The following is a 114,436-nucleotide window of genomic DNA, read 5'->3' as shown; positions in this document are numbered from 1 at the left end:
TGCAGTTGTGTGCAAATACGGAACTGGTTTGACTATCGTAACCATATCTGTATTGTAAGTATATGAGTTACAATTTTCCTACTTCCCCACTTACAGTTGGGAGTTGAAAATATCCGTGAACTTAAACGATTTTAACAGGTATTTGAGAAGCTTGGTCCAAGTTTATATGATTTTCTACGCAAAAACAATTATCGCTCATTTCCAATCGATCTAGTCCGCAAGTTTGCCAGACAATTACTGGAATGTGTAGCATGTGGGTAGACAATACTTCCACATCTTATATTTTTCACCATTCATGGGCATTCAATTTTTTGCTTTTTCTCCATATGGTGTTGTTGGCTATTAGCTGTAGTAAAGTCCTATATCTTAGGATCATTATGATAGATTTTGCAATAGAACGACACCTTTATTGGTATCAGTGCCCTGCATCTGGCTTATCCTTGGCGACCCTTACTTGAATTCACGATCTCTAAACAGTGGTTTAACTTTTCTGTTTCTTCTGTATTCACTTCCTTTTAATTGCTTGTTTGCAGTCATGCATGATATGCGCCTCATTCACACTGATTTAAAGCCTGAGAACATTCTTCTTGTTTCTCCAGAGTACATCAGAGTACCTGATTACAAAGTACTTATTTTAGTTACTGTCTTGAATGATATAGTTTAATATTTGTTTTAATTGTGTTGAACCTTGTTGTTGACCTCTCATCTTAGTAATACGATGGCTGGATTCTCCTCACTGTGACTACACTAATAATCAACTCTTTACTTAGGTTTCAATCCGATCTTCAAAAAAGGGTTCCTTCTTTAAGAGAGTGCCAAAATCAAGTGCCATCAAGGTGATTGATTTTGGAAGTACAACTTATGATCATGAAGACAATAACTATGTGGTCTCGACTAGACATTATCGGGCGCCTGAAGTTATTTTGGGTGTGTTTCGTTCTGCAAACAAAGAAATCATTTTTGTTGTTCTTGTTTATATGTTACTTCATGGTATTTATGATTGAGTTTAGGACTTGGATGGAGCTATCCCTGTGATATTTGGAGCGTCGGTTGTATACTTGTTGAACTTTGCTCGGTCTGTTTAACAGTGATGAGTTCAATGTCTTTATTTTTAGCCATCTGTTCCTAATATGCTTTTGCATAAACTGAAGCTCCAGACACCTTGATGCAGGGTCAGACATTATTTCAGACCCATGATGACTTGGAACACTTGGCCATGATGGAAAGTGCGCTAGGACCCTTACCCTCAAACATGCTGAGACTTGCAGAGTAAGTGCCTTCAATTATTGATTTTATTTTCTTCTAGAAGTACTATTGAATGATCTTTAATGAATCAAGTAGCTGTAATTAAACTTTTTTCTTTATTTTTTTAGCCGACAGAAGTTTATTCGAAGGGGTCGTTTGAATTGGCCTGAGGGTGCAACCTCAAGGGAGAGTATGAAAGCTGTGCTGAAACTTCCTCGGCTGCAGGTATACCTAGTCAATATTAGCCAAATAAATTACATGATAACCTCTATCAGATTTTTTTTTTTTTGCCACAAATTGGATTTAGGGACATCAGAAGAATGGAGAGGAGTATTTGTAATTGTTAAACTATGTTGTATAAAGTAGTTGATTTGTCTACATGTAATTATTTCCATATGTTCAATTTGGTGGAGAGTTGGGTGGAACCACAGAGGAGATTTTTGCAAGATTTAGATTTCCCATTGCTCAGTGGATTGATATCATTGGATCCCAAGCTTCTGGGTTCTTTCTTAGTAGCCTGTTGCTTTTAATCTTATCGTCCGTGCTTGCACAACAGTTTCTTTCCCACAGTTAGAAGCCAAATATCTTTGCAATTAGCAGTCAAGTATGTCATCTAAATCTGTCTTTATGGTGCTTTTCTCTGCAGAATTTGGTGATGCAGCATACGGATAATTCAGCTGGAGATTTCATTAATCTTTTACAAGGGCTTTTGAGATATCACCCTGCAGATAGATTCTCTGCTAACGAAGCTCTCTTGCATCCTTTCTTCACAAGAATTGACAAGCAGAGGTCCTGGCCATGCCGCTGATTCTGTATTTGGCAACAAGCAGATAGAGTTGGCACTAACATTTCCGGGAGGAACAAGAACCAAATTGGCCACAATGCCCAAAGTGTTTCCAGTTACTCGGAAGCTTCTGCTAACCTGCAGTTGCATGCACACTGCACAATCTCGTCTATGAAGTATTGTATAGCTGTTCTGTTTTGTGTTCTTTGTTGTGATTAATGACTAGTTTTCTTCCCAAAAGATAGGCTCCAAAGCTACGAAATTTGTTGTATTAATGTTTATGGCTTTGCTTGTGCATGATCTTAATTCATACTGCTCTCCTCTAAAGTGTTCCGCATATAAACCTCATCACATTTTGTTCAGTTGATGCCGATCTCATTTTAATTCTCATCCAAGGGATTTAAAATTCCTCTTGGATGCATAAACACAGCTCCTCATTTTAATTCTCATTTTTATTTGATTTACATTTTAATAAAGTAAAATGCTATATTGTCACAACTCAAGCAGCGAATTAGATCTGACGAGTTGGTGTAGCAACTTCGGTCTCATCTTACACCGAGCTCTGTATGGTTTGATATCACTTGATGCATTACGAATCGTAACGCAGATCTTCCGTATCCGGTGATGTGACTGATATCTATTTATTGTATTACGAACCTAATCGTTTGTCTTGAGATAATCTCGAGCTTAAAAATATTTTTTATATTTAAAAAAATAAATTCGATAATAGATCAAATTTTTTATTTAACTATGAATAATAATAATAAAATCATAAATTACAATCATTTGAGATTGACTATAATAAAATCATTAATCTTTTATCAACTATAAATTATTTTATAAATAAATTATATAAATATATGAATAAGTTCATGTTCTAACTTATATATAAGTCAATTAACTTGGAATCACTCGCGCCGAATAACAATATCTCATATGCATAAGATATAAGAAATAAAATATAAATCAATTCGATCACTATAGTTAGCCACCGAGGCAGGAATCAAACTCTAATAATCCCCCCACGATTCCATGGGAATAATTAAAGCCCAAAAGCAAGCATCAGACCCAATCGATCTCCTCTCTTTCTTCACCACACAATCACTGGCCATGATTCCGTGATCCCCAAAAAAATGTTGACCCCGCCACTTCCGTCAAACCGCCACCGCCTTTTCCATTAAACAAGTAAACGAAAGGGTGCCCTTTGGTCCACACACACACGAGGAGGAGAGCGAGTGGTGGCGGAGAATAGGACAGAGTGAGCATAGTCTCTTCCTCAGGTCACAATTGAGGCCTTCGTCTTTCTTGGAAACTTCCACATCCATGAATCTGTGGCCGCCACCACCAACCTCCTCCCTTCTCTCTCTCTATCTCTCTCTCTCTCTCTCTCTCTCTCTCTCTCACGATATTAGAATGACAAAATATTATACACATACACGCACTCTTCATGAATTTTACATCTATATCCCTAAAATTAAGAATATCGAATGACATGTATTTTTACTTAATTTGAGAATGTAAAGAGCTCTTCTGTATGCTTTGATAGAAAATAGTATGTCAGTTTCGTTATTTTTGAGATTGTAGAAGGACATACGTGTAAAAGTGGCCAAAAGGAAACGGTGGATACCATGATGCGATTCCATTATCCCCGTCTTCTCCTCGAACCTTTCAATCTCGTTAACTTCTATTCCGGATCGCTATTTATAGCAGTGCAAGAAGCGATCCGTAGGGAAGGAAGAAAGACGACAAGAGGCCCGAGCGAAAGCAGTGCATAGCGGAGAGAAGAGAGAGAGCGAGAGAGAGATGGTGGTCATGGAAGCGGCCGCTATAGCCACCAGGTTTCTCAACCCAAGCCCTAACCCTAATTCTATCAGTAACCCGGTTCTCCGAACCGTTCCATGCCGACGCCGGCAGCCGCGGCTCCTCGCAGTGCGCTGCGTCCAGACACCCAGCCCCAGCCACAACCCCAACCCTGCCCGTGGCCCCCCGTTCTCCTGCTCCGCCGTCGCCTCTGACCAGGCCGCCCCCGCCGGCATCCCCCGCCATCGCCTCGCCCGCCTGGTGGACGAGTTCCGATCCCTCCCGGAGGCACTGGACCGAGTGAAGCGCCTCCTCGTGTGCGCCGCTTCGCTACCGGCCTTCCCCGAGGCCGGCAGGGTCCCGGCCAACCGCGTCATGGGCTGTACCGCCCAGGTCTGGCTCTCGGTGGCGGTGGACGAGCTCGGCCGCATGCGATTCGCGGCCGACTCCGATTCGGAGATCACCAAAGGTTTCTGCGCTTGCCTTGTCTCCGTGCTCGATGGGGCGCTACCGGAGGAGGTACTGGAGTTGAGGCCGGAGGATTTTGGCGACCTGAACGTGGTCGGATTGCCGGTAAAGGCACACTCGAGGATCAACACGTGGCACAACGTGCTTATCAGCATGCAGAAGAGGACCAAGGCCTTGATTGCCAAGAGAGAAGGGCGGCCGTCTTTGGATCCATTCCCGTCGTTGGTCATCGGGGCTGATGGGATTGAGGCCAAGGGGAGCTACGCGGAAGCTCAGGTGAGCTCTTCTTCCAACAAATCTGTCTGAATCAATCAAAGGATAAATTAATATCATCATGATCGAGTACATGTTCTTCTCTGCATCGCAACCAAGTCATATATGTTTCATGGTCATCATTGATGACGGAATGATGTTCAGTTAATTATTTTTTTGTGTTGAAGTATATCTATTAATAGCATTTATAGAGGAGTTTCTTGTTGGCACTTTTACGGCTCGTTGTTGTCGTTATAAATTGTTTAAAAGATCACATAATATACGTGTCCTGCTGTTTTCAGCTTAGTGTCAGTTTGCTGGATTGTTGTAAATGGGGTGTGACTTGTGCCTTATGTCAGTAAATAAGATAGTTAGGGAAGGTTATTGAAACATGCATGGGATAATATATTAGAAGTCATCAATTTTATCTTGATCCGCATTATTTTCGTACCTACTAGGTACCACTTTATTCTAATAAGCAACTAAGTCTCCTGGATGGTTGAATAGAGGCATATTGTGGTAAAAAAACATAGGACATTTTTCATGCAATTCAAATTGATAGTTGAGTAGCAATTGAAATGTTTTGAGATGGTTCTGTTATTTGTTTGCAATGAATTACCAGTTTATTCTTCAGGTGTTATTCCCTTGAATTTGGTTGTGTAAAGAGAGACATTAAGAAATGTACATTTTCTTTGGCATTTTACTGAGTCTTGTTTGAGGGTGCAGCTGATTCTTCTTATTCTCTCATTAGTTGCACATTCTTGAGTTTTGCCTGTAGTTCTTTGGTTGCCACTATTTTGACTCCTGTGCTCCTATAACATTATCGATGTGCTTATTTTGCTGCAGGCTTGACGATTGATGTCTTGAGCTCTATTTGGTATGAAGAAAAAAATCTATAAATACGATAAGATACAGTTGGATATTCCAATCACCTTTGTTGAAAATGGATGGGGTGGTGGGTATGAGTGTCATCAAGAGCGTCAGCTCATAAATTTTAGTTTCCTCATAGATCTAAACAAAAATAATCCTGTGTGGATTTGTAAAGATATGAAATGAATTATTGGCTGATTTTGATGTTGCCGACGATAATTAGAGGATTGTTTGAGCTAGGACCAAGGCAATGGTTTGATAATATTAGGCTATTGATAGCATGTGGACCCTTTTTCACATTTAGTTTTGTTGTAGATAACAACGCTGTGTATTGTATAATCAGGGGGCATTGTATCCATTTTACAGTTTCCAGCCAAAGATACTTTGGTCTTCCTTTGTTCTTATTCTTTTGTTTCAAATGACTCATCACTGGTTAATTCATGAGTTACCTTTGGACATTTCAGAACTATATGATGATTCTTCTATAAACTATATTTCATCAGTGCTAATGTTAAAACTTTTTGAATTCACAACTTTTTTTTTTTTATAACAACCGTAGTTATCTATCTCTGTTTCCTCATCTCTGTTATGATAATATTTTGGTTTTCTGTTACTGAAACTACTCAAAATTCTAACCTTTGCAACATAATTAAACTTATGAAATCATAAATTTACATTGATACTTCCCCCTGTTTTGATAAATTTGCTTTAATTTCCAAATCATATTCAATAATAGATTTGTCGTCCTCATTAACTGCACTTTCATTTCTATGTGCATTTGATTGAATTGTACTTTCATAGCTTGGTTTTAATTTTAGTGTACTTATCTTCTAAGGTTTGACTTGATAGAGAGGTTCATTTATAGTCTCTACTATCATTAATCATTTAAAATTTAGCTGTGGTTAGGTGAGACACCTATCACTTGGGATAGAGCGAGCCGTATGATTTTGACTTGCTTTATTGAAAAAAGAAAAAGAAAATTACTGTTTGATCTGGTGTTTAGATTTTGTAACTTGGTCACTTGTTTGAATTTTCAACTTTGTTGGTCAGCATTGGCCTCCAATTATGAGTCAGCAATTGACTTTAACAACTGCTGTTGCTTGTTCTGTTTTCCATTATGTTATGATTCTTTACACAGTCTATGGTGGACCAGTTTTATTCAAGTTTTATCCTCCTGTGACTATGATCAACTGACATGAAGATGCTTACATATGATTGATTACTAGTGCTTATATGTAAATTATACACCTTTTTCTCCGAGTAAGTTATATCATCTGTTTTCCTGCTTATATAGTCAAGTGTTGAATCATTGAGCTTGGATGTGACATAATTGTTTTTGACACTTTAGTTTCTTATCTCGATTGGACATGTTTCATAATTGCAATTCTTAGTAAACCAAGCATAGAATAATTCTTTGATTTGAGCATAATGTTCTTTAGCTTCTAGCCTTCTATTAATACTTATATAAGGAAAAAATATATTCACAATTTAAGCTATTTATATTTGGTTGTCTGAAATATCATGGTCGAAGAAGAATCCATGCTTAGTTTATATTGTAGATTGTGCTAATGACTGTTTGGGTGAAATCCTTTTAGTAGATTGGCTTGCATGTGTCTTTATCTATCTTTCTTGCTGGATGCTAACATCTAACTTTCAATTATGTGAACTTTCTATTTGAAGTAAATTACTTGTTTTTGCCTATGGAGGAATCCTATTGTTGAATACTTGGTGTAGAATGGCACAATTTTGTGTGACCACAAATAATATATGCTAACTGTGTTGGTCTATGCCAGTGGCATGTATGGTGCTGGTGATTTCATATAATCCTTTTATCAGTTGGGAGTCAAGGGAGCCCTGGTCCTTAACAGTGGCCACATCTCTTCCCTTCAAGGCACCCCTTTTGGGGTGGATCTTAAAGGACAAAACCACGTGGGCTGGAGCTCAAAGTGAACAATGTCTCGTGGGCCCCAAGCCTGGGCCATTGACAGGATTGTGCATTATGAGACCACGAACCATATAGGTCAAAGAGGCTTGTGGCTTCTGAACTAGGGACCCCTCAATCCTCAATGATGCCCACATATCCTCATGTTGGTTAGGGGTAGGGAGACTTGGGCTTTGAGTTAACAACTCTTCCCTTACCTCGAGCCACCTCTTCGGGTGGGGGGCTACAAAAGGACAAAGCTGTGCTGGTTGTAACTCAATGTGGACGATGCCTTGGCAGGTTCTAACCTAGATTGGTGACATATTTGTGTATCATTGTGCCAATCAGGTATTGACATGGCACTTAAGCTATGCCAAGGGTGTGCAGGTGGACCCTTTGGTAGATAGAGGATTTGTGCGCACATATTATGTCAGACTCTGCCAACATTTTGTCGACGTGTCCAAGTAGCGAAAATGAAAATTTTGTTATAAAAGGAGTTGTATACTTCACCTGGGTTTCCTGAAGTAAGATGTCTTTGTATTACTCAATTGTTTGACATGCATAAAAAATTTGGCAAGTTCTCATCATCCCTTTATAGTGTAATTGCAGGCAATGTTTTTATCTCCTGATGAACTGAAGATACAGGAGCTGGTGAATGTGCTAAGGGAAAAAAAAATTGGTGTCGTTGCACACTTTTATATGGATCCAGAGGTTCAAGGCGTTTTAACTGCTGCGCAGAAGTTGTGGCCTCACATCCACATATCTGATTCCTTGGTAATGGCAGATAGGGCTGTTAAAATGGCAGAAGCTGGTTGTGAGTACATTACAGTACTTGGTGTGGACTTCATGTCTGAAAATGTTCGTGCAATACTGGATCAGGCTGGTTATAATAAGGTAATGTAGTTTTCTTTTAATTTTTTTAAATGTACATTTTATGCACACATTGTTCAGTGTTCTGTGTTATATATCATGATACTTGCAAAAGTAGAATTTAATATGAGTGTTTGTAGGTTTTCATTGGTACTAGGTAGCACAATGAGCTGGATGATCTAAGGTTTTGCTTTCAAGAAACCATCATAATAACCAGATTGTTCAATTTGAACAGTAGTGGTTGATTGGATCTTAACAAATACATGTAACTCTTAGATTGAAGGTAGATTGTCTATATGTACAGTTTGGACTTATGGCTACAGACCCATTGGAAAACTTTTGCTACCTATTATGTCATTGCAAACTCATACCAAGTATAAAAATCATAGAAGACTTGGGCTTAGATTCTGTGGTCAAAGAGGTTAAGGTGTTACCAAACCTGTTACGGACTGTCACATCCTACTGATTCTCAGAATCTAATAATGGTTAAACTCTGAAGACAGCTTGGCAGAGCTGTTATGTTGCTTCTCGTTGGAGTGTTGTGTGGCCATTATACAGAAGATGTTGCATGCTGGTAATTATTATTCTATCTAATTGCCTCTGTGTACTGTAAGTGTACCAGTTCTTGCATGGACTGGTTCAAGTCTATCATCCTGTTAAAGGTTCATCCATATGCCTTTGGTGCCTCAGGACAGCAATCCATTTACATTTAGTGGAAACTTCTAACATTTTATTTTCAGAAAGATTTCCTTTTTTCCACCATCTTATACACTTCTATGAATATCATACAACAGTGCAGTTTAATGCCTTCTGATTGTTAATACATTGAAGTTAACATGATGATCACATAGTAACTCTCACCAGCATGTGAACTCTGCCTTTGTTCTTGGAAAAGAGAGTTCAACTCTTTTTGTTTTAGTTATGTTCATCATGGATTTTATTACTGGTAAGCTTGTTCTAGTTTGTCTTTTTCAGAAGCAAGCATGAAATGTCTCGTTAGAACATTTACTTGTTATCTTTTACAATGGATTTTTCGGAAGATTTTTAACAACCGTAGGTTTCTTACAGGTTGGTGTGTACAGAATGTCCAATGAATTAATTGGTTGCTCTTTGGCGGATGCAGCAGCAAGTCCATCATACATGAAGTTCTTGGAGGCAGCCTCTAATTCACCTCCTTCATTGCATGTGATTTATATAAATACTTCCTTGGAGACCAAAGCTTATGGACATGAACTAGTACCCACCATCACTTGTACTTCATCTAATGTTGTGCAGACTATATTGCAGGTTGTTAATAATTAAATTTGTATTACTAGTCTTGTATGCTTAATCTTTCCTTAAATACTAATAAAATATTCTTCAGGCATTTGCTCAAGTACCAGAATTAAATGTGTGGTACGGTCCTGATTCCTACATGGGTGCAAATATCGCGGAGTTGTTTCGCCAAATGGCTGACATGACTGATGATGAGATATCAAGAATACATCCAGAGCATAATAGGAACTCCATAATATCATTACTGAGTAGGCTCCGTTACTATCAGGTTTGTCAAGAAATCCAGTCTTTGCTTTCTTCAATCAACACTTCTTTTCATGTTTGGCTATCAGCTTCTATTAGATAGAAATGTGTTTATATAGCTCTTCTAGTTATTCTTTGGTTAAATCACAAAAAGAAAGATGGTACACAGATGCATATATGAGTGGCTTTCGAAGCAACTATGCTATTTAGAAATTTTTAAAAATAATTTTAGAGTGCTTCAAATGATTGATAATATCAGAATGTTATTTACATTAGTAATTGTTTATGGGATAGAAGATTTTGGTATGGTCATGCTAGATTTCTTAATGATTTAATGTCCCAATGTTTTTCTTGATGGGTTGAAGTATTATACCATTAGGATCTTGGTTTGTTTGCGCTTACATAGTGCAAGAGCAATTGAGTGACACCATCGAGTTTAGGTATCTAAAAGCTTCAAGACTAAAAATATAGTAGATAATCTATGGATATTCAAATGATAATTGTGTTTCTATAGTAACTATTACTGACTATTGTACTCCTGATTAATGTTCTTCGATGAAAATTGTTGCAACTTTGCTTATGAAATTTAACATGCAGGATGGTAACTGCATTGTGCACGACATGTTTGGTCATGAAGTCGTGGAGCGGATCAAAGAGTTGTACTGTGATGCATTCCTGACAGCTCATTTTGAAGTCCCAGGGGAAATGTTCTCTTTGGCAATGGAAGCAAAGCGGAGAGGAATGGGAGTAGTGGGTTCCACCCAGAACATTTTAGATTTCATTAAAAATCGGGTGCAAGAAGCCTTGGACAGGGATGTCGATGATCACCTACAGTTTGTGTTAGGAACCGAATCAGGGATGGTGACTTCCATAGTCGCTGTGGTTCGTGGGTTACTGGGTTCAAGGGAGTCGAGAGCCAAAATCAAAGTTGACATTGTTTTTCCCGTCTCATCGGATTCAGTGTCGAGGACATCATCGATAAATAGGTCTCAGGGTCTAAATCCTGATGTGGCAAGTGATCTTGCTAAACTTGCTGTTGTTCCTGGTGTGACAGCGGGTGAAGGGTGCTCTATTAATGGAGGTTGTGCTTCTTGTCCGTATATGAAGGTTAGCAGTAGTACCTCCGTTTAATTGCATCTATAATGATTTTATAGTAGTATTTAGATTGTTGTGAATTTTTAGATGCATTGTGAAAACATTAGAAGTCGCTGACCCAAAAGACTATGCTGGTCTAGTGTATGAAAGATTACAGACTGGGGTTTGACTTTCTCTAAAATCTGCATCTGTTGCATGCAGATGAACTCACTAACATCGCTGTTGAGAGTATGCCAGCAACTTCCTGACACAGATGGTGCTATTCGTGACTATGAAGCCAACAGATTTAATACGACAACACCTCATGGAAAGTCAGTTGCAGATATTGGATGCGAACCAATTCTGCACATGAGGCACTTCCAGGTTATTTATGGCATTTTCCCAAATCTTCATAAACATCACTCTGATCTCTCTCTCTCTCTCTCTCTCTCTCTCTCTCTCTCTCTCTCTCTCTGAAAGCTTCTATTTGCATCTCGGTAAACATCCCAATCCTTCTATTAGCAAATGCTGAAGATATTTGATCTTTCTTTCCAGGCAACAGGAAAGTTACATGAGAAGCTCATCCATCAGATACTTGGTACTTCTAATGAAACAACAGTATCAACATGACTGATGTCTCAAGATTTAATGATCTAAGGCTTGAGTTCGGGTAGGATGCGTACTATGCTCCACCCAAGTTTTGGTAACGATGCATAATACGTCAATGCTTATACCGTGGATCATACAGGCATGTCCAATATATTTTCTCTCAGCTTTGCCAATTTCATAATGGTTATCGATCTTTCTCAAGAATATTTACTTTTTAAGTGCTAGATTTTGTGGGATCAAAGAATGTATGGTTATCTATTAGAGAGGAAATTGGCATGTATCAATCAATTTTCCTCGAAACTATATGACACATTATTTACACGGTGATCATCTTTTTGATACAACTTATCTCTATCAATTCAAATATCTCCTGCTTGTTTGTTTGATTCCGCTTGCTATATGGTTATTTTGAATGCCAAGGCATTATTAGCCCACTGTTTGGGTGAAAAGGAATTAAATCTTCAATGCTATTAGTGATAGAGATAAGTTGAAATCTAAACTAGCATTTAGTGAGAAGCAGATAAAGATTATACTAGTGAAACACTGAAGTGCATTCAACAACTACTTTGTAATTGACAGCATCATTAAGCTAAAAACAGCACCATTGACATGAGATGACATTCTATAGACATGCCAATAGGTCACACTTACCACATCGAAATGTTAAGCATTCAATTCAGCGAGTTCTCTCCTTGCAGTTTCTGTCAAGGTGTACAGAAACCTTCTAGGATCACAAGCGTGGGGGTTAGAAAGAGCTGCATGAGCCAAGAAAGGCAACTTTCTCAAAGCCCTACCACTTGATCCCTGGTGACATCAGATACGACGATAGACATCAGAATTATGTTAATTTAATATAAATCTCAGTTTCTACCATAAAAAAGACCAGCTTGTTACCTCGCATGCTTTTGCAGCTTCAAGCAGAATCCTCGACAAATGAAGCGGCCCTTCAAGCTCTGTAGTCTCAGATGGATGCAGTGTCTCTTTCAAAGTAGAATAGTTGAGAAGCGGGAAATGAACTTGATCCTGGAGAACCCAAGCAATGAACATGATTCAAGACTAGATCCAAACGAACAAGAGTATCTTGGGGTTGTCTGTTGAGGGCGTAACAACTTTGAATATACAAGGGCTTACTTAGTAGAGCTACATGACAATCAAAGCAGTTTAAACACAGCCATGCAACGGCATTAATGTGATAACAGCAAGCTAAGGTCATTCTAATTCACCATCGTATCATCCTCATCCAAAACCTTTAGTGCACAGCTAAAGTTAAGAACGTCCATTAAAGATTTCTTTGTGCCAGCGGGTGCCAAATTGACATCAGACGCTCTAATGGTTGCAACCACAGATCAATCCTACAAAAATTCCTAGCCAACAGGTGTCTTTTTGTGACACTATGATGCAGTAAACCTTGGTTGTCACCAGTGTGGTTGGAATTATGGTGAGGACCAAATTCAAGATATCAACATTAGATGTCAACCAAGACACCATGGAAACATTGAATGAAGACATAATACACAATCGAAATATCCAACCAGTAAAAGGACATATCAGTAATCAAGCGTTGCCTGGCTTCCTATCTAAAAACACTATATTCCGATATATTCAAAGTTTAAATTTGGACATGGATCGATTTGCTTTGCTCGACCAATCAAAAACATATCCCAGAACCATTTTTTGAGATCAATATGTAGTAAATGAGAATAAAAGTTTGAGAGAAGCACCTGAGGATATGTAACAATTCCAGCTCGCAGAAGTTCTTGTAGGCATGACCTCAATATTTCATATCGTGCTTCAAGAGTAGGGGGGCCCACATATGCCTTGATGTCTGCTCGGTCAACAAAAGCAATATCTGCAACCTAAACAATGGTGAGCTTATATATTTGACAATAGAATAAACCACATGAGGACATAGTGGAAAATACAGTGCGTGTTAAAACTGTCGATCAAGCAAAACATCCCTATTTATATTTTTTTCATATTTATTGTACTTGTCCCTTAGAGAAAAGATTAAAGAGAAGATCATCAAAATCACAACATCAAGCTCTAGACCTTTTGCTAACAGCATCATAAAGTTCAAAGGCATGAACAACTTACCAATGGCTGTCGTTATATTTGATGTCGTGAGAATTATCACATTAGACCAAGATTTCAATCTGTCCATCTGAGTAAGCAAAGCATTCACAACCTAGTAAAAAACAAGTAGCACGATTAATCAGCATGAAATTCTATCATATTACTAACTCCGACTAATATCAGTGTCAAGGGAGAGATAAGTAAGGCCAGAAGTAGCACCCTTATGGAATCTGATGGTTCGGAACCAGACAAAGCCGCTTGTCTGGCAGCAGCAAGGCTTTCAACTTCATCTACAAAACAACAAATTTGAAACTCATGGTTTCATATTTGATCAATACAAGAACAATATGGGGTATCCATTGAACAAATTGATATAAAAGAAATCCATTAATTAAAACCATATCAAGCATATAAACTTGTATTATAAGAATCCATATAGTAAATCTCTAATAGATGGAAACCAAGCTTGTTGCTAAGCACTAAAGTTGTTGACAAGTGTCACAAGCAAGATTTCAACTTTCAGTTAAACCAGTATCTACTGATTGGTGCTTATTTTTATTTTTTTTCCACAAGTACTTACTGGTCTGGCCAAGGACCTCTAATGGACCATATGGATTAGTACCAATCAGTATTCATTTTCCTTTAACTACTTTTCAGTGACATTATATGGGACAAGTCTGTACACAATCTGATCTGTTAGTACCATACTGTCCAACAAGAGATTGAAACCAATATTGGGTCGAGATTTTTAATCTTGGTCACAGATGAGTTGAAATACAAGGAAAACAATTAATTAAGGAACCAGTGATTTAAAAAACGCTAGGCGCCAAAAGACGCCAAGGTCCAAAAACGCCCGAAGCGCTAGGCGCTCGCCGGAGCGAAACGAGACGCAAAAATATAAAAATATATAATACAATTAATAAATATAATTATTTAAAATTTTAAATAAAAATATGCCATTAAATTAAGAAAATCTAAGATACAAAATCATAATGTCACATTAACAAAAAGTTTCAAATAAATAAAAATTAACACTATTAAAATTAAAATAATATATTATTAATCTATTAACAGTATTGAAAATTAATCATTTCAAATAAACTTAATAATATTTACAGTATACAGTATACATATACTGTTAAAAGGAAGTGTAAAGGGGTGCTGAGCCTGCTGACTGAGAAAAGAGGAAACGGCAGCGATAGCGGCGAGCGACGACAACGGCGAGCAACGGGAGGCGCGAGCGGCGACAGCGACAGCATTTGCGAGCAGCGACAATGGCGAGCAGTAGGATCGGGATCGACAGCGGCGAGGGCTAAGGTTCGATTGTCACTTATATCAGTTTTAGTTGGTTCGATTGAACCAACTAACCATCATAGACCGAACCAGGACCGAACCAGACCTAAAATCCTAGTTCGGTCGCCTTGGTTAACCCGGGCGCTCGCCCGAAGCGCCCAGCGCCTGGGCTCAGGCGAGCACCCAGGCGGCGACTGTTTGAAGCACGCTGCCTGGGAGATTAGCGAGGCGCTCAGGCCTCGCCTCGCCCGAGGGCCTTTTAAAATCGCTGGAAGGAACTAGGTTGCTACTGGGTAAAAGGTTGGGGCATGTCTATCTAATTTATCCAACTACAAACAGTAGTTGTGAGGGTCAGCACATCAATCTCGTTCAACTACATGCTACTTGACATATACCTACCTTCAATTCTTTTTTTTATTTTTGACACATATATTCCCATGCCTTCTTATTCCGACACTATATAAGATATGATGGTTATTAACATCAAATCAGTGAAACAGAAATAGACATAAAATGTATAAATTAAATTTATGGCATTTCGTCATTAAAAAAACTACTTTAGACTATTTCCTGGAACTGTACAATAGATTTTGATCAGTTCAAAAAATTTGTATATTAGAGAACTTGAGTTCCAAGAATCCAAAGTGTTCTCATCATACACCACAATGTATCAGTTGCATGCAAACTTATGAAGTACAATGACAAGGTGATCATCTTAAACACACTCAAGGAAGAAAATAAACAAAATTAGATCAGATGAAAGCGAACCAATCAAGACGAATACAAGATTATTTTCTTCTTCCACCATTTCCTGGATTTTCTGGAAAAGCTTCGCAACCTGTAGAGGTCTCATGATGAGCAAATAAAAATTCAAATAAGTAGACATCCTACACCAGTCACTGTTTCCATGAGGATAAAAATATTTGTTCATTATATTTATCCTCCATACGACCAAATATTAATAAAACTGTAACATATAACCCTGTGGGGACAAGAAAATTGTATAGGAAATGAATAACAGGCACCTCGAGCTGGAAACACTAATAGTTTTAGCTAATGGCATTTATTTGTTATATTAACAAATCCATGAGCAAGATCGTCATGTTTGAAGACTACAGAAAGAGACAAAACAATGAACTTGATCCCTCTATGAAAATTGATATATTTAACATTTTCTCTAGCTACAAAGATGGACTGCAAATCTCTATCTTTTCATGATCAGCTAAAGTTAATTCAATCCAACACTGTGGTCCCAAAAATGATGAATGGATGAACCTTACTCTCCAACTAATTCAAGATCAACAGTCAAAAATTTGAGTATAAGACAGTAATTCTACAAAAAGCTAAGAAGCTAAAAGGAGTAAATAATAATATTGAAACAGAATAAAAACATATATTTGAAGAGACAGAAACAGTTGAACAAGAAGGTAATACAACAAAAGTAAAACAAAATCATATCTTTAAGAAAATATAAAGCACTTTCCATTTCATTATTTCTCAACCACTGGCAATAACCATATTTCTGCTTATTACCAAAATATACAAAATCAATCAATTTACTCCATTACTTCCCTTACCTTTGATATTCTAAGAATTCTTTTATTAATGGAAATGAAATATAAACTTGTACAAATTTCAACCACCAAATAGAATGCTTGAAAAATTATCTACATGTCAATCTTTCTTTCTCAATGTTTATAATTATTTTCAGAAAAATATATTACCAGGAAATGCAAGCTACAGATGTAAGAGTCTGCTGAACATAAACTACTAGAAGAGGCACCAGTTTATATGAAATGATAAAGCATACCAATTTTCCACTTTCTGAAAACCATTTGCTGAATAATGAATGAGCATTGACTTCTACTAGCTGGCACCATGAGTACCTATTATAGACAAATAATAATATCATCACCTAGAAATAATGACGTAGTATTATGGAAAGATAAGCATTAATGAAATTTCATCCTTAACAAACCTTGACTTCAAACGTATAGAAAGCTTTTGAGCCAATGCTTTGCACAAAGATGTCTTTCCAGTTCCGGGAGGTCCATGTAAAAGGATAATCCTATAAATACAATATTGAACCTGAGAAATAAAGTTCACCTTGCACAAAATGGGTGCATTTTGAATAATTCATGCTAAATGATCATTTCGCCACCAAAATCTTTTTGAAATCACTAAAACTCCACAACATTCAATGACATATATCATAAAAAAGTGGCAGCTAGAAATAAATTGCATACTACATATGCCCCACAAAACAAAGGTATGTTACCAGGAAAGCTTGCTATGAGATGAACCAAAGACGTTACATATTTAATATGTAACTATGTATATCTGATAGTAGTAAATCTGCAAAGTTGATGAGTTGCCCCAATTTAAACTGCTCAACCCATCTTGCTTTGTAAAATAAAATGCATGGCCATTGTAGGTCTTAAAAATGCCAAAAATAACAGAGAGCAGTCCAATTCTGCATCTTGTACACTACTACTGCAATAGCATATTTTTCAAATAGTCAAACAATGAACAAAAGTTGCACCAGTTACTCATTGCAAATCAAAATCAACTGCTTTCAGGACAACATCCAACATGTAAAAGTATATTCAAATGGATAAAGAACAACAGTCATGCACAAGCCCAATGACAGTATGCATAGACCTAAGGATTCTGAGGATTGGCACATAGGCAACAAATGCCTGAATAGAGAAGACTACTTCAATATCTTCTAGTAAATGAGATGAGTGAAGATTTCAGAAATGATCTAGAAAATAAAGAACAAAATATTTTTCAGATTTCAAAACATTGATTGTATATATATGGAAAGATTCCATTGGTCATCTTGATTTGTTAAATCGAAGTAACGCATGTGGCTCGTGCGCTGAAAGAACAACAGTTTCTGGATTTAATGACGAACACAAGTTTAGTTTTTTTTTAACAGACATTTAAATTATTTAAGGTAGTTCCACTAAGTAGAGAATAGGAGAACAGAATGAATATATAGTGTAAGCCAATGATTTAAAAAGCGTTAGGCGCCAAGGTCTAAAAACGCCCAAGGCGCTAGGCGTTCGCCCGAGTGAAGCGAGGCACTAAAATATAATAATATATAATATAATTAATAAATATAATTATTTAAATAAAATATATGTTATTAAATTAAAAAAAATCGGGTACAAAATCACAATAAATAAATAAATAAATCATAATAGTATTTTTTTGTTTTTAAATAAAAAAATATACTATTAAATAATAAAAATTAATAGTATTAAAATCAAAAAAATATGTTATTAATCTAACAAATAAAAATACTATTATTAGTATACAGTTAGCAGTATACTGTTAATAGTATAGTGATAAGAGTGTGAGAAGACCAAGGCTGCTGAGGCAACGATAACGATAGCAAGCGACAGCCGTAGCTGGAGCGGGAGCGGCGAAAGCGAGAGTGGCAACAACAACGGCGAGCGACGACAATAACGACGAGCAGCGATTGTGGCAGCAACGAGTAGCGACAGTAGCGGTGAGCAACGACAATGGCAGCGGCAGCAGAGAGCAGCGACAGCAAAGAAGAAATCTCGACGACAAAATTGCGAGTGTTAAGGTTGGAGAAGTCAGGGAAATCGCGAGAGGGAGCCTGATATCGGTGATTTAGTTAGTTCGATTGAACCAACTAAAGCACCGAAGACCAACCAGACCTAAAAATCTGGTTCGGTCGCCTGGTTTAACCCAAGCGCTCACCCGAAGCGCCCGGTGCTTGGGCTCGGGCGAGTGCCCAAGCGGCGCCTCTTTAAAGCGAGGCGCCTGGACATAAAGCGAGGCACTCGAGCCTCACCTAACCTCGCCCAAGCGCCTATTGAAATCACTGGTGTAAGCTGACTTAAGTAGGAAGACAATATAATTAGAAAATACAAAAAAAAAAACTAAAGAGTTCAGATAATAGCATAGGAAGTTTGAAGGTTTGCATATTAAAGCTAATTGTTTGATTGATTCAGCAATGATCAACAACTGATTGCATTTGTATTGTGTAGCTTATAAGAGAGGTTTCCAACAATTATACATGACTATTAGACTACAATAATGCTCCAAAACATAATTTGGGAACAAAGAATATAGCATGATTTATACAGGTACAACCTCATGACATTAATTACAAAGGCTTAAATAGATTGAAACATGAGAATTTATCAAAAATCATAATGAACATGAAACACATCACAAAGACAAATATCTTAAGTTTCTAAATGTTTCTCACCTGTTCCATGACACGAGGCAAGGATCTACACCTCTCTCGGTAAACAAAAGAGCACTAGCGGCATACCGCAGCAACCGCTGTTTGAGACCAGTTTCATATATTAAGCTGCAGGAATAGATATTAAATTAATAAAAAAATACATATAACAAACTAAGTGACCATGAAAAAGCTGAAAGATATACTGAACCTTTCCCACAATCCATCAAATTCTCTTGCTGGTAGAACCCACTCGTTGAAGCTAGAAAGCATATCATCTCCACTGGGTTCCTCACCTGGGCCCTCTTCATTAAGCTGTAGAAAAGGTATATCTATCATTTATAATAGCTGAATTGTAACAAATAGCATATTAAATTTTCAAAATTAGAAATATGAAATAATGTCAAATCTGATAATGTGAACCTCTAATGATCTTATCCACAGTGTAACAAATTGACCGACAAAATGTCAGTAGTATATTTTGAACAAGGCATGCAATTTCGAATAATACCACCCGGTACAAGCAGTACGTACCGGTCCGTCAGTTTACCGGTACACGGACCGCCCCTTATCGGAAGAAACGAAATATATATATATATATATATATATATATATATATATATATATATATATATTGCATTGGAGAAGAAAAAGGCGACGTAGCCTTTTATAAATATATAAATATATATATAAATATAAACGAGGTGACGTCGTCTTTTATAATATATATATATATATATATATATATAAACGCGCCTGGGAGAAGAGAGAGTATATATATATACCAAATGATATACCGCTCGATATACAATTTCATATCGTACAGAGCAAACGTCAAAACTTCGATACGGTACGAAATTGCATACCTTGAATCTGAAAAGTAAAAAAATAAGTGAAATTTGATAAAAGATTATTATTTTCTTAACTTTGGACAAAATAATCAAGATTGAAGCCAAAGACCGGTTTTGATTAATAATGAGACAGAACACCTACCTTGATTGAAATATACTGGAAAATGGTAAAAGGAGCTGGAGGGAAATTGCATGAAGAAGAGGAGAGAAGAAAAGAAGGAAAGGAGGACCAAGAAGAAGAGAAGAATACAACAAAAGAGATGATATTTGTATAAGTTTTCTACATTTTATACTTTGAATTTTCTAATTAATTAATATTTTGGAATTTGAATTTGTTCAATATACAAGAGTTGATATTTGATTCTGATCAAATTGATTATTCTAGCAGAATTATAATTATTTTTAATGTTCTTCATCAGCATCCCAAACAAAACATTATGTATTTATTGATCATAATTCCTAAGGAAATGTTATCTATTTATATATCATAACTAATTGAACAATTGATTAGTTCAATGGCACATAGGTTGATAGATGGTTTTGTTAACTAGAGACTGCTAATGATGGATTCTCAACGGAAAACATTGTATGATGAAATTTACCAATTTTACCAGCTTCACAATTCTTAAGTTTCCTTGTATAACCTAAATCTTAAAGAGTATGTAAAGAGAAATGAAGCACCAAACTATAATGAATTTATTTTCAGTTGATGAACACATGCCAAAAGCTAAGAGGAAAGATAAATGACCATCGCTTTCCAACTTGCAAATGACATAACCATTAAAATTAGAGCCATTCAAAATAAAGAGACTACATTTTTATTCAAAAGTAACAAATGACCAACATTGGAAGCACTAATCACATACAGAGTACAACATAAACACGCATACCTGATATACATGCACAACCGGTCTGACTTGCCAAAATAGTAAGACTTTATGGTTCTCCACCCACTCATCTGCAAAAGAATGGATACATTAGAACCCAACAAAGAAATAACAACTAAGATAGAAACCTAAGAGAAAAGTCACTTCATTAAGCTATTCAACCTGTGTCACAAACTAAGATTCTTTTTACATTTTCAACAAAAAAAGAATCATCAGCAGGCACTGGAATGGGACCATCAACATAGGTCATGCTCCTTTTCTCAAGCATCCTAGTAAAGATTAAATTATGATTAGGAAGTTACAGCACCAATAACTAGGTAAAATATGTAAAACATATTGAAACATCAAACACTTAAGAAAAGAAGACTAAAACCAAATATGTTCATATCCAAGAGATGAAAAAAATACAGTATGTGCAGAGCTATCTTGATAAATAAAGGCATGAGAAGAATAACAATCATCATCAAAGTACCACATAGAAAATAAACAAAATAAAAATCAAAACTTGTATTATTTCAAGTATTCATTACCATAAATGTTCTGACCTTACAGTCAACATTATCCAACTCTTGCTGGGGACAGTTGAGTTGGAACCTCGTGAGAAAAAACCAAAACCAGGAAGGTAAAAGGTGAAGTTATTGCCCTAATTTTCTTTATCCGGTACTAGAAGTAAATAAAAAGCATCAGCTGATGCCAAGTTTTCAACAATAAGCTTCACTGGGCCAAAACTTAAGTGACAGCTGCCCCATCATTGACCGTGTTCCCACATGCAACTCAAGTGGACATTGACCATATTGTCACCATACAGAATAAGCATGAGACATGAGCATTGTTGAACATATACACGCAAATATAAAAACTTTCACTACGGCCCGCCCACTATAATCAGAGAATCGGACACCACAATCTAATGGGGAAGTACCCCATATATGCTCTAGATAAGTCCTCATCACTTGGTTACTAAATGGTTGTCAAGAATCTTGTCATTAAACAGAGACCAGCAACTACACTACGAGGAGATACCATTAATGGTCTGAGAGCTCCATATCACACAATCAAACAACTTCTAGTAACTTTATTACTCTATGTTACCCACTCTCTCCAAAACTTCCTTTTTTCCTCTAGCTGATGTCCTTCTGCATACGTTGATATGACCTCGATGTTATTGAATTTATTTAACATGGTCTGACATGCAAAGAATTACTCTTCCAAGTCAAAGTCTTGTGTACCATATGAGCATGCTAGTCAGCAACTTTGCACAAGAAGAGACTAATATATCATTGGCACGACTCTATACCATTGAGCATATCTCTATCCCAGGCAGCTGATCTGTCATCTCCCACTAAAAATTTTCTAGACCACTTTCAAAAGGGATCTCCATGGTTCTTATCTCATTTTACAACTACTTCCAAAACCTATCTCCTAACACAGTAGAACCAAATAACTGGCATACCATCATGCTTCAGTGAAGCCACCACACAAGAATTTTGCTTCATATGTGCATTAAGATTTCTGTAGTCCTCCTTGGATAAAATGCATGACACGCACAACTACAACGGTCCCAAACTAATTGACGCTGCAAGTGTTACCATATTCTTCCTCATCACTGTTAAAAACATGTGGAGTTTTTCGTTAACGTTGATCAGTATCTCAAGGGAAACCAAATTCAACGAAAACAGTGCACCGCTACGCTTCTACCTTCAAACATCTCAACAGAAGCAAAGACTCCCTGAGTCATTTTAGAAACAACAAAGAAAATCCAAAATCATCCACGTTCTATCACTTTGGGACTTATCTGAATAGCAGGAGAGGGAGAGAAAGATAAGAACCTTTCAACGGCGGCGCGTGCGTCCTCAGCTCGAGCAGTGCTCGAGGGTTTCAAGCAGACCTCAACTGCGGACCAAAAACAAATCAATCGCTCCAGGAAAGACTCGATAATTTGGAAAAAAGGGATGAGGAGGAGAGGAAGAAGAATCGGCTTTACCGGAAACGAGGACCTTATCATCTGCGGCGGAGATCGGCGGCGGCAAAGGCGCGGGGCGGCCAGAGTCGCCCTCCGGCTTGGAGAGGCCGCCTACCTCGGAGCCATTCTCGAGCGAAACCTCCATCGGAGAGCTCATCAGCTTTTCTCTCCCCTCCTAAGAATGAGGAGATGGAAGCGAACCAGATCGGACGACTGCGGGAACCCTAATTTGAAAGTTCGAATATAATTCTCGTTCCCTCGCTTCGTAACGACGGCTTCCGCCACGTAGATGGGCCGGTTCTGTACATAACTGGGCTCGAAAACTAATACTAAGCCCGGTCCGGCCCATCAAATAAATACAGGGCGATATGCTATATTTTATTATAAAAACAATTTTTATTTTTCTCTGATTTGAAATAAATATGTATAGAAATTCTGAAAAACATAAACTCATGGCTTAATAAATCATAAAAGAAGACCATTGAAACCTTGAAAACCCATCAGACCATAGAAGTATATATGAAATAATTTGTTTTTTCAGAAATTAAAATTTTCAAAGATATATATGCATACAGATTTCGAAACAGTATATACAAAGAAACTATTTTTCCTTCCTTATTCTGATTTGTTAGAAACTAAAAAAAATCTAAAGAAATGTGTTTACCAAATCAGAAAAGGAAAATTCTCTTGTCATCAAAATTTCCAGAACCATTGAACTGTAGGAGTATTCCATGTTCTGATTTATTATTTTTCCAAAAATAAAAATATAAAGAAATAATTGGTGCTTCAAATACTGACAAATTAAAATAGATTATTTAAATTGCATGGTAGGTCATGATTATTTAATTAACATAACCCCAACATGGGCCTTTATATTCTATTTTTCCAAAAAATATTTATTTTTCTTCCTTTTTCTGATTAGTTAAGAGTTGAAAATATCGAAGAAATATGTATAAAATTCTAAAAAATATAAAACTCTACTCCAAAAACATTAATAAAATTTAATACCATAAAAGTGTTTTCAAAATAATATTTACAATTTTTTTCATTAAATATTAATAATTGATATTACTTCATACTGAGCTCAAAAAGATCTCTCCTCTACTGTTTAACACACAACAAAAAAAAATGCTCATGCAATATAACAAACAGCCTTCCTACTTATTTAGTTTTCACATAGGAATTAGGGAAATTCTCATACCATTCTTATTTGCAAAATGCTGCTGAACATGATTGCTCAAACTGTGTTGGTTCCATCACCGTCTTAGATGAATGATAACAATGTGTTTGTCAATTCAACTGGTAAGAGTAACAAAGATATGCCAGATCATTCAGCCACATAGGCCATGTTTACTCGACATGAATCATAAATCTGTGGAATACGACGGCTCGGTTTGTATTTTGCACTTCCAGCATTCATCATATTGAAAATGTTCATATCTAAACTCAGCTAGTGTAGCATTTCTACGAAGGAACGTGGAAGTCAAACCTATCCTTGTTCTTCATTAGAATTAGAAAGGCACAATATAGATATTAAAGCATCTTCTTACCAGTGATCATGACAAGAACAGATGCCACCCTCAAAATGATGGAAGCGATTTGCATCTCGTACGATGATTACTCGGCTCTCGATTTTGGAGATGAATTTTATTGCATTATGACAATCTCCACAAACACGAAGGTTTTTGGTCACACGAATCACAGTTCCGGGATTCATATTGATCAAGCCAAAGACGATGGCGAGCCGCTCGCTGTGATAAGAAAGTGCAATTTCCTTGCTCTCGTCGTCCACATCATGGAGTGCAAAATCTACCAAAGGAACATAACCCAATTGTTTCATCCGCACACTCAGTTGGTCAAGATAAGCATATATCTCCCGGGAATGAGGATGAGACTTATCATCCACTCCAAATTTATGAACTTGGTTGTTGAACTCAATCAAGCTAATGCCTTGATCCTTGTTCACTCTTCTCCCTACCATTAGCTTCCTCACTCTCTCCACATCCGTCCACCTTGATTTAGCAGCATAGACATTGGAGAGGAGAACAAAATATCCAGCATGGTTGTGGTCTCTGTTCATGATCTTGTCTGCAATTTTTTCTCCTAAATCTAGATCCCCATGAATTCGACAAGCTCCAAGAAGAGAAACCCAAATACTAGTATCTGGTTCCATGGGCATTTGCTTTATAAACTCTTCAGCTTCCTGCAGCTTCCCTGCACGTCCAAGGATGTCTACCATGCACGCATAGTGATTCATCTTTGGCTCAATTCCATACTTCAGATTCATAGAATCGAAGAAACTTCTGCCCTCCTCCGAAAGCCCCGAGTGGCTGCAAGCAGAAAGGAGACTGGTAAAGGTGGTAGCATTTGGCATCACCCCATCATCCACCATATTGTCGAATGTAGAGATGGCTTCTCTGGCTAGGCCATGGTATCCGAAGCCTGCTACCATCGTACTCCAGCACACGACATCCTTGCTATCAATACGATCGAACATTAGCCTCGCCAACTCCAAGTTCCCACACTTGACATACATGTCGACGACTGCAGTAGCGACCAAAACGTCATGCTCGAACCTGGTTTTAATCGCGAGGCAGTGGAAGCATTCTCCTCCCCTAAGAGCCCCAAGACGGCCGCAAGCAAGGAGTGCGCTCAACAAGCTGACCCGGTTGGGCTTCACGCTCGAGAGTTGCATGAGCCGGAAGAACTCCAGCGTCTCCATGGTCAGGCCATTGTGAGCGTACCCAGAGATCATCGAAGTCCAACAAACCAAATCTCTGTTAGCCATTTTATCGAACGTCTGCCGCGCGCAGAAGACGTCGCCGCACTTGGAGTACATGTCGACCAGCGCGGCGGCCACGAAGAGGTCGCTAGCGCACCCGAAACAGAGGGAGTGCTGGTGGAGCAATTTCCCTACCCGCAGGTCGGAGAGGGCGGCGCAGGACCTGAGCGCGAATGGGAAGGTGAACTTGTCGGGACGAAGGCCGGAGGAGAGGAGGGTGGAGTAGAGGCTGAGAGCGACGTGGAAGCGGCCTCCGGCGGCGCAGGCGCGGATAGCCATGTTGAAGAGGAAGGGGGAGGGGCTGGGGACGGAGCGGAAGAGTGGGAGGGCGGAGTCGAGGAGGCCGAGGGAGAGGTAGGCGAGGGTGGCGGCCGAGAGGAGGGTGGGGATGCGGCGGTGGAGGCCGAGGGTGAGGATGCGGGCGTGCGCTTGCTTGAGGTGGCTCGGGCGGGCGCATGACTTGAGCAGGGAGGAAAAGGTCGTTATCGTCTCGGGGCACATAACGGCAGGGGAAGTGGTGGTTGGCGAGGCCGAAGCGTCCGTCGATGGAAGGAATTCGTTGGGTGCCTTCGCATTGCTGAGAATTCTCATACACGACGTGAAAAGCAGCACTGGATATATGAATATATGCACACATAAAGCTTAGCTATTGGCTTTCTTCCTCCGGGATCGGCTCCTTCAACGCCTCCCAAACCTTCGACCACCACGCCATCGAACAGCCTCTCTGCTCCAATCCCCCATCCACCACCACGGTGACGACGACGACGGCGAGCAGGTGGAGCGGCTGCGTCGTCTTCAGCCATCGGCCCTCCTCGCGTCCATGGCCTCCGCCGTCTCCGAAGTTTCCCGGACCCGCTCCGTTCTCCGCCCTCCTCCCCCGACCACTGTACCTCGACGCCAGCGTCTCCCGACGGCTTGAGGAGAACGTCGGTGCTCGCGTCCCGAGTAGATTGACTAGCGTCGGTGGTGGTCAGGGCAGAGCCGACGGGCCGTGATCCAGCTGGACGGTTGGTCTACCAGAGGCCCATCATAAATGGCCAATGATAGATTGCCAATATAGTTAGCTAATTCAGTAATGACCAAGTAATAACTAGGCTAATTATATATTACCAATATAGTTAGCTATATAGGCTTAGCATCTTAGTCTCTATATTATAAAACAGTTATATTGAGATTTTTAATTTTATACAAGTGAAATATTTAATCTCGTTTATCCTCACGTTGTCGATTTTATTGATTGAAAATACTGTATATGTTGTCATGTATTAAAAAACGATGTGTTTCGCTATCCTTCTCTAACTTCGTCCTCCCTTTCGGCTTCACTATCCTCCTAGATGATCTACCATAAGGAGAAAGTTTTGATTAAATCTTGAAAGTTTGTTCATTATAATGAACTCGTTGATGGTGGTTGTCATCTTATCGATGTTACTTAGAAGGTAGCCAAAGAATAAGCATTCACCATTTCAATCCTAAATTTTTAAGATTTTTTTAATTTATAAATTTAATTTTATAATTGAGGACATACATTTAGAAAAATTAATTTTTAAATGGTAAAACTAGCGACAAACCGAAGGAATGGGTCAAATGGCTTTCCTGGGCAGAGTGGTGGTGTAATACCTCTTACCATTCTTCTATTAAAATAACTCCTTTTGAAGTAGTTTATGGTCAACCCCCACCTACAATTACAAAATATGTACCCGGTTCTTCTAAAGTTGATCAAGTGGATAAGGAATTGATGGATATAAATAAGATTATTTAGCTTTTAAAGGATAACCTCATAGTCGCACAAGCAAGAATGAAACAACAGGCTGATAAACACTAAAGTGAACGAGAATTTACTGTTGGTGATTGGGTTTTCCTTCGTCTTCAACCTTACAAGCAAACTTCCATAACGGTCCGATCTTCCATGAAGCTATCTCCTCAGTTTTTTGGGCCTTATAAGTCTTTCATATTGCATACCTTAAATAGAAATTGGGTGAAGATGCAATAGTGTAGTGTCATTTGCCGGACACTTCTACTACTAGGGAAGTTCAAGCTCAACCACAAGCCATACTTGATCAACGAGTTGTAATGTATCACAGACATCCTGTAACTGAAGTGCTAGTGCAATGGGCTAACTTACCAAAGGAAGATGCCACTTGGGAGTCCTACAACATGCTAAGGAGAAGTTTCCAGAATTTGATGCTGCTCAACCTTGAGGACAAGGCTGAATTGAAGGAGGCGGGATTGTTAGAATCCTTTTATTTTTCCTTTTATTTTATGTGCTTTAATTTTATTTTCTACATATTTATTTTCTGTATATTTATTAAGTCTATTTAGTTTAGCTGAAGTCGGAACTCTATAAATAGGAATGTAACCGCTTCTTTTCAATTATCTATGAAAAATATTATTCTGTATTTTCACAAACCCTAGGAGGTCGATCCCCTCGAAGCAATCATCCCCTTTCTCTTCTTCTTTTTACAATAAGATTTTAGGGTCTTATCATTTGGTATCAGAGCGATGATAAGACTTTAGGGTCTTATCACAGATATACCACTAGGATTACGAAATCGCTGTCTGACAATAAGGCATCATCAACCATCTAGCATTCCGTAAGCGGATCAATCAGTGAACTCATTCTCCAATGAGCACTTGTATTGTATCCCTAGTGTCCCAACACAAGCAGCTATAAGACCAGTTGCATCCATCATATGGATGGATATACAGCACACCAGTCTGTTCGGTTATCACGATGTCCCTCTCGAGTAACCTATGACCAGGATTATTTATGATATGTGTTTAAAGGTGAATCGATCTCATTTTCGTGATCTCATCACGATCTGATTCCCATTGCACAAATCCAATGACATCACAAAATATATATATACATATATGCAATAGTTATAAAGTGATATATGTCAAAATATAATAAGCAAAAAAATTTGTATCAAGCCACACGTGTCATCACTCACGTGATTGGCTTGCTGGGCACCTATGACTAGCAATCTCTTACTTGACCTAAAGCCAATCACCTATGTGTATGATCCTCATTAGACCCCTGTGATGCTCAAAGACAATCTGAGACAACGGCTTTGTCAATGGATCTGCAATGTTATCTTTGGATGTAACTCATTCCACTACTACATCTCCTCGGGTTACGATCTCTTTGAGAAGGTGGAACCTCCTCAGAACATGCTTAGATTTCTGATGAGACCTAGGTTCCTTCGCTTGAGCAATCGCCCCGTTATTGTCGCAATATAAGGAGATCGACTCCTCGCTACCTGGCACGACTCCCAAATCTGTGATGAACTTCTTGAACCAGACTCCCTCCTTTGCTGCATCTAATGTAGCAATGTACTCCGACTATGTGGTCGAGTCAACAGTAGTATCTTGTTTGGAACTCTTTCAGCACACTTCTCCTCCATTCAAGGTATACACGTACCCCGAATTTGACTTGCTATCATCGATATTGACTGAAAACTTGAGTTTGTGTAGCCTTCAACCTTAAGGCTACTACCTCCATATACTAGTAAAAGATCCTTAGTTCTTCTCAAGTACTTAAGGATACACTTTACTGCTTTCTAATGCTCTAAGCCTGGATCCGCCTGATACCTGCTCGTGACACTCAAAGCATGCGTTATATCAAGCCTAGTACATAGTATGACATACATGATAGACCCTATTGTTAAGGCATAAGGTATCATATACATGTTTGTCCTTTCTTTTGGAGTCTTTGGGGACATACTCATAGAAAGCAATATCCCATGTCTCATCGGTATCAGACCTCTCTTGAAATTTTTCATACCAAATCTTTTGACAATGGTTTCTATATACCTGGACTAGGATAAGCCAAGCATCCTCTTGGATCTATCTCTATAGATTCTAATCCCCAAGATATAGGATGCTTCCCCTAAGTCCTTCATGGAGAAGTGTTTAGATAACCAAGCCTTACTGTGGATAGCATTCCTACGTCATTCCCAATGATCAGGATGTCATCCACATATAACACCAAAAAGGTGATAGCGCTCTCACTTACCTTTCTGTACACACAAGGCTCATATTCGTTATTAATGAAGTCATAAGATCTGATTGCCTCATCAAATCTTATGTTCCAACTTCGAGAAGCTTGCTTTAGTCCATAAATGGATCTAAGCAACCTACACACCTTATCTGGGCAGTTCTCGGACACGAATCCTTTAGGTTGCATCATATACACCACCTCCTCGAGGTTCCCATTGAGGAATGCGGTTTTCACATCCATCTACTAGATCTCATAATCATAGTGTGCTATAATAGCCAATAGAATTCTGATGGATTTTAGCATTGCTACGGGTGAGAAGGTTTCGTCGTAGTCAACACCTTGCCTTTGACAATACCCCTTAGCCACTAGCCTTGCTTTATAGGTCTCTACCTTTTCATCTACTCTGATCTTTTTCTTAAAGATCCACTTGCAACCAATGGGTACAATACCTTCGGGCGTATTAACTAGGTTCCAAACCTTGTTAGAATACATAGAATCCATCTCAGAATTCATGGCTTCTTGTCACTTCCCGGAGTCTATACTCATAATAGCCTCCTCGTAGGTCTGAGGATCAATATCCTCAACATCCTCTCCTTTAATATGTCTCATATATCTCTCAAGAGGATGTGATACTTTATCAAACATACGTAAAGTTGAAACTTGTGTATTAGGTACCTGAATAGACTCGGGCCGTAGAGTGGTGCTTGAGCTTGGTTCTCAAACCTCGCTCAACTCTATCATTCTCCCACTATCTCCACCAAGAATGTGTTCCTTATCAAGGAACACTACTCTCTTAGCTACAAAGACCTTTTGGTCCTCGAGATGATAGAAATAATAGCCACAAGTTTCCTTGGGGTATCCCATAAATTTACATCGCTCTGTCCTTGATTCTAACTTATCGGGGTTGTGTCTTTTAACGTGGGCAAGGCAGCCCCAAATCTTAACAACCTTAAGATCAAGCTTCTTCCCTTTCTATATCTCATATAGTGTATACACTACCGACTTAGTTGGAACTATATTCAGAAGGTAAGCTGCGGTTTCTAGGACATATCCCCAGAATGAGATGGGTAGGTCAGTGAAACTCATCATGGACCGTACCATGTCTAATAGCGTACGATTTCTCCTTTTAGAGACACCATTGAGCTAAGGTGTATAAGGAGGTGTCCATTGGGATAATATCTCATGGTCCTTGAGGAACTGAGTAAACTCTATACTTAAGTACTCACCTCCTCAATCTGATCGAAGAGTTTTGATACTCTTTCCAGTTTGGTTCTCCACCTCATTCTTATACTCTTTGAATTTCTCAAAGGCCTCAGACTTATACTTCATTAAGTACACATATCCATACCTTGAGAAATCATCAGTAAAGGTAATAAAGTTGGAGTAACCACCAATGGCATGAGTTGACATGGGTCCACATACATCACTATGTATGAGTTCCAACAGCTCAGTGGCTCTCTCTCCAGTTCCACTAAATAGAGAGTTGGTCAGTTTTTCACGAAGGCAAGGCTCGCAAGTTGCATATGACACATAGTCAAATGGATCTAGATATCCATCATTTAGCAACTTTTGAATCATTCTTTCATGGATATGACATATTCTACAATGTCATAGGTATGCACTGTTCATCTCATCTCGTTTTCTCTTGGACACATTTACATTCATGATATGTACTTGAAGCTTCATCAACCTTTTGTTTCGCCCTTTCTGCAAGGTACTATTTGTAGTTCCTCTTCCAGTGCCCATGTTTACCACAGTGGAAGCACTGGCCTTTGTCCTTTGTTGGGTCTTTCTTAGCAACCTTTGCTTTACCCGGTCTGCCCTTGCCCTTTCCCTTCTTAAGGGACATTTCTGCTTTTCTTTTCTTTCTGGTCTCACTAGTGTAAAGAACTGGCTTCTCTTTCTTAATAGTACTCTCTACCTCCCTCAACATATTGAAGAGCTCTGGGAGAGTCACCTCAAGTTTGTTCGTATTAAAATTCATTATGAACTGTGAAAAGGAATCTGGTAGGGACAGAAGCATAATGTCCACACACAAGTTATCCTCTAGGATCATTCCTAGACCTATGAGTTTCTCTATCCACTCAATCATCTTTAGGACATGGTTCTGAACCGATGTCCCCTTAGTCATCCTAGCGGAGAAGAGGCTCTTGGATATCTCATATCGCTGAGTCCTTCCCTGTTCATCAAACAATTTGCGGACATGTAAGAGAATGGATCTAGCATCCATCTTTTCATGTTGTCTCTATAACTCGGGAGTCATAGAGCCCAACATATAGCACTGAGCAAGAGTGGAGTCATTAATGTACTTCACATAGCTAGCGATCTCATCCTCGCTTGCCCCTTCTTCGTGCGCAGGCATCACTGTATCAAGGACGTACACGATTTTCTACGCCGTGAGAATAATTTTCAAATTACGGAGCCAATCCGTATAATTTGGACCAGTGAGGCGGTTGACATCAAGTATACCACATAAGGGATTTGAAAGTGACATTTTCTGAAAATAAAGATGCCGCAGAAATGAATAACATGCAGATTTTGTAAGAAATAAACTATCAAGATATGGACTTATATCATAATATGCTCCCACTATTTTACTAACGAGTCACGTGACACCCTCAACACGTGAAACGGAAGTCTCCGGCAGACTTCTAGTGGGGATCATGATCCAATCAATGTCTTAGTGTAACCTCGAGGGACTTGACCAATCACACTAAGCCTAAAAGGTAGGCAACTCTTGCCGATCACAAGTCCTTGTGATTCCTGTCCTATTCGGCCTCCGAATCGCCATGGTCTCGAGGGACTCGACCAACCATGATGCTCAGTTAAGTCAACACCTTCATTACAAGATGAGTCTGATTTGATGATATACCCTCGAGGGACTCGACCAAGCATACCATGTCCTCAGGTCACCGGTGACATCTCTATGTCGTAAGCAAGATAGCGAATCGTGATATATGTGAGTCTCGAGAGACTTAACCAACTCAACCTACACCGGGAAGCGGTTCCTACTTATAACGATGGAAGGCCACATTGGTCAATTTAATTGCCTCACATTTACCAACTTAATATTATCGAGAGAGATGTTTCCATGATTTGGTCTCCTAATATGATATGTCACACATATACATATTTAATATATATCTACATCGCATGCAAATATATATACATATCTAGTATGTGTATAAGTAATCACATCAGATGATCATGGACCACAACCTAATGTGAGTAGGCCCGAGCCAGTAGGCCTAATCACTCACATCAAGATCTATGTGTGCAACGGTGTATCTCCATGCCCTATGATCGTCCATCTCGTCCTCGTCGGTTCCGTCGACATCTCGATGCATCTTTATGCATCGCGATCGTCCGTCTCGTGGGTCTCATTATCGCATACACGCTCCCGCTACGCCTCCTCATGTGATTATAATTTAATCATAGGCACGTAGGCCTGACAATAAACGAGAAATATAATGGAGGCTCGCAGACCCCAATAATAATAATCATAAGTACACACATCACACGGTCCATGATCATCCGGCCACATATCATACATCACATGTATAAATAATCATCATCATGTAGGACTACTAGATAATAATAAAAAATAATAATCAACTAAACTTTTTAATTAATTAGTATTTTATGAAATCATGGACAAATAGGGAATTTCTTAATTCCTAGGGGTATTTTCATAATTTAGACAAAAGACAGAAACTGAAATTTCTCAAATTCCGAGGAGCAAAACTATCTTTTGCCCATAAAACCCTAATGCCCTCATCCTCCCCTACTGCTGCTGCTATCGCTGCCTCCGCCACACTACCGGCGGCGGGCTGTGCGGCGGAGGGTGGGGTCGCTGCCCTCGCCTGCAGGTGGCACGCCCACTAGTAGCGCTGCCCCTGCAACCGGGCGCCCCCGCGGGCAGCGCCCCTATGGGTGTCGTCCCCTCCGCGGGCGGTTCTGCCTCGCCGAGCGGTCGCCCCTACTAGGTTTTTTCCCACGGTAGCAGCGGCCACAAGCGTCGCTGCCCTGCGGTGCGTCACCATGCGAGAGCAGCGGCCGTAGGCGCCTCTGCCCTTGCGGCTACTACTGCAGGCTGCCTACCTGCACGTAGATGGCAGTGCTGCAATCTGTGGCGGTAGTGAGGGTAGCAACAGTTACTGCCCTTTTCCGCTTTTGCGTCAACGATTTTGACATCAAAAGCTTCTCCAAAACACAACACACGTAGTTTAAAACCAATATATCGCACGAACAACCTGGCTCTGATATCACTATTGGGAAGATCTTTGGTGGCGACATCACATGCACAACGGAGAACAAGAAAATAAAATCCCCGATTCCCAAAGAGATGTTCGTCGTCTTGCGAAGATTGGTGCGCAAAATCCGCGAAACTGAAAAACTGCGTATAGAATAGATTGTGTTACATAGGGAGATCGTATATCCCTGTTTCCTTACAGATCCTTAGGAGAGGGTGAAGGAGGTCAAGTGTCCTCCTCTCTAGCGGTGATCCACACAACAAGGCTGCGACGATGCTCCTCAAAACTCCAGGCCTGCTCTGAGGTGGAGAGGGGAAGGAGAATAGGAGAGGCAAGCAAAGGCTCTAGCTTATGAGGCTCTGAATTCCTCCTATTTATAGAGGTCCCCTGTCAAACCCTAATGGATCCTCGCCTAGTGGGTATTGGATCTGCATCCAATAACCCAAGCCTTTTAGATTAGTGGATCTCTATCCAATAATCTCTCATGGGCTCTTATTGGATCTCGTCCATGAGATCCAATAATTCAGGGGCTTATTGGATATCCAATAAGATAAGGGCTCCATCGGATATCTCATATCCGAACCTTTACTCATCGCAATGCCTACCATATATGTGCGACCCTCTAGGCCCAATATCAAACTGGCTGTGAGTCATACCTATCAGAACTCCTTTTAACTCAGTGAATTATTATCTCTGTAATAATTCACTTAACTTATTGACTACGGACGTACTAGGCCACTACACCGTAGTCCCCAAACGATACCGGAAAATCCAATCCATTGGACCTGTCTGTTCTCAGTTACCATGTACATATAGTCCCTCATCCATCTAATATCATAGAGACAGTATATCGACATGGTGCTGTCAGACTCATACGGTTTCTACTCGAGTCTCGTTCTAATCGGATTCTCCCGAAGAACTCTTTTTCTCTCAACCCGAATGACCCTGGCCAAGGATTTGTCTGAGCAAGAACACATGAGATATTCCTCTCATGACGCCGAGAGTGGATGATCCTCTATTGACACTCAATAGCCCTCGTAAGGTTGACTAACACTCCCAATGACCAGCTGTACTAGACTTGGGACAGCCAAACCTATAAGTCTGGTATAAAAGAGTGGAGCACTCATACAGGACATCCTTGGTGTCTCAAGTCTAAGGACCAGATATACCACTAGGACTACCGAATTGTCGTCTGACAATAAAGGCATCACCAACCATCTAGCATTCCGTAAGCAGATCAATCAGTGAACTCATTCTCCAATGAGCACCTGTACTGTATCCCTAGTGTCCCTACACGAGCAGCTATGAGACCAGTTGCATCCATTATATGGACGGGTATACAGCACCCCAGTCTGTCCGGTTATCACGATGTCCCTCTCGAGTAACCTATGACCAGGATTATTTTGGATATATGTTTAAAGGTGAATCGATCTCATTTTCGTGATCTCATCACGATCCGATTCTCATTGCACAAATCCAAGGACATCATAATATATATATATATATATATATATATATATATATATATATATATATATATATATATATATATATATATGTAATAGTTATAAAGTAATATATGCCAAAATATAATAAGCAAAAAGATTCTGTATCAAGTCACACGTGCCATCACTCACGTAATTGGCTTGTTGGGCACCTATGACTAGCAGAAACTAATCTCTCAAATTTCATTTAAAAAACTTGTAAGAGGAATTCCTCATATCAAGTTCGTCAAAGATAATATGTATGATGCATGTCGACTAGGAAAACAAATAAAATGTAGCTTCAAACCTAAGAACCAAATAAGCACCTCTAGACCTTTACAATTGATTCATATAGACTTGTTCGAACCAATTTCTACATCAAGCCTAGGAGGTAACAAATATGCATTTGTCATCGTAGATGATTATAGTATATACATATGGACTTATTTTTTGGCACACAAAAATGAATGCTTTATGTATTTCTCAAAGTTTTGTAAACTTGTTCAAAATGAAAAGGGCTTTATGATTTCATCAATTCGAAGTGATCACGGTGGTGAATTTTAAAATCATGATTTCCAAGAATTTTGTGAATCTAATGGATACAACAACAACTTCTCTACTCCAAGAAATCCTCAACAAAATGGAGTAGTAGAAAGAAAGAATAGAAACTTACATGAAATGGTTAGAACCATATTAAACGAACATAGCCTACCCAAATATTTTTGGGCCGAAACCATAAATATGGTATGTTATGTCATGAATAGAATTCTAGTAAGACCATTGCTTGCCAAAACCCCTTATGAGTTATAGAACAATAAAAAACCCAATGTTTCATATTTTAAAGTTTTTGGGTATAAGTGTTTTATCTTGAATGAAAAAGATGCCTTAGGAAAATTTGATGCAAAATCTGATGAAGAGATTTTTCTTAGCTATTCTTTTGTTTCTAAAGCATTTCGTATCTTTAACAAAAGAAATTTAATTATAGAAGAATTCATTCATGTTGTTTTTAATGAAGTTTCCAAAGTTAAAAAAAATGATTTTGATGATGATGTTAATTTTGATGCTTTGAATTTAAATGAAACCCTTTCTCTATCTAGCAACTTGGATGCATCTTCTTCCGAAATATCCTTACCCAAGGGTTGGAAGTATGTAGATGCTCATCCTAAAGAGCTAATCATAGAAGACGCATCAAAAGAGGTTCAAACTCGTTTTTCTCTTAAGAATTTTTGTGTCAATGCCGCTTTTCTCTCCCAAATTGAACTAAAATGTATTGACGAAGCCTTGAAAGATGATTCATGAGTTATCACAATGCAAGAAGAGTTGAATCAATTTAAGAGAAATGAGGTGTGGAAACTTGTTCATAAACCAAATGACCATTTAGTTATTGGTACTAAATGGGTCTTTAGAAATAAGCAAGTTGAACTTGGATCGTAGTTAGAAATAAGGCTAGATTAGTGGCCAAAGATTTCAACCAAGAAGAATATATCGATTATGAAGAGACCTTCGCTCTTGTGGCACGATTAGAAGCCATAAGGATACTCCTTGTCTATGTTAGTAGTAATAATTTTAAGTTGTTTCAAATGGATGTTAAAAGTACTTTTCTTAATGGCTTTATTTCCGAAGAAGTGTATGTTGAACAACCTCCCAGATTTGAGAATGATAATCTCCCTAATCATGTGTTTAAATTGACTAAAGATCTTTATGATTTAAAACAAGCCCCAAGGGCTTGGTATGAGAAACTTAGCTTTTTTCTTATTCTAAATAATTTCTCTAAAGATAAGGTCGATACTACATTGTTTATAAAAAATTTTAAAAATAATTTTCTCATTGTTCAAATTTATGTTGATGATATTATTTTCGGTTTCACGAATGAATCTCTATATGAGTCATTTGCTAAAAGTACGAGTCTTGAATTTGAAATGAGTTTGATGGGGGAATTAACTTTCTTTTTAGGCTTACAAATCAAATAACTACGTAATAGTATTTTTCTTAGTCAAACAAAGTATATTTTAGATTTGCTAAAAAGGTTTAAAATGGATAGCTCAAAGGATATCAACACTCCTATGAGCATCTCCACTAAGTTAGACATTGAGGAAAGTGGAGAAAACTTTGATCAAAAAGCTTATAAGGGTATGATATGAAGTTTACTATACCTCACCGCAACTAGATCGGATATGATGTTTAGTATAGGACTTTGTGCTAGGTTTCAATCTAATCCTAAGATATCTCATCTTAAAGCAGTTAAGAGAATATTTAGATACCTTAAAGGAACCACAAATCTAGGATTATAGTATCCAAAATCTGAGAACTTTGAACTAATTGCTTATGTTGATGTGGATTTTGTTGAATGTAGATTGGATATAAAAAATACATCTGGAACATGTCAAGGACACGCGCTTGTTTCTTGGTCTTCTAAGAAACAAAACTCGGTTGCACTATCTACAACCGAAGCTAAGTACATTGCAGCTAGTGTATGTTGTGCATAAGTTGTGTGGATGAAAAACACTTTAGAGGATTATAAGATTCATCTTAAGAACATTCCCATAAAATGTGATAACACAAGTGCAATATGTTTAACAAAAAATCTCATTCAACACTCGAGAACTAAACATATTGATATTAGGCATCACTTTATACGAGATTATGTCAATAATCATGATGTAATCTTAGAGTTTATTGATACGAAAAAGCAATTAGCTGACATCTTTACAAAACCTTTAAGTGAAAAATAATTTGATTTCATTAGAAGAGAAATAGGCATGTTAAAATGTCCGAATGCATGATTTGTTATATAATTTTTTTTGACTCTCTTTATGTACTTCATGTATGGAGCTTTCATGGATTTATGATGTTTATTCGATACCCTTGCTCTATCATGTAATGATGTTTGATACACTTAGTCCATTCACCCATTGAACATATTGACAAATGCATCTCTCGCGGGTTTATCTCTTGTGAATTTTTAATGAGAAATGGATTTGACTAATGAGTTTCTTTTTCATATGACACTTGTCTCCTTATTCTTCTCATGCAAAATGAATTTTATAAATTCATATCTTGATCTTTGAAAGATAAATTTTAGTATGTGATAATCACTTGCAAAAATGAGAATTTGATTGTGTATGATCCTTTTCATGAATACCTTCTCTTTGATTAAAGCATGTTTTAACAAAATATTTTTCAAGTCATTTCACAAATATGGTTCTCGATGGATTCCCTCCTTACTTTCCTTCTTCATGCAAAGTTTTGATAACAAAAGAGAAAAGTAGATGGAATCTCGCTTTAATGTTGATAACATTTAACGATGAGAACTTTTGATTGTGAAACTTGTTTGAATTATTTTACCACACTTGCATTGTTGAATTATTCTCCTTTTTGTTGATGATAAAGGGGGGGGAAATAATACCAAAATGTGATAAATTGATGACAAATGAATGCAATATATTTCATCATATATACTTGAAATGTTTGCTTGATAAATTTCTTTCATTATGATAAGATATCTAAAATTTAACTTGCTATTTTAAAATTGATATCTTGTCATAGAATGATGAATAGCTATCTTTATCATCCTTTGAAATATCAAAACTTGAAAATGGATGTCATGCCTTGATATCATTTTGAGAATATTAGATCATGATAGGAATCATGATGTGCATATTGATAAGTTTAATGAACTTAACTTATCGAGTTGATACTTGAATTCAAAGGCTTTGAATTCAAAAATATCTTTTCTCAAGTATGACATAGATAGGGGGAGTTAATGTTAACTCTGTCATCAATTGATTGTCATCATAAAAAAGGGGGAGATTGTTGAATCTCGGATTTTGATGATAAAGTCAATTGTGTATCGTTTGATCTAATCTATATGTTGAGAAAAGTATACATGATTAATGATAGCAGTAAGACATAAAGCAAGTATTGTGTCGGAGTCACGATTGAGATCTCGTTGGGAGTTCAAGAGTTCATCGGAAGTCCGGATGTTCGTCGGAAGTTCTGTTGGAACTAACCGAGAAGTCCAGAAGCTTATCAAAGAAGCTCACCGGAACTTGCCAAGAAGATCATCATAAAGTCCAGAAGCTTGCCAGGAGTCCACCGGAATATTGTCGAGAGTTCGTCGGATGTTCGCAGGAAGTTTGTTGGAAGCTCGCCGGAAGAGCAATTGAAACACCGAAACAAGAAGTGCTATGATTATGTTTTAGTTATTATAGTTAGCATATAATTTAAGTTAGAATTAGGAGATAATCCTACTAACTTAATTAGGGGCCAACTAGGCCCTTAACATGGCTAAAATGGGCCGAATTGAGTAGCCCATTCAGCACCTGAAAGCCTAGCCGACGGTGGCACCGCCCAGGAGACTTGGTCTCGTAGGTGGTTTAGGCGGTGGTACCACCCAGTGCCAGGTGGTCTGGCTGGTAGTACTGCCCAGTGTCAGGCGATGGTACTGTCCAGTGTCAGGCGGTGGTACCACTAGTACCCCGAAATCCGGGGATGAGACACTTTTAGGCTCTAATTTTGAATTCGTTTGAGCCTATAAAAACCCTATCCTTTTTTGCATGAAATGATACGAAAGTATTGAGATAATCTTGAGTAATTGGGGTGTAAAAGTGTTATAAACAAAGTACTAGAGTCCTCCTCTACCCTTCCTAAGTTTTGAAATCATTCAAGAGAGGTGTGAGACTTGTAAGGGTTCTCTCCTAAACCCAAGAAAAGGAGAAGCATTGTAAAGAGGTGGTTGGTTTTTGCCTATTGAAGGAAGGCTGTTAGTGGACGTCGATGACCTCGTCGGAGGAGGAATCCGAAAGTGGATGTATGTCACATTGACCGAACCACTCTAAATTCTGGTTTGCTTTTCATTTGTGTAATTTACATTACTGCAAATCTCCATAATCCTCTCTTGCACTTTTACGAAAGCTTTCAAGTTCAACTTCTCTCCGAAACAAATTGAATCGAAATCATTTTTGTCGGAATCGGTTTTAAACGAAACGAATAATTTTTTGAAATTATGAAAGTTTTTCGCTGCATTAATTCATCCTCCCCTCTTAGTGCCGCTCTTTATCCTAACAATATAGTCATAAGATTTGAAAGTCGCAATGATACTAATATATAAGGAGAACTAAACTCGTATTTTCTTTCTTTTTATCATTTACAGAACTACTATAAGCGATGGATTAGGAAGCAAGGGGAGATTGAGAGAATATCTATAATCTCTTCGATTGGTTAATCCATGAAAGTTCTATAAGAGAAGATAGAGAAGATATATAATTTTTCTAATTGATTTGAAAGGTTTTATTATATTTATAGGCGAGAGTAAAAAGATTTGGATGGTAATTACAGAATTCTTTCTTAAATCTTATCACAATTGAATTTTTTTTTATTAATCAATAATCATAATAAAAATGTAATGAACTCTATAATATATTTTAACTAATTAAATATATTATATTAAATCTATAACATAATCAAGAATTCCTTACCCTTTGATTGCTGACTTTGTCATCGATATGCTTACGGTCGTGAAGCTCAATCGAAGCGTTGTTATTGTTGCGTCTTCCCTTCCGAGTACTGAGCCACAGCCTTGACATGCTTCTCGAGGGCCAAAGCAAGAAGGAGAGCGCCGTGATCACGCTGCGGAACGCAAGCGACACGGAGATAGAAGCGCCTACCTGCGTCTGTCGAAGACGATTTTGGAGGAGCAGCAGCAGCATGCAGCCCTGTTCCGACTCTCCACTGCCACGCTTCCTTCCTCTTATCTCTGCTCGGGCGAAGCTGGTAAAGTGGTAACAAGACCGAAGGCATGAAGGCAGGAGCGTCGGGATGCAACGCCTTCACGCTTGTATCATCGTTTGTGACGGTCTTTTAAGTATTATTATCTTTCTTTCTTCATCTTCCAGCACAGATAACGAGAGGCAGTCCATCCACCATGTAAGAAACGCCTCATCTCTCAAAAAGGATCCACTAAATAAGTTATCTCTAGTCAGATGCATGAAAGAACCTTACACTGTAGAAGAAAGCCAGAAAGAATGCAGTAGAGGGGTATTTTTGCATGTATGATATGATCAGATCATATGATCATCATTACAACAAGTTCTACCAAGTACATGACAAGTCTTATTGGTTACAGAATCTTACCTGAATCATCTCGACCAAAATACAATTGTGGAGAAGATGAAGTCTTAATAACGGAGGACTTTTCTGCCGTATAGTGTAGTGGAATTCAGTCAATATTGGGGCACATCTATTTCCACACTATTAAAACAAAACTGTACATGGATACAACGGTGAAGGCCTTGGAAGTCAACTTTGGATTATGGTCAGCAGGATGCTCGACATTTATCTTCTGTCACCTATATGTTCTCATCCTCCTCGTCACCGAAGAACTGACATGCTCCACCATCTCGCCTTCCTGCAAAGCAAGAAAATGGAATATCACTGTTTCTTGATATCCAATAGATTTCTAATCAAATGAGTAGGCATGCTAGAAGAGAGACTCTTCTGGGTAGAACTAGCAATCCTCCTGCTTTACATGACAAGGTGTTCTTTTCAGTGAATATGCTCCGGTAATCTCATTTCCATTAATAAAATGATCAAGCTATTGCTTCACAAACTCCAAACTGAATCCAAGAATAGTACATTAATTGATAGTAACAAACAGGCCTAAGCACAATAAATTGTTACTTGAGTTCTTGTTAACCAACAGCTGCAATGCCAAGAAATTTCTACCCAACATTATGATTTAAACAACTATTTAAATGGTAGAGGAGCAACTGTGCTATCTAAGTTCCAATATTACATCCAATTACCACAATTTAACAAATTCCTGGATAGATAAAAAGGAAAATGGCATGCGCATGCAAAACCTAAAAATGCACCACCAGAAAGGTGCATCATGCAGTCTGCCGACATTTGGTATGATCAACTTTATACAAAGCAATTGTAACTTGGAAGAAGCGACTTTGAATCGAACTTTAAGAATTATTGACCAACCTGTCCAATCTGTTGGAGACTGGATCACATGATTAATTTCACTTCCGGCAAAATTTTGAACGTCATTTTCTTTACTTCTTATAAATCTTCCTGTACATTCTGTTGAGGATCCAAGTGTGGCTGGATTTAATGCTAGTCCAGATTGTACTGAAGTGGATAATTTTCCAGCAGAAGCAGCTGCCGGTTTAGCATCACTGAAGTCTCCATCACTATCAGCCATGAAAGATCCAGCAATTACCTGCACCGCATCAACTAAAAACGACCATTAATGGTAGTACAACACTGGTATTAGAAAAAAAAAGGATAACAACACCAGATCCATAATTGACCTGTACAGGCTCTGCAGCCAATAAAGGGCCTTTGACTCCACCACCCACTACACGGCCATCGGTACCGGAGAGGCATATACTAAGCCCACCCATCTTCATTGATGCCCCATCAGTTCTATTGTGCACAAAAGACCCAGAAAGTGATAGAATCTCAAACCTTCCCTGGAAAAGGCTATATAGGACGTCTTAACAAATGTGTAGAGCGGTTGCTTCCTAAAGAACTTAGATTGCAGGTAGAAGTAAATAATGCTATATTTGTCTTCCACGATATAAGCCTCAAATAGCTTAAACTAGGAATACTATATGATAGAGCTAACAAGTGCGCATAACTAATAAACTGTTGCATTGGCAAGAGAACTAAAAAGACAAAATTGAGCTGGCACAAAAGGCAACAACAGATGGATAATTTACATAACCAGAATAAATGTGAGAGTAAAGCAAGGTTTTCAATTTCAGATACTGGACCGTACGACTCATGACCCAACCGGTATGGGCCCGAGATGTACCAGCAATACCGTGCCCTACGTCAGTACATACCCAAGTTTCAGAAAAAAACTGAATAAGGCTCAAAAATAAAGAAAAGTTATTGTCTGGTACAAGTCCTGTGTTGAGCAACACAGGGCTTGTACCGGACACACCACCTAGTTAATCCTGGTTCGGACATATCGATTATATATTTCAAAATATTAAGATTATATATCTGAATACAGCTGTATAAAGAGAACAAGCAGTCTGCTGACAGGAATGTCCATTCGTGGTGTGGATTATATCACTTGGATACTGCAACACACAGGATAACAACTTAATGGCAAAGATCATAAATAAAAGCGAAAATTTCAGGCACTTCAATGAGTACAGGATCATTCTATCTACAAACTGCATGTGCAGTTGCAACTTAATTTCTCAAGACTGCATGCCACAACCACTATCCGCTTTAAACATGTACCCCTTGCAAAGCTGCTCCTGGCCCCTGTCATCCTACCATTATAGCTCTCAGTGGTTGCTGCCACTCCAAAGTCCAACCATGAATGAATTGTCCTTGAAAATGCAGGATACCAAACAAAAATAGATGCAAATTGTAGCCAGAATATATGCAACCAAACAACCAAATTGCTCTCTAGATGCAGCATCTACAATCACATTGCATTTCTAATGCAGATATTTCTAATTTCAATCAGCCAAATTGTCCACAAGTCTAATTTCAATCATCCGCATGCTTGTAAGAGAGAGCATATAATGGAAACACAACTAAGGAAAAGGCAAACCTGAGATTGTAGCACATAAAATCAAACTCACAACAATGGTGAAGATCATGAAGTTACTTCGGCAAAAATTTAAAACAATGAAGTGCCAAAATGGCACAAACAGTGAACAATGAACACTCCCTTGAATGAGTATACAAATATGGCTCGTTTGTGCACTTAAGAAATACTATTACTGAAGCAACAGTGATAATGGAAAATATAAACAAATAGAGTAACTTAGGTGCACAAGCACAAAAGTTTTAACTTTGTGTTTCCCTTGTACTTATTTAAATCCAATTTTGCTTCATATATGTGTATGCATGTATACATGTGTGCATATGTATATATTCAAACATATGTTCAGATTGCAGAGAGGCCAAAAAGCAGAAATGAGAGTATAAGATCAGCTTGCCTCATAGGTTACACATCCTCCAAAGACAGCCGGATGACTAAGAGATGCCCTAGAAATTGAACCAGATGCTGCGAGAATACAAAATGTGTGCTCGAGATGTTGTACAAATGACATAATTTTCTGGGCCACATCCTTGTCAAAAGTAAAATTTTCAGTGTTACCATGTTGCCAATAGAAAATATATTACTGTTGCATATATCTGTGTGTTATATCAATCAAAAAGATAAACTAATAAATATAATGCAATCAGTTCCTTCCACAAATTAAAACTACATTGATGAATTAGCCGCTAATGTTTTAAGTTGAGTAAACCAAACAAAGCGCGCGTGTATATGTATACATATGTATATATACATATACATATGTATACATATACATATACATATATATATATAAGTGGCACCTAAACTATCATGGTACTCCCAAATAACATAAAAAGATATGGAGATATGGGTATTTCCATGATAGAACCACAGGACCACATCTTTTTGACACTTTTGACCCACCCAAACCCCCCCCCCCCCTTCTCTCTCCTTGCAACACCTCTCACTGTTTTTAAACCATTACAACAAAACAGCCAGTGGGACCCTAATAAAATGGAGAAAATATATAACATGAACCTCTACACCAAAGGACACTCATCTCTTCATATAACTATACACATGCACTCACCAAAAGACAGACCTTCTACAAAGACACAAAGACGAAAACAAAGAGATACAACAAGACAAATACCTTTCATGAACAGGTTTATTAACCAAGATAGAGTGCATATCATTTCTGCTACAAAAAAGAAATGCATAGATCAGAAATGAGTGTAATTCGGGTACAGTAACAAAAAACAAACAAACATATAGGTACATATAGGAAAAGGGTAGTTTCAGTGGACCCATTTATAGTACTCAAATTGCCAGTGTCATGAGAACATAAAATATCAATAAGGTTCACAACAAGCCTGAAGAATAAAAGGACTGTCACTACTGTTAACATTGTAGGTCAGACAGACTACTGGATCAGTCCAACTTGATCTCTAAAATCACTGGTCTGGTTATTTGCTTGCTTATAAGATTATGACATCCACTCATGGAGACCCCTATTCCTACTCTACATTTTCTTGCTTCCTGTTAGTCCAACAGCCGCATAGATCTACAGAGTTAAGTGAAAATGCTTTTATATCACCAGCATTCAGAGATAAAATACCTCTCATCCTTTAAATTGCTTTAACATCCAAAAAGAGAAAGAAAAAGAGATCCAATTCAAGGAATCAACACCAATAAATAAAATAAGAAATTTCTGTGAAAATATAACATTTTTTGTGAAAAACATGCAGGTTTACAATGTAGATGATTAATATGGATTATCTCTATCCAACAAACTAGAGGAAGATTCTGAGATCAAAATTGAGGACTAATTGTATAATAAATTTACGAAGGCTACATAAGCGTAAAAATCAGAAACTTACATTCATTCTCTGAATCTAGTGCAACTAACCATGATCTAGAATCATGCAGCACAACAATTGCTGCGACTACCTAGTGCAATCATCAATTGATTTTATTTATACAACCCAAAATAATATAAGTGTTTTAGACTATGTGGCAACAAGACCAAATATATTAGATGCCAAGAGAAGAATAAAGAATTAAATAAAACTGATAGAAATGAAGTTCCCAGAAATAAATTTTAGTACCTCTGATATACTATTCAATAAGAAGGAGAGATTGATGAAGATAATGCTTTTAGTCCCAGAGTTCAATATAATTCTCACTAATGGCTTATTGTGTTTAAATTTATCAAGATCATGGAACAGTTGGATATTGTGACTTAGGAAGTGAACTGAATAAAAAATTTAGTACACCTCTCCAGCTACAACTGTAATCACATGTGTCTTGAACCCATGCCCTGCATTCCCTGCAAAAGAACGCTTGGCAATGAAAATTTTGTAGCTGCATGTTTTTAGTTAATAAATGGGATGCTGAAACATTTAATTTGATATAAATATGATTTAGTCACAAAGCAAAGAAAACACTGTTATTTGAACTCCATGCCGATGACATGCCAATGTTTCATATGATCTCTGGCACAAGCCAATAATAGGCAAAAGGCACCCTCTACATAGGATGGACCTATGGCAACAGGACCAATGCAGACTCAACATAACTGAAACTCAAAACATGTCATTAATTATTGGGTGCACAGAACAGTAGTGTTACAACAGCAAATAAAAGAAAGGAGTTGCTACTTAGACAAACAACAACTAGAAGTTGTAATGTCCCAACTATTTGGGGCCGGCCATATAGATCTTTTGCCACAACTGAACCTTGTAAAAAGTAATATCCTGAGTTAAATTAAGAGAATTTAAAACTTTATTTACAGTTTTTAGTAATCCTTCTCTTCCTGACTCTTCTTGGCAACAGAATCTACCTTGGCTGATCCATGAATCTTTATCAAAGTTATATATTGTTTGGTCTTCTAGTTTTATAACAACTCCTGACATGTTGAATTTTTCCCTAAATGCATAGATGGATATCTAAGTATTAAATGGTTTTATTATTTATAAAATAATTTTTTTCTTATTCTTAACATGGATCCCTCATATGTTTGCAAATGAACCCATGGACATCATATGTGTTATGCAGCACCTAGGCCTCCTATGTGCTAGTTCCACTTTTCACAACACTTGGAATAATTGCAATAATAAGTATTCAACAAAATTAGCAAATCATTTACGACATAAATCATCACCATAGTATGAACTAGTAAGCAAACTTAATTCCTGGGCTGAAACCAATGCTGAACCTATCCTTTGACTTGGAAATCACTCTTTCATACCACAAGCAAGCAACATGAGATAAGCAATACTTTAGTTCCAAAGACAACATTATCTAGAGAAACTTTGGTGTGATGAGTAACAATATTCCAACTAATGAGAGCATGTCTCGGTAGAATGATATAACAACCTCTCTACTTGTAGGGTAAGATTGTGTATACTAATCCCCTAGAGCCTACATCGGTGAGAGCCTCATGCATTTTGCCCCTTTTTTTTTCTGACCTAATGTCCAAACTTCATTATCCTGGTTAGTTTTGCAATTAGGTGATAACAATTGATCAATCATGACAGAAAAAAAGTGTATCATGTGCCTCAAAAACCAAAAAATAAAGGACTCAAATGTTGGTGTTTCTCATCCTGAATTAAGCCAATGTGCCAGATATACATCACTATCATCTCAATCCTATCCTTTAAGCAATATAACAATGTGAATAGAGATACGTTCAATCATAAATCCAGGATAAACCAGGCACTGAACAGGTGCCCGGTAAAAATAAAGAGAAAGTATCCATTCTCCTTACCATAATTATGATTAAATTAACCATAAGAGGCACAAAATAATCAAACAAGCTTTGTTGCACATTCAAGTTACAGCTTCCGAGTTTACTCTTTAGTCCAATCTGAATTAATGATAAAAATAAAGATAGAGTAGGCATCGAAGCAACCCGACAAGGCCATGTAGTCATATATATCAAGTTGGCAAAATATAACCAAAATCAGTAGCCTCTAGCTCAATCATAGCTCAAGGATAAACCAGGCACTGAACAGGTGCCCAATAAAAATAAAGAGAGAATCCATTCTCCTTACCATACTTCTGATTAATTAACCATAAGAGGCAACAAAATAATCAAACAAGCTTTGTTGCACATTCAAGTTATAGCTTTCGTGTTTACTCCTTATCTCAAAAGACTCTTTAGTTCAATCCTAATTAATGATAAGGATAAAGATAATAGGCATGGAAGCAACCCGACAAGGCAACGTAGTCATATTTCAAGCTGGCAAAATAACCAAAATCAGTATCCCCTGGTGAGCATCAACAGAAGAAAGAATAGATCCAGTGACATGATTCATGTGGGTCCATTTTATTTGCTATCGATGAAACTAGTTGGCTTAACACTTACCATGATTGTTACGACCTCAACGCTTACAATAAGGATTTTGCTGCTTCATATAGTCTGAGTTATTGAATAGTGGAATAAGCTCAGTGACATGACCATACTATATTCAGAAACCTCAAGCCCTAATTACGTCAAAAGTTGTAAATAATGATGTATAGAAATGATATCTTCTATTGTTACTAAAATTAGGTTTTTCATTTTTTTTCTCTAGAATGTAAAATGAAATGGAGTCATGACACCCTACGAAGCTCTATTCCAGCAGAAGCCCTCCACAAGCACCTAATCTCCCTACAGATGAAACCAATCTGAGCCCTAAAGGAAACGTACAAGCGGCCCTTCGTTCATGAAGAACTAATCAAAATTGGCATTGGCCAGGATCTTTCTCGAGCAGTACCAAGCCAAAACCAAGCGCACCAGCGCAATGAAGAAGAAACAGATCGTGAACCGAAGCATCAAAAAGGGAAACCGAGAAAGGGCAAGAAGCATTGGACTGACCCGGCGCTGCGAGCTTAGCTTTCTTGGACGAGGAGGGTGACGCGGAAGAGCCGTCCCTCAGGCGAGCAAAGGCGGAAGGAGAAGTCGGGGAAGAAGACGGCACAGGCAGAGTCGGCGAGTTGATCATCTGGGAGGAGGAGCGGGAAGGGGAGGGGGAAGGGGGGCCGTACTTCCTCGGCCGGCCGCGCTTCCTACGGACGGGCTCGGCGGGGGGCGGCGCGTAGGCGGCGGACGCCCCGGAGGCGGAGGAAGGCGGGGCGGCGGAGAACATTGGGCTCCGGGCGGAAGAGGAGGTGGCGCCGCCGCCTCCACGGTGGTGGTGAGGCGAGTAGTAGGCGGAGAGGGCGCTATCGGCGCCGTCCATTCTCGGTGGAGAGAGCGTCGAGGCGGGACGAGGAGGGAACACAGAGGGATGTGGGATTTGGGATGGGGAATTTTTCTGCCTTTTCTATTATTAAAAAATCATTTACTCTGCAATAAAAATATTTTTTTAATAATAAAAATAATAATTTAATTTTTAACATTTTTTCCCATAGTTCTTTCCTTTATCTTCTCTTAATTTGCTTTTATATATTACATAAAATCACATATATATATATATATATATATATATATCCCTCCAGAATTAATTATTTTAATAATCCATTGAAGATTAGTATACTGATTTTGAAACTCAAATTAAATTAATATTTTTCTTTAAAAAATGTATTCTATATATTTTAAAAAATAAATATTTAAATATGATAATAATCGTGATAAGTAATAATTCACTTTAGTTTATTGAACGGACGAATGCGCTATTTCCAAATATTAAAAAGGATCCTAAATGTTGTATTATTATTAACCTAACAAATAATTTTTTTTCACGTTATTATTCCTCTAGTCATGCATGATTAAAAGATAATAAAATGTTTAACATTATCGGAAGGCACTGAAAAAATAATTTGACCATATCAAAAACACATAAATATTCAGTATAAAACTATTTTTCCCACATGAAATTAAGTGTTGAATATTTTGTGAGATATTGTAAGTATGGGTCCCACTTTTTGTCCTTAGTCTGTAAAAGGATAAGAGCATGACAAAGTTGGTATCCATGCAGATGTGGTTTTGGTCGCATTGCATGTTTTGCCCTCCGGACTGAGTTAGGCTTAAATTAGTGAGAGAATTATTTTTCTTATATTTTACATAATAATTTCTCCGATCAATTTTTAACGCAATTTTAAAAAAATTAAACACTTGACATTACACTTTGCTATAATAAACATTAAAATCCTATTAAGTTTTGCTATAATATGCATAAGACATCCAATTAAAATCCCTTGGTGAGATCTCATTTCACCACATCTGTATCCTTTGTTAGATAGTCACCAAGCAACCTTTGACTTGTCACCACCTTGCAGCTAATTCACTCCAAAATATCTTTGTTGGTGAAGAGGGGCATTGACATTTGACATAACACATTTATTTATACTTTTAATATATAATTAGAGAAATTTTTTTTAGGGAATGTGTAGTTATGAAATTATTTAAGGGTTGAATAAACAATAAATAAAAGCTTTATATTATATGTGTTAATATTTTATGACAAATTTATCCTTTTAATATTTTTTAATATATTTATTTATAATTAAATATATATTTTTTATTTAATTTAATAATATATATATATGTAATATTGTAAAAAATTTCATATAGCCCAAATATAGAGTATATAAAAAATATAATTATATAAATAAAAATAAAAAACTAGTTTTTAAAAAATAAAATAAATAAAAATTTCACATTATAGAAAATATAAATCATTGTGACAATCTTATAATTTTAGATAATATCATAAGATATCTTCATAAATTAAAAATTAGATTAGTATATCGTAAATACTAAAATACTAATTCTAATATAACATTAGTATTTCAACATATACGATTTGAATAAAATTTATCAAATATCAATTCATACTTAAAAATATGCATTAGATCTTTAATACATATTTCAAATGTGTTCCCAAACCTATCATACGTCTTAAGATCAATAAATTTATAATCTTAATCTAAGATAAACAAAGGTCGTTAATCCATTAAGGTAATAAAATGGTTATTGAGTCGACCACACTTGATTATTGTGATGAGTATCAAAAATAAGATTGAGTTGGAGAGTCTAGTTATAAACATTTAATGTGTCAATTAGTTTATCTAATAAAAATAATTTATCATAAAAGTTATGAATTCGAATCCCCCTTTCGTTACTTATCATTTTACATAATTAAAATATTAACTAATTTAATTAATAAAAGTTATGACAGTTTATCGAGTTTAAAATTTACCTTCATTATTTACTCTTTACAAATAAAAAAAAAATTCAAATGAGAACTTTCAAAAATTAGAGGTATTTATATTGGGAAAGCATTTGCAAGTGCACATTGAGCTCCAAAAGATCATCTTTGTTAAAATTCTCGAGCCCACTGATGTCTATTTCTCACTTTTTTTTATTATCGTATTCCCTATTATATATTCTAATATCCTATTATGCGATAATAATTAGACATTAATTTGATTAGTATTTAGTACCACCGGACCCAAATTAATACTCATAAATGTTTTTACCATTATAAATCAATTTATCTCTTCCGCCATATATATATTTTTTCTGAAAGGGCATCAATACATCTCCATTCAGTCTCCTTCTATTAGAACAGATTAAAAAAAAAGAGATATTTTCATTTAACCCTATGAATAGATATATTTTTGAAGGCCCTTATGAAACAAAATAATTTCATTTATTATAATATTAGGAGATATTTTATTTATTTATGACAACCTTCTTTTTATTTCCTTCATATTATTATGATGCATGTATATGGCAACCATTTCTTTTACTTATTCCCACATGGCACGTGAAAAGCACGCGCCATAAACCAGTTTGAACGACACGACAGTGCGAATACATTGCTCTTTTCCCTGAATCGGCTGCGTTTCCTCGATCTCCTCCTCCCTCGCCGAGACCTCCATCTCCCATCGTGATGGGTGCAGCAGCAATGGCGAGCGCCCCCGCTTGCGGCGCGATCCGGAGCTGGACGCTGCCCTCCTTGGTTGGCGCCTATCTGGACCTCGCCCTCGCCTACCTCTTCCTCTGCGGCGACTTCCTCACCTACCTCGCCTCCAAGTTCCTCGCCCTATTCGGCCTTTCCCTCCCTTGCTCCTGTCGTGACGAATACCTCGTCCGCAAGATTGAAGGCGTTCACGTGGCTGTCCGCGGGAGGTTTCCTTTCGATTTCGCCTGTCGTCATTGTCGCCGCCGCTGCTGTTGCTACGATGATGATGATGCTGTTAAAGATTGCGGTTTTGGAGCCGCCACTCGAGGAGTACCAGATATGGGAGGAGGAGGAGGGCAGCAGGAGGAGTCGTGTGGCTCTGTCTGGAAACCCAGTGCGTCGAACAGGTTGAAGCTGCCTGATGGAGCGGAATCTGGGAATTATTTTGGCAGAGACCAGATGGATGTTGTTAATGGAATAGATATTCTCCATGCTGAAACACCTCCGGCCGTTCACCGCCGGCAGCGACGGAGGAAAAGTATGATAGTTAGGAGGATATCTCGGCCCGCTTCACTTTCGCCACCTTTGCAGTTTGGATGGGGAACAGGAGGAACAGCCGACAGTCCCTTCAGCTGCAAAGTGCAGCGGCGAGGGTTTGAAGACATCCCCTCACCTGATCGGATTTTAGGTGAGCATTCATAACTTGTTAATCTCCCGTCACACGTTCATAATTTCTTTAGGTACACTTTTGCTGATATTGAAATGCCTGTATGATTCGAAGCTTAATATAGAATGTGTGAAAACAAGCAACTTGCTAGCACAGGTTCTTTGTGTACCATGGCAGGGAATCATATCTCAAGCACCAAAACAAAGTTTACCGAGGACACTTCGTGTGGCCTCAAGCAAGTTTGTGGATCTGAAGGAAATGAGTCTATCGTTATAAGAGATCTGAAAGAGGTGCTTGATCGAGAGCGCTCTGCTCTTGCTGCCCTCTATCTTGATCTAGAAAAAGAGAGGAGTGCTTCTGCTACTGCGGCTGATGAAGCGATGGCGATGATATCGCGACTTCAGGAGGAGAAGGCTTCTATCGAAATGGAAGCTCGGCAGTTCCAGAGGATGGTCGTAGAGAAATCCGTGTATGACGAGGAAGAGATGGAGATTCTTAAGGAGATAATATTGCAGCAGGAAAGAGAGAAACATGTTCTGGAGAAGGAAGTTGAAGCATATCGGGCCATGATGTTCAATGATGGTGATGTTCAGCAGCCATTGGAGAATTATCAGATTGATGTGGCACAGCCGATGGGAGAGAATCACTGTCCTTCCTTTGGCTCGTCCTATAACCCTGAACTCGTGTTAGAAGAGATTCATAAATCCATTGAGAAAAAGGAAAAGTTGAAGGATAAAATGAAATTTCTTGATGATCGTGGGCATTTGGTTGCTAAGAAACAGAACTCCATCTCTCATTTTGACAGGATGCCCATGTCGGTTAGTGTAGCCGAAAATGCAATACAAAAGCATAATATGGAGAAGGTTCATCCAAAAACACCAGACATTGGAGATGAGTGCAATGTGCAGGACAAAAGCATGGTGACAACGGAAGGCTTCACATCTTCTACGCAGAAAGAAAGATCTGGTTGTGAGAAATTAAGCAAATTAGATGAGTTGGAAGAAACCGGAAGTCATGAACTGACTTCCCACACAAATGATGAAGATACTGCAAGAAATAGAAAAATTAAGACAGAGGTTCCTATTGGTGATTTATGTATGAGGCATGGTCAAAACACACCTAAAACAACTACTGAATCATTTCAGTTTGAGACTGATGCATCCGTACTTGATGTACATGTTATAAATGATAAAACAGATCCAGATGGAAATGAAAATGTTGAACAGATGGACTTTTCCCAGAAGGGATGCACTTCAAGCACATATTACGAGTATAACACCACAAATGAACCATCCATGACAGATGTACTTGATGATCCTTCAACACCTGATTCAGATACAAGATGGACATATGTCGAACTGAATATCCATAGAAGCCATTCAGATAACACAAAGACTGGGCACTCCATGGATAGTTCACGACAGAGGGCCTCATGGTTTCATCCAAGGAGGAGTTCAACATCAGCAGTTGACAATGAGAGATTTAAAATTGAAAATGAAGTTGAGGTCTTAAGAAAAAGGCTAAAGCTAATTCAACAAGGAAGAAAAAAGTTGAACTTGTCAGCTGAACAGAGAGAAAAGGAAGCCAACAATTTACAACTTTTAGATGAAATATCTTGTCAACTTCAAGAAATCAGAAAGGAAGCAGGACCTGGAACAAGCACACACCAATCGTCTTTACCGCCTTTATCTTCCGAGGTATGCCATTAGGATATGCATCTGACATTCACATGATAAAGATTTGAAACTGAAATTTAATTTTCAGTTTCTGTATTTTCCTTGTTGCTTTTTCTTTAAAGTTCGACTTTTATTTTACACATTAATTTGTACTTTTTTTTTCTAATTGGACTTTCACAGTACTGGATATCAATCGGATGAGATCACCTCTGCTAGACTTTTGCAGTGTTAGACTATCATGGTTTATCAAACTATGTGGTGCTGCCAACAATATGCCGCACATGTGCATATCACGTCTTAACAAGAGTTCACTACTTAGGCCCAATTTGGTTATACATGTAGATCTGTATCCACATCAAAGTCCATAAACTTAGGATGCTGTTCAGGATCTAATTAAGGATTTAGGACTGAAATCAGTATAAATCAGCTGAATTGATCAGATGTTGAATTATATCATAAAATTTCTTTTTGTTCCTTTCTTTCCCTTTCAAAATGACTGTATTTGTTGGGATCTATTGGAAATTCTTGAAAGCCACTGAGATCAACGGAAATTGGCATGATCATTTGATACCGTACTGGACTGTCACAATAGGTAGGACTGGACATTTCTGGTCATCCTTTGGTCTATCCGTATGCAGGCTTGGGCTTTACCAATCTTGATATGAACTTGTTTGATTAGATTATGATTTATTGACCCTGCAAAGGCCTAAAATGTGGCTTTTGGAAAATCAACGTCATTTATTGCTGTAAATAACTGGTGCTAAATAATCATAAAATATCCTGATAACAATGGATTCTATGATCAGTTAAGAAGTCTCCTCTCATCTAGACATGACTGCTCTGATGGTCTTGATTTTAGATGAGGTAAACAAGTGGGTAGTCCGGCGATTAATTTTTCTAAGCAGTGCAATATGCATATAGGATGATGTGGATGATGAAAAAGAAAGTTAAAAGATGGTGAAAAGTTTGGGATTTTTGCCATGCGGATTCGATTACTTGTTGACAAAGTAAAATAGTTATGCTAGTTCTTGTGAGACATACAGTCATACAGAAGCAATACTGTCATATAGCAAGCTAAAATCAGTGTAACTTTTTAAGTTTATTATCCCAAGCGTACTGAATGAATCAAGTTTGCCATTCAGCAATGATGATTAGTTGCTTCAGTAATGTTGTCTCCCGTCGAACTGAATCAAAAGTCAAGTTCTCACTTAATTACTTGTCTGACCAATGGAGTAAAAGCTTCCCTTTGCAATCCTGTAGTAGGCTAGTTTTGAATCTTCACTGTCTGTTGAGAGGTGAACTTCTAAAAGTTGCAGAGGTCAGGTTAATTTGTCAAGCTTTTGCTGGTGGTTTGTGTAGGCTTCACAACATTAACTTGCTATTTTTTTTTGTGATTACAGGGCAATTACATCTCAATGATTAATTGACTCAATTACTCTGTTCTTTCTTCATCTTCATATTTTCTTTAATTAGATGCATATGACATTCTTTGTGCTGTCTTTTCCGCATTATCCCTTCTCTATCTTTATCTTACAGCCAACTAATTCAGGTTAATCTGAGGAAAAGGCGTCACAGTGTTTCTGGGGCACTACATGAGAGCAACACTTAAATCGCAAAAAGGAACTTGGCATGCAGAATGAAGCTGCTTCAAATGGAGTTGCAGAGCAGTGACTTTTGTGCTATGCATCTGAAGCAAACCTGCGGTTAGTGATTATTTTGACACTTCAAAACTTCTGTTCATGATTGGTGAACCAGATTTTAGCAAGACTTGGTACCAGAAGAATTAGACAAATCATATGCTGGTGCTCTGTAGGATGAGAGTTATAGTCAAAGGTGAAGTACTGAAGTTTCAACCATGATTACTGCCAAATCATCACGGCAATTTTGTTATTGTGCCGCTGCACTGCAGTCTGTTGTTCGGATCTACTCCAGCAGCAAATTAAGGTCATGTAGTTGTTGATCAAACTGCTAGAATATATGTGCTATCATGTACTATGTTGCTACTTGTTCTTACCTGATAGAGATAGTAGTGGACACTTGTGATTCTTCCATCTTATACTTGGAAGGTGAACATTTAAAAGGACAATTACAATTCAATGATCCTTGAAAAACAATCATCTTTTTGTTATAATGCTCGACAAAAAATTACACATCTTTGTGTTTTTCTTCAACTTTACACTTGGATGAAATCCTCTAATTACAGTATATCCAAATTAAAGATTTAGTCAATATTTTAGTGGTCTATTTTCTGCTGAGATCTCTCTTAGACAGAAACTACAACTCTGATTTGCTTGATGTTTGAAATTAGAAACAAATCCAGCTTAACATGGCAGAAAACAAAGGTTCATGAATCATTTATTCATTAGAATATTTGCCTGACAGCTATGCATCTCATGCATGTTAATTTCGAAAAAGAAACGGCATGTATTTAATGCCGGTATAAAAGTAGGTGATCAGTGACAAGTAGATGAAGTTGGATGGTTGCTGATGATCCCTTCTCCTTGGTCGGTGGTGTGGGTCCCGCTGGATGCTGTTAACGCACCCTCCGAAGCTGGTAATTCCCATCTATACCCATATGTTTTAACTTGACGTATCTATCCATCCCCGTAAGATTTGCTATAGAACTCCAATTAAGATAAATGCTCTTCATAATTATTACATAAGATTTCCATAAATTGGTAATTTTTTCGTGACTTACTCCTTTGGATAATTTAAGTTTCCAATGAAATTATTAAGCAATATTATAAGAGTATTAAATTTCGGCTCTATGCGGCACTCTTCCTCTCGTAGCGGACGATCCATTCCAAAGCTGGTGGGACCCGTCGCATTTAACCACGTTATCAAATGGCGTTCCGGCTGTTGCTTTGGAGTACAAGTAACGTTGTCATTAGCCCGACGCCATGAGGAACACATTCCATGTGGATAGCGTAAAACTTAACCATTTACTGGTCTAAGTTACACGTTTATTTACCCGTCTCTTTACTGGGAGAAAACCGGTCGCGCTATATTGTTCCGTCAAATTGTCCAATAAATGAAGGGTTTCGGTTGGGTATCTACTGGTCAAGTATGGTAACTATTATTGGAAATTAAGAGGATATTTTATGGTGTCTTAAACGTGTCAGTTATCCGGTGGTCCGTGATCCACCAATCACAGTACGCAAGGAGCGGATTAAAGGCGGGGGAGGAGGAGGTCGAGCAGTAGCCACCTAACCCTTCGTCAATGGATCACCTTTTCGTCTCCTCCCTCCTCCTCTTGTGTTCGGTGGCGGCCGCCTCTTCTTTCTCCGGCATCGCCGCCGGAGCCGACGGCGATCCGCTGATCCTGCAGGTGGTGGACGACGAGAAGGGCGAGCTGGCGCTGAGCGCGGAGGCGCACTTCGCCAGCTTCGTGAGGCGGTTCGGGAAGACGTACGCCGACGAGGAGGAGCGCGACCTCCGGTTCAAGGTGTTCAAGGCGAACCTGCACCGGGCGGCGCGGTACCAGCGGCTCGACCCCACCGCCATCCACGGCGTCACCAAGTTCTCCGACCTTACCCCCGCCGAGTTCCGCCGCGCTTACCTCGGCCTCCGCCGCCCCGAGGCCCACAAGTCCACCCACGAGGCACCCATCCTCCCCACCGACGATCTCCCCACTGATTTCGACTGGAGGGACTATGGCGCCGTCACCGGCGTCAAGAATCAGGTCCTCTAGATCTAACGGCCGATCCTTCGTTTAGCTTCTTCTCTCACTTGCTTGTCCTGATATCATCTTTTTCTCTTTCTTTTTAGGGTTCTTGTGGCTCGTGCTGGTCCTTCAGCACCGCAGGGGCTCTGGAAGGGGCGAACTTTTTGGCCACCGGAAAGCTAGAAAGCCTCAGCGAGCAGCAGCTCGTGGATTGCGATCATGAGGTCTCTCTCTCTCTCTCTCTCTCTCTCTCTCTCCACCTTATTCTAATTGAGTCCAAAAAAGAGAGAACCTTTAGTCAAATTCTAGTCTCTGTTACTCTATGCCTTGTGGAAGTTGTTCCGAATAGTTATTTAGATGGAAGATTTTGTTTTGATTAGCTTGTGGTGGTATTATTTGACAGTAAGTGAAAGTACCCTTCCAGGAAAAGGTTATTATTTTTTGGATTGAAGGGTCTGAGAGTGTTGCAGGGAAGTGCTCGAATCATTTTAAGATGTGGATTTTGAGAAAGTACATGAGGACAGAGCACTTATCACACTTAATTATAGTGCACGGCCTATTTTTTAGATAAATTATTGACAGGCAACAACTCAGCTGAAGGATACACTGCAAACATATTTGGTTCGCAGTGATGTACATTAGATTCTTTCACTTTTCGTTGATGGGGTATTATTGGGTAGTATAGCTTATGCTTTACCATTTCCAATTGGAATATTTAGAAACTATATTTTCTTTTGTTTTCGTTCCTATTATCACCATTTGACTTTTATGATGATTGATTTGGATCCTTTTCAACATTATTCAAAGTTTATTTCAATTCACACTCATCTATTCATTTGCAATTTAAACTCATTTACTTGCCACAATAAATGCCGGATAAGAAAATTGCATATCACATCGAGGTCTGTTCAATGACCATAATCCTAGAGCAATTTCTAAAGGTCTCCTGTACTTTAAATTTATTTCCACTTAAGATCCCTCTACATACCTTTTGCCTCATGTTACATGGATGATTTCTATGCAAGCATGCAATGGAAGGCAAAGGTCATGTAGGAAGGGTGTAAGTGGGTAGAACCCAAAATGGGGCCTACGTGTGAAATAAAGGTCATCTTCAGAAAAATAGAAATAACTTATATGTTTGTAATAATTGTCATAAAAATCCATCCAGAATGTAACAATTAGTTGTTTTATAAGATATTTGATCTTGTTCTTCAAACACTATCGTTCACACAATTATGATAAGTAATGCAGAAATTTGGCATTGGATCTTTTATTAAAAAGTTCAAGATCTAGTGCACCATCAACTCAAACTCTTTATAGATCATACCTGTTTTTCTTTAATCTATTATGAAGTTAAGTGATGTGTAGATATATCCAGTCGGAATTATCGATGATGACAATGAAATGGTATAACCTACAAATACAGACATTTGAGGAATCGTTTCATCTCTAGGCTACTCTTGATCTAGAGTAATACTATGAGGTAAAAGTGACACTAACATAGCAGAGAGAACTGTTGCTATGGTTGATATCATTAAGAAGGCTATTAACCTCTTGAAGCTCTTATGTTTTCTAGTCTTCAATTTATCTGAAAGTTAATTGATTCCACACCAGAAGTTGAAATGTTCTTTTTTTCTTTTTGGCAAAACTTAGAGCAACTGCTATGCTGTGAACTGAAGATTATAGTATAATATGAAATTTTGCACTGGCTTGTAGATTTACCAGCATTCTCTTTCCTGATGTGTGTAAAAAGAAAGATCTAGATATATTTAACTTTATGGAGTCTTGATCGTCAAAATGTCATATAATTCTGCCCAGCTTATAGAACTGTGAACAATATTCAATTAAATGACTCTGTCAAAACTTTATATTCCTTCCATAATATCTGGATTAGTTTATATATGAGAATAGGCTATCTGGTACAAGCGGCCTTCATTACTGCCGGCAAATATGAGCTCAACTCTTGGACACATCACATGTGCCAAGTGCCCATTTTGTTGCTGCAGTGATAACCACAAGGATATACAACTATAAACTACAGGTAAAGATACATTTTGTTGTAGTGCCATACTCCAATGATGTCAGTTTATTGTGCCTTAATTTTCTACTTTTCCTAACCTTCTATATTTATTTTAGCTCTTGCTCCTTTTTTCTTGATCTATTTCTTCATACAAGTACTTTACATTATCTGGTTTATTCTCTAGCCGGTAATGGTGACAACATTTTGTGAGGAATGTAAAGTTTAACTTTTAATGTGGTATATTTGTGGTCAGTGTTATTATAGCTCTTACTCAAGGCATTTTTCATAATTTTGCAGTGTGATTCAGATGAACCTGATGCATGCGACCAAGGATGCAATGGCGGTCTTATGACAACTGCATTCCAGTATTTACTGAAATCTGGTGGGCTTGAGCGTGAGGAAGACTACCCTTACACTGGGACAGACCGTGGTTCTTGCAAGTTTGACAAGTCGAAAATTGCTGCTTCAGTTCAAAACTTCAGTGTTATCTCCACTAATGAAGATCAAATTGCTGCAAACCTTGTGAAACATGGCCCTCTTGCAAGTAGGTGATCTTAGTCCAAGTTTCATGTCATTATCTGGTTGAATTAGGAAAAGTATCTGCATTAATAGCTTTTTACAATTCACTAGGAATAGGTAGTCAATTAAAAAAAAGACTCACCTTCTTTATTCTTGTGTTTGGTTTTCATTTGTGCCTTGATCTCCTATCACGGGCTACAACCTTTATAAGACAACCAATGACTGATCACTGATGATGGAGAAATCAACACATTATGTAGGGCGGATAACAAATGACACATTGTGATGAATTAACATTTAGTTTTACTCCATTTTTTCCATGTTTCATATGATGATGGGATTGTTACTCATGTCTGTCATCCTTGTTGCAGTTGGTATAAATTCAGTGTTCATGCAAACATATATAGGAGGTGTCTCATGCCCTTATATTTGTGGAAGGCATTTGGATCATGGTGTGCTCCTGGTGGGCTATGGTTCTGCTGGTTATTCACCAATTCGCCTAAAGGACAAGCCCTTCTGGATCATAAAGAACTCCTGGGGTGAAAACTGGGGAGAGCATGGCTACTACAAGATCTGCAGGGGTCGAAATATATGTGGAGTGGATTCCATGGTCTCTTCTGTGAGTGCAATTCACACTCAACAAGATCAGTAAAGATCATCTGCCCTTGTGCACTGTGATGGATGTATTGATGCAAAGGGGCATACTCTTAAACTCCATAACCATGGAGTTATTTCTGGCATCTAAAACTGCTTGTAGTTATTGAAAGATACTATTATTTGCCAGCTTCCATGCAAACACTAGGTTGTAGTACGTGTATGTTCATGTGGTGTTGTAAGTTCTCTTTGATGTAAAAGCTATATGTAAAAATGATTTCATGGTTTCTGTTAGCTATCATTGTTGTGCATGTTATAGACTTGTTCTTTGCTTACTTTCCTTTTATCTTATTAACATCTTTATCTCTCTTGATAATTGGACATGTTGACATCCACTAAGATTAAGACAAACGTCTATGTTTAAGTTAATTATATATTATTTTTTGAAATTAGTTATTTTGTACGGTTTTTATATTTTTAAAAATTTTATTAAGATTTTTATTAGTGACAAATTTTATTAAGATTTTTATACTTATGTAAATGAAATATTTAATTTTATTTTTTTATGTTGTTGATTTTGTTGATAGAAATATAAATATAAGAATCCAAATATCAAAGATAATTAAGTATAGAAATAAAGATATCTCTCCGGCGTGACAGACTTTCTCTCTCTCTCTCTCCCTAAATGTTACGTGTTGGAGTCAACGCAACGTGTTTACCCTTTACGTGGGATCCATATGTATCGACCAATGAAAAGTTGGGTAAACGAGTCAGGCCGAAACCGTGGCGACCGATGTGCTTTTGCACCACCGAACTGATCCGACCCCGATCCCGCGTCGATGGCACGCAAGTCGGGGCGGATGTAATAAAGATACTCCCTAAACGCCACTCGTTCATCTGCCTTCCTGTGATTGGATGTTGATCTGCTGGGCCCCGCCTATAACAAGCGAGATGCGTCGCGCGTAAACTAGCAGGTGAAACACAACCGTGCATGCCTCGTGTTATCTCAGTTCCAATTGGAACCTTCCAGACTCCGCCTCTATTGGTCTCGCCCTACCATCTTGTTCCTAGTCGGCGGTGGCATTCTTCCTGCAAGAGGGGAGGAGGATGACTCATATCCTTATCTGAGATCGGTAGATTTCGATTCAGTTCTTGGGCTTTGTTGTCTTTTAATTCCCCATTGTTTAACCTGAGATCACGATCTCCGATTTTTGATCGGTTTTCGACCTTTTCTTGGTATAATCGTACGATTTCTTTCTTTGTCTTCCGTCTGTGTTGATGTTTCTCTTAATTCCGATTCACGGGGAAACCAGAGGGAGGTCGACCGACAGAGGTCGCAAACCCGAAAGGCTCAGGTGAAGCAGAGAGACGACGGCCTGACCCCTGAACAGCGCCGCGAGAGGTATCCTCCCCTTGATCTGAATGATTCGTTCCGTTTTCCATGTTCTTGATTTCTTTCTAGAGATACTCCAATTGATGCGGTAATTGATGGGAATAACCTGATCGATAGTTGTGTTGATGTTGCGTAGGGATGCGAAAGCGCTGCAGGAGAAGGCAGCTAAGAAGGCTGCAGGAGCAGCGGCAGGAGGGGGAGGCGCCACCGACTCCAAAAACAAAGGCAACGCCAAGAAGTAGCAACCGGAGTTCGATCATTCGGTAAAAAAAAGACATCTTTGGTTGAGTGTCATACTGTCATGTTGTAGTCTTATCTGTTTTCTTCCTGATGGTTCTCATCTGTTGATGTTGCATGAACTATGCATGCTGAATGGTCTGTTTTCTGTGCAACTTAGTTCTGATCCTGATGTAGCTACTGATTGATTTTGAGGGCTTGCACCTAATAAATGAAGAGATGCTTTGCATAAGCTTCTTAATTTGCAGTTTGCTAGTTGCAGCATTATTTATTTCTTCTAATTGGTTGGTCTCATGTAGTTTTGCTTTTGTGAACTGAATAGAATTCAAGTTGCTCGGCAAATATAGGAAGTAAACCTTGGATATTAGGATTTGATTATTTTATAGGTATCATATAGTGTAGGGGGGAAAAAAAACACTTTGAATTTTTTTCTTAAGGTTGAAAGAACAATTCTTCGGAATGTGTTGGAGAGTGTACAAAGAACTTTATGCAGAGAGAGTATATAAGGAGCTTTAAGAGAGAGTTGTTATTCTGTGAATGGTTTGAAGTTTTCATTATAAATGTAAATAACAAGTGTTAAACCATTTGATATTATCATTATTGTTTTGGTATCAAAAGTGTTCTTTTGTACAACATGGATCTTCCAAAGTGTAGCTTTTCTAAACTCAGCTCCAACTTACTACTACATTGCATTTTAGGAAATTTGACAAAGAAAACATGATTGATCTTAGCTTATTGGTGATGACAACCATCAACATTTTATCATAAGAAGGATTTCTTGCTGTTCTATAATTTTTTTTCCCTTTGTTGAGTGTGAGCAAATTTAGATTTGAAGCTAAGCAAAAGTTGTTCATGAAGATAAAAAATGATAATTTTTTACCCTCATGCTATATTGATGTTTGATTAGTTCTCATTCTTGTTTAAAAGAATTTGTGTCATCTTGATTTAATAAGATGTATAAAAGGTTTTTACAATGTGGTTGATAGGATACAGGAAAACGTAGATGGTCTACAATAATTACATTGACTATTTTGGTTTTTGATTCCCTTACTGCTGTGCCATTGAGTGCCAGAAGGACTATAAGATGTAGGTCATCTTGCATGAATAGTATAACATGGAGTCTTATATGCTACCCTTGGAGACATGTTTGACTTTGTACATTAGATAATAGCACAGGCTGCTGTGGGACTATGATTTGTTCGTGGAAGACTTTAGGACACTGTTGTTCCAATTTGATGATTTAGTGCATTGCAGTAAGACTTTAGAACTGCTGGGCAAAGGAGAGCTGTCACATTCCGAATATATAAAAAAAAAAATAAATCAGTAATTTATTATCCATAATTTACATAATAAACTCTCTCCTTTTCTTTTTATTCAAATCATTATCTTTACGGTAGTAAATATTCTATTAACTGAAAATAAAATATAAAATAAAAATATATCAACAACCACATATGTCGGTAGGAATCTCAAAAAAATCATAAAAATAATCTTCAATATTTATGAAATATAAACAAATATAAATAATTCAATATGAAAATATATCTATTCATCATAAAATTTATGTATAAAAAAAATAATGATAATTTCTTGCATAATAAACAAAATCATGCACAGCCATATGCAACACATACATAATAACAAAGACGTACATCACTCAATGGTGCACTCTCCCAATAGCGGATGGAGAGACATATTCCACGGGATGGATTTCTCCCAACAGCGGATGTAGATAATCCATATCGTACTCATCGTACTCCCAACAGCGGATGGAGTGGTATCTCTCACATGCCCAAGTGGGGACACGTTCCTCCCAACAGCGGATGGAGGAACCGTCTAACCATCACGTTTGACGACCCGCTAATCGCCAAAGGGAATCGCCATACCTGCCCTCGACAGGGTTACATAAACATCCATGATCATTCATTTATACTCATTCAATCACTCACGTATATATCAAATAATCAATATGATTAAACATTATGAGAGACCATACTTGATGTAAATATACTAGACTATGATTAAACATTATGATCAAAAAATCAATTCATTGGTGGCTCCGCACTATGATGACCCGTAGCTCCTTTCACAAGTTTCACTCCCAATGCGAACTATTAGTCTAGTCACATATATTATATGATACTTATCATAACAATATCATAAACATAGAAAACCAATAATCATTTTCAAATGACACCTTCAAATAAAACTTTTAAATTCATCAAATCATAAAAGCATTAAACATTAATATCTCAATAGTCCACAATCAATTAAAACCCTAATTGGAATAGCTCAATTGACTTAAACTAAACTCAATTCGATTATGATCTAACGGAACCAATATCAAATCCTTATGGAACCGGTCTGGAATCACCTTAAACCGATCTAATTTAGATTTGATTGATCTCGATTAGGTCAAATAGGTTTGAATTAGTCATGTTAGTTTGGAATCACCCTAAATCGGCTTTAATTGATCAAACCTATTTGATTTCGTCAATTAATGAGCTCAAACCAATATAGAAGGAGATTAGACTATGTCGTATAGTGCTAACCCAAACCGAACCAACCCACCTGAGTCTTGGGCGGAACATATATATTGCATATACCTGTTCCAAATGCTAGGTTGAGTTGAGGTATGACGGGCTATATAAAAGGAGCGACGATATGTCTAATGTCAATCGCGTAGCTGGGCAGGCTTAACTTCATGGAGTAGGCTAAGCCTCACTTATAAGTTGGGCTGGGCCTTACTATTGAACTAGGCCATGCTTGGCTCACGAGTTGATCCTAAACACATGAGTTGGGGTCATATCTGACCACCTAGACTGAGTTGTACCTAACCACATAAGCTGGCCCATGCTTAACCACATGGTTGGGTCGTACCTTACCATATGAGTTGGGTTATACATGGTCACATAGATTGGATTGTACCTAGCCACATGAGCTAGCCCATGCCTAACCACATGGTTGTGTCGTACCTTATCGCATGGGCTGGGTCATACATGGTCATATGGATTAGATCGTACCTAGCCACATGGGTTGGGTCATGCCTGACCACATGGGCTAGGTTGTACTTAGTCACAAAAACTAGGTTGTACATGACCACATGGTCTAAGTCGATTCGATCTGATCGATCAACTTGACTCAAGTCAAACTCCAATTAGACTCCTATTATGAAATTAGATTTTAATATTTAAAATTATTAAAGAATTACTCAAATACATTAATTAAAACTTTAAATTCATGATCTAAAATTTAAAACTAATTACATTATAGAAATTCACACATAATTCTTGAAACATAGATATAACTAATTAAATAAATTAGAACTATTATACTAAATAAAAATTTTAATAATTAAATCAATATTAAAATTCACTTAAGTTTAAAAGATCAATACAAATCAAATAATCAGTCTAACATCACAAATCAATTATTATTATTTATAAATCATGAAATTTCGAAATTAAAACATCATCATTCATTATAAAATTGTAATAATCTCAACGTCAAGATTTCAAAACACAAATCAAAGCTAATTAAAAAGAAAGGATCCTATCCTTCTTTTTCGATTATCCATTCCTTGATATATCTCTCCAGAAAGTCATCTCCTCAATCCTCCTATTATTAGGTTTAGTAGAGAATTTGAGATTTTCCCAAAAGATAAGTAATTATTTAATTTTTATTTTTAATTTATTTAATATTTACTTTTGTACACAAAAAAAGTAATATAATTTTTTTTATAGTTCACATAAAAAAAATGGAATGTAAACTATTTACTTTCTAAATATCAAATAACTCATTAGGAAATAAATCAATTAATAATTTAATTGATTAGTAGAATTCTTAACTTATCCATGTGATTAAGAAATCAAATTTAATTATTTTCTTAACTATAATACACAAATATAGAAGTTAATAATAAAATAATATATCATTTATAGTAATTAATTTATGTTAAGGGAGAAATTATCGGTGATTATAATAGCTATGCTGAGTCTCCAACATTTCCAATGACGAGATACAGATGAGGGAAGCCGAAATTAACAACAGAACCGTATAATTTTTCCAGAACTTAAAAAACCAATAGGCGGATGATTCAAGAGTTCATTAAAGAGGCTAATAGGTCATCCTGCTTCACCAAAGTGATTACATCTGCCAGTGTTGTCAAGATCTCTGACGGCTTCTTTCTTTGCTTAGAACCAATAATTGTTCACCCGGAGATGAATCCAGATTTGCTAATTGTGTTGTCTTACAGCTTGAGTATATATATATATATATATATATATATATATATATAGGCCATTTGGACCATGACCTTAAGAGAATTAAAAGAAACTCTATAAGGAGTTGTTGAGGGAGAGGAGAACTCGAAAATAAAAAAGAACTTAGGGATCAACAAATAAAAAATACATCATAAAACTAACATACGATTAACATGGTTCAATAATTTTTTGCTCATGTATAAGAAGAAAATTAAAATTTTCATCATGTTCGATGAATTATAAAATTTAATTATAATATTCTTTAGTTACTTGAGTTAGTTTCACTTAAGCATAAATCTCTTGGTATATCTCTCACATAAATCTTAAAAAAATTATAATTTTCTTCTCATCATCTTTAGAAACATTAGAGCATCATCCTTAGATGCCCTAAAAAGAAATCTAAGAGTATCAACGGCATGCCAAAACTTTTTTCCTTCTTTCATGATTTCTATACTCTTATGATGCTTAACTCAAATAATCTTAAAATACTTATCAATCATATTGGGTAAAGTATTAAGATCATAAAAATTAAGAAAGAAAGCCAATGAAGCTAAGAAAAAGGAAAAAAAAGCAGGCAGAATCATCGACCCGGCATTAAGCTGCAAAAAAACTGCGTTTGCCGGGAGTCGAACCCGGGTCTATTGCTTGGAAGGCAATTATCCTAACCGTTGGACTACAAACGCTTTCATGTGTAATGTGTTCTGATTTATATTACATCAACGTTACAAACATAACGAAAACAATTGTCGTGTGCCCTATTGACCATGTTGCTTATTTAATTTACACAAAATACAAGAAGCTATGAACATATTCTTCTTACCTTGCAGAAAGCTACAATGAAGCTTGGCACAACACTGCTTAAACCGACCTTGTGATATGAATTCAAAACACTAGAATGAGATGGTATCGGTCGATGGTGTGGCACACACAGGATTGATGGCGCCACGAGGCAGGCACATCCAACTCAACCACATCACATCCTCCACCCACATTCCTTCACTCTATAAGAGGAGTGAACCAAATTGAGATCTCGGAGGCCATATCGTCCCTTTGGCGACATTAACCGAAAGGCTTAGGATACCAAATTGCTTGTGTCTGCATCTATCATTTGCCTGCAATGTGTGAACTGAGTTCCTCATCTATGATCAACCAACCCACTCATTGCTCTTCTCCGTCTCTCCCTCGTAGCCATCCTTTCTCCGTAGCTCAAGAAAACATCACCAAGATCGATCAACCCCACCTCCTTCAGCCGCTTCCCTACCTCCTCAAACATGACCACTCCCTCCTCGTCGGAGAAGTAATGCAGGAACTTGTTGTAGTCAAACCTCGGCACCTCCACCCCACCCCACATCATCCTCTCCACATACTTGGTGGCCTGCAGCGTCTTCCCAGCCTTCACCAGCCCGCCGACGAAGATGCTCTCAAAGTTCACCACCGGGTCCCTCCCCTTCCTCCCCCTCTTCCCCAGGTGCCCCTGCAGCAGCATTATGTAGGTGTGCATGATGGGCTCGCATCCCCTCTCCATCATGGCCCTGAACACCTGCGTGGCCTCCCCTGCCCTCCTCAGCCGAAGCAAGCCCTTGATCAACCCATGGTACATGCTTATATCCGGCTCTGCAACGCCCTCCAAGACCTTGTACCCCTCCCTCACCTTCCTCCTGACCAGCAGCCCGTACACCAACGCCCCCAGCGTGGGGCTGTCCACCCCCACCCCTCTCTTCAGCATTTCGCCGAACAGCATGAGTGCGTACGTGACCCTCCCTTCCTTGCACATCCAGCTGACCACGGCTCTGTAAGAGGGCAGCCCCAGGTCGCGGTATCTCCTCTCACGCATCGCCTTGAACAGCCGCATCGCGTCCTCGAACCGGTTGTTCTTGAACATGGTCACCACGACCTCCTCGTAGGACTCGGCGCCGGGCTCGATCCCCTCGTCCAGCATCCGGTTCCAGACCTTGGACGCCTCCACCAGATCCCCCGCCCTGCAGAACCCGACGATGAGGCACCGATAGGTGGCCTCGTTGGGGGCGACGAGGGGCTTCAGCTTCCAGACCACGTCCTTGGCGACGTCCGCCAGCCTCTTCTTCCCGCAGAGCGTCTCGACGACCCTGTTAAGGGTGTCGACGCTGCACAGGGACTCGTCGTGCGCGCTCACGTGGTGGAAGATCTCGACGCACTTCTTGATCTCGCGGGCGTCGGCGAATGCGGCGGCGACGACGCAGAGGGCGCCGGGCGTGAGGAGGCCGGCAGCGGAGGCGTCGAGGAAGCAGCGCCAGAGGAGGTCGACGTTCCGGGCGCGGCCGAAGACGGAGAGCATCTTAGCGGCAGAGACGGGGGTGTGGGAGAAGGAGCAAGGGAGGGAGTGGAGGAGGAAAAGGTGGAACCGGTGGACGGGGCGCCAGGAGGAGGGGAAGCGGTTAGAGACCTGGAGGAAGAGCTCGTGGAGGTGGGGAGGCGATGAAGGGAGGGGGAGCTTGCGCAGGCTGGCGTGGAGGGCGGGGTCGGGGGAGTGCTGCTGCTGGTAGAGGACGGTGGCGAGGCGGCGGAGGAGGGAGGGGTCGACGGGGGTTGGGGGGAAGGCGGCGGCGGCGGAGAGGCCACGGAGACGGAGGAAGGGGAATCGGGCGGTGACGGACCTCTGAGGACGCATCCGGAGTCGAGTCACCGATCACCCACGTGACACATAAAAGAAATTAGTACCCACTCGAATGGTACTCTTAGGAATTAGTAGTACACCTAACACACGCTTATCATGACATCGGTCATAGGTTGCATGCATTCTCAACATATGCAAGCAATAAACATACATCCATTCAATTTAAGCAATACAAAATGCCAGATTAATCATCTCATGATACAATTTAATCGATCGAAAGACTAGAAAAGCATTAGAGTTATAAACATCCAATTAGATAACCACATGTCAAAATCAATCGTAAAAATCAATTAAATGAATTGATAACAGAAGGTTTTAGCTCTGACTTCTCACACAACAACAAATACTGCAGCTGATCAAAACCAAGAAATTGATCTCTACAGAGCCTAATCTTGACACTTAAATTACTCCGGATAGAATCTTCTGTACTGCAAGACCATAAACAACTGATCTGAGATTAGATAAACAACGAGAGCTTCCCACATCAACCAAATCCAGTATGCTTTCCTGCACTTTCTTCTGGTATCTATCGCCTGCGAAGTCATAGGAAGATGATTCCGGTCCAGGAAATGAACAGCCACAACAACAGCATTTTGTTCAGATTGGCAACCGACGATGATTCAGAAAATGAAAATCTATGTGACTGCTGCCTGCAATGACAATCAATAGTGGATGACATCAGAAAAACAAACGGATTTTGGTAATGTGTTTGTAGAATCAGATGAGCAGAACAAAATTTAGAAATGAATACAGATAGATGTGGATCCTACTTCTGTAAGCTTGATAGTGCACCACAGAAAATAGCATTATCAGGCACAGGAAGCTCGGTCTTGTTGCTATCTTCTGGATTGACCACACTTATATACACTTCCTGACCCCTGAACCATGTGTCGAGGTTTTCGGCACGCAAGTTCCATATTCCCACATTATCAAGATAAACAAGGATTGCTGTCCATGCTCCAGGATATACCTGTACCCAATATTTGATATCCAAGAAGTTATTTAAATCGAGATGATGTGGAACTAAGGTAATATTTTCACTTTATAAAGAGAAAAACTCATCCCTGAGTTTTAAACTAATCTACCGAATGCTTACCTCAGAAACCCAACATTTTTCCTACACTGAATATTGAGATTATACACCAGTTACATGGAAGTAGCACCAAATGGAGGGCAAGCCACCAGCTCAGAGAAACTTTTCCCAGAAATATTTTGACACCAGCAGGTTATGCAGATATACTATTATTCGAATAACCCTACAATATTGATGACTCTTCCACTAGTAATCCATCTGATTCAGAGATTGTAGTACCAATCAACATGAGTAAAAACATATCATGCTACCGATACATGTGCCAACTCATGCTGGAGGTGCTGACATGCAAGTATGCAAAATTTTGCGTACTTACATGTCACAGTATAGCAAATGCTGATCTGATGAATAAAATCTTAGTATATGGGGCAGACATCACATGAGATCAATTCAGTCTTAAGCAAAGGATTCAGAATTTCACTTGTTCTCAAGCATTCTATAATACAGTTCTATTTGGGCAAGATCAAGCATCTCAACACAACCTTAGGAAGCTCTCTATTTGGGCACAATACTTTCTCTGAAAACATCTCTTTTAAAAGAAAGCACCACATCCTCACATAGATCTTTTTAGTTTTGACTTGGATAAACATGAAGACTTTATTATCTTCTTTCTTGTACTCCTAGGCTAGAGCAGTATCCTCTTAAGACTTGTTGAAGAAGCTTATTATCCGAACTCCTAGGCTAATCCTAGGATACTCCTGAGTTCGGCTAAGAGCAGTATCCTAGGCTAATCCTAGGATACTCCTGAGTTCGGCTAAGAGCAGGCCTAAGAGCAGTACTCCTAGGCTAGAGCAGTATCCTCTTAAAAGCAGTATCCAAAATATTCTAAGAAATGATAAGCACAAAGAACTATAGAAAGCTTAAAATGCTTACAATATTTTGGATATAAACAAAGCTTGAAATGCTTACAGAGGATAGATTTCTGCTCAAGTAAGACTCTGGTTTTTCGACCGATGTCTTGCAAGAGACTGAGCTAGAGAATATATAGAGGAAGAGGATAGAACCGGGTGCTCATTGGGCCCCATCGCATTCTTATCCTTTCATAAGATATTTCTCTAACTTCTTGACGAAGGAAAGCATATTCCTTGGCACAATTATTGATGATACTATGAGCGGCTCCCCGGGGCTCAACTCATTTTCCTTAGTAGCTAAGAAAAGCAAATATTTTGTCCCACACTATTTGTCTTTACTTGGCGGCTAAGCAAAGTATATATTCCAGCTGTTTAAAGGCTGAAGCTGGTTGTCCTTTGTGAGACATCTTTTACCAGAGATAGGGCCTCCTCCAGTTGTTGTTGCTGTTGAAGAACGACTGGTAACCAGTCCCTGTACCAGTTGTCTTTTCCACCGCTCCTTCTCTGATACTCTTTAGTCTTGATTAAGTGGACGTCGAAGAATTATTGCAATGCTTCAAGTGCTTGTCGGGAGGCTTCCTTTTGAATTGATCCCAGTCTTCTTTCAGATAATCCCACTTCATTAAATGAGAGTCCGTCACGTGTCCTGGTTCTGAGCTTGTCCATTTCCTGTTGGTATTGCAGGAGGAGGTCACCTGGTTTATTAGTTGATTCAGGTGCGTAGCAGCCTTGAGGTTTGGTTTGGCTTGAACTTCCTGGGTGGCTTCCAGGATTAGGAGTAATGATTCGCTTGGCCATCCTGCAACCAAAATATTTATTAGTCTGGATAAAGAGTCGGCTAGAATGTTACTTTCTCCTTCGATGTGCTCAAATTTTACTTCCACGCCGCTCCCAGTGATATAGTCTACGAAGGCCATCCATCTGACTCTAGATGGTTTGTTCTGAGCTGACTTGTTGAAGAAGCTTATTATTGCTTGGCAGTCTGTTCTAATAATGATTTCCCTTTTGTCAAGAAAGTAAATCTTCAATGCCTCCAGGGTTTTCATAACTGCATGCATTTCAGCGTCTATAGTAGACTTGATGGGATTGTATTTTCCACTGGCGTAGGCACATACCTTTTCAATATTTTTGGGGTCATATTTTTGTTTTTTCCATTTACAAATTCCTCCCCATCCTTCCATGCATCCGTCTGTTTCTAGTATTATGAAACAGTCTTCAGGAGGTACTTCCAGGTCAGGAAGATTTTGTACTAAGCTTTTGATTTTCTTGATCAGTTCCCAATCTTGATTGTTTATCCTTTTCTCGCCTGTTGGGCTTGTTTTTGAATATAACGGGCCTAAGAGTCTGCCCAGGTTGGGTATGTAGCTTCTTGCATAGTTTAGGATCCCTAGCCATGATCTGAGGCCTTTCTTGGTAGTAAGGTCTTCTTCCCGATAATCAGTAATTTTTTTAATGATATGGGGTTGTAGTTTGATCTTGGAATTCCCTAGGACTGTTCCAAGAAATTCAATTTCCTTTACTGCAATTTTCATCTTTGTCGGGCTTAGAATAAGTCCATTCTCTTGGCATATTTTTAACATCTTGGTGAGGTGTTGCTCATGCTCCTTTTCGTTTTCTGAGAAAACAAGGATATCATCAATGTAGACTGCAATGAATTGTTCCGTACCTTTGAAGCAATTATCCATTTTCCTTTGGAATATAGCAGGGGCATTTTTGAGACCAAATGACATTGCAAGCCATTCATACAATCCTTCAGGTACCCAGAATGCAGTCCATTCAATGGAATCAGGGTGCATAGCGACTTGATGAAAGCCAGATTTTAGATCAAACTTTGAGTAAATTTTACTATTGCTGACCTTTTTGAGAATGGTGTTAATACCAGGGAGGCTATATTGATCCTTCTCCGTGATGTCATTGAGTCTTTTGTAGTTAAAAACCATCCTTTCCTTCCCTTTTCCTTCCGCTCCTGTCATGGGGTCCACCGTGGTTCTCCGTGGTACGGTGCTTGCTTTTGCTTGGTCTGACACATGGCAGAATGGAGAAGGATTGGAACCACGGTGGATCCCATAACAGGAGCGGAAGGAAAAGGGAAGGAAAGGATGGTTTTTAACTACAAAAGACTCAATGACATCACGGAGAAGGAACAATATAGCCTCCCTGGTATTAACACCATTCTCAAAAAGGTCAGCAATAGTAAAATTTACTCAAAGTTTGATCTAAAATCTGGCTTTCATCAAGTCGCTAACCACTTGTTGCATAGATGAAAAGGCTGTACCAAAAGCGGCAATGGAGGAAAATCCTTATGTTGTACATTTCAGCGGGATTACCTCCAAAACAACAGCAAACAAAAAATTAAGGGGAGGCAAGATGACTATTGGAAACAACAGTTTCAGAATTCCCTACACCTATGCATTCTCAATGAAGCTAGGGGATGATATTCAGATGATAATAGGATGCAATTTCATAAGGGCAATGCAAGGAGGGGTTAGGATCGAAGGTAACATGGTTACATTCTACAAAAATTTGACAACCATTAATACTCTGCCCTATATCTCGACAGCCGCAGCAATAGAGGAACTAGACCTGGAAGAGGATGACTATATTCAAATCCAGGAGTCAGTATTTTACTCTGCAGAAGCTCAGCAAAGCAATGAAAGAATAAGAGCCAAGTTCGGAAGCCTACTAGACCAGCTAAAGGCCCAAGGTTATATTGGGGAGGACCCTCTCAAGCATTGGAGAAAGAATGAAATAACATGCAAGTTGGAAATCAAAAATCAAGATTTTGTGGTAGAGGACAAGCCTCTCAGACATTTGACACCACAAGCAAAGGAAGCTTTTTCCAAGCATATAAGAGCACTACTGGAAATAGGGGTTATCAGACCAAGCAAAAGCAAGCACCGTACCACTGCAATAATTGTTAATTCAGGAACCACGATGGACCCCATAACAGGAGCGGAAGGAAAAGGGAAGGAAAGGATGGTTTTTAAATACAAAAGACTCAATGACATCACGGAGAAGGATCAATATAGCCTCCCTGGTATTAACACCATTCTCAAAAAGGTCAGCAATAGTAAAATTTACTCAAAGTTTGATCTAAAATTTGGCTTTCATCAAGTCGCTATGCACCCTGATTCCATTGAATGGACTGCATTCTGGGTACCAGAAGGATTGTATGAATGGCTTGCAATGCAATTTGGTCTAAAAAATGCCCCTGCTATATTCCAAAGGAAAATGGATAATTGCTTCAAAGGTACGGAACAATTCATTGCAGTCTACATTGATGATATCATTGTTTTCTCAGAAAACAAAAAGGAGCATGAGCAACACCTCACCAAGATGTTAAAAATATGCCAAGAGAATGGCCTTGTTCTAAGCCCGACAAAGATGAAAATTGCAGTAAAGGAAATTGAATTTCTTGGAGCAGTCCTGGGGAATTCCAAGATCAAACTACAACCCCATATCATTAAAAAAATTACTGATTATCGGGAAGAAGACCTTACTACCAAGAAAGGCCTCAGATCATGGCTAGGGATCCTAAACTATGCAAGAAGCTACATACCCAACCTGGGCAGACTCTTAGGCCCGTTATATTCAAAAACAAGCCCAACAGGCGAGAAAAGGATGAACAATCAAGATTGGGAACTGATCAAGAAAATCAAAAGCTTAGTACAAAATCTTCCTGACCTGGAAGTACCTCCTGAAGACTGTTTCATAATACTAGAAACAGACGGATGCATGGAAGGATGGGGAGGAATTTGTAAATGGAAAAAACAAAAATATGACCCCAAAAATACTGAAAAGGTATGTGCCTACGCCAGTGGAAAATACAATCCCATCAAGTCTACTATAGACGCTGAAATGCATGCAGTTATGAAAACCCTGGAGGCATTGAAGATTTACTTTCTTGACAAAAGGGAAATCATTATTAGAACAGACTGCCAAGCAATAATAAGCTTCTTCAACAAGTCAGCTCAGAACAAACCATCTAGAGTCAGATGGATAGCCTTCGTAGACTATATCACTGGGAGCGGCGTGGAAGTAAAATTTGAGCACATCGAAGGAGAAAGTAACATTCTAGCCGACTCTTTATCCAGACTAATAAATATTTTGGTTGCAGGATGGCCAAGCGAATCATTACTCCTAATCCTGAAAGCCACCCAGGAAGTTCAAGCCAAACCAAACCTCAAGGCTGCTACGCACCTGAATCAACTAATAAACCAGGCGACCTCCTCCTGCAATACCAACAGGAAATGGACAAGCTCAGAACCAGGACACGTGACGGACTCTCATTTAATGAAGTGGGATTATCTGAAAGAAGACTGAGATCAATTCAAAAGGAAGCCTCCCGACAAGCACTTGAAGCATTGCAACAATTCTTCGACGTCCACTTAATCAAGACTAAAGAGTATCAGAGAAGGAGCGGTGGAAAAGACAACTGGTACAGGGACTGGTTACCAGTCGTTCTTCAACAGCAACAACAACTGGAGGAGGCCCTATCTCTGGTAAAAGATGTCTCACAAAGGACAACCAGCTTCAGCCTTTAAATAGCTGGAATATATACTTTGCTTAGCCGCCAAGTAAAGACAAATAGTGTGGGACAAAATATTTGCTTTTCTTAGCTACTAAGGAAAATGAGTTGAGCCCCGGGGAGACGCTCATAGTATCATCAATAATTGTGCCAAGGAATATGCTTTCCTTCGTCAAGAAGTTAGAGAAATATCTGATGAAAGGATAAGAATGCGATGGGGCCCAATGAGCACCCGGTTCTATCCTCTTCCTCCATATATTCTCTAGCTCAGTCTCTTGCAAGACATCGGTCGAAAAACCAGAGGTTCTTAACCCTATGCTCAAGGTTGCGGTTTTCTTCAAGCAAAAGTTTGAAGTTTCTCAGATTTACTCTACTTGATAGACAAGTTCGGTCGTAAATGACAGAGATGTTGTGAGCTAGTTCTTTCTTAGTGGGTTTTGAAGTCTCCGCTAGATTTAGGTAGTCCAGATGGGAGGTATGGGAGTCTGTATACCATTTTTGAATAGCTTCTTCCCAAAGCTTAGACATATGCTAAATATGCATTGTTTTAGATCTACTTACGTTCTTAACTTCGAGGGCTTGCGTCAAAGGTCTTACTGTGGTTCCCTGACCTGGTTGCCTTCCTCGGGCTCCTCACAAGTTTTAAACCGTAAGTGATGTTTTACAAAGCAAACTTAGCATAAATATCATAGCAATTCGGTTAGAGACTATATCAAAACAGAATACAATCGGCTCTGATACCAAAAAGGGGACGGAAGCGGGATCCAAAATATTCTAAGAAATGATAAGCACAAAGAACTATAGAAAGCTTAAAATGCTTACAATATTTTGGATATAAACAAAGCTTGAAATGCTTACAGAGGATAGATTTCTGCTCAAGTAAGACTCTGGTTTTTCGACCGATGTCTTGCAAGAGACTGAGCTAAAGAATATATAGAGGAAGAGGATAGAACCGGGTGCTCATTGGGCCCCATCGCATTCTTATCCTTTCATCAGATATTTCTCTAACTTCTTGACGAAGGAAAGCATATTCCTTGGCACAATTATTGATGATACTATGAGCGGCTCCCCGGGGCTCAACTCATTTTCCTTAGTAGCTAAGAAAAGCAAATATTTTGTCCCACACTATTTGTCTTTACTTGGCGGCTAAGCAAAGTATATATTCCAGCTGTTTAAAGGCTGAAACTGGTTGTCCTTTGTGAGACATCTTTTACCAGAGATAGGGCCTCCTCCAGTTGTTGTTGCTGTTGAAGAACGACTGGTAACCAGTCCCTGTACCAGTTGTCTTTTCCACCGCTCCTTCTCTGATACTCTTTAGTCTTGATTAAGTGAACGTCGAAGAATTGTTGCAATGCTTCAAGTGCTTGTCGGGAGGCTTCCTTTTGAATTGATCACAGTCTTCTTTCAGATAATCCCACTTCATTAAATGAGAGTCCGTCACGTGTCCTGGTTCTGAGCTTGTCCATTTCCTGTTGGTATTGCAGGAGGAGGTCACCTGGTTTATTAGTTGATTCAGGTGCGTAGCAGCCTTGAGGTTTGGTTTGGCTTGAACTTCCTGGGTGGCTTCTAGGATTAGGAGTAATGATTCGCTTGGCCATCCTGCAACCAAAATATTTATTAGTCTGGATAAAGAGTCGGCTAGAATGTTACTTTCTACACCATAGGGGTAATCCAAAGGATTCTCTTCTCCTACAAATATTTAGAAGCAGAGTGCAAAGATGCTGCATTCAGAAGAGCATTAAAGGACCTATCCTTTTGCAGTGAGATTCCTATCCCAGGATATTACAACAAACCCGAAAGAAAATATGGGGTGAGAAGATCAACTACATACAAAGGCAAACCCCACTCATCTCATGCAAGAATTGAAAAGAGAAAGCATTTGATAAGGAATAAGAAATGCAAGTGCTACCTTTGTGGAGAAGAAGGGCATTTTGCAAGGGAATGCCCTAACGACCGAAAAAATATCAAAAGAGTAGCAATATTCGAAAAATTACTGATTATCGGGAAGAAGACCTTACTACCAAGAAAGGCCTCAGATCATGGCTAGGGATCCTAAACTATTCAAGAAGCTACATACCCAACTTGGGCAGACTCTTAGGCCCGTTATATTCAAAAACAAGCCCAACAGGCGAGAAAAGGATGAACAATCAAGATTGGGAACTGATCAAGAAAATCAAAAGCTTAGTACAAAATCTTCCTGACCTGGAAGTACCTCCTGAAGACTGTTTCATAATACTAGAAACAGACGGATGCATGGAAGGATGGGGAGGAATTTGTAAATGGAAAAAACAAAAATATGACCCCAAAAATACTGAAAAGGTATGTGCCTACGCCAGTGGAAAATACAATCCCATCAAGTCTACTATAGACGCTGAAATGCATGCAGTTATGAAAACCCTGGAGGCATTGAAGATTTACTTTCTTGACAAAAGGGAAATCATTATTAGAACAGACTGCCAAGCAATAATAAGCTTCTTCAACAAGTCAGCTCAGAACAAACCATCTAGAGTCAGATGGATGGCCTTCGTAGACTATATCACTGGGAGCGGCGTGGAAGTAAAATTTGAGCACATCGAAGGAGAAAGTAACATTCTAGCCGACTCTTTATCCAGACTAATAAATATTTTAGTTGCAAGATGGCCAAGCGAATCATTACTCCTAATCCTGGAAGCCACCCAGGAAGTTCAAGCCAAACCAAACCTCAAGGCTGCTACGCACCTGAATCAACTAATAAACCAGGCGACCTCCTCCTGCAATACCAACAGGAAATGGACAAGCTCAGAACCAGGACACGTGACGGACTCTCATTTAATGAAGTGGGATTATCTGAAAGAAGACTGAGATCAATTCAAAAGGAAGCCTCCCGACAAGCACTTGAAGCATTGCAACAATTCTTCGACGTCCACTTAATCAAGACTAAAGAGTATCAGAGAAGGAGCGGTGGAAAAGACAACTGGTACAGGGACTGGTTACCAGTCGTTCTTCAACAGCAACAACAACTGGAGGAGGCCCTATCTCTGGTAAAAGATGTCTCACAAAGGACAACCAGCTTCAGCCTTTAAATAGCTGGAATATATACTTTGCTTAGCCGCCAAGTAAAGACAAATAGTGTGGGACAAAATATTTGCTTTTCTTAGCTACTAAGGAAAATGAGTTGAGCCCCGGGGAGACGCTCATAGTATCATCAATAATTGTGCCAAGGAATATGCTTTCCTTCGTCAAGAAGTTAGAGAAATATCTGATGAAAGGATAAGAATGCGATGGGGCCCAATGAGCACCCGGTTCTATCCTCTTCCTCCATATATTCTCTAGCTCAGTCTCTTGCAAGACATCGGTCGAAAAACCAGAGGTTCTTAACCCTATGCTCAAGGTTGCGGTTTTCTTCAAGCAAAAGTTTGAAGTTTCTCAGATTTACTCTACTTGATAGACAAGTTCGGTCGTAAATGACAGAGATGTTGTGAGCTAGTTCTTTCTTAGTGGGTTTTGAAGTCTCCGCTAGATTTAGGTAGTCCAGATGGGAGGTATGGGAGTCTGTATACCATTTTTGAATAGCTTCTTCCCAAAGCTTAGACATATGCTAAATATGCATTGTTTTAGATCTACTTACGTTCTTAACTTCGAGGGCTTGCGTCAAAGGTCTTACTGTGGTTCCCTGACCTGGTTGCCTTCCTCGGGCTCCTCACAAGTTTTAAACCGTAAGTGATGTTTTACAAAGCAAACTTAGCATAAATATCATAGCAATTCGGTTAGAGACTATATCAAAACAGAATACAATCGGCTCTGATACCAAAAAGGGGACGGAAGCGGGATCCAAAATATTCTAAGAAATGATAAGCACAAAGAACTATAGAAAGCTTAAAATGCTTACAATATTTTGGATATAAACAAAGCTTGAAATGCTTACAGAGGATAGATTTCTGCTCAAGTAAGACTCTGGTTTTTCGACCGATGTCTTGCAAGAGACTGAGCTAAAGAATATATAGAGGAAGAGGATAGAACCGGGTGCTTATTGGGCCCCATCGCATTCTTATCCTTTCATCAGATATTTCTCTAACTTCTTGACGAAGGAAAGCATATTCCTTGGCACAATTATTGATGATACTATGAGCGGCTCCCCGGGGCTCAACTCATTTTCCTTAGTAGCTAAGAAAAGCAAATATTTTGTCCCACACTATTTGTCTTTACTTGGCGGCTAAGCAAAGTATATATTCCAGCTGTTTAAAGGCTGAAACTGGTTGTCCTTTGTGAGACATCTTTTACCAGAGATAGGGCCTCCTCCAGTTGTTGTTGCTGTTGAAGAACGACTGGTAACCAGTCCCTGTACCAGTTGTCTTTTCCACCGCTCCTTCTCTGATACTCTTTAGTCTTGATTAAGTGAACGTCGAAGAATTGTTGCAATGCTTCAAGTGCTTGTCGGGAGGCTTCCTTTTGAATTGATCACAGTCTTCTTTCAGATAATCCCACTTCATTAAATGAGAGTCCGTCACGTGTCCTGGTTCTGAGCTTGTCCATTTCCTGTTGGTATTGCAGGAGGAGGTCACCTGGTTTATTAGTTGATTCAGGTGCGTAGCAGCCTTGAGGTTTGGTTTGGCTTGAACTTCCTGGGTGGCTTCTAGGATTAGGAGTAATGATTCGCTTGGCCATCCTGCAACCAAAATATTTATTAGTCTGGATAAAGAGTCGGCTAGAATGTTACTTTCTACACCATAGGGGTAATCCAAAGGATTCTCTTCTCCTACAAATATTTAGAAGCAGAGTGCAAAGATGCTGCATTCAGAAGAGCATTAAAGGACCTATCCTTTTGCAGTGAGATTCCTATCCCAGGATATTACAACAAACCCGAAAGAAAATATGGGGTGAGAAGATCAACTACATACAAAGGCAAACCCCACTCATCTCATGCAAGAATTGAAAAGAGAAAGCATTTGATAAGGAATAAGAAATGCAAGTGCTACCTTTGTGGAGAAGAAGGGCATTTTGCAAGGGAATGCCCTAACGACCGAAAAAATATCAAAAGAGTAGCAATATTCGAAAAATTACTGATTATCGGGAAGAAGACCTTACTACCAAGAAAGGCCTCAGATCATGGCTAGGGATCCTAAACTATTCAAGAAGCTACATACCCAACTTGGGCAGACTCTTAGGCCCGTTATATTCAAAAACAAGCCCAACAGGCGAGAAAAGGATGAACAATCAAGATTGGGAACTGATCAAGAAAATCAAAAGCTTAGTACAAAATCTTCCTGACCTGGAAGTACCTCCTGAAGACTGTTTCATAATACTAGAAACAGACGGATGCATGGAAGGATGGGGAGGAATTTGTAAATGGAAAAAACAAAAATATGACCCCAAAAATACTGAAAAGGTATGTGCCTACGCCAGTGGAAAATACAATCCCATCAAGTCTACTATAGACGCTGAAATGCATGCAGTTATGAAAACCCTGGAGGCATTGAAGATTTACTTTCTTGACAAAAGGGAAATCATTATTAGAACAGACTGCCAAGCAATAATAAGCTTCTTCAACAAGTCAGCTCAGAACAAACCATCTAGAGTCAGATGGATGGCCTTCGTAGACTATATCACTGGGAGCGGCGTGGAAGTAAAATTTGAGCACATCGAAGGAGAAAGTAACATTCTAGCCGACTCTTTATCCAGACTAATAAATATTTTAGTTGCAAGATGGCCAAGCGAATCATTACTCCTAATCCTGGAAGCCACCCAGGAAGTTCAAGCCAAACCAAACCTCAAGGCTGCTACGCACCTGAATCAACTAATAAACCAGGCGACCTCCTCCTGCAATACCAACAGGAAATGGACAAGCTCAGAACCAGGACACGTGACGGACTCTCATTTAATGAAGTGGGATTATCTGAAAGAAGACTGAGATCAATTCAAAAGGAAGCCTCCCGACAAGCACTTGAAGCATTGCAACAATTCTTCGACGTCCACTTAATCAAGACTAAAGAGTATCAGAGAAGGAGCGGTGGAAAAGACAACTGGTACAGGGACTGGTTACCAGTCGTTCTTCAACAGCAACAACAACTGGAGGAGGCCCTATCTCTGGTAAAAGATGTCTCACAAAGGACAACCAGCTTCAGCCTTTAAATAGCTGGAATATATACTTTGCTTAGCCGCCAAGTAAAGACAAATAGTGTGGGACAAAATATTTGCTTTTCTTAGCTACTAAGGAAAATGAGTTGAGCCCCGGGGAGACGCTCATAGTATCATCAATAATTGTGCCAAGGAATATGCTTTCCTTCGTCAAGAAGTTAGAGAAATATCTGATGAAAGGATAAGAATGCGATGGGGCCCAATGAGCACCCGGTTCTATCCTCTTCCTCCATATATTCTCTAGCTCAGTCTCTTGCAAGACATCGGTCGAAAAACCAGAGGTTCTTAACCCTATGCTCAAGGTTGCGGTTTTCTTCAAGCAAAAGTTTGAAGTTTCTCAGATTTACTCTACTTGATAGACAAGTTCGGTCGTAAATGACAGAGATGTTGTGAGCTAGTTCTTTCTTAGTGGGTTTTGAAGTCTCCGCTAGATTTAGGTAGTCCAGATGGGAGGTATGGGAGTCTGTATACCATTTTTGAATAGCTTCTTCCCAAAGCTTAGACATATGCTAAATATGCATTGTTTTAGATCTACTTACGTTCTTAACTTCGAGGGCTTGCGTCAAAGGTCTTACTGTGGTTCCCTGACCTGGTTGCCTTCCTCGGGCTCCTCACAAGTTTTAAACCGTAAGTGATGTTTTACAAAGCAAACTTAGCATAAATATCATAGCAATTCGGTTAGAGACTATATCAAAACAGAATACAATCGGCTCTGATACCAAAAAGGGGACGGAAGCGGGATCCAAAATATTCTAAGAAATGATAAGCACAAAGAACTATAGAAAGCTTAAAATGCTTACAATATTTTGGATATAAACAAAGCTTGAAATGCTTACAGAGGATAGATTTCTGCTCAAGTAAGACTCTGGTTTTTCGACCGATGTCTTGCAAGAGACTGAGCTAAAGAATATATAGAGGAAGAGGATAGAACCGGGTGCTTATTGGGCCCCATCGCATTCTTATCCTTTCATCAGATATTTCTCTAACTTCTTGACGAAGGAAAGCATATTCCTTGGCACAATTATTGATGATACTATGAGCGGCTCCCCGGGGCTCAACTCATTTTCCTTAGTAGCTAAGAAAAGCAAATATTTTGTCCCACACTATTTGTCTTTACTTGGCGGCTAAGCAAAGTATATATTCCAGCTGTTTAAAGGCTGAAACTGGTTGTCCTTTGTGAGACATCTTTTACCAGAGATAGGGCCTCCTCCAGTTGTTGTTGCTGTTGAAGAACGACTGGTAACCAGTCCCTGTACCAGTTGTCTTTTCCACCGCTCCTTCTCTGATACTCTTTAGTCTTGATTAAGTGAACGTCGAAGAATTGTTGCAATGCTTCAAGTGCTTGTCGGGAGGCTTCCTTTTGAATTGATCACAGTCTTCTTTCAGATAATCCCACTTCATTAAATGAGAGTCCGTCACGTGTCCTGGTTCTGAGCTTGTCCATTTCCTGTTGGTATTGCAGGAGGAGGTCACCTGGTTTATTAGTTGATTCAGGTGCGTAGCAGCCTTGAGGTTTGGTTTGGCTTGAACTTCCTGGGTGGCTTCTAGGATTAGGAGTAATGATTCGCTTGGCCATCCTGCAACCAAAATATTTATTAGTCTGGATAAAGAGTCGGCTAGAATGTTACTTTCTACACCATAGGGGTAATCCAAAGGATTCTCTTCTCCTACAAATATTTAGAAGCAGAGTGCAAAGATGCTGCATTCAGAAGAGCATTAAAGGACCTATCCTTTTGCAGTGAGATTCCTATCCCAGGATATTACAACAAACCCGAAAGAAAATATGGGGTGAGAAGATCAACTACATACAAAGGCAAACCCCACTCATCTCATGCAAGAATTGAAAAGAGAAAGCATTTGATAAGGAATAAGAAATGCAAGTGCTACCTTTGTGGAGAAGAAGGGCATTTTGCAAGGGAATGCCCTAACGACCGAAAAAATATCAAAAGAGTAGCAATATTCGAAAAATTACTGATTATCGGGAAGAAGACCTTACTACCAAGAAAGGCCTCAGATCATGGCTAGGGATCCTAAACTATTCAAGAAGCTACATACCCAACTTGGGCAGACTCTTAGGCCCGTTATATTCAAAAACAAGCCCAACAGGCGAGAAAAGGATGAACAATCAAGATTGGGAACTGATCAAGAAAATCAAAAGCTTAGTACAAAATCTTCCTGACCTGGAAGTACCTCCTGAAGACTGTTTCATAATACTAGAAACAGACGGATGCATGGAAGGATGGGGAGGAATTTGTAAATGGAAAAAACAAAAATATGACCCCAAAAATACTGAAAAGGTATGTGCCTACGCCAGTGGAAAATACAATCCCATCAAGTCTACTATAGACGCTGAAATGCATGCAGTTATGAAAACCCTGGAGGCATTGAAGATTTACTTTCTTGACAAAAGGGAAATCATTATTAGAACAGACTGCCAAGCAATAATAAGCTTCTTCAACAAGTCAGCTCAGAACAAACCATCTAGAGTCAGATGGATGGCCTTCGTAGACTATATCACTGGGAGCGGCGTGGAAGTAAAATTTGAGCACATCGAAGGAGAAAGTAACATTCTAGCCGACTCTTTATCCAGACTAATAAATATTTTAGTTGCAAGATGGCCAAGCGAATCATTACTCCTAATCCTGGAAGCCACCCAGGAAGTTCAAGCCAAACCAAACCTCAAGGCTGCTACGCACCTGAATCAACTAATAAACCAGGCGACCTCCTCCTGCAATACCAACAGGAAATGGACAAGCTCAGAACCAGGACACGTGACGGACTCTCATTTAATGAAGTGGGATTATCTGAAAGAAGACTGAGATCAATTCAAAAGGAAGCCTCCCGACAAGCACTTGAAGCATTGCAACAATTCTTCGACGTCCACTTAATCAAGACTAAAGAGTATCAGAGAAGGAGCGGTGGAAAAGACAACTGGTACAGGGACTGGTTACCAGTCGTTCTTCAACAGCAACAACAACTGGAGGAGGCCCTATCTCTGGTAAAAGATGTCTCACAAAGGACAACCAGCTTCAGCCTTTAAATAGCTGGAATATATACTTTGCTTAGCCGCCAAGTAAAGACAAATAGTGTGGGACAAAATATTTGCTTTTCTTAGCTACTAAGGAAAATGAGTTGAGCCCCGGGGAGACGCTCATAGTATCATCAATAATTGTGCCAAGGAATATGCTTTCCTTCGTCAAGAAGTTAGAGAAATATCTGATGAAAGGATAAGAATGCGATGGGGCCCAATGAGCACCCGGTTCTATCCTCTTCCTCCATATATTCTCTAGCTCAGTCTCTTGCAAGACATCGGTCGAAAAACCAGAGGTTCTTAACCCTATGCTCAAGGTTGCGGTTTTCTTCAAGCAAAAGTTTGAAGTTTCTCAGATTTACTCTACTTGATAGACAAGTTCGGTCGTAAATGACAGAGATGTTGTGAGCTAGTTCTTTCTTAGTGGGTTTTGAAGTCTCCGCTAGATTTAGGTAGTCCAGATGGGAGGTATGGGAGTCTGTATACCATTTTTGAATAGCTTCTTCCCAAAGCTTAGACATATGCTAAATATGCATTGTTTTAGATCTACTTACGTTCTTAACTTCGAGGGCTTGCGTCAAAGGTCTTACTGTGGTTCCCTGACCTGGTTGCCTTCCTCGGGCTCCTCACAAGTTTTAAACCGTAAGTGATGTTTTACAAAGCAAACTTAGCATAAATATCATAGCAATTCGGTTAGAGACTATATCAAAACAGAATACAATCGGCTCTGATACCAAAAAGGGGACGGAAGCGGGATCCAAAATATTCTAAGAAATGATAAGCACAAAGAACTATAGAAAGCTTAAAATGCTTACAATATTTTGGATATAAACAAAGCTTGAAATGCTTACAGAGGATAGATTTCTGCTCAAGTAAGACTCTGGTTTTTCGACCGATGTCTTGCAAGAGACTGAGCTAGAGAATATATAGAGGAAGAGGATAGAACCGGGTGCTCATTGGGCCCCATCGCATTCTTATCCTTTCATCAGATATTTCTCTAACTTCTTGACGAAGGAAAGCATATTCCTTGGCACAATTATTGATGATACTATGAGCGGCTCCCCGGGGCTCAACTCATTTTCCTTAGTAGCTAAGAAAAGCAAATATTTTGTCCCACACTATTTGTCTTTACTTGGCGGCTAAGCAAAGTATATATTCCAGCTGTTTAAAGGCTGAAACTGGTTGTCCTTTGTGAGACATCTTTTACCAGAGATAGGGCCTCCTCCAGTTGTTGTTGCTGTTGAAGAACGACTGGTAACCAGTGCCTGTACCAGTTGTCTTTTCCACCGCTCCTTCTCTGATACTCTTTAGTCTTGATTAAGTGAACGTCGAAGAATTGTTGCAATGCTTCAAGTGCTTGTCGGGAGGCTTCCTTTTGAATTGATCCCAGTCTTCTTTCAGATAATCCCACTTCATTAAATGAGAGTCCGTCACGTGTCCTGGTTCTGAGCTTGTCCATTTCCTGTTGGTATTGCAGGAGGTCACCTGGTTTATTAGTTGATTCAGGTGCGTAGCAGCCTTGAGGTTTGGTTTGGCTTGAACTTCCTGGGTGGCTTCCAGGATTAGGAGTAATGATTCGCTTGGCCATCCTGCAACAAAATATTTATTAGTCTGGATAAAGAGTCGGCTAGAATGTTACTTTCTACACCATAGGGGTAATCCCAAGGATTCTCTTCTCCTACAAATATTTAGAAGCAGAGTGCAAAGATGCTGCATTCAGAAGAGCATTAAAGGACCTATCCTTTTGCAGTGAGATTCCTATCCCAGGATATTACAACAAACCCGAAAGAAAATATGGGGTGAGAAGATCAACTACATACAAAGGCAAACCCCACTCATCTCATGCAAGAATTGAAAAGAGAAAGCATTTGATAAGGAATAAGAAATGCAAGTGCTACCTTTGTGGAGAAGAAGGGCATTTTGCAAGGGAATGCCCTAACGACCGAAAAAATATCAAAAGAGTAGCAATATTCGAAAAATTACTGATTATCGGGAAGAAGACCTTACTACCAAGAAAGGCCTCAGATCATGGCTAGGGATCCTAAACTATTCAAGAAGCTACATACCCAACTTGGGCAGACTCTTAGGCCCGTTATATTCAAAAACAAGCCCAACAGGCGAGAAAAGGATGAACAATCAAGATTGGGAACTGATCAAGAAAATCAAAAGCTTAGTACAAAATCTTCCTGACCTGGAAGTACCTCCTGAAGACTGTTTCATAATACTAGAAACAGACGGATGCATGGAAGGATGGGAAGAAATTTGTAAATGGAAAAAACAAAAATATGACCCCAAAAATACTGAAAAGGTATGTGCCTACGCCAGTGGAAAATACAATCCCATCAAGTCTACTATAGACGCTGAAATGCATGCAGTTATGAAAACCCTGGAGGCATTGAAGATTTACTTTCTTGACAAAAGGGAAATCATTATTAGAACAGACTGCCAAGCAATAATAAGCTTCTTCAACAAGTCAGCTCAGGCCTAAGAGGATACTGCTTCTTCAAGAGCAGTACTCCTAAGAGCAGGATACTGCTCTTCAAGAGGAGTACTCCTAAGAGCAGAAAAACCCTGGAGGTTTTTCGTGCGGAATGTGCAGCATATACTACTTTGACAAAAGAACCCCCGTAATGATGGAGGAACCACCAAGGTATGAACCTAAAAACCTGCTTCAAACACAACAAGATTTCATTAGTCATTGTGAAGCAGAAATAAGAAGGCTCAAAATGGCGGTTGAATTTGAACAACAAAAGGCGAAGGAGCTTGAAGAAATGCATGCTCAATCCATAGCCACAGCCCAGACATATTGGCAGAAAGAATCTTGCTTTTATTTTGTGCAGCTCAGCTAAAGAGAGATTCAATAACAAAAACCAGTATAACATACCTGTATTGTGCTACGGGCGACTCCATCCCATTTGTTGTAGGTACCCCTGCTATTTTCTGTCCAGATCCCAAAATCCATCCTAGGATCAAATTAAAAAAAAAAAAACAAAAGCCATGTTATACATGAAGTCCAAATTGTCAAAGGATACTGGGAAAAGAAAATGTCCAAAGCAGATCCTACCCCACAACAAAGAATGCATAACCATCCATGTGATAGCTCTGAATCGTAGTATCATTATTCTGGAAAATAATTTCCATAAAGCCTTTGTAAGTGCCATTAATTATGGATGTGTCAACTTTTGCAGGTCTGTTCATCATTCGATTTGGGAAATCAAGCTTATAGACTCCTGGCACATCAAATTGCTGTGCAAGTTTAAGAGGTGTAAAAGGAGCAATATAAGAGATGCCATTCAAGGTATTACGCATCTGCCCATTTATGATCTCTGCCGGTCTGTTAAGTAGTACGTAGACATCAGTCACAGTGATCTCACCATATCGGAAAGATCCCTGTGGGTTAGGACGAGCAGCACCAGCAGAGACATTCCATCTGCAGTTGATCAACATGATGAAAACTAGGAATCAGTATATGTTTTATACTTGAAATAAGAGGTTAAAAGGAATTCATCAACACAAGCAAGCAAAAACATATTTACAATAAAACAAGACAAATATTTAAAAGACAGCAAGTAAATGCATCTTGTTCAACATCAAAGATACCTGATTGACCTTGCTTGATTCATTGAAAAGTATGTATCACCCTCATCTGGGCCATCAGGAAGTGGACCTGAAGCAGGCCCCTGGGAATTGGAATAATGCAATATAGCCACTCCAGTGAATCTATCCCTGGTAGTTGAATTGCTAAACCGAGCACTTGCTACTATATAGTAATCGCTGATAGTATTTTGATCCATTGTGACCAAGAAGGAATACGATTGACCCACATGGATATCCATGTTCGTGTAGTTCTGTTGCACAGTGTAAGAACCTTCTGTCTCTACTAGAAACAAGTTATGATTTTGTATTCTAAAATTTAAGCTAGATGAGAATCCAACATTGTGCACTCGAATTCGATATGTTTTGCCTGAAATAAGAAAGAAGGTTTGATATAACTTTTTATCATAACTGACAACAAGCTTTTGTCGGTAATATAATAGAGACCATGTGCAGGAAAACAAAAGAAAGTACTATATATCACTTGTCAAGCTAGCTACAGACATATTTATGTAGTCAGTAGAACTTAAGGATATATTCATGGAACAAAATGCACGAGGACCTCGTAGTCTAAAGCTCAGTTGATTCTGTATCCTAAAGAAATGATGTTGACAACCTTCAATGCATAGTCTAAATGGTAGCTAGATACAATTCTAAACCAATTTTGTGTTATTTCAATAATTATAATCTCCATGTAAACTTAAGTGAAAGGGTTCACGGAATATGGTGCTAAAAAAGCCCAAAGACAAAATGAAGAGCGCTTATAAAAAGTTAACATGAGCTGGTAACCTGGATCCACGTTTATCGTCTCATAAATAATGCCATCAGGAACAAGTGATTCATTGTAGCGGTAGGGGCCCAAACCATTGATGAGAACCCCATCAGGAGTTCCTAGATCGCCTCCTTCTTCAATGGTTTTTCTTAGGTCCTGTTATCCTTCGAGTCAGTAAACCAAATAGCACCCAAAGAAAATCAATTGCATTTACTAATGGTCGAATCCTGAATGAGAAATAACCTGACCTTGAAGCCCTTGATATACCAATCACTTATAAAGATAGTTATATCTCCATCTGGCAATCCAAATGGCAAAGGAATTACGTCTCTGTTGTTTATGATAATTCCACCATAGCCACCCGCAGCTTTCTGAAAGTTGACTGATGGAAAATAGAGGAAGCTTCCAATCTGATCTTTGACTTGAAATGCGTAAGTCCAATTCCAACCAGAAGGGATAGGGCAATTTGTCCCTAAAACCCCATCCTGCCAAGAGTTCTTTCTTTGCTGCAAACCATTCCTATCAAATAATTTCATACTAATCAATCACATCACAATCATATTAAGCATTGGAAGAAACTATGGCTAAAGTTTATACCATGACATAAAAGAAACTAAGGACAAAGCTTATTCCATGTTACAAAAGACACTAGAGACAAAGTTTATACCATGTTATAGAAGTAACCAAGGATAGAGCTTATACCACGTCATGAGAAAAGGCTCATCTAAATTGTTCTTGATATTCACAACGACGTTCCAATTTGTTGTTGCACTCAAAATTGGTCCTGGAAATTGCCCATTGATTCCAATGACCTGCAGTCATAGCCAGCCCCTTTTAGTAAGGGCCAATCACCAAGGAAGTCTAAGAGACTTGGTTACAGAATCATTATAAACACATACTGGTAGAGGCACATATACGAAGGACAAAAGTGGTGACACTTATTCTTTTGGGATTCTAGTCAAGGTTGCCGGATGAGTTTTGACATGAATAAACGAAAAGCATCATATGATCCAAGCTAAGCCTAGAAAAACTTTGTCTGGGTTTATGCCCAGATACCATCTTGTATGAGCAGCATTTGAGCATGGATATTCCAATTATCCCACTACTAGAAATCTACAACTCCACTGGACAGTGGGCAAGCAAGCATAATTTTGATATGGAAAGTCACATTGATCGGTTGCGATGCAGTCAAGCATGGTTGGTAGTAGAAATATTTACAAAGTTGTAGATGTTACATGTATATATGTATGTATATATACATATATGTTCTGCAAGCAATCTTCAGCAGTACCAGATTGGACAAACACTGACACTAAATTGCCCTGATCGTAAGATTAAAGCCACATTGAAGTCCTATACATGATCTGCATGTTCCTCCCCCATACTCCAAGCTGGTCATATCATCTCTGAGCTCGTAATCACCTCCTCCGGTTCCCCTCTTCACATTTTCCCATACCCTCGCTCGACACCAAAACTTCACTAATAATTTCTACTCCAATTTCGATCTACATCTGAAGCTATCATCCATTCCTCGATCTTGCATAATTTCGATCTACTCCACATAAACATCAGAAGAACCAACGATTCGACCCGACGCAACAAAACCCCTAGCAACCAAGATTGGTATATGGGTTCTCACTCGAGCTAGCGTCCTAATCTTCTTCCTTTTCCCGAAATTTGTGGCCTTAAAATGGTTTCTCTTTCGGGCTGCTGTATCTCTAAAAAACTAAGAGGGAGAAGAAGGGGGGATGCAGGGACCTGTTGTTTCACGCCGAGAGGGGAGGCGGAGATGTAGGAGACTTCCCACTGGTAGTACACGTAGGGATCTCCTCCTGAGCCCACGCCGAGAAGCGAAAGGGCGAGGACGAAGCGGAGACAGGAAACCCACCATGACGACGACGATGAGAGCGAGGAGGGCAGCATGGGTCGGTTGGTTGTTCGGATCTACGGATGGATGGATGGATGGATAGAACCCGGACGCGCTCTGGGTTTGGCTTCTAATGGCGGTGGCTGTGGCTGTGGCTGTGGCTTGGGAGAGAGTGCGCGATCGGAGGTGGCAGAGCTCGTCGGCTGAGTACAGGAATCTTTTACTAAAGTGGGGAAAGAAGGCGGCTTTGGACACTGCCGTTGTTATTGCTCATTATAGCTTTGGCCTTTGGAATCAGTTCGACAGACCGGAGAAGGATCGAGTGTGATTTGGTTGCTAATGGAATTCTTCTTCTCTTTCCTTTTAACACACCCTTTTTTCTCTCTCTCTCTCTCTCTCTCTCTCTCTCTCTCTCTCTATATATATATATATATATATATATATATATATATATATATATAAGGGGACATTATTCACATGGCGTGTCCTTCAAACAGAATCTTATCGTCCTCTCTCCATGTTGGGTTTTGTGAGATCAATTTTTTATTTTTTTTCGTTTTTATTTTATATTTATCTTTTAGGGGTTTCTGCTGCAAGAAAATTGATTCAGCATAACTATTATTATGAGATCTGCAGACAGATTTGATACATGATCTCATGATCTTATTTATCGTCGGATGGAACACAACAGTAATAATCTTTTGCAATGTTATGAAAGGCCCAAGGTATATATATATACCATTATATTTGTCACACAAATGCAAATTATAGTATATAGAGTCGACACTTAGTCAAAGCCTCCTCCGATCCTCGTACAATTTGAAGTTTTGAATCTACTAGGCATAGTTTTGTAGGACTCAGCTTAGACATTTATTTAGTTTATCCACCACCAAAATTTTCTACAACAAATATGAAAAGGTACCTCGATTGGATCTAAATTCTTTACATTACAAAATCAAAAATCTAATTAACAATATATAATTATAAAAAATAAACACCACAGAAAAGTTGCAAGATGTAGCACGTTGAGATGCGTGAGGAGATTCATCGAGAATCAATCCATATAGTTGATTATTAATTCATTAAAGTGCTGCATTTAACAACTAATGCTGCTTCTTTCATCCGTAATTATAAAGACCGGACGGTAATCCCCAATCCCATCAACCCTATCGTAGGCTTAATATTTTTTTAATAGAATAATAGATAGTTAGTTGTATATGATGAGGTTAAAATTTTGAAATATATAGATGCTATTGTAAGAATAAATTTTAGTGTATACATCTTTGATAATAAATAAAGAATTATTTGAATTGAATCGATCTAATCTGAATTTTGCTCGTCATGATTAGTACATGTAAGTTAAATCATTGAGTCAAACAAATATCGTTGTGCTGCGTGTTGCTCCACATGAGAATGAGGAATTCTCGAGAGATCAAGACACCGAAACAGATAAAGAGCAAAGAAATTTCTTCTATAAATGAATATGAATGGGGCAAACTCAACTTTGCTGTTGCCGTTTCAACAAATCAAAAAACACACACAAGGGTTAGCAACAACAACAAAATGGACCCTCCCAGCTGCAATCTTTTGCCAGAAGAGTAAAGATTATGAGAATCCACGATGAAAACTGCTCCCGTCTTGCCATCCCGGACCTTGATGCTCGAGGAGCCTGAAATTAGGGCAAATTCATCAGTGAGAACATGTCGATAGTAATCATAATATATGGTTTGTACAACCGAGGACAAAGCCGACATGCCTAAGAGGACACATCGAATTTGAATCCCCTTTATCGCTTAAAATGTTCCATAACTTTGCCTATAAGATCATATGTGGTGGTCACCACGCACATCAAGTATTGGAGAAGATATAGATCAACTCTGGATCCCAACACATACGGTTCTTGGATAATGCTTTCACAAGATATAATTTTGGCAAGTAATAAAATCGAATGCAACTTACAATTGTAGTCTGTCCATCCAATGACTTGGTTCTCCAGATCATAAAGAACTAACTTATTTGATAGGACTAGATCTGGAAAGCAATGTTTAGTAGTTAGTTATGATGTGAGATTCAAATAGAAGATGCGAGCACGACTTGTAAGATATGAACTACAAGACCTGCAATCCAACATGAATACTACCGAGCTGAGTCACAAGATGGAAAAATGATTAAGGAAAAATACAATTGCCTGATGTCTTTTTCTCTGTCTTAGTCAACCTTATTATTCTTTTCAGACAAATATCTTACAATCCTCCTCTTTTGTAAGATGTAAAGCATCCAAAAGTCTCTCTTTCTGTTGCAACTTGAACAACCTTGGAAATGTTGCTCCCATTTTGGATAACAAGCAATAATGAATAATAAAAGAAAAACATCAATCTTGAAGTTTCTGTTCGTTTGAGTGATGTTGAAGTCCAATTTATAAGAACACTTGAAAAAGTATACAAGTTTGCATATTAAAATTGTAGATTCACCATACTGTGTACAGGCACAACAAATATAATTTCCTAGTCACAATAGAAAGCCTTATGGGGAAGAGCTTTCCAAGGACTTCTCACCAAAGGAACCAAAATGTTGTACATGAAACAACAGGACTAAGCTATCAGCTCCAACAGAACTAACCCTTCCTTATGTGCACACTTAAGTGTCTCTCCCGCTTCCTAGGAGCCATTTATTCAGTTCTTCGCCCTCTCCTGACCATGATCCCTCAATATTGTTGTTTGAAATATCCAGACCATCTTAATCAATTATCATTTGTCATCTACATCATTGCAGGCTAGATCTAAGTTAGCAGAAAAGATTACTCCTAAAGGAAGTCAGTTTGAATAAAACTAAAATGATCTCCTATCTGAAATTATATTACCTCAGGATACTGAAATATATTAAGTACCATACCATAAAGACAAAGTGTCACTAACCATCCGGTACCTCAAAATTGTCCAACATTGGGAGATCCCCTAATGTAGAGTTAAGACATTACATCTCTATCAATGTATATAATCAGGAATATTATCTCTGTATTTTTTGCACATGAATAAAGAGTTGTATTTGCTTTATTAAGCTAAATGGAATCAAACTTGGATTTGCAAATATGATGATGTCAGAAGTGACCATATTGTTAAATCAAAATGTAATATGAAAATGCTCAAATTATAGCAAAAGAACATGTCTGTAATGAAGTTGTTACCTCCCAGAAGAAACATATCTCTTCCATCTTTAGATTGCAGCCCACCGTTTTGCCAGCCAACGCAATAGATATTATCCTATTTGTTAAAATATCAAGAATAAAACAACAAATTAAAGTATTATGACATTATCTAAAACACAAATGCAGTACAACAGGACAGCAAGTGACAAAAATGACAAAGCAATACACTACCTCAAAAACCAGTACAAAAAATACATAGAATGCAAAAAAAAAATGTCAGTTAAAAAAAAATTCAAAACTTGTGATTATCCTGTCTTAAAAATACATAACATAGTTGCCAGTGCAGTAAACAGTTTTCGACATCATTAGTAAGTAAGAACTGAAAAATGAGTCCAGAAATAGGATCAGAGTGGGAAATGGTGAACATTTTAAATTTAGGCAATAGGTTCTCTAAAATGAAACAGAAAAACCTTAAATTTAGCATTGAGAATCAATTTATAATTTAACTCAAAAGCAGGAGAAAGAAATTGGAGCAAATGCTTCCAACTCTAGCTTCCAAGTAGGATCATCTCACACAAAATGTCAATGCACTCTTCTATTCTTCTCTTTCTTTGTGGATAACTGTACTTCTTGACCAATGAATACTTACTAATCTCATTCGCAAATGAAAGAATATTCTGGTCTTCTTTCTTTTTCCCCAAGGACCATGCTCTTCCTACACTCTGCTGAGGCTTGGAGAGAGAGCACATGCTATAAGTATCATTAGAAAGCAGCTACCAAGAACGGGATCTCGACAGTCACTCATGTTGGAGCATTACGCTGCAAAAGTTTTACTGACAATGAAGCTAAGGATACTAGCTGTTCCTTGTTACCTCTATTGTTTATTATACTCACATATTCAGTAGTAATCTAAATGATTTTGAAGATTCATTAGAGAACATATATGACATCTTTTGTTGTAACCACATGATCATCGTATTCCTTCCAAGATTTGTTGAATCAATGTTTCTGTGTTGCATTGTAGAACCTAAAACTTATAGCTCTGTATCATATTCCAGTGCAGCTCCATATATGTGCTCTTTAGAGTTGTTAATTTTTTCATATTTAGAGTTTCACCCATCAAGAAAAATCTTGATTTATAGCATATGAAAATATCAATTTGTATTATAATCTTGATTTATAGCAGATGGAAATATCAACTTGTAAATTTTGAGTTTTCTATTCTTCTTTAACCTTTTCAAGTCCATAAGGAAGATGGTTGCTCCTGCACTCAATGAGTTTGAATTGTAACCCTCTCTTATGCCCAAGCATGCCTGGCCTTGTGGTACTAGTTTAGATCATTAACATCCAGATTAAAAGCCGAGTTAACTATAAAATTTTCACAAAACAAAGATCCTTTTTATTTGGATGGTGATTACCCTTTCTTTAAGGCCAGAACTCTTTGGACATCAACAATAGAATTTGTGCATATTTTTTTCACCCAAAATGATAAAAAGATTTAAGCCCCAGACACTGTATTCATGAAATCTAGCTTTCAATTGCTCACATTGGATATCAAAGTCATAGCCATGTTACTTGTATCCAAATTCCAAGAAAAAAAATGAAGTTATTATCAACTCACTAGTCCACTTAAGATATGTAAAAAAGGTTGGTAGCATCAATAACTAACTGAATCCCAATGTAAATGAACTCTTCATGACGAATCAATGAAATGATATCAATTCAGATAATTTCCAAATAGACATGTTGAGAGAAACAAAGACTATTCGTTTATTTATGGATCAAATTCAACTCAGTGGGATCCATCGTTCACACTTCTTCCATCAATAACACTTTCTGGAACTCTAAACCCAGACCGAGAATCCTACTTTCACATACAAGGCAGGGTATTGTTCCAAATCATCTGAAACATCCTGAGATGCCTCATTTGCTATTGCTAAAGGTATGTTTATACCATGCCAAATAAATGGCATATTCCATCTACTTGGTAATGGCTGAAAATATTGCTAAGTTGCATGGGGAGCAAAGTCAAATTACATACATGAAGCTTTGGCTTCAAAGCCCCTGATCCACCACAAGTTCAACATGGGTGATATATTCCATGTACATAACACCCAATGAACCGTATGATTATACACTGTAAGTGAGATGATATATATAGGTCATAACTCATCCCCCAAAGTGGTACTTGAGTATTTGTCTTCGAGGGAAATTGGGTCATGAAATAATAGAATCAGTTAACCAAGAAACTGTATGAGCCAAATAGACCAGAGTAACAAGATATGAATTTGTCATAACAGTAAGACTGTGTACATTGACCCTCCCCGGACCTAACCTCGAGTTGGCGAGAGCTCATGCACTGGGTACATACTTTGTTGAGAACAATTTAAATATCCATGTCAAAAATCAAATGCAGGATATCCAACTAAATATTTTTTGGATGGCATTTGCTCCAAGTATCACAATATCTAACGTTAAAAAAAAAATGTGCAACTGCAATTTCAAGAATGATAAAGAAGAAACAACAACATCATATATAACAGAACCCTAGCAAACAAACAAAATTTGCAAATAGGACAAAGGGCAATTGAAGAATTTTGTAGTAAATTTTGATGGCCATCACCCTGCTAAACATAAAAATAGACAATTTATCTTACCCTATTCTCGAAAAGATAATCATGAGGATATACATTCAGCAACAGTGAGTTCTCAAAATGAAAAACAATTTCTGGGAATCCATCATCTATACTGCAATCAAGATAGAAAAAATTGTAAGCAAGCTGAATAAATCCACAATTCTTATCTGTAATTAGTTATCCTGGTAACAAAGATGGTTGAGATGTACAACGAACATTCATTTGATAATATCTAAAATATCTAATTGTCATTCTACTAAAAATCCATTCAACAACAAAATTTCAGCAATTTAGTTTGTTCAGAAGTATCCTACAAAAGAAATGAACTGACTTATATGAAGGAAGATATGCCAAGAAAAGGAAAGATAAATTCAACTTCCTATACTAGATTGGAAATGAATCTATTTAAGGAAAGAATTTGTTGGCTGGGTCGAAAATGAACTAAAAGAACAACATAACAACTGAGATGATTACAACCTTACTGGCCTGTATTACTGTGCAGAGAAGGTAAACACGAGTCTTTTGCCAACAAACAATTAATAATGGTCTATACTCTATACAAGGGAAAGTCTAGAAGCTCGAACGCTTCCAGTGTTGACATGTGTCAATATCACCTCCAATACGGAACTAAAGACACCATGTTAATTCTTTTTTTCTCCCATCGTTCATTTGTTTGCAATTTCTCCCTAATTATTGTTGTGTTCATCCTTGTGTTAGCATCATATCAACATGTCTCATGACAAAAAAAGATCTTTCTAAATCCAACTAACAAAAACTGAAGGTTTATAGCTATAATAAAATAAACATCAATGAACCACGTAAGGAGAAATATCTTACTAACTTGCTAATGATGGTCTAGCAATTAATTTGTCAATCTTTTATGGCTATTCCCTGACTCTAAATATGTGCAGTAGGAATTAATTATAGAAAAAAGGAACTGACTGACAATATTACATGCTGGAAGGGTACTCATCTATTATTATAAAGAAACACCAAATTAAATGTAATGCAAAGACAATAAAGAAATAATCTCATCCAGCCAACTTTTGATAAATTTATCGATTACTTGGAACTATCTTTGTAATTCCAACAGGCATTACTAATAGAATATAGGTCAAGCAATGCAGATATAAGCAACATGTTTAATCTAACAACTTCCTGGCCTAATCTATCTAACTTTTTAGTATTGCCTCAAACCTATGTTATGAAAGCAACCAAAACAAATGGAAAGATGGGCTAACCAATACCCAGAGAAATTTCTGACATGTATACATGATTGCAATCAAACAGGATACAAGATAAGTTCTGGAAGATCTCTCAGCAAGATAACACAGTAAAAAATAGATGTTCACAAAATCTAACAGTACCTAAGCATCACATGCAGTCACAAAATGTGATGCCCGTAATTTGTAATGTAATTGCCTAAAATCTAAAACAAGGAAATGGTTTTCCAAACTAAACTGCCTGAGGGTGTGGAATATAAATCACCTTAAATTGGAATTGTTAGGAAATAAAAAACATACCTTCCAGAATGTTCGAAACAAAGAAACCCCTGATTGTTGTAGAATTTCAAATCTGGATATTTGGAAAATATCTACAAAGAAAAGAGAAATGACTTGTCCATGAAAAATATTCAGCTGAACCAAAATCAACAGACGAAGTCACTTACCGCATTCATTAGTGCCTTATAGGCTACCTCTGGTAGATAAGACAATGTTGTTCCACTATCGATTATTGTCCCTTTCTTGTCTCCAGTGTCAAATAAATCAGTAGGAAGTTCTAGAATAGCCCCACCAACTTCAATTGCCTTCATATTGACATTGTAATGTGGCCTGAAGCGAGGATAGACATACTAAATTCATTAGAGACAAGAAAACCAATTGATGAAGGAAAAACCTAATGGATTGGAGTTGTTAATATAAATCTATGGAAAAGAAAATATGAATACGCCAGAAATTAAAAACTTCATAGTTCATACTGCAGTAGATAATTTTTATCTGGGTAAGACAAAAAGACATCACATTTAACATCTATGTTTTTATCTAATATCCATAGTAAACTTCAAATGAAATGATTATTTTTGTGGTCTTGGAAAGAAATAACTGCAGTACATAAACAAGCAAAAAGAGACAGGGCAGTGTATTAGTAGATCACGATGGTCCTCAAATTGGCCTTAAAGATACCCAGAAGGCCAGGATCATTTAAGGTTTCACATGGTCATTCAGAAGATATCTGTAGGTATTTGCTCTAGAGAAAAAAGATCTTAAAAGCAACCACCAATCCAGTATGTCTCTATTGAAACATCCAATTGGTTAGTGCGCTATTACACAAGTGATAGATTTTATGTTCGAGTCCACGTGTGAGAGTTTTGTATGCTATTTTAGGGTGATAAAAAAAATATTTTTTTAATTAACAGAAGATACATGTGCCATCTGATACTCCTGATGATGATTAATTTAAACTTTTTTATTTCCAAATAGAACATAGCTGAAATTTAAACTAATTTTTCCTACTAAATTTGCCCTATTCTACACATTTAGTAATGGAATTCACTTGCTCCGTATTGGATCTTGTAAACAAGGTACAACATAGTAGAAATTCCGTAAGATAGTTGGCATCAAATAATTGAAGTATATGTGAGAAAATATAATAACAATTGAAATCAAATGGGATAACAGTTTGCTAATGGTTAAATGAACCACAAAGATTCTACAATAAGTGTGATGAAAAAGAATCAGAACCAAATTGTTCCATATCGGAACAATATCAACACTACATGAAGTAATCTTTAAATGAACTCAAACTGTTTTCAGTTTCATATATGCCACACAAGAATTTTAATATGCCTTACCTGACCTACCATTTAGGTCACAAGACATAGTGTCACGTGTCCATAATGGACACAAAAATACCCTTTGACAAAAGATTTGCTACTCATTGATGTGTACACAGGTATGGTCCTGTCAAATTTTGTGACTAACCATATATGAGATTGCTTAAAGCCTTAAACCACATGATGCTTTACTAGACTGGGCAAACAAAATATTTCAAGAAACTGGCATCTTCATCATTCTTATACACAGATTATCATTTCATAGAACAGGGTTGTAACAATATCTTCCAAGCATGGTATGATTACATGTTTTGTTACCAATATGCCCTTGTACCTGTGCTGAAAATTAGTCTAGCCATATATCCACATGTCCAACACGATTCGACATGGTATGTGCAGATACCATTCCTGTATGATCACATCAACCTGTATTGTTATGCCCTAATTGACATAACCCTTGCTCCAAATATTATATATCAGCCAATGCATGTGTAGAAATATCCAATTTAAATTTCCTCTTAGATTCAGAAAGGTGGATTTTTGCATACTAAAACAAACTTAAAATTAAAGAAATATGTATGAGCCTATGAACCTACTAGGTCACAGATCGTACATTGTTGATGGTACCCAATAATTAGCTTCTTTTCAGTTTTGTCACCAGTTCGGGATTGAAAACACCAATTTAAATAACCCGAAACTAGAAACTGAAGTTCTAATCCTTCAGTTTAGCTAGGTTATAATTAAGGAACGGCCTTGCACTATCGTAAGAGGATATGATGCTTATTCTTTTCCTGTCAGACACCATAGCTGCATTGGCATGGTCGTGTAACCAATCCATTCACAATACAGCATGGGCCATTTTGGCCAAAAGGGAATCCTTGCTATAGTACTCTTCAGGTCTTACATACATATGCTCATCACTATTATAAACTATGATCCTAAGTAGAACTGAACTAATACAAGGTTGGTCAAGATTCTTGAAACTGCAAATTTACATTACATGTCTGCAACAAAAATTACTATAAGAAAACATGTTTCTGCTTCACTGCAATTAGCATCTTATCTTCACAAGGATAGTATTCAGATACTAAATGCAAGTAACAGATGAAGCGAAAGAGTACTTTTTGATCCTTAAAAGGATATTTGCATATATAGAAAAGGTGGATTGTCAAATAAACAGTATCCTTCCCAGTTCACAATATCTGCAGTAACCTTGCACCTTTTCTTGAAATATAATATTTTACCATACACCTAAAGCACCATTCACATGAAATGAAGATTTTTCTATATTCAGTCTAATTTTAATTCCCGTGTTTCATTCTAATAACACGGCAATTTGCACAAATTCATTAAACAGAAATTATTAAAAAAATGAATACATCAACAACGTATAGTAACCTGATCAACTAAAGTATGAGTAAGAGCAGAAACAATAATCACGAAGTATCTGTAGCAAACTTACTGATCAGGCACCAAAGGTGTTGTCTTCACTTTCGGTTGCACTACATGTCCAATAACAAAAAGTCCTCCTCCATTTATAGTGTCTAAACAATGAGCAAATATCTTCCTTGCAGTTCCAGAAGCAGCCAGCTGCGAGATCATGGATGAATTTGACTGCCCAAACCCAAGAATTCCATCAAGTGCTTCATTTGATGAACCCAAATCTCCGGATTGTTGAGCACCACACCTGTATCATTATCAAACTAGCTAAAAAAGAAAAATTACAAAGCACATGTTGACAACCAAATCAAGAATGAAGTTAACCTAAGAATTCTAACTATTCAGAAAATGAACAAGAGCATCTTCAGATACACAGATTAATCTAAAAACAACTAAATGAATTTATAGAAACGAATAACTTAACTGGTACAGTTATACTAGGCAATACTGGAATCAACCATCCCTCCCCTTTTCTTTGTTTTTCTCTTCTTTCTTTCTTCCCCTTTTGAAGTCTATCATCCAATACTGGAATAAACCATCCCTTCCCTTTTCCTTATTCTTCTCTTCTTTCCTTCCTCACTTCCTAATTTTTTTTGCTTCTCCTCATGATTGCATCACCACATTGCCACTTCCTCCCTGCTGTCATCTGTGTTGCCACCCCTCATCATTGTCCTCTTTCTCCACCACTCGTCTATGCCACCATCTCGCCCGTACCACATGATCCCACTCATCCTCTACCTCCTACTACTGTTACTATTTTGTCATAATCTCTCTCTCTCTCTCTCTCTCTCTCTCTCTCTTACTGTCGCTCTCCTCTTGAAATACTCTGACTGGTATCAATCAGTACCCACACATACCTACACTTGGTAAACTGTACAGTGTTATTACCATAGAAATCTGACCACTGAATGGTATCTAGACCTGACCAAGAATTTAATCCTTGGTTTAAATCATGAACCATATTATAAAAAAAATCAAAAGAAAAGAAAACCAAGAAAAATAATGAAATAATGAGACCTTATAGAAATTCAGGTTAAAAAGCACAACAAACCAACAATCATCAAATATCATCAACAATACAATTTGTGCAATAGTAATATTTCATGACAGCCCATATCTGAAACAATATGTGGGTTGCTATGTTATTATGAAATGGACAATCACCTAGGCACTCGGACTAACTAATCTTAAGAAGAATCGTAATCACCTAGTTACGCCTTCCCAGCCCACAAATATGCACATAGTAATTACACATACCGAATCTTCAGGTTTAGCTCAGGTATTAAAACTTCCGTGGTCTCACACCAACTTAATCAGATCAGCCAGAGGTCAAGATTTCCTTAAACAGCAACCTGCCTGACATAATTATGGTCACACTGATAGTTCCTACCAGTTGTTCAATCGGATGCCCACAACCTGATCATCACCATATCTGAACATGAGCTCACCCTCATCATCATAATCTCAATGTCATGTGCTCAGCCTGCCATTGCCAACAGTCATGCCCTAGCCCTATCCTCATTCTGCTCGTCAATTCCATCCTGCCTGTCATTAACAACCTTAGCACCCTCATTAATTCCAAATTCCACCTAAACTTTCTCACCTGTCTCGGCCCTTTCCTAGGTGACCTTGACATCATTAAGCAATAACAGCTACTGGAAGTCACCTTTCTGACAGAGTGCAGAGAAACAACAAATTGCAGACCACCAAAGTTGTCCAAGAAAACTACAACTGCAGCTTACCATGAGCTGACAAATTAAAAAGACTTGTACAGACCCAATCCAATAGCAAGTTACTAAGCCTCAACCTTAACCCATCCATACATGAGACAAATTAAACAGGTCATGTCATAGGCAGAAAGGGGTTATGTTTCATTATTATAAACCTATAAACAATCACCTCTTTTCAGATATTCAAATAAACATATAAGTACTTACACATATGTGTGCAACAAATATGTTAGATAACTTGGGTTAGATAATAACAACTTATCAACAAAGTGTTTGAATTTTGAATATGCAACAAAATGTTGCATGTCATCGCAGTTATGAGACACGATAATGGGGATCTTAAACCAATTTACTCAAGGCCGATAGAAACTAATATTTTATCCTAAACCAAGAAACCAATGAGATCCATGAGAACTGAACTAATCTGGTCAGATTTGTTCTATATGCTAGCTAGGTATCTATGTTTCAGTCTAGGACTTCAATACTAGCATTTTGGCACCTTCACCTTGCATCTTCACTGGCTCTAGAAAGGAGGGGCTAGGGAAGAAGCATTTAATGTTTCTTGTAGGATCTTGTCATCTCTTCTTTTTCTTTTAGTGGATGCCTGTTCATGCTAACATACAATTTACTGTGCCATGCTGGCAGCACATACCATACTTCTTACCTACTGGAAAAAAAAGGTTGCCAATAGTAACAAAATCCAGATTGTGTACCATAGTTGAACCATCTATTTTTATTTTATTTTATAGCTTTTAATCATTCTAGCATATGAATATTGGTATCAAATAGCCATGCTACATTGAAATGATAATAATAATCAAACAAAATGATGGGATAGGATTGTCGTCCATGAAAATGCCATTCATCAAACACTACTTTAGCACTATAAGCATACAATATCAAGTTGGCAGCTAAAAGTTGAAACTCACCCAAATGTAACACTTGCATTGACCGGTCTTGTCTGGTGATCACTGGACACTTGATTATATTGTACAGAGTCCGTCACAAAGAAACCAGCTGTAGAACTCCCATCCCCGTACACCACACGATACTCACATGGCAAATTCGCCGCGCAGCCAGGAATGTCACCATACGTGGAGACGCAAAAGTTCTCCTTACAAGATACCAAGCTCCCGCTCACCGACTCCCTTGGATCATATAATGTCAACTCAACCTGCAACAAGTAACCCAATTCTCAAATTGCCATTAGTTTAAAGGTCGGACAGAGGTAGAAACAGCAGATACATAAAAATACACAAGAAGAAGAAATGAACTTGACTCATACACCGAGATCGCTCTTCTGAGGGCAACGCTTGCACGAGATGCAATTCACCCAGAGAATGTCGCTTCCCGTGTCAACCTGCACGTAGTACTTCTTGGACGGATTCCCAATACCTATCTCCGCAAAATACAACCTACAAACCCATCCACCGAACCCCAAAAGAACAACAGCAAGATATCAAAATGCAACCGAAACGAGAGCATGTCAGAATCGAGAAGACAGGGACGGAGGCCGAACCCGGTGCTGGTGGGGAGGCCGAGACCGCCAATGGGGAGATCGACCGAGGAGAGGATGCGGCTGTGGCGCCGGCTGTCGTGAGCGAGGAGATCGCCGACGGACGGCTTGCGGCCGAGGAACTTGTGCCGCACCTTGAACACCCCGTTGGCGCCAGCCGAAGGGCTCAACGCCAGCACCACCAGCAGCAACAACGGACAAAGAGACAAGAACCGGCAGGAAGACGAGGGTCTCCTCGAAGCCATCCCGGCAGAGACCCCTTATTTATCGTCGTTTGGAGGAATCTACCTGTGCTGGTTGCTCCTACAGCAGCATCCGGGTGGAGTGGGAGATTGGGGGATGGGACTCGGGAAGAAAAGAGGGGGAGGGGAAGAGAGAAGACGAGAGAAGAAGAAGAAGAAAACGAAACGAAATGTGCCCACCCACTTCTTTCTTTCAGCGGGAGAAGGGGGTTAATAAGTGGAGAGACGGAGGCGACGACGACGGTGAGGGAAAGGCGGAGAAAAAGAGAGGCCGAGATGCTCGATTCGGTGCTCTCACCACTGTTAATAACTTCGTCGTCGTTCGTCCACCAAATTGGCTTCCTTTTATGGTACTTATAAGCCTCTTCCATCCAATCTTAATCCCTATTTTTAACACGTTCGAGTGGGTCAAAATCACGACCAAATTGTATTTCTGTTTTTTTTTATCGTTGACCCGATCATATCTGGTCTAACATGAGTTAAGTGGTCTCTCCCAGTTTGCTAAAGAAACCCGCAGCTTTAACTCCTATATTTACATGCTCATTAGGTTGATAACAAATACATGATATATTATGGATAGAATTGTATATTTTATTTTGTGTTGAATGGAAGGGAAAATTTTTGGCACAAGAAGAGAATTCCATATATCAATTTTTCAATCAACACCCAAATTATTTCCTCATATTTTATTATCCCTATCAAAACTATATATATAAATATATATATAATAATAATAAAACCTAATTTTCATGTTTAATCCTTCCTTCATAATGAGTTTTATTTTCCATATTAAGATTTTCTGTTGAGTCTTTCCATATTAAATTTCTTATCCTCCAATAAGACTTGGCTCCAAAATTTTTGAATTACTTTCCAATCCTAATATTATTTGGATTCATAAATTTTTTAGATACTCAAAAAACATTCAAGTATTAAAAACTAATTTATGAAAAAAAATATATATATATATATTTTTTAATGGAGGGAAGAAGCAAGGAAATATTTTTAGTGCTTCTAAAATTTCACTCTTATAAATCTAATGGGAGCCGGAGAAAAAAAAAATAAAAAAAAATTACATTTAAGTTGAAATCGATTTAAGATAATTTGTATCAATAAACAATTTTATGTGTTTGTATTTTTTAAATTCTTTAAATGGTTCTTCTCTCATATATTATTGATGTATTATCATAATTAAGTTTGTAGTCCATCTTCCACATCCACTTAAATTAATAATTGTGTTTGTTCTTCTAAATTTAAATTAAAAATGAAAAATAAAAATAATTATTAAAAATTAACACAATTATGATAAAGTTTTAGATGTTCAACCTCCAAAACCACATGCACAAATTAATAATTAAGTTTGTAGTCCATCTTCCACATCCACTTAAATTAATAATTGTGTGTTTGTTCTTCTAAATTAAAATTAAAAATGAAAAATAAAAATAATTATTAAAAATGAACACAATTATGATAAAGTTTTAGATGTTCAACCTCCAAAACCACATACACAAATACGTTGTAGCCATAGTAAAACAAATTAAAGAATTGCAGTAGAGCCAATAAAACAAAGGAGTAATTATTAACCCCCTTAAGAGCCATCTCATAGCACAACCATTACAAAACAGTAACCTTAATTAATGTTAATTGCAACTTACCAATACGTTTGTCGCCATGTGCACGTAGACATTCTACGTAAAGATGGGTCCCACTGAGTACCTCCAATCATAGCACACGGTACGCAGGTGGAAACGAAAGCAGGGGTGCGAAACGTATTGTTGCTCTATGAGATCCTCGGTTGTTGTCGGATCGGGTGCGGACTCTCACTGCATCCGATAGCATCTGTTCGTTCCATGGCAGCCTCGTTAAACCCTTCTGCTCGGGCGGGTCGGGTTACGGAATCCACGGGATTTTCCCGCCCCGCCCAAGTCTTCCTTCCCGTTTCGTCCTCGAGGTGATCGGTTGGGGTGATGGCTCGATCCAAGCACAGCCTCGCACTTCTCACCTTCATCACCTTTGGGATGATTATAGGTCCGTTGTCTTCCTCCCCTCCTTCTCGGTCTAGGGCTTATGCGCTTCTCACCTTCACTGGAACCCACTAAAATCCTGCGGATTTTAGGGGTTCCAGCGAGAATCTGTGCTAGACGATTGAGATTGTTTTGTACATAATTCGATTGCATGTCGGTCACTCTAGTCTGCCACTCTTTATTTTCTTAAATAGTCTTTTAGTAGATTTCATGTGTTAGGATTGGTAAGCATATTAGGAATCCTAATTAGGTTCTGACTTCTTGACGGATTAGGATTTAAATTTAAGTAGGTTAAGTCCTTATAAGTACATCTTAATTCTTAAGGTTTATGTGATTGAAATTTTTTTTGTGGACATAGATTGAAAATTGTTAAACCATGTTACATTTTACATTGATTTTCTATTATTTATTTGTTGATCTCTGAATGTTTTTTTGGTTTTGGATTCTCCTCTCCCTCTTGACTTTAAACAATACTATTTTTATCTTTTGAGAACAATCTCAGCGTCAAGAAAAGTTTTCTAGTGACTTCTTATCGTAGAAAATTCAGCAAAGATAAGAAAAAGACAATATTTTTTTCTACTTTCCTATCGAGAATTGTTTATGTTTTAGTCTAACTTGTGATTTTACTTACCTCTATTAAAATAAAATCACAAATTTGCTACCCATGAGGTCCTCCATGTTTGGAAAGATAAGAGGCTTCACTATCAGTTTCCTGAAGCATTTCTGGTTCTGATATTGCTTAGGAAGACCTGGGATTCCCTTTTGAAAATGCGTAAACATCTTTGCTGTCGGCCACCCCAGGAATGGTCTGCCATGCTTGTTTTGAGTGCTTATACCATGACATGAACCCTTCACTTGGTGTTGGAAATTCTGATGGAACATAAGACACCAAAACTTATTCTAATTATTCACATTTGGATGATTAGAAATGGGAAATTTATGTAGTTCAACTACAATCCTGCAGTATCATTCTTATAAAGCCTTGTCTTTTTGATACCAACACAGGCCATTGAAAAGCGGATAACTGTATTCTCTCAAGTTCCTGCTGAAAATGGAGAGCTCATTCAAGTACCATGGTAGTTAGTTGAAGGGTTTTTTTTTGGACTGGAAATGTGAGCATAAAAATCCTACTAATAGTTCAACTGCTTTGCCATTGTATAGGTAGAAACTAATGAGACTATAAGGTAGAAACTAATGTGGTATTGCAGACCGCATCATGATTATTTTTCTGAGACCGTAAGATTTCATTCTTTTTCACGTACATCTTGATATTTTTTTCTGAGCATCACAGGAGCACGCATGTATTTAAGAGATGATGTTGAGGGGGGTAAAACCTGCTTTCCATTGGTTGGCGTAATGTCTGATATTTGATTTTAATTTTCTTATAATTGACTTCTTAATATCAGGTGAAATCATGTTATTTATGGGAAAAATAATTAAATGCATTTTTTTGAGTGGCATGATATCTTGAATAATTTAAAGATGTTATGATCAGGAATATTCTGCTTTTCTGTAAATCCTGCCTAAAATTAAATTTTAACCTAAGCGTGTCAGTATTAATGTCTTTTACTTGAGTTGTTACTCTCTGTTTTGTAATGAGTATGCTTACATTCTTTATAGTAGCTACTGTTTATTGTATGTCATTCAAGTTATGGACTCTGTTTAAGGTTCATTTGGTCAGTTCATATATCTGAAGTAATCTATTTTTGTGGTCTATTTGAATAATTGCATGTCGTTCTTAGCTCACAAACAATTACTTATAAAATCTTTTTGGTTTAGAAGAGCAGAAGCAACTTGGATTTACTGTTTTTTTAATCTTTAAATAGGATATATCTCTCTTGGTCATGTATGCATGTAATTGTAGGACAGTCCACAAGAAGTTCTGGAACTAAAAGGAGTGAATTTATGGATCTTAAGAGCTCCGTTATCCTTTTTCTGCTTGGTAAAGAATCGATATGGTTAATTTAGTTACATTAGAGCCAATCTAGTGAGAACTTCGTTCTCTAGCAATAATTTAGTAATGATAGATCTCGTGTTCATTGTGATCATTAATCACAACTCAATAGCTTTTATATTTTGGAAACATGGATGACCTGTTATGCAGTGACAATCTTTTAGTCAAGGAAAGCTCATAAGGGAGACGAATTGCCTTTAAACATAGAAGACCAGTTGGCTAATAAAAAGTTAAACAGTTTTTCTTATTGACTGTGGCTTAAACCAAGGAGCAAATTGTGAAGCACAAGTCGACATGAAAGAATTTAGAAGAGGATGGCAGCTTGAGTCTCTTAAACCAAAGCTATATCAAAAGCGCAGAGCACCAGTACATTGCATTATGGAACATTAAACCCGGATAATCTAGTGTAAGGCAATCTTTATACTACATGACTCATTCATATCCTTTGTTCTTGCTGAATTGAATGGTTGGGTACATGTCCCAGTGCATATCTTGTGCATTCAGACTGATCTTTAGAAGTCTGCAGTTGTATTTGCTGTAATTTCTTAGTGTCCAAGTCTGCTAATCTCTCTTTTTACTTTCCTACCTCAGGCTGGATCTCGTGAGTGCAGTTGAGGAGGAAACATGGTAAAGGGGTTTTTCGCGAAACCAATTGAAGAGGATGCTGTTGTTTTCAGGAAAATGGTCAGTAATCTTTCTTTTTCGATGCTGTTTATGCACTTCAACTTCAGAGCATTGCATTCAAGTAGTCAAACTCTCTTTAATTATAACATTCTTTCATTGATTTCGAAGTCTATCAAGGAAGATATGTCCCTTGTTTTCCCGTTTGAAAATACTGCCTCACATCACACCACATTATTGAAACAAGAGAGAGAGAGAGAGAGAGAGAGAGAGAGAGAGAGAGAGAATGAGGAGGGAAACAGGCAACAAAGGAAGTACAAACATCACCCCTCCACTGACGTTGAACTTTTGCTTCAGCCTCACTCCATTACTCCATCCTCTCTCACGCAACGCAGTGCAGTCCCAGGCATCCTGACCACCCTCTCAGCAGCCTCTTCTGCACTCAAAATGTCATATAGCATTAAACTGTGAGTATTCTATTACAAACATGAGAGAGAACTAAAGATGGATACCCTCTTGGGTTTTTGGTAGAGGAGCTCGGGAGGGATCTTGTACAAGTCCTCGTCCACAGCCTTGGGAGCTCTGATCCTCCTTGGCGTGGCCGGTGCTGTTACTGTGACATCACACACCTTCCCTTGCTTCCTCTGCTGCCCTGTCTGATACTGCTTGTCCCCTCCTCTCTTCTCCTGGTAAACCAAATCAAGTGTACAGTGCAAGGAGTTGGGGAACTTGGCGAATCTGAAGCTTATAAAGGAACCTTTCTCTGGTGGCGTTGGTGGTAGCTCAGTTTCACTGGGGAAGACGGCACCTGGTAGAGATCAGCATCCTCAACGAAGGATTGACCTCGGACTAACCCAGCCTGCATTGCTGACTCGAAGTACTGCGTGATGGGAAGGTCGTCATAGTAATTCCAGCTCCCAAATGTTGGAATCTGGCGCCTGTTCGTCATGTCCTACAACGAACCCACAACACTGAACTGAGCAGATGAGAGGCCTTTTCTTGTTGGTAGCCAAATCAGAGTTGATTCTATGGGTTCTTATACAGAGATCAAGAAGAGAGGGGGAGAGAGAGGAGGGGGAGGGGCGGCTTCCTTGGGTTGGCTTCTCCGGAGGGCATGGCGTCTTTATGGGCTGCCTTCATAATGGGAGACCCTATTCCCTCTGATGAGTGTTTGTACTGTCTCTTTGCTTAGCTTTATGCCTCCCATCCCAAAGCCAACCTTAGGTGGTTCTTCCAATGCCCACACGCTTGGGTTCTCGAGTCATCGAGGTGTTGATGTTTAAGCTACAAGAAAAGCTTGCCTTCCTGAGGCCACGGCTTCCAAAGCGCATACAGTATACGGTGTGGGGAAGAGAAATTAATTGACCAAACTCATGAATACTTTTCCTTCTCTTCTTATTATTATAATGTTTGCATTGGAATTCGACACCTGCATGTATCCAACCGGTGGGATTTTATCTGAAATCTACTTGGCTTCTACTCTAGCAGCTCAAGTTCCAGTTGGTTAACTGTAGACAGAAGAAGAGTTTTGGCTTGACAAGGATCATCATTTGGTCCTTCAGTTTAAAGGGGATGATGGATTGGCAATGATGTGTTTGTCCTTATTACCTTCCTAAATAGACTAGGGTTCTCCACATGAAGTTCTTGTGCGAGTGAAAGTTTTTGTATCAGTTTCTGAAAGATTTATCAGCACTCTATCATCATGAGGAAAACTTTATTGTTTTTGACCTCATTTAAAGAAGAGAACTGCAACTCTCAAACTAGATGTGTTGCGAATGGAGTTAAATGTTTGCTTTGCAAAGCTGAAAATTTAAGGGTATTTTTGGTGCTATATGAAATATAGTTTTGAGTACGCAACTGTTTGTCTCATTAACATTAGATTTCCATTTGGCGTATCTTTTTACATAGAGAGTTGAATCCGGAAACCTAACAGATTAGATATTGCACGCAGAGTCTTTGGCTCATTCTACGACATACATATATCACACTGCTCGAAGCAATGACTCGCAGAAGATGCATCGGCTACGGTTTGACCGATCTCTTCTCTTCTTCTTGTCCTCTCGAAGCTCTCACCATTCAGCAGCGCCATCACTTCCTCTCTCTCTCTCTCTCTCTCTCTCTCTCTCTCTCTTCCTCGAATTCACCCCCAACAAGCACATGAGGAGACACTGCAGCAGGAACACCGCCGCTGTTTGCTGCCCGCCATTTCCAATTCCTCACCACCACCGCCCTCACGCCTTCTCATGGAAGCGATGCCGATCTACACGCCTGCCCATGCACGTGCGTTGCGATTGCTTCACGTAGACGACGACGGACTTCTTCCACCAGTCTCTCCCCTGACCACCCGCAGCCATATATCTAATGGCGGATCGCCGTGCAGACTGCGTTGGATACTGTCATTAATGCACACAATGACGGCGTCTTTATTGGTCGAGGGTGGTGGGTCCCACTGAGCTGCTGCTCTTTTGAGCCGTGTTGACTACTCTTCATCCAGTTGGTGATTCGGATGTTGTCGAAGAAGAGAACGGGATGAAATTTTTCCAAGAAAATAACAATTATTTCTTGAATTAATACCATTATAATTCAACACGAATTCTTTAGACTCTCTCTCTCTCACTCTCTCTCCCTCTCACATTGCGGGGTTAATCCGTTCTTAGGAATATATATTCATCAGAAATTTGAATAAAGAGTCTCGGAACTATCTGAATCAAGCTTATACCAAGCAACGAATGACAGGTTTCGATTGTTTATAAGAACTTTTGGGATTCGCAATGTCAGAGTATAAGTGTATAGTTTTGTTAGTAATTAATGTCTCAGGCATTAATTCCTAGTCATTTCCGGTAATGTATGTGAAATCCCACACAAAAGAATTCTATTTTATAATATTACAGTTATCGATAGTTAATTTAGACTGAGGTTCTTATAAATTATTTTTATAATTAATTATTTTTAATACATCGTTCTTTATACTTTTAAAAATTATATTAATAGTTTTATAAGTAACAAGGAAAGAACATATCAGAATTTATAGTGGTTCGGTTGTTATGACCTACATCCACTTCTGATTCCTCTTTCGTCGACGCCACCGGCATCCACTAGCGGTCTTCCTTCAATAAACGAAGATCAATCACCTTTTTATAATTATATTTTCATTGTATAGGCTCAAGAGAGAACCTTTACACCCCCATTATCTCCTCTCTTAAACTTCACTAACACTTAGAGTTTGAGAGAAGTTATCACAAGATTACAACAGCATTTTCTTCTTTTTTTGCTCTCAATTCTTATGTATGTTAACCACGGATGAGAGGGATATTTATAGGCATAAAATTAATTAAAATTTGGAGCCTAAAAGTATTTCATTAGTACAGGCAGTACTATCGCTTGTGTTGGGCGACACCGGCGCTTGCAATACTAACATTGGGCGATACCACAGCCTAGTCAAGCAATACCACCACCTGACACCTTGCCATTGGATGGTACCACCGCACAGTCTAACGGTACCACCGCCTAGTATAACGGTACCATCGCTTAACACAATCTCAAAGATTATGCCACCGACAGTTCCACTTATTAAGTCACTATTTGGGCCATTCACTTAGCCTAACATAGCCCAAACTTGGGCCAAATTAGCCCCTAAGAAAATTACTAGCTTGCATGATGATAAAACTTGAGATTATGTTTATAATATAATGATTTAAAATTATATATCAAAAATTTGTTAGATGCACCTCTCTGTTTTGTTTTGTTGATGATAAAGGGGGAGAAGTTATAATGATGATCATGAATGAATGATGTATTGGAATTTTGATTATGTATAATTTTATGATGACATGTTGCATAGATTCATGAATAAATTAAATTTGCTTTAACTTAAATTCAACTTGAATTCAAGGTTATATCAATATGACATATTAATAGGGAGAGTTAAGGTTAACTCTGTCATTAATTGGTTATCTTAATCAAAAAGAGGGAGATTGTTGAATCTTGGATTTTGATGATGAAACTAATTGATAATGTTTATGATTTGATATGTGTTTTGAGTGACGCAGGAAGCTTCGATTAGGGAGAGATAATTAAAAGTAGAAATAATCATGTTGGGCTGGACTGGAACATGTTAGAAGATTGAACGTTGAGCTGGAGGATCGATCGACGTATCAACAGACGGCTTCGGGCCATGGGTTCGGGCATCGGGCCAAGAAGAGCAAAAATTATGCCAAGAAAATCAGAGTTGTGGAGGTCAACTGCCCGATTAGGCAACATGTTGTAAGAGAGGATGATAAGCCGAAGAATCGGATGAGGCATCGATGAACCAATGACATGTCGGTCAACATTTGATTTAGTTTTGTAATAATTATCTAGATCGAAGTAGGTTTTAGGCGTAATTGGGTTGGAATTGGACCAACTCAATTATGAGTTAATTGAGCCCAAGTTTAGGCTGTGTTGGGCCAAGTGAAAGGCCTAAATAATGACCCAAGTAGGTGGAACCGTCTGTAACATTGTCTCCGAGACTGTGTCAGGCAATGGTACCGCCCAGACTCAGTCTCCGAGATTGTCAAGCGATGGTACCGTCTAGACACAGTCTCCCAAGCGGTAGTACCACCCAGTGTTAGTGCTGCAAGCGGCGGTGTTAGGATCGAGTCGGCACTAAGAGGGGGGGGGTGGGGTGGGGTGAATTAGTATAGCGGATAAAAACATCGTCAGTTCGAAAATCTCATTCATTCAATGAAAATCGATATCAGAAATGCTTAACATAAAAGCATACGAAAGAGTGTAGCAAGAAAGATAGTTTGTAATTAAAATAAAAAGCTTAAAATAAATGCAAACCAAATTTTCATAGTAGTTCGGTCGTCGTGACCTACATCTACTCCCAGTTCCTCTTCCGTCGAGGCCATCAACATCCACTAGCGGTCTTCCTTTAATAGGCGAAGACCAACCACCTTCTTACAACTCTATTTTCCTTTTGTAGGCTCAAGAGAGAACCTTTACACCTCCTCTTAAACTTCACTAACACTTAGAGTTTGAGAGGAGTTCTCATAAGATTACAATAGCATTTTCTTCCTTTTTTGCTCTCAATTCTTATGTATGTTAACCA

At 38.5% G+C, this 114,436-nt stretch overlaps 11 protein-coding genes, 2 long non-coding RNA genes and 1 other non-coding gene across 19 annotated transcripts in view; 6 read left to right on the top strand and 8 right to left on the bottom strand.

Moving 5' to 3' along the window:
* LOC135633480 (serine/threonine-protein kinase AFC2-like) overlaps positions 1-2,333 on the top strand; it is a 4,311-nt gene extending 1,978 nt beyond the window's left edge. The window contains exons 5-12 of the mRNA XM_065142962.1: positions 6-54; positions 139-253; positions 534-625; positions 795-927; positions 1,011-1,075; positions 1,172-1,269; positions 1,374-1,470; positions 1,892-2,333. Of these exons, the coding sequence (XP_064999034.1) occupies positions 6-54; positions 139-253; positions 534-625; positions 795-927; positions 1,011-1,075; positions 1,172-1,269; positions 1,374-1,470; positions 1,892-2,053 (811 nt within the window). The 3' untranslated portion in view covers positions 2,054-2,333. The remainder of the gene's footprint in view (positions 1-5; positions 55-138; positions 254-533; positions 626-794; positions 928-1,010; positions 1,076-1,171; positions 1,270-1,373; positions 1,471-1,891) is intronic.
* Positions 2,334-3,698: 1,365 nt separating this feature from the next.
* On the top strand, positions 3,699-11,797 carry LOC103978527 (quinolinate synthase, chloroplastic). Its single transcript, XM_009394353.3, has 7 exons — positions 3,699-4,573; positions 7,950-8,234; positions 9,279-9,497; positions 9,574-9,753; positions 10,326-10,835; positions 11,025-11,186; positions 11,358-11,797. The coding sequence occupies exons 1-7, from the start codon at positions 3,833-3,835 to the stop codon at positions 11,430-11,432; spliced, it is 2,172 nt and encodes a 723-aa protein (XP_009392628.2). The 5' UTR covers positions 3,699-3,832; the 3' UTR covers positions 11,433-11,797.
* A 129-nt stretch (positions 11,798-11,926) lies between these two features.
* LOC135633524 (pachytene checkpoint protein 2 homolog) lies at positions 11,927-23,063 on the bottom strand. Its single transcript, XM_065143063.1, has 14 exons — positions 22,725-23,063; positions 22,570-22,633; positions 20,903-21,009; positions 20,744-20,811; positions 19,214-19,317; positions 19,027-19,131; positions 16,756-16,845; positions 16,588-16,663; positions 15,546-15,615; positions 13,704-13,774; positions 13,506-13,596; positions 13,133-13,260; positions 12,306-12,434; positions 11,927-12,215 (listed from the first exon to the last, which is right to left on the bottom strand). The coding sequence occupies exons 1-14, from the start codon at positions 22,858-22,860 to the stop codon at positions 12,075-12,077; spliced, it is 1,380 nt and encodes a 459-aa protein (XP_064999135.1). The 5' UTR covers positions 22,861-23,063; the 3' UTR covers positions 11,927-12,074.
* Positions 23,064-24,076: 1,013 nt separating this feature from the next.
* Positions 24,077-26,519, bottom strand: LOC103978529 (pentatricopeptide repeat-containing protein At2g01510, mitochondrial-like). Its single transcript, XM_009394355.3, has one exon. It carries the CDS (start codon positions 26,074-26,076, stop codon positions 24,250-24,252), a length of 1,827 nt encoding a protein of 608 aa, XP_009392630.2. The 5' UTR covers positions 26,077-26,519; the 3' UTR covers positions 24,077-24,249.
* A 14,727-nt stretch (positions 26,520-41,246) lies between these two features.
* LOC103978531 (AT-hook motif nuclear-localized protein 10-like) lies at positions 41,247-49,071 on the bottom strand. Its single transcript, XM_009394356.3, has 6 exons — positions 48,638-49,071; positions 46,053-46,105; positions 44,195-44,326; positions 42,539-42,700; positions 42,210-42,447; positions 41,247-41,628 (listed from the first exon to the last, which is right to left on the bottom strand). Exons 1-6 carry the CDS (start codon positions 48,999-49,001, stop codon positions 41,570-41,572), a joined length of 1,008 nt encoding a protein of 335 aa, XP_009392631.2. The 5' UTR covers positions 49,002-49,071; the 3' UTR covers positions 41,247-41,569.
* Positions 49,072-51,535: 2,464 nt separating this feature from the next.
* Positions 51,536-56,085, top strand: LOC135632668 (uncharacterized). Its single transcript, XM_065141328.1, has 3 exons — positions 51,536-52,359; positions 52,516-54,035; positions 55,564-56,085. The coding sequence occupies exons 1-3, from the start codon at positions 51,660-51,662 to the stop codon at positions 55,621-55,623; spliced, it is 2,280 nt and encodes a 759-aa protein (XP_064997400.1). The 5' UTR covers positions 51,536-51,659; the 3' UTR covers positions 55,624-56,085.
* Positions 56,086-57,210: 1,125 nt separating this feature from the next.
* LOC135633620 (cysteine proteinase 1-like) lies at positions 57,211-61,105 on the top strand. Its single transcript, XM_065143301.1, has 4 exons — positions 57,211-57,696; positions 57,783-57,902; positions 59,996-60,242; positions 60,589-61,105. The coding sequence occupies exons 1-4, from the start codon at positions 57,235-57,237 to the stop codon at positions 60,867-60,869; spliced, it is 1,110 nt and encodes a 369-aa protein (XP_064999373.1). The 5' UTR covers positions 57,211-57,234; the 3' UTR covers positions 60,870-61,105.
* Positions 61,106-61,743: 638 nt separating this feature from the next.
* On the top strand, positions 61,744-62,392 carry LOC135634390 (uncharacterized). Its single transcript, XR_010495336.1, has 3 exons — positions 61,744-61,944; positions 62,125-62,213; positions 62,341-62,392. It is a non-coding gene; the product is annotated as an uncharacterized LOC135634390 (long non-coding RNA).
* A 4,922-nt stretch (positions 62,393-67,314) lies between these two features.
* Positions 67,315-67,386, bottom strand: TRNAG-UCC (transfer RNA glycine (anticodon UCC)). The gene has a single exon. It is a non-coding gene; the product is annotated as a tRNA-Gly (tRNA).
* Positions 67,387-67,540: 154 nt separating this feature from the next.
* LOC135633619 (putative pentatricopeptide repeat-containing protein At1g26500) lies at positions 67,541-69,391 on the bottom strand. Its single transcript, XM_065143300.1, has one exon. It carries the CDS (start codon positions 69,348-69,350, stop codon positions 67,839-67,841), a length of 1,512 nt encoding a protein of 503 aa, XP_064999372.1. The 5' UTR covers positions 69,351-69,391; the 3' UTR covers positions 67,541-67,838.
* Positions 69,392-69,588: 197 nt separating this feature from the next.
* LOC103978533 (monocopper oxidase-like protein SKU5) lies at positions 69,589-91,581 on the bottom strand. 6 transcript variants are annotated; one of them, XR_010495069.1, is made up of 11 exons: positions 91,098-91,581; positions 90,042-90,151; positions 89,588-89,858; positions 89,357-89,495; positions 88,574-88,937; positions 88,038-88,403; positions 87,858-87,936; positions 85,825-86,562; positions 82,779-83,519; positions 79,733-80,473; positions 76,094-77,427 (listed from the first exon to the last, which is right to left on the bottom strand). XR_010495069.1 is itself a non-coding variant. In XM_009394358.3 (9 exons), exons 1-9 carry the CDS (start codon positions 91,260-91,262, stop codon positions 69,898-69,900), a joined length of 1,803 nt encoding a protein of 600 aa, XP_009392633.2. In that variant the 5' UTR covers positions 91,263-91,581; the 3' UTR covers positions 69,589-69,897. The 6 variants fall into 6 exon arrangements, 3 of the variants coding, with proteins under 3 accessions (XP_009392633.2, XP_064999371.1, XP_064999370.1); XR_010495068.1 differs by lacking the exon at positions 76,094-77,427 and having other exon boundaries at positions 79,144-80,473; XM_009394358.3 differs by lacking the exons at positions 76,094-77,427; positions 79,733-80,473; positions 82,779-83,519; positions 85,825-86,562 and adding exons at positions 69,589-70,006; positions 70,127-70,326.
* Positions 91,582-92,656: 1,075 nt separating this feature from the next.
* On the bottom strand, positions 92,657-105,061 carry LOC103978535 (aspartic proteinase 36). Its single transcript, XM_009394361.3, has 10 exons — positions 104,510-105,061; positions 104,276-104,405; positions 103,920-104,164; positions 101,283-101,507; positions 98,657-98,819; positions 98,511-98,581; positions 97,009-97,099; positions 94,391-94,466; positions 93,166-93,237; positions 92,657-92,875 (listed from the first exon to the last, which is right to left on the bottom strand). Exons 1-10 carry the CDS (start codon positions 104,749-104,751, stop codon positions 92,733-92,735), a joined length of 1,458 nt encoding a protein of 485 aa, XP_009392636.2. The 5' UTR covers positions 104,752-105,061; the 3' UTR covers positions 92,657-92,732.
* A 1,574-nt stretch (positions 105,062-106,635) lies between these two features.
* LOC135632732 (uncharacterized) lies at positions 106,636-111,151 on the top strand. Its single transcript, XR_010494765.1, has 3 exons — positions 106,636-106,773; positions 109,315-109,407; positions 110,833-111,151. It is a non-coding gene; the product is annotated as an uncharacterized LOC135632732 (long non-coding RNA).
* On the bottom strand, positions 109,485-110,797 carry LOC135632731 (uncharacterized). The gene is made up of 3 exons (XM_065141455.1): positions 110,102-110,797; positions 109,857-110,030; positions 109,485-109,780 (listed from the first exon to the last, which is right to left on the bottom strand). The coding sequence occupies exons 1-3, from the start codon at positions 110,291-110,293 to the stop codon at positions 109,727-109,729; spliced, it is 420 nt and encodes a 139-aa protein (XP_064997527.1). The 5' UTR covers positions 110,294-110,797; the 3' UTR covers positions 109,485-109,726.
* Positions 111,152-114,436: the final 3,285 nt, after the last annotated feature.

Source organism: Musa acuminata, chromosome BXJ3-3 (genome assembly GCF_036884655.1).
Source record: "Musa acuminata AAA Group cultivar baxijiao chromosome BXJ3-3, Cavendish_Baxijiao_AAA, whole genome shotgun sequence".
Classification (NCBI taxonomy): Eukaryota; Viridiplantae; Streptophyta; class Magnoliopsida; order Zingiberales; family Musaceae; genus Musa; species Musa acuminata.
The sequence above is the reverse complement of the archived record's forward strand: the minus strand, read 5'-3'. Positions and strand labels throughout refer to the sequence as shown.

Excerpts from the sequence above, each read along its gene's own strand:
- LOC103978527 (XM_009394353.3), top strand. The coding sequence starts at position 3,833 with ATGGTGGTCATGGAAGCGGCCGCTATAGCCACCAGGTTTCTCAACCCA. Across the intron at positions 9,498-9,573 it reads TTGTGCAGACTATATTGCAG|GCATTTGCTCAAGTACCAGA; the intron begins GTTGTTAATAAT and ends AATATTCTTCAG. Across the intron at positions 9,754-10,325 it reads GTAGGCTCCGTTACTATCAG|GATGGTAACTGCATTGTGCA; the intron begins GTTTGTCAAGAA and ends TTTAACATGCAG.
- LOC135633524 (XM_065143063.1), bottom strand. The coding sequence starts at position 22,860 with ATGAGCTCTCCGATGGAGGTTTCGCTCGAGAATGGCTCCGAGGTAGGC. Across the intron at positions 19,132-19,213 it reads TTTGATGGATTGTGGGAAAG|CTTAATATATGAAACTGGTC; the intron begins GTTCAGTATATC and ends CTATTCCTGCAG. Across the intron at positions 13,261-13,505 it reads AAATATAACGACAGCCATTG|ATATTGCTTTTGTTGACCGA; the intron begins GTAAGTTGTTCA and ends TTTAGGTTGCAG.
- LOC103978529 (XM_009394355.3), bottom strand. The coding sequence starts at position 26,076 with ATGAGAATTCTCAGCAATGCGAAGGCACCCAACGAATTCCTTCCATCG.
- LOC103978531 (XM_009394356.3), bottom strand. The coding sequence starts at position 49,001 with ATGGACGGCGCCGATAGCGCCCTCTCCGCCTACTACTCGCCTCACCAC. Across the intron at positions 42,701-44,194 it reads GAGGATGTGTAACCTATGAG|GGAAGGTTTGAGATTCTATC; the intron begins GCAAGCTGATCT and ends AGCCTTTTCCAG. Across the intron at positions 41,629-42,209 it reads GTCTCCAACAGATTGGACAG|GAAGGCGAGATGGTGGAGCA; the intron begins GTTGGTCAATAA and ends CTTGCTTTGCAG.
- LOC135632668 (XM_065141328.1), top strand. The coding sequence starts at position 51,660 with ATGGGTGCAGCAGCAATGGCGAGCGCCCCCGCTTGCGGCGCGATCCGG. Across the intron at positions 52,360-52,515 it reads CTCACCTGATCGGATTTTAG|GGAATCATATCTCAAGCACC; the intron begins GTGAGCATTCAT and ends GTACCATGGCAG. Across the intron at positions 54,036-55,563 it reads TACCGCCTTTATCTTCCGAG|GTTAATCTGAGGAAAAGGCG; the intron begins GTATGCCATTAG and ends CAACTAATTCAG.
- LOC135633620 (XM_065143301.1), top strand. The coding sequence starts at position 57,235 with ATGGATCACCTTTTCGTCTCCTCCCTCCTCCTCTTGTGTTCGGTGGCG. Across the intron at positions 57,697-57,782 it reads TCACCGGCGTCAAGAATCAG|GGTTCTTGTGGCTCGTGCTG; the intron begins GTCCTCTAGATC and ends CTTTCTTTTTAG. Across the intron at positions 57,903-59,995 it reads TCGTGGATTGCGATCATGAG|TGTGATTCAGATGAACCTGA; the intron begins GTCTCTCTCTCT and ends ATAATTTTGCAG.
- LOC135633619 (XM_065143300.1), bottom strand. The coding sequence starts at position 69,350 with ATGCGTCCTCAGAGGTCCGTCACCGCCCGATTCCCCTTCCTCCGTCTC.
- LOC103978533 (XM_009394358.3), bottom strand. The coding sequence starts at position 91,262 with ATGCTGCCCTCCTCGCTCTCATCGTCGTCGTCATGGTGGGTTTCCTGT. Across the intron at positions 89,496-89,587 it reads GGTATATCAAGGGCTTCAAG|GACCTAAGAAAAACCATTGA; the intron begins GTCAGGTTATTT and ends GAAGGATAACAG. Across the intron at positions 87,937-88,037 it reads TATGCATTCTTTGTTGTGGG|GATGGATTTTGGGATCTGGA; the intron begins GTAGGATCTGCT and ends ATTTGATCCTAG.
- LOC103978535 (XM_009394361.3), bottom strand. The coding sequence starts at position 104,751 with ATGGCTTCGAGGAGACCCTCGTCTTCCTGCCGGTTCTTGTCTCTTTGT. Across the intron at positions 98,582-98,656 it reads ATAAGGCACTAATGAATGCG|ATATTTTCCAAATATCCAGA; the intron begins GTAAGTGACTTC and ends TTTTCTTTGTAG. Across the intron at positions 93,238-94,390 it reads AGATATGTTTCTTCTGGGAG|ATCTAGTCCTATCAAATAAG; the intron begins GTAACAACTTCA and ends ATTGCTTTCCAG.
- LOC135632731 (XM_065141455.1), bottom strand. The coding sequence starts at position 110,293 with ATGACGAACAGGCGCCAGATTCCAACATTTGGGAGCTGGAATTACTAT. Across the intron at positions 110,031-110,101 it reads ACCAACGCCACCAGAGAAAG|GAGAAGAGAGGAGGGGACAA; the intron begins GTTCCTTTATAA and ends TTGGTTTACCAG. Across the intron at positions 109,781-109,856 it reads TCTACCAAAAACCCAAGAGG|AAGAGGCTGCTGAGAGGGTG; the intron begins GTATCCATCTTT and ends TTTTGAGTGCAG.